Raw genomic sequence first — 144,179 nt, 5'->3', positions numbered from 1 at the left:
AACACACTTGAGCAAACCTGCTCCTCTTCCTTTCACAGTTATTTTGGGAAAAATAATTAGCATCACACGTCATGTGCATCGAAGTTGCCAAACCAATTAACCAACTAGAAGGATTACTGTTAATAGCACCAGTTTTTCTATAACTTGATATTGCTGGATAGTTTTGATGAACCGCAAAATCATTTTTAGTTTGCTTTCTGTTGCCTCCCTGGAACTGTTCTTTTTTAGTGCCACTTTGTTTTGTACAATTCCTTGCAAATGAAGGAAAACAACTTTTCTGCTTGTATATGTTGATAATATAATCTTGGTTACTGAGGACAAACAAGATTGTACAAAAACAAGATTGGGCGCAGGCCTGGCCAGGACATAGGCATCCTCACTGTGACAAAGGTGACCTGTGTGCTTGCTTAACAGCTGTTGGGAACTTCAAGGTCCCTGCTCTCCCTTCTTATGGTCTTTGTACTGGACCTGGAGATTCCAATAGAGAGCATTCCATGTCAAGAAGGAGGGCAAGTGGGCACCCTATCAAATGACAGGGCAGGAGCTACATGGAGCAGGGCCTTTTCAATGGTGGTGCCCATTGTATGGCTCGCTCTTCCCACACCTGCTCTCTTTTGGCCTGTACCGTATTTTGGAGCTTTATAATTTCGGAAAACTGTGGAAGAACTGGTTGACAAGTCTTATCAGTTGCTGACGTATGAGCGGATTTTATTTACTGCACAGCAGTGGGTGTTCATTCAACAGTGCAAAGGCTGAGCTGAAGCGTTTCCTGCTGGTTACCTGCTTTCAGCAATAGGAGTCGCTGTTTGGTAGTACCCAATTGGTTAGCTGTCAGATTCTAGAGCTCCCTTTTGGTGGGTAATTCCAAAAATTCAGAGTCCATTAATAAAACACAGTGTTCATTCATAAAGCAGTAACATAAATCTCCATTGCTACATATTGGGTGTGAACGTACAGGTTTGTGGCTATGCTGTAGTGTAGAACTTATATGACTGTGAATAAAAGGTGGCTGGGCTCATCATCCCGAGGTTTGGGGGGGGAGGTGACAAACTGATTTCCAATAAGTGCCCCCCCTAATCTCCATAACAAGTCCTTGAGTCCGTAGTCTGAATAGTGACACCAGGGAACTAGAAGGTGCAGAGCTTGTTAGTCCAACCCCTGCACAGTCTCATCAGAGCTGACCTTAAGGCAATTGGGCCAAATTGGGCCCCATGGGCCGCTCCTAAGGGGCCCCCGCACCAGGGCAATCTAGATGGATTTTATTTACATCTATAAGATTTTTGCAGACTTTGGCTGTGAACTGGGGCCCTACCAAAAAAACTAAAGTTGGGCTCCACTTCTTCAAATTGAGCCCCACTGGCTAGTCCTGAGTCTCATAGTTGCTGGGCCTGAGTGCCCTGCCCTTGCTTGAAGTCTTGGGTTTGCAATTTTGGGAGGGGGAGACTGCGGCACTGGGGAGATGGCAGGCTGGTGAGGCCCCCTAGAATTAGAGGCCCAAGTTGCCCTGCCCTTGCATGAAGTCTTGGGTTTGCAATTTGGGGGGGAGGGGAGACTGCCCGCTGGGGAGCAGGCAAGCTGGCGAGGCCCCCTGGAATTAGAGGGCCTAGGCTTCAGCCTACTTATCCTATACATAAATCTGGCACTGGCTGTTTGACAGTGGCACAGCCTACCTCAGAAGGTGATGGACTCTCCTTCACTGGAGGTTTTTTAAGAGAGTTTGGATGGCCATCTGCCAGGGATGCTTTAGCTGTGATTCCTGCATTGCAGGTGGTTAGACTAGGTGATCCTTGGGATCCCTTCCAACTCATATGATTCTATGATTAATTCAATTCTTCCAAAAAGCAAATATTAATTTGCTTTTTTCCCAAAAAGCAAATTAATATTTCAAGTGCTTCTTTTGCATTTATCTGGAATTCTGAAAGAACCCCTGTTTGACTCATGTATATGATGGAAACAAAGTAATTCAGCTTTGTTTGAAATTACTGGCATTGCACTACTTCTCAGTATTAGCAACATAAAATGCAAATGTGTCCTTTAATGCATCCGGGCAAAACTTGCTGGCAAAACTGAGAAATGTGAATGTGCAACTTCCTTGGAACATGGTGCCTGAGTTAAAGGATCTCTTCATTAACAACACAAATTAATTGCCTTGTTGGAGATCTTAGAGATCCTTAGAGGTTTCAGGACTAAGAGATTTGTTCAAATGTTTAATGCATCTTGGTTAATATCTTCATGATGATGTGATAATTATTCTGCCTGAAGAACACTTAAGGGAATACAGAGAGCTGCCTTACTGTGGGTCAAAACATTGCTCCTTACAACCCAGAATTTTTGTTCCTGCAGCGGCTCTCCTGGGTCTCATGTAGAGATGGAGCCATTCCCTATATCTGCTACTTGATCGACAATGACAGGGATTGAGCTGGAGACATTTTGAATGCAAAGCATGTGCTTTACCACTGAGCTGTGGTCCCATGTGTCATAATTCATAGTTGAAATAAAGAAGCGCTTCATCTCAGGATTTATGCTTTATATTACTGGATTCTCAAGGAACTGTAGAATTCAAATTTTGCCTGGGATTTATCCATGTGTACACAGACATAAGAATGCTTGGTAGCAGGGCATTTTCATCTGCAAGGACAAAGCCTTAAAGCAAAGTTAGGGAATATAGTGCTATCCGGATGTGATGGACTATAACTCCCATTATCTCCAACGAATGGCCATGCTGGCTTCCAGTCAGTAACATCTGGAAGACATCCCTTTAGTTGGCTCTGCCTTAAGACAGGGATGAGGAACCTTTATCAGACCAAGGGTTCATTCCCATCTGGGCACATAACAGTGGTGGCATGTACAGTAGGCTACTTTCTACACACACACACACACACACACACACACAAACACTATCATGCTTCCAAGCAACCAAGAGGCATTATTGGAATTCAAGGACACATTCCAGCTGGACAAAAGCACTCAAGGGGCTGGTAAGGGGTGCGGCCTGAGAAGAGTCTCAAGGGCCTGTTAGAAAAGCCAAAAGAGCTGCATTTGCCCCCACCTCCAGGCCTGCCTTAGAGCTTCTGTCATGATTTGGCTTTCTTTTTCCAACATCATCAAATATTAGTCAAAGGTAGTGGTTGTGGTGGTGGTTGTTATGCCCACAAATCTGAGCATCTGACTGGTTGAGCAGTTTAACCTATTACTTACAATTCTTTTGATTTCACAGAAGATATCCCATCAAAGTTTTTTATTTGAAAATAAAAAAACCCTAACTCCTGCCTCAGAAAAATCAACTTTAGAATCAAAGGAGTCTTCTGTGTCCCTAACTGGTTCAGTTCATGTCCTCCTTTTTCTTCTTAATGCCAGGAAAGGGACAGACAGTGAAAGTGTGTTTTATAGCTCTCCGGGTGCTGTTACGACAATCCTCTGCATGCCTTCTAAAACCCTGTAACTTTTGTGTTTGGAGCATTTTCTCCCTCGAGCACACTGTGTCTCCTGCTGTCAGTGCTGTTTCCTTTCCTACAGGAACCTTAGATCAGCTACCAGAAAGAATTTCTATCAATTCTTCAGGTCATTCTGCCACCAGGCCGGACATCGTGACTTGGTTTATGTCACCAAATTCTGCTCTGAGCGCTTGTTCTATATTTACTGTGCTAATTGAAGAGGAAGACCTACACTTAGCATGAAGCTGGACAGGCCTTCTGGGGTGTGAGAAAAGTAGGTGGAATAAATATTTGCTACATTCTGATCTTAGGGTTGCCAGACTCAATAGAGGACAGGACTTCTGTGCCTTTAATTGCCCTGCTTTCTTTTGAGTCTGGAAACCTTAAAGAGAAACCAGCAGACCCTTTGTTTAATTTCCAAGCAAAGGGTCTGCTGGCTTCTCTTTAAGATTTCCAGACTCAAAAGAGAGCAGGGCAATTAAAGGCACAGAAGTCCTGTCCTCTATTGAGTCTGGCAACCTTATCTGAGCTACTTGTTTTCAGGGTAAATGAGGTGTCAACAGAAGGGGCCTTATACCAAGTCAGATCACTGCTCCATCTAACTAGGTAAAGGTAAAGGGACCCCTGACCATTAGGTCCAGTCGTGACCGACTCTGGGGTTGCGCGCTCATCTCGCATTATTGGCCGAGGGAGCCGGCGTATAGCTTCCAGGTCATGTGGCCAGCATGACAAAGCCGCTTCTGGCAACCCAGAGCAGCACATGGAAACGCCGTTTACCTTCCCGCTGTAGCGGTTCCTATTTATCTACTTGCATTTTGATGTGCTTTCGAACTTCTAGGTTGGCAGGAGCTGGGACCAAGCAATGGGAGCTCACCCCGTCACAGGGATTCGAACCGCCGACCTTCTGATCAGCAAGCCCTAGGCTCAGTGGTTTAACCACAGCGCCACCTGGGTCCCTTATCTAACTAGGTAAAGGTAAAGGGACCCCTGACCATTAGGTCCATCTAACTAAGTGCTGTTAAATACCAGCCTTCCCCAACCTAGTGCCTTTCGATGTCTTGAACTAGACTCTCATCAGCCCCAGGCAGCATGAACAATGATCAGGTATGATGAAAGCCGTACTCCACATGGTTCTCCAGGACATAGCTCCCAAGTTTTCCCTTTTCTCACGAGGAAGCCTATTCAGCATAAGGGAATTTCCCTTAAAAAAAGGGAGAACTTGGCAGCTATGCTCCAGGATTTCAGCTAAAGGTCTTTATCAAGCCTACGCAAAGATGCCGGGAACTGAACCTGGAACTTTCTGCATGCAAAGCCCATTCTCTAACACTGAGCTATGGTTTATGTTCAGATCACTTCCATCACAACATAGAATGCCTGTCCATTTTCACCCTTTGTCTTATCCTTCAGGCAACAAGCATGGCCTTCTTTGTTGTTGCACCTACCTTGTTGAACTCACTCTCAAAAGAAACTTGCCCGGCAGCCTCCCCAACTCATTTATAATCAATATATGGAATTCACAGCCCCAAGTTGTGGTTGTGGCCTTTGACTTAGATGGGTTGCAAAGGAGATCAGACCATTCTGTGTGCAGAATATATGGCACATTAGGAGCAGTGACCTAACATAACGGCACAGAAGTCTGTTAAGTTCGATGGGCTCAGAAGGGATGGCAAAGTTGAGCATGTCTATATGGAATCCAAATATCCAAGTCCATAGTTTGGGACTTACACAGGAATTGGGGGTACAGGAACTTGGCCACTTTTAGCAAGATGAGCATATTGTGGTATTTATCAAACTTTAGTGTTCTTTTAAAATGTACTAGAGTCTTCTATGGTTTTCTGTTTGAGAGGCACTGGCTTGTGTCCAACAAAATTGCCCCATCAGCACAAGGACCTTCCATATGCCCCCAAATCTGTTCTGGTTTTCCTCCCAATCCTTCAGAGCAGATTTTTGGAGGTTGGCACAGAGGCAAATGAAGAGAAGAGACAAGGATATTTTGTTGCTCAAGTGGAAGTCCTTGTTCTAATGGGACAACTCTGCTGGAACTTTCATAGAGTGTAGTCAGAGTGCGGCCAAAAACAAACAAACAAAAGGGATAAATAAGCGTTTTAATATTAGCACATCACTGAAAGTGGCTCAGTTTAAGATTTTGTTTAGATGATACATGGCGCACTAATGAATAGCAGGGTACATTATACTATTATATTTGTATGTTGAAAATATGGTAGGATTAATGCAGATCAATATCATATGCTATGAACCAGTCCACACATTATTCAACTCAAATAATTAACAAAATAGCAGGGGCCAGATTAAAATGTGATGTGTTAAGAACGTTGTTATATTTTATAAATGGAAGAAGCTAACAAAGGGTGTGAAATTTGATTAACTTTTTGACCACAGGAAGAAAACTCACCAGCTGCTGGGAAAGCGCTTTAATCTCCACAAACTCAGAATGACTCTTAAAAGTACTGGAAATCTCACACACTGACAAATCAATCAATATGGTTCCCAGAAGAAACTGCAAAACAGTGTAAACTTTCCTCTCACTAAATAGTATCCTTTATTATATACAGTCATACCTTGGATCCTAAACTCCTTGTGAGTTGAACGTTTTGGCTCCCGAATGCTGCAAACCCGGAAGTGGGTGTTGCGGTTTGTGAACGTTCTTTGGAACCCGAATGTCTGACGCGGCTTCCACAGCTTCCGATTGGTTTCAGGAGCTTCCTGCAGCCAATCAGGAGCAGCGCCTTCATTTCTGGATTGTTTTGGGAGTCAAACGGACTTCCGGAACAGATTCTCTTTGACTTCTGAGGTACAACTGTATTTGAATACAGTAATTATTTTGGGTTTTATATTTAAGTAATGCTAGGCTGCATTTCTAATACAGGGAAGGTCTGTATTAGGGGAAGGTCTATAGTTTAGCAGAAGAATTTGCATGCAGAAGGTCCCAGGTTCAATCCTCAGCATCCTAAGGTAGGGATGGGTATGCCTCCTGTCTGAAACCCTTGAGCATCTTCTCCCAGGCAGTGTGGACAGTACTGAGCCAGAGGGATTAATGGTCAAATTCAGCAGCTTCTTGCATTCCTGTTGCTAAGAAGCAAGAGCAAGCTTACTGCTTCATGTCTAACATAGTAGAGATTTCACACACACACACACACACACACACACACACACACACACACACACATTTTCTTTAACATAATGATGCTCCCTATGTCTTCTGGAAGGTTGACAAAGGCTTGCTTTGTAGGCTTTCCGCAGAATTTCATTAGGCAAGTATATTTTTGTTGAGATCTATGATTGATTCTGTCATTTCTTTGTTGTTCTTTACATCAACATGCAAAGTTGCCTAGGGTCGTGCTGGTGAAATTTAATGAGCAGAACCCATGAGGCCAATTTCCACCTCCACACAAAAGTCCCCAACAATAATAATAATAATAATAAACGACTGGAAAATAGTAGCGAGACCGACAATAGTTATCTACAAACCCACTTCCTGTGCAGTAGCGCAAGCGATAAGAGATCAACCCATTGAAAAGCAAACTCTAATCCATTTGCAAAACACGCCTGAAAGTCATTATTCAGAATGTTCTCTGAAACACCTACACCTTTCACAAGTTTCCAAATATGGGGGTATTTTTCTCTTTAAATGCCTTATTTTAAATTACACTATTAAATGATGAGAACTGCTATACAAAAAGTAAGAGGAATGAAAAAAATTCCTTGTTATGCTGGGACGGGGGCGGGGGGGGGGGGAATGTTCCAGTTTGGAAAAACTATTGTTTTTGGCATCCATTGGTCTTGAGAGAGCGTGTCTCTTTAATCAGTTATGTAGCGCAGGTTCCTGGCAGCCAGGACGGGGCAAGTATTACTTCATTATCATCATCCCGTCCCCTGTCCCATCCCGTCCCCTGATCGCTTGGACATCCCATCGCTGAGGAACTTGCCTCTGCAGCTCTCTCATGCGCCAGAGCCCAGCGGAGGAGAGGCAAAGCAATGCTACCACCACCTTGGCTCCTCTTGGCTGCCTGTCATGGGGGGAGGGCGCGTCTCATTGCACCCTCTCAAAATCATGTGCTCAGGGCCATGGCCCCTCTACCCCCCCCCCCCATGCTACGCCTCTGTCCCTAATACCCCATACACTCCTGGAAAAATGTACGTGTGTGTGTGTGTAAAAAGTGACATTTCTGTAGTACAGTAGCTATAAAATGAAGAAGAACTCTTCTGAAGTTTACTATTTTCCCCTGGGGCTCTCATTCCTTGGGAAGCCTCCGGAGACCTTATGCTTGGATTGACTACTGTCTTAAGCAGTTCCTTCCAAAAGCCATCCAACAATTCCTCTGCTTTTCAGCGTCTCCAACCAGGCAGAAAGTCTTTGATTTGAAGCTAAATGGATTCCACAGTAAAAGCATTCTTTTGGTAGTCATTTCCATTTCACAAGGTTCTCAGAGAGCCTGGGGTCGGGAGCAAGAGGTGTACTTTGGAGGGATTCAAGTGAAGCATGAAAATTCCAGGACAGAGCCAAGGGTCCTCGCAACAGATGAAGAGGTGGCCATAAAGGGAAACATCTAAAAACATGAGGAACACACAGCAGGAGTTTTCACTCATCTTAAAAAGGTAATGCAATAGTTTAGAAACTTTAGCATTAAATTTGACTCGTCTCCAAAGACCAAGGTTATATCACTTGCAGCAAATCACATAGTCAAATGAGGGGAAAAGACAGTTTTATGTATAGTCTTTGCTGCTATCAAACCCCAGGGAGCCTAGCATATCGGTGTCAACTTCCCCTCCAGAAATACCATGCATTCCCTACCCACCCACCCCAAAAAAAGTGAAATTGAAAACAGAAGAAGGATTCAGATCAACTCCATGTTGGACTATCCCAACATGGAGAATGGAAATCATCACTCAGGAATCAGGGCAACCCTAAATTTAGGCACAGGGGGTTGTTGCCTCTGGCTGTAGGTGCCACTACGGTTTCTTCTATACCCTCTACACTAGCCTGCTCTGCATTCCCCAAAAAGCTAACTTGCTACTCCTAGGTGGAGGAAAATGTTCTGTTGGCAGGATTGAAGAAAGTTTCAACTGCCAATGCAACCATATCCTTTGCATGTCCTTTTTTTGAGTCAGCCTCGTCATCACCTGAACAAAGATATAATGCATCATTTTATCCCTATAGTCCCAATAGACAACATACAGCAAAACCAGCAATATTTTTCAGGGGCTTTGTGTGTGTGGAAACGTGGAAGCCTGAACATCTCAAAGTACCCTTGAAGTCCTTCCTTATGTATGTTCTGCAGGATAGAAACATCTATAATTTTTGGATATCTGTGGCTTTGACAGCTGGTAAATGTGGGTGTTTTCTTTTTCCTGGCACACCTCCTATGCGGCTTTGGAGAGCAGATAATGATATTCAATTACAACAATGCTGCTTTGGAGAGCAGATAATAATATTCAATTGCAACAACTTGCCTTTCCTAGCATGCAGATTCATAGTGTAACCCTATACATGTCTACTCAGAAATAGGTGCCACGGACTTCAGTGGGGCTTCCTCCCATTGCCAACAAAGTGAGTGCAATAGGATCTGCGGTGGGGCGAAAACGTAAAAGCCTCCCGCCCCCTTGTGTTGGCCCTAATCATGTCACACACAATACCTATCTTTTAGAATAATCTTGTGAGGTAAAATGTGAGGAAAACTATCCCATTTTTTTGGACATCAGTTTACACAAAACCAAAATATCACAGAAATCATATTACAGATTTATATTCATTGATACTGAACACAGATATGCCAGATATTTGATTGAACATTTTTTACCCTTAAGGTTTATGCCCCAACACTCCAAAGTATCCATTCGCAGTTTTCAATGAGGAACAACAGTGATTTTTTTTTGGTCTGAGGGGAGTACAAGAGTGTTCAAACATGGCGAGAGGATTCCTCCCTCACCACTTATTCTGGAGTTTTAGATTTTCCCACTGTGTAGGACAGGGAGAAACAAACAGATTTAATTTCAAGCCTCTCTTGAGACCATTCTGATAGAAATAAAACAGGCTACTTGCAGGGATATCAGTTTTCTGTTTCTAGCTAATATGATCTCTGTTTCCAGTTTTCTAGACCAGGGTTTCCCCAACTGTAGTCAACAAGCTTCATTCAGGTGGTCTGTGGCATGTCTGTAACATGTAATTTAAAACCATACAGCATCTATGCTGCAATCATTAAGTGGCCCACCAAGACTGCCCAGTAACTTTCAAGTGGTCGGGGGGAGAGTTTGAGAACCATTGCAATGGACAGTTGGAACTGTACTAAGGTAGAATATCTAAGTATTAGGCTTTGTTTTATATATTTTATTTCTCATTTTCTCATTTTACTTAGTTTTGTAAAATCTAAGTATTAGGTTTTGATTCCAGAAGTTAGTGTGATGAGGGATGATGATAGATAGATAGATAAAAAAATTCCTTCAGTAGCACCTTAAAGACCAACTAAGTTTTTATTTTGGTATGAGCTTTCGTGTGCATGCACACTTCTTCAGATAGATAGATAGATAGATAGATAGATAGATATGATAGTACCCCTTACGCCAACATTGTTGTCTTTTGAGGTGTTATTTCTGCCTTTGGGGGTGTGGATTTATAATAGAAGTTGTCCACATCAGTGCTCATGAATAAAACAGAACATTGAACAAATGTGAGTGGGTGGTAGTCAACTAAGTTTTACTCAAAGTAGACCTATTAAAATTAATGGACCTAACTGAGTCATGTTCTTTAATTTCTGTGGGTGTGCTCTAAGTTAAGCTTAGCTGAATACCACCCAGCGGTAATGTATGCTTTGCACATAATAATACATTTTAAGAAAGAATGTACCTTTCATTTTTGAACTGCATAAACATCTTAACTGGAGTAAGTGCCATGATTCAAACATTTTAATGAAGTTTTTCGTAAAATTATTCCGCTGAAGCAGCTCGCTGTGTTCTGCAACTATATTTTATTGTCCAACACAAGCTGAAAAGAATATTTTCATACCAACTTCATTGTGAACCAAGTATAATATAATAGACTTAAGAGGCAGCTCATCAGCCACATTCAGGAACAATTCCTGGATATACAACTCCAGTACTTAAAGTCCTTGAAACACTTGTCTATTCCACAATTATGTCTCGCGGATTTCATCCTCAAATCAAAGGCATGAAAGAAAAAGATACAGAAACAATTATTTGCAAAGATTTTTGGTACAAATTTGCAGTCTAACAAATCAACCTTGTTGGTTCCAAGACTTTTGAGCCTATCTGGATATAGTAAAACTATTACCACCCCTGGAATTTCAGGCCTCTGTGGAATTTGGTATTTGGAAACTTGCTTTTATATCCAGTTGGGATTCAAAACCTAAAACACTTTTGTCTCAATCCATTAAACTAGAGTTGCATTGCAAAAAGTCTTCCACACAAGCCACTGCTGATGCAAAGTTGGGTGTGCATTGCAATGCTCACCTGGGTCTCCCTGTACCAAAAACAGCTGCTAGTCATTCTATGACTATTCACCATGTGTAACTAGACCTGATTTAGCAGGATTTTGGAGTTAAACCAAAGGTGTGTTTCACAGGACAATACTTGGTGGAAACATTCTTCATTTTTTGCTTCATTATTTATTCTGTTTCATTTGGGGATTGGCTGGAGAAACGCACCACAAATTTCACAAGAAAGGGTTTGGTTCTCGTATTTCTTCATAAAGATTCATCTCTAAATGCAAATTGAAATGAATTTCTTCCTCAACCCTACTTTTGAGGTGTATCAGACAGCTGCCTATAGCCCAGCCCTGATAGAGTTAAAAATATGCATTTATCACACACACACAGCTTGCATATTTAGGTGTACTCCAGGCATGGTGGAACTGTGGCTTTCCATAATGTTCATAGAACAACACCTCCCATCATTCCTGGGCACTGGAAATACGGGCCAAGGCTGCTGAGTGTTAAGAGTTCAACAACATCTAGAGGGCCACTGTTTCCAGAATCCCTTGAAAAGTGTTTATAGGCATATATTAAAAACCTAAATGCCCTATACAGCATCAAACATCATTTGCCATAGCATGTAAACACAATAGCAAGGGCAAGACCAATTCTTCTCCAGAGAAGTGAAGGAAAACACATTTGCTGGATGCTCACATTACAGTTTTAGAAGCATAGGAGCATACATTCATAAAAAATGTAACATATAATTCCAGCTTCAGTAAGCATGAACTCAACAAGCACGTCAACACGAGAAAGAGGCCAGAGGAACCAGCTCTGGCGCAGCCGCTGTCCTGGCATCCAATTCCATCACGGAGCGACAGGGTTTCATGCAATGTCAGTGAATTCTGTAGAATGACAAATATTACCTTGTGTTTCCCCATCAATCTTTTACATGAGTGACTGCAGGGTTTATGTACCTGTGTGGCAGAGCTGAGTATTTGTCAGAATGGTAATATGGCTGTTTCATAATAGCAGCTGTTGAAACGACTTGGGGAGGTCTAAGAAGAATGAGGCCCAGAAGTAAGATTGAGACTGCTGCCAGTACTGCTGGGACAAAAGGGCAGCGGCAGTGGGGTGTTCATGCAAAATGAATGGAATAGTGATAAAAATCAAGCTCTTTGGTCCTGGCATATCAGGGCTGCCAAGCAGGATACATATCTTAGAAGAATAATCCAGGGACAGTGCAGTAGCTGACTATTGACATAAACAGGGCCGGCCCTACGGCAAGGCTGGGTGGTGCAGGGCGCCAGGGCACCCCGGGTCACCAGGGGGGCGCCGAGTGGCGGGCGCTGGGAAACGGGGCGGGGGGCGCCAGAGGGATCTTCGCACCACGGCGCCAGGGCGCCAGATATGCTTAAGATGGCCCTGGACATAAATGCTGGCCATCACATTCTGAAGCCTTATTTCTGAATGCTCATGCTTCCACTGTTAATTTTCCAGCAGGATTGTAAGATTGCAAAATAAATAAAAAAAATCCTTCCAGTAGCACCTTAGAGACCAACTAAGTTTGTCATTGGTATGAGCTTTCGTGTGCAAGACTGCAATTAAGCACAGCATGTTCCACAAATTTTTTGATCAAATAGTTTAAAAAGAAAAACCCACAATATAATGATGGACTATATCCATTACTTGGGAGTAAGAGTCATTAAGTTTAGGGGGACTAACTTCCGAATAAATATGCAATGTATCATGCTACTGGAGTCTTTATTTACTCCAAGTACTGTGGAGATGATGATATTTTTAAGAGATGAATATATAAAATATTCATTAAAGTGTGAATTGTGTGATACCACCTGAAGCAGCTGCCTATGGCTGATGGAAGTTTCTGCCGCCCTAAAACATCTAGAAGTCACCACTAGGCCTGCAGAGTCTGATCTACAGAGTCCCCTAACTGGGCCCAAGTAATTCCACATACACACCTAGGGATTCCAAAATTTCTCATTCCTCCAGCATCATCTTGTGCTGCATCACAAACAGGATCACACAGCTTTCAGGAGCAGTTTTGCTGGGATTGGAGATAACTTCCTTTTAATAACATAATTTTCACGGAAAGATTGTGTATTTTTATGAAGCTTTACAAGTCTCTGGATGCCTCTCAGAAGACATGGCAGAGTGCCTTAGTGAGCCTAGAATAATTCAATAATAATTTCATTTTTGCCTTAATAGTGTTGATGGTGATGAAGGGGAAGAGGATACTGCACGAAGATTAACAGCTCTTGCTTGCAGGCTTACATTCTAGTAATCAGAAAAGAGAGGGTGGGGAGAGACTTGGTGGGTGCAAGTTTAAATACACGTTGCATTCCTGCAGCTCATAAAGCCTTTCCCCAAATACCATTGAGCTAAGCATTTTGGCATTCTAACTAAGGCAGGCATAGGCAAACTTGGCCCTCCAGATGTTTTGGGACTACAACTCCCATCATCCCTGACCACTGGTCCTGTTAGCTAGGGATGATGGGAGTTGTAGTCCCAAGACATCTGGAGGTCTGAGTTTGCCTATGCCTATTCTAAGGTTTCAGTGAGTTAAGCACATGCTCACACCTCTCCAACTAAAATAAACAGGGCTTCCGAGTGCTTACGTTGGCTAGGCTGTGCCCTGAATATTTCACCAAGTAATAATTTTATAGATCTTTTATATGGAAGAAAAAGAAATGTGTTAAAGATTTGCATAGCTGGTATACAGGAGCTAAATAACCTATTTCTCATTATGAAAAACCAAAAATAAAGTTCTCTGTTATGGTCAGGAAGGGAGACAATGACTTGAACATTATTAAGTTGAGGCTGTTTACACTGCTTATGTGGACATTAAGGTCGAGAATTTGCTCTAGGAGGAGTCGGGAACCTTTTCACATTTTACTCAGTTGCGTTGCTGAATTTCAGATTCCTGCCTTACAGTTAACAGCAGCGTCCCAGCCTAGTCAAATGATGCACTTGCCATTCAAAAGTCCACAGACTGGACAGTCCATTCAAAATGTTGTGCATGGACTGTGGATAAAAGATAAACTCTAGTTTAGTTTATCTTAGAAGTCTGCAGTTTGAATATGCGATATAGAAATTTGGGTACATAATTTAAAAAATTTTTAAAAAAGCTTTTATTTAGGTATGCAACACAGAGGAAACATTAGCTAACGCAAGGGAAAGGGCAGTACTCCCACCTCACCCCAGTGGTAGCAGTCCATCAGTGGCTATTGGTACATTTCCCCCCCTTTTGGCTGAAGTCCAATCTAACGCTTATATGAAGCCCAAGAGCAGCAGGCTAAAAGGCAGGAAAGATAAAGTACATATAACTCAGGGAACAGATTACATTTTGTTCCTCTTAATGGTCTGTTTTTCATATTTTTTAATTTTTTAAGCATTTCTATACTACTTAAAATTTCAAAATCTCTATGCTATGTACATTCTAAAAAGGCAATACACACACACACACACACACACACACACACACACACACACACACACAAATCTCACCTAGAACCAGGACAGCAGCAATATAAAAACATATTAAGATGAATAAAATAGAGACAATTCAAGCACGCCTCTCTCTTGGAGTGGCTTGCTGAAATGGGCATTTAATGTTATTATCTCCAACCTATTATTATTGTATATAGCATATTATAGTACCGTTGTACATATTTTAGCTGCTTTTTCCAGATATTGTCAGCCACCTTAGGAAAATGTACTTTGAAAAGTAAATGTTATTTGTTAAATAAAAATAAATTACGTAGCCAGAAAAGAATACAGTATTAGACTATGGTTTCAAGTCTGCAAGCATTTAACTTGCCATGTTCTGCCTCCTTCCTTGCTAAACATTCAGAGAGACACAGGCCTTGTCCAGCTGAGAAATGAAATTCATTGCCAACAATTCAGGTGTGAACTTTCTGCCTTCATATCCATTATCAGGGGTTTTTTTAAAAGAAAAAGAAAAAGATGAGGTTCAGGACACAACAGATAATCCATTCCCAAGGAGGAGAGCAGGAACATACACAGAGTCATACTTGTTCAGATCACGTAGCTCTCCTCTCGGCTGCTTGCTCTCAAGCCCTTCAAAAGCATGAAATCAAAAGGAGCCATTGCATTGCAATTTAAGTGGCTGTAATTCCACTCAGGGGTCGGCTAGCAGTTCAAAGAGAATGAGAACCTGACACATTCAATTAGTCATATATTGCAGGTGCTTACTTGCCTAGGTTACCAATCACAGCGGAGTCCATTATATTGGGGGGGGGAGGAATTTTTGTTCTCTCGTTTCAGCCAGGATTGATGTAGTATGGTGTAGTTAGGAGGACTGATAAAGGCACAGGTGGAACACATTTTTGACCCACTGAAGCTATATAAACACAACAGGAAGAGGAAAGGCTTTGATGGTCAGGCTTCAGAGCTTGATGAGCATGTCATTCAATTGTCCAGCTGCCAGCCATTCACAACTAAAACCCTACTTACTGTGGCAGAAATGGCTTGTCGCTGCTCCCTTGGTAGCTGAAGTCAATGAAACAGCCCAAAGTGTTTCTCCATCCTCCCTCATCCTTGTTTGTACCAATCGTGGCCAAGTACGATAGCTGTCTGTTCCCTCGGTGCAGAGGGAATGTATTTTTTTATTTAAAAAAACCATGCATACTGTGTGAATGAAAGCAGCCATAGTGGACCAGTCTATTCCCCTGGCTGGAGAAAGATGACAGCAGGCTATGACAGTTGCTTTGTACTCAGAGGAGAAGAGCTCCAGATTTAGGGGTGCCTCAAGGTAGTCTCAGGAGCCCCTCTCCCTGAGTGGACCCACCATGTTACCACCATTTCCACTTGCCCCCTTTCACTGATCTGCCACACTCCCCAGATGAAAGAGCAACACAAATGGAGATTGCTACTCCTTGTCCTTGTCATTGCTTGGTCAGAAAGGGAAGGCAGTGTCCTGATCACAGCCAAGGCAAGGCCTTCCAGAGCCACCACACCCTCCCAGTTGAGTCCTGATGAGAACAAAGTTCTGGTGTTGCTTCAGCAGCCACCTTCATGGAGAAAATGCTCTCTTCATTTAAAAGAGCCAAGCTTTCTGCCGCAGGTGTTTGGTCCCAACAGAACAGGGGAGACTCCAGCTAAACTGAGATGGAGGTCTCTGAATCAAGAGGAGGGAAATGTAATGTCCCCGGACCACAGGGGTACTGGCTCTTCTTGCAGATAAGTTTCCAGTAGACTAGCTGCTTCCAGGGCTCCACCCATTCTGACTCTCTGGTCCCAAAGAAGGGTTGTGATAGGCAATGGCAGCAGCAAGAAGGTATAATAGAAGCCATGGACCATGGAGGTTAGCAATGTGACCCGTGTTGGAGTGTTGTCCTCAGCAGATGCTCAGCAATGCTGATTCCTGGCACCAGCTTTGGAAATGAAGTGGCAGGCAGAGGGGTGGCAATAGAAGGCTGTAGCAACTGTGCCCTCAATAGTATTTACAAGATTACAATAAAAGGTACGCATTTAAGCTGTAATAGTCAGGCTATTTATTCTCAAATAGCACTGGAGGCAATAGATTTGCCTCAAATGACACTTGAATGTTGCAGCTCGGCAGCATTTTAGAACCAGACTTCGGTGGTTGTTCATCAGGTGGCCATGACCACCCATGTTGTGGAGCTCAGAGAAAATCAATTGCCTGCATACCGAATGGTGTAAATGCTTAAGAGTTTGTTGAGTGCCTGCTCAATAAAAGGCAACATCTTTATGACAGCTGGTGTCATGCAGAATTTGTTAAGTGGATTCTTCCGTCCAGTCATTAAGGATCTATCCAGGAAGAAAGCTGCATCCAAATAAAATTGCCTGTGAGAATTCAGATGCCCTCTAATAAAATGATGACTTACTTTGCTGCAATAGTCAACTGTGTGTACTCATTCAGAGAGATGCCTTAAGATCAGTGTAGTCATTTCCATAAAATATGCATCTTCAGCATGTTGACCCTAGTTCTCCAGAGTTGTTATAGAGCCAGCAGAACACTCATCACAGCAGAAGATAAATAATATTCTAAGTAAAGATGCTACAAAATAGATGAAGCCAAACATTCAAGAGAACCCAAAATTATTATCCTCATTTAGGAAAGGACATCATAAATCAAAGTTGCCGATATGACTTACTGTGCCAGCACATTGTGCTTAGGGTAAATTAACAGTTATACCTGAAGACGATCACAGATGTAACTGTGATGCTGGTGCAAACATTTAAGAAAGAAGATTAAGAAAGAATCTTTCCAGAGTTTCCAATACGTTTCTGAGCACAATTCAAAGTGTTGGTGCTGACCTTTAAAGCCGTAGATTGCCTTGGCCCAGTATACCTGAAGGTGCATCTCCACCCCCATCCTTCTGCCAGGACACGGAGGTCCAGCGCCGAGGGCCTTCTGACGGTTCCCTCATTGCGAGAAGCCAAGTTGCAGGGAACAGGGCAGAGGGCCTTCTCAGCAGCGGCGCCTGCCCTGTGGAACACCCTACCTACAGATGTGAAGGAGATAAAGAATCACACACATTTTAGAAGATAAAGAATTACACAAATTTTCCTTGTGCCAACTGATCTTTCCCAACATCAGGGTCTTTTCCAGGGAGTCTTCTCTTCTCATGAGGTGGCCAAAGTATTGGAGCCTCAGCTTCAGGATCTGTCCTTCCAGTGAGCACTCAGGGATGATTTCCTTCAGAATGGATAGGTTTGACCTTCTTGCAGTCCATGGGACTCTCAAGAGTCTCCTCCAGCACCATAAATCAAAAGCATCAATTCTTCGGCGATCAGCCTTCTTTATGGTCCAGCTCTCACTTCCATACATCACTACTGGAAAAAACATAGCTTTAACTATACGGACCTTTGTCAGCAAGGTGATGTCTCTGCTTTTTAAGATGCTGTCTAGGTTTGTCATTGCATTTCTCCCAAGAAGCAGGCATCTTTTAATTTCGTGGCTGCTGTCACCATCTGCAGTGATCATGGAACCCAAGCTGTTATGAATAAAGAATTGCCACTGTCTATGTCTGGGCAAATCAGTCCATTTTTAGTCTGCTTTACTTTCACCCATAAGTCGGTTCCATCCAGTTTTGGAATGTCAATGGATGGCCTAAATTCTGATCTTTATGTTAGCCTTGAGGGTTCAGAATAGGTCTGTTTGCATCCAGATTTACAAAGTTTGTGTTCCTCAAGCTAAGCACTTTGATGTTTCATTCTAGTCCAAGAGAGAGACCTGTAATTGCACGTACAATCAATCTTGCTGATTGTAAATATTTAAATATTCAGGCTCTGGTTGGGAGGAGGGTAAAAAGCTGGAACAGCAGCACAAACTGTGCATCTATAATTACTGCACAGTGTAAAATTGCAAGTTTTCTAATTAAATGTTTTTGCTTGCTTGATAGAACGTTTCTAATGTGTGGTGCTGATCATTTCATAAGGGTTGCTGGAGTAAATGCAAAACATTTAGAAGTATAATATAAAAATAAATCAGCCCTACAATGAGAAATATATCTTGACATATCTGGTTCACATTATTCAGCTGTTTCTGGCAATTTGCTCTTTCATCGGACGAGCTGCAATTCTTACACTGATACAGCAGAGGAGTAAATTAAAGTGAGCACTACAACAGCATAATCAAATGGGACATCTTTGCAAGACTTTGAAAGTTGAGATAATATTTCTGCTCTAGTTGAAGCTTCTGGACCAGATACAAGGGTAGCCCCACATAAAGCGAATTACAGTAATCAAGCCTTGAGGTTATTCACACATGGACTTCTGTGGTCAGGCTGTCATGGTCCAGGGTGGGCCATGCACTCCTGGCACTAGAGGTCCCTTGGGCCCCTATTGACAGAGATGGACCAAGAAGGACCTTTCAAGTGTGCTTTCCTTTTATACAGGTTGGCAAAATAGTGTGTGTGTGTTGCTGAGAGTTGTGAAACTTCCCATTGCTCAGAGTATGTTTTTATTTTTTATTTTTGTAGCTCTGTCATAATAAATGTGTTGTTGTTGTTGTTTAGTCGTTTAGTCGTGGCCGACTCTTCGTGACCCCATGGACCATAGCACGCCAGGCACTCCTGTCTTGCACTGCCTCCCGTAGTTTGGTCAAACTCATGTTCGTAGCTTCGAGAACACTGTCCAACCATCTTGTCCTCTGTCTTCCCCTTCTCCTAATAAATGTGTAAGCTTTTAATATCTCTCTCTCCCTTTTTTGCCAAATCATTTTTATTTATTTTACATACATAAACATTTTACATTAAATCCTATTTTCTATATCTTTCTTCCATTGCGGCTTTTCCAAGCCTCGACTTCCTTCAACCCCCTTCTAATGACTTTCAAACATTATTTCTAAATACTATATTTCCAAATTCTAACATTGTCCAAATTCTTATATTGTCCTTTCATATTATACTGTCCTTTTACGATGTCTTTTACTACTTATATCTACAAAGATTCTTTCAATCCTACTAACATTTTCATTTCTGTACCACTGTCTTTCAAATATTCTATGAATTTTGTCCAGTCTTTGATGAACTTCTGGTCCCGCTGTTCTCGGATTCTTCCCGTCATTTTGTCCATTTCTGCATACTCCATCAATTTTATAATCCACTCCTCTTTCGTCGGTAAGCTTTTAATATATCTCAAGACTTATTTTGTGGTACCTTATTCCACGCACTCCTTTCCTGTGAAAGGGGAGTCCTGTTTGGGGAACTGCACCAGAGTCCCCAACAAACTTCATCCAGCCTTGGCAGCTCCTACGCCTGAGGAGAGAAAAGGGGAGTCTAAACAGGCATGGCCTTCCAGATATTGCTGGAATACAACTCCCATCATCTCTGAGCATTGGCCACACTAGTTGTGAGGTAGGTTAGGCTGATGGGCATTGGAGTCCAACAGAATCTGAAGAGCCACAGATTCAGGACTGGAAGCTAATCCCAAACCCGAGCCCTGTAGCTCCATATAGCATCATGGGAAATGTGTGTCATCCGTGAGTGCCAAACAGCATGACAAAGCTCTTGTTCCAGGCTGAATAAAGTTTGCAATGGGAGAACTCCTCCATTTTTTACAGGTCCCATTTGCAAACAGTGAATATGCACCTCTCAATTTCACAATGACAATAGATAAAACATGGATTCCTACCACATTACTTCACCATCACATGGGCCCATTTTTTACACTTTAATCCAATATAATAAAGATGATTACTTTGCATATTATACTTCCCCCCCCCCATGTAATTTTGTCTCGTAAATAAGATGTGCCTTCATGAATTATTACCGCTTTCTACTGTCTGACTCTAACAACCTGGACTGTCTCCATGTTCCAGGTTTCTGAAAGCTCAGCCCTGTTAGCATTAACGACCAGGAACTGCTTGCGAATGGAAACAAATAAAAATTCTGTCCATGCTTTCCTAAAGAAATTAAATTTTATCTTTTGTGAAGCTCATATTTCTCAAGCACATAACCATCTGTTTTCTGTTACCTCTAAATGCTATACCTTGTTTTGATTGGCCCGTTCGTGTCTCCACATTTCATGGTGATAATGTCAGCAAACACAACATTTCACTTAACAGTCAAGAAGTAGATTGCTTGCTCTCCAAGCTAGTTCCACGACACATATTTAAGCTCTTATGATCTTATGGTCAAGAGATGCATTCTGGCCTTTCAAATTGTCTAGGGAAAATGAACTCTAGCCAGCCAAGTATAATTTGTACTCCTTGGTGCCAAAATGCATGCATTCTTGACTTTTTTGCTGTATTACTATTAATAATAACTACATTTATATCCCACCTTTCCTTCAAGGAGCTCCAAGTGGCATTCAAGGATTCCCCCTCCCCAATCTACCTTCAAAACAACTCTGTGAGGTAGGTTAGGTTGAGAAGCAGTGACTAGCCCAAAGTCACCCAGTAAAGTTCATGGCTAAGTGGGGATCCTAGTCCAACTTTCTAGCCACTACACCACCCTCCCCTTGAAGCTTAGAGTATCAGCTTGACAATTAACTACCGGTATAACATGTATCACCTTGTTATTTTTCAGGTATCATTAGCTGTCGTATCTAGATTTCCTATGGGTTAACTTATTAAATCACTGTATAAAATAGAGAGACTGTCTAACTGTGACTGCAGTCCTGTAACACATGCCTGGGAGTAAGCCTCCTTGAACTCAGTGGGCCTTATTTCTACGTAGTACAGAACTGCACGGTTACTGTTTATGAAAAAACTGTATTCATGGAAGACACTCCTTGTGCTTCAAAGCCTCTCAGATGAAAATAGTCTATAATTTCTTGAAGTTCTGTGGGCTGTGCAGTATAAACTTAACGTTGACCATAACTTAGTAATTTTCTGTGAAAATATGCGACATTTGCACCCTGTGTGAGAGGAGAACACAAAAGTTGTCAAGCTTTTGGGAGGCAAAGTTGTTGAGCTTTCTTGCAAAATCTCCCCCAAAAAGGAAGGTTGGGGGCTTTTTTAAAAGGAAGTTTGCCCCCCAAAAATCAACACTTCCGACATGGCTTGCTGTACAGCCAGGTTTTTCCAGACATTTTTTTGTGATTGGTGGGGGACACATATGAACCTTGTTCGTATGCAGCACAATCTTATGTAGGTTTACTTGTGAGTAAATACCACTGGATTCAATGCGACCGTCTCCCAAGTAAGATTACAAGCTAAAGAGGTCCCTTTTACCCAAAGCCTTTAGGACAAAAATATTATTTGAGTTGTCAGTACATTGTAGGTTTTTTTCCCCAGTCTGAACTATCGTTTAGTAATTTTCTAGGCAAGTACCGGTATGCCTAGAAGTCTGCCATGGTGATATACCATATTGAACAAGTGTTTAGTAATGATCCCTTAAATGATGACGATTTTGTTTTTAATCGTATGCTTTTTGCTACTTAGATATATTCAGCAGATCTATTTGCTTTGCTTTTTTTTAAAGACACTGAAAATAAGTTTATAGATACACACCATCTGTATATAACGTAACTGCATTCATGTGGCATTTGTTGATAAAGTTGTTTTTTCCCCCCTTTCCTGTTAAATTCTTGTAGTTTGCTTCATGCTGATCGTTTGCTTTCCCTTTGTTGCTTATAAAGATGCTCCTTGAAAATATTCCACCTCTTCCAAAAAGGCCATCTATTTTGCGGGTAACCAATTAATTCTTCCCGTATCTGAATGGGCAATCGCTCCTCCCTCCAAGAGTCCATCTTCAGCATCTCCTTTCCTAACAAGGGATAAAATAACTGCAATGGCTTACTAGTTGGGAACACAGCAAAAGAGAAGCCATGGGGACTTATGAAACTAGAAGGCAAGAATGGAGTGCATGGCACGGAGTAGGAAGACCACCCTACATTATATTGGAAAAGTAAGGAGTAGCAGGAAGAGGCTAATAGGACAATGGCTACACCTTGAAGATTTTGATTGTTCTAATTCTCTGGGTGGGGAGAATTCCAAGGATACAATATATTCTCAGGTTCTGCTTCTTTTGGAATGAGGTCACTGGAGAATAGCACGTTGTGACACACAGTTTATTTACGAATATACAGGTGAGGTAGTGATACAGGTTTGGTGCAACTGGTATCTCAAGGTTCACTGCTACTTCTTCATCAGATTTCTAGGGAGGCAGAACCTCCAAAATGCTTTCCAGAGGAAGTTTTGCTCTCTTTCTGTGCTACCCCAAACCTGAATGACACCTACACGCTGTCCCAGTCAAGGGAGGGGGAAGAAAGAAATGTCCTCTTTTGCCTTGTGGGCTCTCACCTTCCAGAAATTTCTTTAGCTTCTGTGGCAATATAGCCACATAACCACTGGCAAAGGAATGGGGATGCGGAGGGAACGGACCGCCCCTGGCACCTCTATTCCGGTAGGGTGCCATTGCGGTGCCCCCCAGACACATGCCATGTACCCCCGCACATGCCAGGCACCATGACCCCAAAGGCAGTGCGCCACGCCCCCAGAACGCACGCCGTGCCCCTGCGGACGGCATGCCATGTCCTTGGGGGCATCACGCCCCCCGGGGCGCCAACCACGCTCTCACCTGCTCTCTGCCCCTCCCCACGGTAGCGAAGCATGCAGCTTTGCCACTGCACATAACAAAGGGGATACTTAACGGACCAGGCCAGTTCCATTAACAAAAGAAACGAGTTTAATCATTTTAGCAGTCCTCATACTCTTATTCAGACCCCCGTCCCACAACTACAAAATCACAGGTTTGGGAAGAATCCTGAGAGGAAAATCCAACCCAACGTAAGTCCTATGGCAATATTACATATCTAGATGACCCAATTGCATTTGAAAACCTTAAAGCGTCGACTCCCGGGTCCCCATAGTATATATAATATACTACCACAAAGGGAGATAAATAGTGTTGTTGTTGCTGCTGCTGTCTATTAAATTTGTATACTACCATTCATCCAAAGGTCACAAGGTGCTTCACAACACAAAAATACAAAATGAGAACACACACTGCATAATAAAACAAGAACAAAAACAATCCAATTAACCCTTCTTTAGAAATTGTGTAAATAATTTTGTATTATATGGCTGCAATACAGAGGCAGCTGTACTCAATAATTATGTAGCACACACAGGACTAGCAACGTAAAACAGCAGATAGAGATGCACATTTGCATATGTACTGTAGCATGGATGGGAACACAGATACCCATCCGCTATCTCCAGTACCAACAGGGATAATACGGGACCTTTTGCACCTGGATGCATTATTTCCAACCCAGTAAAGGATTCCAGACATGTAATCCTGCTTCTGATTATATATATTCCTTGCTGGGTTAGGATAAACGCCTTATCATATCACTGTCAGCATTTTTAAAACCTTTAGAATAATCAAACCATCTTTCCCTCCTGGTATTAATGAAATTTGTTTCCTCTTTACTTCTTCTTTTCTGCTTGTATTTGACCTGCATTTTAGATTTTATCTTTCACGTCATTATATTTAGAACAGTAAAAAAAAATTGCACTAATTTCAACTGTATAGTTTTAATTTACATAAAATGAATGTAAAATGAAAATAAGGTCAGCAATGACAACTCAGTTATGACAATCATATACATCAATCAGTCTTTCTAGCAAAAACGTGTCCTTAACGAGTATGTCTCTACATGATACGCATGCCAATCATCTTAGTTGCCCTTATGCAGGTCTGTCACATCTGCACTAATTCCAGAAACTTGAGTACATAGGTGCCCATCATTATTGCAATCTCACTGAGCCTTTGATGAAGTGATTATGTGACCTAGAACAGCATGAAGAAGATCCAAACCTCCCCCCCCCAAAAAAAAAAAACTGAATGAAAGCTTTTTTATATAAATTGTTGGTTGGGATCAAAATACTGACTCCCCCAATGAAAGGGAAAGTAATATGCTGTCAGTTCCATCACTGTTTTTCTTAGTTATCATAGCCTGGTTTTTTGGTTTTAAACATTTGGACATTCATTCATATTTGCAATATACTGACATTGAATACTTGTGCACTTAGCTTTCATAGTCAGACAGCAGTTCAGTCCCATGCATGTTTACTCAGAAATAAGTCCCATCCAAAAGGTGGTAGATTTCCCTTCATTGGATGTTTCTAATCGGAGGTTGCACGGTTGTCTGTCAGGGATTTCTTAGCTGTGATTCCTGCATGGGGTGGGGGTGGTTTGGACTAGTTGACCCTTGGGTTTCCTTTCAACCCTACAGTTCTATGAGTTTATTGGTTGAGTGGTGTTTTGTGGGATGAAGGTTTTGTTGGGATAGTATGCAATGAATTTTAACATTTTTAATTATTGTTGTGTTGGTATTTGTGTACAGGCATGGTCCTCACAATAAACGGTTTTTGTTTTTGTTGTTGAGTGGTGTAGGATTTTATCCCGAATGCTCTATATCAGGCATGTCAAACCTGCGGCCCTCCAGATGTTTTGGCCTACAACTCCCATGATCCCTAGCTAGCAGGACCAGTGGTTGGGGAAGATGGGAATTGTAGTCCAAAACATCTGGAGGGCCGCAGGTTTGACATGCCTGCTCTATATGAAGCCACTGGGAGCAGTCATTCGGATATTTGGTGCAAGGTGCCATCAATATGTTGATGACACTCACCTGTTTCTTGATAACATCTGAATTAGGAGAAGCCATGCAGGTCCTGGACCAGTGCCCGGATGCAGTGGTGTGCTGGAAGAGAGATAATAAACTTGAGTTTGGACCCCAGCAAAACAGAGGAGCACTAGGTATTGCCCAGCAAACTGAAATATGTGTGCTTCAAATTTACAGTCGATTTTATTTCATGCCTGGAATGCTCCTAACTATTCTTGGCATGCTCCTGAACTAAACATAGTTCTCTCTCTCTCTCTCTCTCTCTCTCTCTCTCTCTCTCTCTCTCTCTCTTTCTCTTTCTCTTTCTCTTTCTCTCTGTGGGTGTTCACTTGATACCTCAGATTTGCACAAAACTAGAAAATGAAGTAAAAGTGGATTAACATCTCAGTGAATCTTGAATGTGGCACAAGTCCACTGTCTTTATCAATGACACTGACTGTATAGGAGACCCTGCCAGCATTTCCTTCAAATGAAATTCACAGATCAACTACGTTAGGAAGGGATTATGGAGGACCGCAGGCTACATGGGCCATTGCTCTGAGTTGCTCCTTATATTTCCTGAAGACAGATACAAAGCTAAAAAGAACTGATGTAAAGAATTACATATGCATTTGCATGACATATTATAGTGCAGCCAAGTTTCGCAGACTTTTACCTTCAAAGGAAGACACCAATTTCTGCATTAGGAACACTGGCTACAAAGAGCTATAAAACTGTGCTTCCTATAGGTGTTTCAAGCATTTCATTTCTTTGTAATAAAGTGTATTTCCAGAATACAGTGCAGTATTTGTGCTTACAATCCTGTGAAATAGAAATGCTGCTAGGGTAAACCAATTATCAGACATGAAAGGGAAGAGACTCTTTAACAAGAGGAGGAACATCCTTGCAACCCTGTAATCGAGAAATTTTTAATGTCTGGTGTTTTATATGCTGTAAGCTGCCCAGAGTGGCTGGAGAAACCTAGCCAGATGGGTGAGGTATTGTTGTTGTTTTATTATTATTATTATTATTATTATTATTATTATTATTATCACATCATGTCAAAGTATGTCTGTGGAATCAATCACCTTTCGGTCTCAAAACGTATATTGACTGAGCGGTTTCTATGCCATTCAATATATTAAAAATCTCCTTAAGTGGTGTCTAAAAAACTGAAGCAACAACAAGCAACCTAAACAAAATATTACAAAAAATACAGTTACATATAAAAATGTTACAGTGATACAAGTTTATTAATTTATATAAATGAACATCAACTTGTTTTCCTACTGACATACGCTCCTTCTCAGCCTTCGGATTCTCCCCCGTGGTCCAAAAAATCCTCAGCTTACCCTCAAAAGTCTCACAATGAGAAGAGTTCCTGGAAACAGTGAACATCACTCAAGACTTGCTTTTTATGAGCAGACCAAATGTAGATGACACTTCCTCGGGCTGTCTACTGGTGCATCCCATTCAGCTGCACACCCTACACCCATTTCCAGGTGAAGCAGGTTTGTTGAGTTTCCCAGAAGGTCCAAAGTATGGGAGAATAGCAGCCATATCTAACAATGCATATTCTTACTAGTAAGCAATTGAATAGGTTAAGACCACAGAGCTGTATTGCTGATAGGCATATATAAAATTGGGCACAATATGGATAAAGGAGATGGGAGATGACATCACAAAGAGCCCTCTACCAATTACATTTCTATGGTCTGGGTCTGCCTAATATATGGCCTAACTAGTCCATCATTCTGTTCCCAAAGTGGCCAACCAGATGCCTACAAGAGCCCCAAACCAGGACATCATGCAATAGTACTCTTTTGTTCATGTTCCCCAGCAACTGGCACACTACTTCTGATACCAGCCATCATGACTAGCCTTCTATGTACACATGATCTACTGCAGCTACAAATTGCATATTGACCAAAGGGAGCTACAAGCAGCTTCCAAAAGAAAAGGAAATACACTTGAAAGAATGAAGCAATTAACAATCAGTGGCCTATGGTTCTCAATATAATGCAAGTGCTCCAGTCCATGTGTACAGGAGATTTCTGAATGGGAAGAATCTGGAGCTGCTCCATTCTGTTCATAACAGCCTGAGAATGTCCTTTACATCTTTCCACACAGACAATGAGCGGGAGGCAAGCTAGGAAAACACAGAACAAGCTGTAAGAATGAGTGGGGCACAGTATGCTTGCACAGAGTACATCAGAGCTCAATGATGATAGAAATTTCCTCACCTATATAATATATATGAACACAGTGAACAGCCTCTTAATGAACATGGCGTGATACAATCAATGAAATTGATTGCTTGAATAAAATTAATGGCTTTCTCGTAACATCCTTTGCAGTTCTGTGGACGTGAAGCTGAGAGAGATAAATATCTTACTTCCAACAGCCTTGTCAGGACAAGGTTGAACTGAAATTTACTGTTGCTCCAAGTTCAATCTTCTCCAAATTGTACTCTGCAGTTGCTTCCAAAGAGTTAATGAACTCTGAGTTATGTCCAATGGCTTTGCTTTAACGGAAAAAGCTTGCATCCACACATCAAGATACATTATTTTTGCTGAACTGCCCTCCTTGTTGCTTCAGCCCTCAGAAAGATATACCTGAGGATTGGGGATCCTCCAGAATAGATTAGAATATACTGTACTATATAAAAGAAGACAGCAAAAACAGGGGGGTCAGAGAGAATTGGGTGCCCCAAGTCACTTCCCACCATTTGATGCAACCCACAACTGTTGTTGTTGTTGTTGTTCATTAAATATGTATACTGCCCTTCCTCTGAAGATCACAAGATGGTTCTCGACCTAAAAATACACACATCAGACACAGCTACTTACAAAAATATACATCAGACACAGGTACTCACAAAAATACACACACATAAGACACAGGCCCCACTTCAGCTGATCTATGGAGATTATGACTTCATCTTCACCAATAAAATGATTGATTGGAGAAACTTACCAAAAACCTAGCGCGCCTGAGCATGCAATCTCTGGAGTGCAGACTTTGTGGTATTTTTAGGAAAAATTAAACCCCAGGATGTGAACTCATTTCTTTTATTTTAAAATAATCTAGCGGCATACAGATTTATGGTTTGGGCCCATTTTCATACATCTGCATTTTGTTTACTAGGTGCCCAAAGCCACTGGAACAAATTTTTCTGATATCCCTATAACATTTCATTTAGATTAGCTACTCACAGAATAACTTCTCTGCAGCAGTATCAAATTGAAACTGACATATACTGAACAAAAGCTTCCTGCTCCAAAAACCACAGAAGAGAATTTATCTTTTCAAATCCATCAAAATCTTTTTTCAGTTTTATAGCTTCATAACCTAACTTTGCTACTTGAGCTCCAATGGTCTCCCACCGGCCCCGATTATTTAGTCTTGCACTGTGTGCCAAAGAAATGGACTAAAATCAGTGCAGTATGCAAGGTATGCATTACTTTTTAAGCAAAAGGTTTTTGTAAAGAATTGTCCTTTCATAAGTTATGTTGTTATATCCATGCACCTCTTTGAGTGAATGGCTTCATGCTAGTTGACTCTAAGGGTTGCCTGCATTATCCTTATACAACAATTGTGTGCTTCTTTCAAAGACTAGATTTTATAATTATTTTTGTATTGATGCCATCCTAGCAAGGTCAAGAGGCACCATAGTTCAAGGTTACATTTGACCCAGGCAAAGAACGCTGTGTTCAGACCCAGAGACCTCCCCCCTAAATAAATTCACACTTTACTCAAATTTTAGTTTTGGTTTTTGGCAGAATTTAGGCCACAACTTTATTGACTACAGAAAGTGAGTGGTTGCATAGGCTCTGGTTCGACTAGCTCCCTGCACCCTTGCAGGTAGTGCTGACCCAGGGCACCAACATAGGTCAGCCAAGGGTGAACACTTGGATAGGCAGAAAGCCAGGAACAGGCTATGTCCACCACCCAGCTGTCCCCCTGGACTCAGGCACGGGCACAACCCCCCCACAGGGTTGACCAAACCATTTGAGTCCCTGGATTCCTTTAACGGAATACCCTTCACATAGGGATGGCGAGAGCGTTCTCCCATCCCTACCACCTGAACCAGTGCCTATCTGCAACCTTACAAGTTGTGACGATTTGCTACGCGGCAGGCGAAACCCAAATGGCAACAGCCAATTAGCCAAGTGGGGGAAATTCCTGCCGTGCTCCTGTCCCAACGACAGACAACACACGACGGCATAGCAAGGTCAATCGCAAAAGCCCTAAAATTAGAAGAGGTGGGCGGGTGTTCCGAATGCACAAGCCAAAAGAGGAAGCTCTGGGTCATGTGCATGGGTATATATAGGTCCCTCAATCCGTTTGGACTGCACCCCATTGGCCAGATTGAACCCAACATCAAGAGACCTACCAATTGTGGCTGACCAATCTTACCCACCCACAACACAGGAGGTCAGTCTCCAGGTTTCCCTCTTTGAGGGAGGACACGATAAAGCACAGAAGAGGGATAGGGAGAGGTGTGGACTGAGGAAAACCCCATTGGTGAAATAGAGAGAGGCCTGAGCTTCACCACTCCTTTCCTAATGGGACACTTCTTCCATTATCTCTTTCTGTTCATTGCTACAGTGGAAGAAGTAGGAAGCACCCTTAGGAAGAAAGCAAATAGACTGGTGCCTTTCTTTCAAACAATAACTTTTCCTTTCTGAGGACTACTGCAGAAATAGGTTCCAAGGGAAAGGATTTATCTTACTAAAACTGCAATCCTCTTGATTAGAATGTGCTGGCACACCAGCAAAGGAACTCCATTAAGTGAAAACTCACTTAGAATGTAGGGACCTGAGCGGTTAAGGAGTTACTTATTTTAAAATGTCACGAGGAATGAAGAGTGCTTGATGTTTAAACACTCCCGTAATGGCTGCAGTCCTAGGAAAACCTCAGCCAGGGAAACAGAAATTAGATTCAACAAGGTTCTCTTTATGCAGCTGCTAGGTTTCAAGAGTCTATTTTGATGATTTGGATGTTTTATTGTAATGTTGCCATCCTACACTAAACCCACCGGTACAATGCCCAAGAAAGCTGAGAAGGCATAATCAGCAGGTTATATGTTTGCAAACTATTCAGCTTCTCTTACCTGAAGATGGCAGCAAGTCACTTGATGAAGCATACCATCTGTTGGTTTGATCCTTACCCATCCTAGCTGATTAAATCAGAGAGATTAGGGCTGAGCATCTGCACCTCAACAGTGGTTAATGCCTCCTTGAGGGAAGGAGACATCCCTGGCCGTCTTAAGATCATGGAGGTAGTGAAGCCACCCCTTAAAAAGCCAATTGCCCTGTAGCAATTGTCCAATTTGCCATTTGGTGGCAAGGAATTGAAGTAGCCTGTAGCATCAGAACTCCAGAAAGTCTGGGGTGATGCTGATTATTTAGATCCATCTCAGTCTGGTTACAGGTCTAGCTATGGGAAGGAGATGTTGTTGTTGTTGTGTTATATATATATATATATATATATATATATATATATATATATATATATATCAAAAGATCTCAGGGTGATTCACAAGATAAGTGCCAGGGAGAGGGAAACGAGTGTCTCTTGCTCAGCGCCACTGCCTGTCACTGTGGGGCAGGCACTTTCCTGGGCTGCTTCATTCCAAATACCTTACTCTGCCCTTCCTCAGAGCAGAAGTGGTGGCAATGCCACACTATCTTGTGCCAGTCCTGATGGTCTAATGATATTAACTGGGCCTAGGCTGCACAGTTTGGCAACCCCTTCCCTTATTCAAAATGGATTCTTGATAACTTTTTAGCACTGATGATATCAGTCTGCATTTGTAAAAGGCCACCCTCCATTCAAAGAAACAAGGTGTCACGATCTAGTCGGCTCTTCGGCTTAATCAGGCAGCAAGCAGACTCTGTCAGGCACGTACCGGTAGCAAGGGAGGGGCGTAGGGAGCGGGCCGCCCCTAGCTCCAGTCTGGCGGAGGCAGCACGGGGGCAGTGTGCAGGGGCAGGGTCGCCGGCCTTTGGCCCACCCATCGCCTCCTCCGGCGGAGCGTGCCACCCTCGCCTCCTCCAGCCGAGCGCACCGCCCTCGCCACTGCCGCCAGAGCGCCGCCGTGGACGGACTGTGCATATGCGGACAAGTGCAGTCCGTCCTGGCGCGTGCATTGTAACGTCACGATGCACACGCCGGGACGGACTGTGTATGTCCCAGGCAGCCAAGCGGCACCGTTCACCACTGGACTCCGTCAGTTTTCAAGCAGTTTTATTATATACAGTAATGACACTCAGAGCCGCTACCAACCCCTTTCAAGACATTGAGGCATCTGAGCTCAGATTCCTCCACCAACAAGATGTCTTCCAGAAGCCCCCCCCCCCTTCGTTTCTTTGATTGACGTCTTTCCTTGACCCTCGTTAACCTACGAGCATGGGGATATTCTGGCTGTCGTCCCACCTCTTCCTCTGACGAATCATTCACACACACCCTTGTGTTGTTGTTAGAGACTGATTATCAGTGCCTTGGCCTCCCTCCAGCCCTCTCTCACTTCCCTGAGAATTTATCTCCTCTTCTTCAGCAGAGGAGAAGAGGGGTTGCAGGGGGGCTGTCTACAAATGGGTGAGAAGGAAGGAAGAACTACTCCTTCCTCCTCTAGCTCTCTGTCTCTTTGGAGAGCTCTGTCTCTGACACAAGGCTTCAATGCTCATCAGGCAGCTCAGAACCATCACCTGCACAACTAGGCAGGTAAAAAGACACATGAAAAACTGCCATTGTTGGAATGAGAAAACTTTAATCAAATGATATATCAACCAAGGCACAATCAATTCTAAGTGAAATCAGACAGCTGCTGAACTAATTTATCTCCACCATCTGATGGATGTGAAAGAGACTTATCAACTAAAAAATGTCTCTGGTTGTTGTTGTTTTTTACTGACAAAATGTCATCCCTTCCCAATGAGTTAATAAGTGCTCAATATGTGCTCTCAAAACTCTAGCAAGAGCCGATTAATCACCACATATGTTAGGGCCTTTGTTGCCACAGTGAGAATTTACCTGGCTTGGCTGATGAATCTCTCACAAATGCCTACTACATAGTCAGAAGGTCCAAAGAAGCCAGAATCCAAGCCACTGTGCCTCTTCCTCCTAAGTGGAAGACTGGTTTCCTTCTACTAGCTAAATGAGAATGCTAGGAAAGTTGTGAATGAAAGGATTTGTCACCCTTAGGATTTGCACAGATCATATATTTCATATTACAGACATAATGAAAGCGCCCTTTTGGAACATTGACTTTGGCTTTTGCAACCTTTGCTACTACCGGTAAATAGATAAAATGTTTTGTGAATTATCCAACTTACTGGATTGACAGGTTGTTTAGAGAAGGGCCGTAACGCAGTTTTCAAGCATCTGTGCTGCATGCAGAAGATCCTGAGCTCAACCTCCAGATAGGACTGGAAACTATCATTGTCTGAAACCCTGGAAAGCCAGTCAGTGTGTAGACAAAACTGAGCTAGAACTGGACTCACTATACAACATGTTTCTATTTTGTAAAAATGGGTACTCAAGACACAAGGCAGAGAAAAGTTGTTGAAGCTAAGGAGGTTTGGGTCTGGTCAGCACCTGATATCCTAAACTCAGAGACAAAACATTGTATTTGGTTACATGGAAAGACACATCAATGAAAGACACATGGGTGTAGCCGGGATTTTTTGTTAGGGATGGCTGGACTTTGTGGGCGGGGGCAGGACTTGATTGGTCGGTTAGTTAAGTATTTCTATTGTTTTACTTGATCTAGGGAGGCAGCTGACCCCCTCCCTTCCCTCCCTTGGCTATGCCCATGGTAAGATCAGCTCTTCCTGCAGGGTAAATAGGTGCAACAGACAGCAGCAATGTGCTGGAGAGATCTTCGTGAGCTGCTAAGTGACATTTGGAAGGGAGACAAGAAATATGTCCCTCCATGTGGGATAAAATAAGACTACCTGGAAAATTTCTTCCTCCTGCTGACTGTAGTATGCCTTTCCCGAGGCCCTGATCTGGGTTCCCCTCCGACAGATGCTTGAAGAGAGGGCGTTTTCAGTTGTGGCTCCGTTTGTGGAATGCTCTCCACAGTGAGGGGTGCCTGGTGCCATCACTAACATCTTCTCTGTTCCAGGTAAAACCATGCTTCTTTCCCCCAGTATTTAAAGCCAACGCTTGTTGACTATTATTGATGCTGCCGAAGCATTTGCCGCAGTTATGGGGCAGCGGAGGTTTCTGTTGATTTTTTTATTATTAACTATTATATGTTTTTCTTACTATGTTTTTTTGTATTTCTGCTTTATGCTCATAAAAAATTTAAGTCACTCTGAGACCTTCTTTGTACAGCAAACAGCTAATAAGTTCAAATAATCATCACCACCACCATATCTGCGAGCAGAAAATGGCAGTTTGCCAAGTAAAGAACTGGTCAGTGATAGAGCACATGCTCCACATTCCCAGGTTCAATCCCTGCCCAGAGGTGTTTTGTTTTTTTTTTTGCAGAATTTCCCTCCAGGAGTGGGGATAGTAAATACTCCAAATAAAAACATGTGCATACTGTAATAAGCATCAGAGGACAAGTCCATCAAACAAATGATGCCTGCACATTTTGCCTCATAACTCAGGCAAATGCTGGCAATTTAACACTTAATTAAAAATGAAAGCAGGGAATCTGAATATTATGATTTGGGAGTGGGGGAGAAGCTTCCCTCCTTTGCCCACCTGTGGACACCCATGTCCCCCACATCCTCTAGTAGGGCTATATAAGGCACCTGTCTGAAAGACTCCTGAAGAGTCACAGCTAGCCGGTGATTAACCTGAGATATGTGGTCTGACTTGATAACAGGCAGTTTCCTCATTATACTGAAGCTCAAATCAAGCCCTTTGCGGCAATACCTCTCTGCTTGAGATCAGAGTGTTAAGAGATGTGCGTTGCAATCCAATAAGTTCACTCCAGTAAGCTCAATAGGACTTAGTCCCAAGTAAATGTACAGGATTGGTGCCTAAATCAGTTTGGAAGGGTGAAGTATTTTGTACGCTGGAAACGATTTAATAGTAATTATAGTTTACAGAGGGATTTATGTTTCAAAGCAATTATGCTCTCTTAATCTTCCTGTGGATAAACAGCAATTAGCCAAACAGAAACACTTATTTACAAGTTCCATAATAGCCGGCCGACTTTGTATCACTGGCAGATTCAGCCACCTTCTGCTTTCCCCCCCCAACACGTATTAGTACTTAATAAGCTTGCCATTTAATGGGCTATTTTTCCTGGTCCATTTCACCCTAGTGACTAAGCTCTTTCTCATGAGAAGTGGCAGTTTGATTCTGACATTAGTCATCGTTAACAAGAGACTTATGGCCGAGGAGTTTAAGAAATTAGAAGTATAATGAGAGTTGCCAGCTGAGCTTCATCTAGAATTGTGTCCCATCCCTTTTCCCTTCTTATGAGGGAGGGGGATTCAGCATTGGAGCAGCTCTCTGAAGGACACAGCCTGCTTGTTTTCCACTCTCATGCTTTCTCTTGACTGGTCTGTATATTTATTTATTTTATTTATTTATTTAGACTGCTTCTATACCACTTAATAGATACAAATATCTCTAAGCAGTGTACAGAAAACTGAAACACACCGATTCCGAAAATACACAATAAAACCATTAGCACAATTTGCTAAAAAATATATATACTGATATCAAATTCCTTCTCCTTCATTCTGACAGACTTCTCCCCACTTGACACCTCTCAGCCCTCAGGCTCTCACCAAAGGCTCCACCCATCCAGCCTGGCTCTCACAAATCTCCCCCCAAATCTCACAAGATTGTTCTGGGACCTGCTGGCATCACCATAGTCCTTCACTCTAGGCTTGTTTTTATGGACAGGCACCATGGTCAGTGGGAGTTCATCAGGTTGCCCACTGCCGTGTCCCATTCGGCACCCAGTCAGCTGCACTGCACATACCAAAGCCAGGATACAGCAGATTTCGTTGGGCAGGTTTTCTGGGGGGAGTCCAAAGGATGGCAAATAGAAAAATACTCTCCTCTCTTCTCACACTTCTTTCTCTAGTCTCTGCATGCTTCTCTTTCAGCTGCTTTGCTTGACATGCGTTAGAATGACGTGGGAATGAGATGGGCAAGGAAATGACGTGGACTATTGGGCCTCTTGAACACGGTATCAGCAGAAGGATTCCATGATGCTAGAACTGTTTTGATTCCGAAATAATCAAAATTGGAAGACACTAAAAGCTCCCTGGAAGGACAGGTCCTGAAGCTGAGGCTCCAATACTTTGGCCACCTAATGAGAAGAGAAGACTCCCTGGAAAAGACCCTGATGCTGGGAAGGATTGAGGGCACAAGGAGAAGGGGACGACAGAGGACGAGATGGTTGGACAGTGTTCTCGAAGCTACCAACATGAGTCTGACCAAACTGCGGGAGGCAGTGGAAGACAGGAGTGCCTGGCGTGCTCTGGTCCATGGGGTCACGAAGTCGGACACGACTAAACGACTAAACAACAAAAGGTCACCTTGGTTCCAGCCTGTGCTGCATGGCAGGCCTATCCCCCTGTCTTCCCACACCTGCCCAAGACAGCTTAGTGTGCTACAGGTAGACCAGCCACTAGGGAATGGTTGTAAGCTCAGTGGTAGAGCAGGGGTGGGAGATTGTTTTCAGCTTGAAGGCCACCTTCCCTTCTGGTGAGCAGAGCCAGAGACAAAAGTAGGTGGAGCAATGCATGCACAGCAGGCTGGCTTCCACACACACAAATCTCTCTCTGTTCCCTGTTCACACAGCCAAGAGGCCAAAGTTCAAGGACATATTGCAGCCAGTGTGAAGCAGGGGCAATGAAGAGTGTAGCCTGGGAAGAGCTTTAAGAGCCGGCCGGTCAGGCCTGGAAGGCTGCATTTGGCACCCACACCAGAGGGACCCCAACCCTGGTTGAAAAGCATCTGTTTTGAAGATTTCCAGGTTCGTGCATCAGCAGACAGGGCTAGAAACATCCCCTGTCTGAAAAGCAGCCAGTGCAGACACTTGGCCAAGTCGATCTGCAACACAAAGCACAAAGGCAATGGCTGCACAAGTTTTTCTAAGGAAGCAGACTGTTATCAGGGAGTGCCTTGCTCTTCTTTCTTTGCTCCTGTCAGGATTTAAATTAACCTACTTGCTAATCAAACGAAAAGGATTTAGCATGCCTATAACTTTCTGCTGATTTATGGTATCTGAGCATATGTATTGTGTAGTTGTTAGAGCAGCTGTTCAGATATATATCACGTCTGACTGAAATCCACAGAAAACAGAAAATAAAGGATGCAAGTAATTGCGCTGCACCGCGTGCATAATAAATACTGATCACCACTATCAGCTGGGCAAATTTGAAAACTAAATTGTCTACAACTATGTTACATATGCAACTGTTAAATCGGGGGTTCACAAATGGTGGTTGCAACCTACAAATTATTTGACAGAATCAATGGCTGTATTGCGGACAATAAAAGCTCAAGGGTTTATCAAGGAGGTTCCAGGCCAGAAAACCAAATTGTTTTTTTGACTCAGTGAGACAAAACTCTGTAGATAAATAAGAGCCAAAGGAGGACCTGCAACAAAATATTGCAGCGTGGAATGCTTTTTAAGAGTTCCAGCCTTTTCCAGGTTTCTCCATTCCATTTCGCCTTGGTTTCCCACTTTCCCTTCCCAACATTATTCTGCAAACCTTGGTTACTCCAAGCTGGCTGATACATTCCTTGAGTGTGCAGACGGTGTCATTTTGGCTAAATAAGGATCCACACTCAGAAGATGTGTTTGCTATTATTACATAGGTTAAGGTAAGTCCTTTGCTGAATCAAAGATCCTTCTCATCCAGAATGCCATTGGAAGTTCACAAATAATTCTACATTACCCCTTTGTTTAAATCACAAACGCTTATGGAGGATTTTCGCAGTTCTCCTCCACTCCATGCCCCAGATAATTCTCTGTGTGAAGAACGGCAAGTAAGGCAGCGGTGGTGCTGAATCAGTGTGTGGGATCTATGATGACCTGGATGAGGGCCAATAAACTGAAGCTGAGATAAGGTAGAGTGTCTATTAGTAAATGATTTGTCTGATTAGGGAGGTCGTGTTCTGTATGTTATGGGCAGAGTTATTGCTAAAGGATCAGTTTTGCAGTCTGTAGGTGCTGGTGAAGTCCTACGGTAACCCGTGCATGAACACTGTGCCCAGATTATTGTTTTATGCACTCATACCACAATTATATTTTATATTTTTAGGAGATAATTTCATGCCATTTAATATACTGTTAATGCACCATTTAAATGTGGTCTAGAAATCTATCTAGGAGAGAAGTCTCCTAAATAAAATGTCTTTTGGAGAGGGAAATGAGAAATACATATACAGTCACTTTTTAAAATTACTGAGTGGGAAAACAGAACTATCATTTTGACACAATGCATAAAAGTAATTTTTACAACAGTCCAATTTTCTTTAACAGTATTTGGAATGCTTGACTGTAATTGTAGGTGCAACTACTATATATTCTACCGAGATTCCCTTACCAACATTTGCATAATCTCTTCTGCGATTCTTATCTCTAGTGTGAAGATATCCACTATTCAGATAATGATAAAAGAATTAGAGATAAAACATAATGAAAACCAATATATATGGAATTAGGAAAATGTTCAGTGCTGTGCACAATTATTGAAGAAAGCAGAGTTTTGTATACATTACTTTGAAAATTCTGTCCATAACACCAAAAACTTTTTAACATGAAGAACAGCTAATGTCTTAATGCTACCTTATTCTTTTAAGTAGAAATTAAATACTATTATGTAAAAAAATCAGTGAAGAATCATGAAAATTATTAAGATTATTCTGTTATGTGCCTATTGTTAGGTTTAGCAGAGAGCATTAAATGATGTTTGGGCACCCAGTTTCCTTTTACAGTACAGTGGTACCTCGGTTTATGAACACAATTGGTTCCGGAAGTCTGTTCATATACTGAAGCGAACTTTCCCATTGAAAGTAATGGAAAGTGGATTAATCTGTTCCAGACGGTCCGTGGAGTACTTAAACTGAAGCGTTCATAAACTGAAGCGAACTTTCCCATTGAAAGTAATGGAAAGTGGATTAATCCGTTCCAGACGGGTCCGCGGAATACTCAACCTGAAGCGTACTTAACCCGAAGCATGGGTGTAATTGGTTCCGGAAGTCTGTTCATAAACTGAAGCGTTCATAAACGGAGGCGAACTTTCCCATTGAAAGTAATGGAAAGTGAATTAATCCGTTCCAGATGGGTCCGTGGCGTTCGTAAACCGAAAATTCGTAAACCGAGGTGTTCATAACCCGAGGTTCCACTGTATCTGGATAGAATTTAGGCTGCAATCCTTAACAGCGCTTCCCTGGGCATAAGCCCCTGCTGAATTCAATGGAATTTACTTCTGAGTAAACATGATTAGGATTGCAGCCTTAGTCATTACTTTAGTTTCATTCTTCTCTGGCTTTATCACTATCACAGCCTTTCACAATCATGCTGGCTAGGGGTGATGGGAGTTGTGGTCTAATACTGTATATCTGGAGACCACTTCATTGGGGATGTCTGTGTTATCAACAACTGGCTTTTTGCGAACTACCATGGCTAATAACATAACAATTACCATCAGAACCTTGCTTCATTTATTTTTCTTCTGAACTCACTGTTTAACTATACATATATATATCTGCAACCACTTCATGCATCTGATGCAAACTCTGCTCCCCTTCCCCTTCCTCTCTCTGTCCATCTCCAAAATCTGCTACAAAAGGGTCCCCCAAACCTCTGGAACAAATTTTGAGACAAGCAGCTGCAGGGGATAGGAGGGGAAGATCCATTGCACAAGTGGAAGTCTGTTATACAACGGCAATGGCAGCTTTCGTTACAGCCAACAATCTTTAAAATGCCATGACTGTTTTTTGTTGCAACAGACTAATATCCCTTTGCAAATTTCCCAGACATGTCAGGCTATAAACCACAGCTGAACCGAAGTTTACCATCTGTAATGTGAAATAATTTCTGCCTTTGCCAACTATGAAGCTCATACAGAATTAAGACAAATATTGCCATTTGGAAGTGGCAGTTGACAGAACTCATCCATCTTTATATATGACGTGACTATTCTTGAGATAGGAGGTGTAATCAGTCAGCCAGCTTGTAAGAAAACTGAACCACATCTCAGGCATGTTGTGGAGGGGACCATCTTTATCTTGTCAGAAAAGCTACAGCAGCAACAAAAGCTGAACCTACAGTCTGGAAAGTCTGTTTGCAATGAGGAAATGGTTACCACTGTGGGCCTGTAGGCCCTTTTGTGGAACTCCTTTCCAGCTGAATTCAAACAGGTTTCCTGCTGAATACTTTTATTCCAGCAGGCATTTTGACTGAATTCTGATCTTATAGTTTTAACCCATTTTTATGTTCAATGTGTTCCTTGTAAACCGCTTGAGGCAATTGTAATTAGGCAGTAACTGCCCAAACAAATACGTAAATATCCAACCTTGCGCGAATGGACATCAACTTGCACAAAGGGCCTTCCCCTTCCTCTCTGCCCCCATCCTCCTGAAATCTACTCGAAAGGCCCTCTAAAGCTCAAGAACATATTTGGAGTGTGTGCGCTGGGGGCTATTGGGGGATAGGAAATCCCACTGTGCCACGGTGAAAACTGACAGGCAACTGCACCAGGATATCATCCAGTGGGATTTGAATGTTTCATTTTGGTAACACTACAGAAAAGTTCCATATATGAACAACATGAAACAAACTTCTCAATTTTTTCGGTATTGCATTACAAAACAAGGAGCCTGAAGTTGTCAATGTGGGCTGTGAAGAGTAATGCTAGATTAACATGAATCAAACTAAATCTCAACCCTGGTGTTTTCAAAACAAAATTTTAAAAAATCCTTCCAGTAGCACCTTAGAGACCAACTACGGTAAGTTTGTCATTGGTATGAGCTTTTGTGTGCATGCACACTTCTTCAGATACTTAGTGTTTTCAAATACTTTAAGGTTTTTTTTTCTTTCCAAATGTAATGTTGCTGAAATATTATGAGGTTTCTTTCCAAACAAGAAGCTCCAGTAAGTTTTATAGTTGTATTTATAAGGCTTTACTGCACGTTATTTTCTTGATTTCACTATCCTTTTCATCTTAGCACTATCCCATGGCTCTCTACATATCAGTGGATAAAAACCTTCATGCCATTAGGTGAAGGGAGCTTACTCCATGTCTTCTGTGTTGACACAGGTATTAGATCCTAAGCACTGTTCCCTGGGTTTCCTTAGTACAGAGTACCAAGTTCAGCAGAGTCAAGTTAGTGCTTTCAAAATGCAATCCACATTTACTTACATCAGTCTGGGGATTAGTCGAAGCAGCACTGAACTGGTGGGTAAGCATTAACAAAGAGAACCTGTCCATCTCACCAGTAAAACATCTGCTTTTGATTTGTAGCCAATGCCAGCCTGAAACCGGAAAACTATTTTGCATTCTCTTCAGATGAAAAAAAAAATCATGCATTTGGTTTTCCCCAGAGGAGAAATACATTGGATATACATTGTGCTGACAAACAAACCAGATTGCTTCTAGTGGGAAAGAAATTCTACTTCTAAACAATATGCATCTTCACAAATATCAAATTCAAGTTACAGACTAAAAAAATTCCCCCGTTTGGAACTATGGAGCATTGGCCAACCAAAATAAATCATTATCAAGTTCCACTGAGTTTAGTAGGAAAAAATAATCCAATTTACTAAAATTTCTTAACTTTAGGTCATTTGCATTTAGCAATGAGGCAGGGGGAGGGCTCTGCCTGGATTATGCCCATGATCTGAAAATGGATACAAATTAATATTAAAATATATACCAGGTAGCAGCAGCTTATCTTGGCTTTGTGGCACATCTGCCTAGGTGCTTTTTTCCTCAAAGTTTGGGACAGGTCTGGAAGACACATAGCACTGTGGCCAATTAATGCTCTCCATATTAACAGGGAGCAGGCAAGACTGCTATAATGCAACCATACAACTTTCCTCATGCTACAACTGACAATTTCTTTTCACATTCAGAATTTGATTAGATGCTTCCTTTTGTAGCAGCAAATGTTTCAGAAGTTCAACACAACACTGTATGTTTAAAAGTAGTGTTTGATAACTAATGGAGGTTTGGAATTAGTTATCTAACTAAGAGTTAACTAAGAGAGAGTAAAGTACCCTTCCATAGCTTGTTAGACCCATTTGTTTTTTATTTCCTTTGTTAGCTGCATTGATATTTTCAATTCCAAAGGCAAGATGTAAATAAACTCTAGAAGCCATTCATGCAGCACACTGCTGCCACCTACAGTCCAAAGTAAGTATGCTGTCTCCATTGAGAAGCAACTATTATTAATATTCCACAACATATGTTGGTATTTATATTTATATGCAGAAGCTCTTTAAAGAAAAACAGGTTCAGAGCAGGGGGTAATAGGGAGAAGAGGAGCAGTGGTAGACAAGGAGGTGCCTTAACCCTCCCAGTGCCTAAATTTGGAAATCAAGATGGGAGGTGAAAGAACAATGCCCTTTATCCCATCCACATTTCGGTTTCTATACGTTAGTGATACAGCATGCAACTGAATAGACAACAGAGAATCCACTCTAATAACTTATAAATTGGACCTTATTTGCAGTTTCATACGGTGGTTTGCAATATGCACATTTTAATCAGTTAACTTATTGGTTCAACACCACAGGGGGCAGAATCATGGTAATAAACTGATTTGAAATTTACTGACAACTACTTTACGTATTAAAGACAAATCTCATTAGTATTTTATACAGCAAGAATTTAATGTCAAAATGTCTGCATTCAAGTATGGAATTAAACACATGATATAAACATTAAAAACATGACAACATGCAAATAGAACAGTACCTTTAACAAATAATGCTTAACAATGTAAACACTGGATAAATTAACACAAAATAATTTGTTTCATTAATAAAACAAATATTTATGATGCAACTAAAATATGCAAAGTGATTTACAAGGATCACAATAGTATATAAGTTATTTGTGTGAAGCCAAATTTGGAGGTATTCACTTAGAGGCATTCACTTGGAGTTAAGTTTGTTTTTCTTTTTCTACAAAAATAAATCTCTCATCTGTATCATTTCCTTCTTACATAATACTTTGCTTTTTAACGAAATAATGTTTCCCATCTCCAAAAGAGAAAAGAAAAGAAGTGTGATCCTTGGTAACAAGATTATAACCAACATTTGTAGGCACTTAAAATATGTTAATGCTACCATTCAGCAAAGTAATTACTTTAAAAAAAATAGTACTTGGGTTCCCTTGCCTACAATTAGACAAGGCATGGAATACTATGTCACGTTTGAAAGAATCCCATTCTTGCCAAACAAAAACACGTTTGAAACTTTATCTTCACACAAATTCAATAAATTTATAAGCAATCTGTAAAATGGATAAAGTTAACTCACCAAAACTAATTGCGTGGACCCGATTAAAACTAAAACTACACTCTAGATTTAAAATAAAATAAAACATATTCCATTTTCATCCAGCTTTTTCTTTTTTCAAAAGAATGAGGCCTGATTGGAGATATACAGACGCTGTCCAACATGGTTGCTATTAGCAAGTGGAATTGTTGGTGACAAAGGGTAGCTTGGATAAGAATATGGTCTGGATGTATATGGTAACATGCTGGTTGTTCCAGAAGAGAGAGTAGCACTAACTGGAGAAATGTTATTTACTGAACTTCGACGGAAATTGTAGTCTGTAAAAAAACAATAATAATCTGAGTTAAGTTTGAATGTACAACAGAGGTTTAATTAAGCAACAAAAGTTAAGAAATAAAACCTACACATTCCTCACTCAAAACCTTGCTGCTCACCAACAGCACTGAAGACTACCTATACACATGGGCTACTTTGAGCCAAAGCTCTCTAAAACAAAGTATGACAGGGCCACACAGAGAGAGAGAGAGAGCTTACTTGTCTTGCTTGTACTGTACAAAATGAACTATCAGGTGGAACTCTGATTGTCCCCTGGATGTCCCTAATGAAGACTTTGTGGTGCCATCTAGTAGCCTGGTACAGCATTACAAGCGGAGACAGGAGCTTACATGCTTTGTCCTTCAGCTAAACAACTATCTATACATTTCAAGCCTCAAAAAGGACAAACACAATGAAGATGGAGGATACTAAACTGCAAATCTTGTTACATTAAAACAGGCATCCCCATACTTCGGCCCCCCAGATGTTTTGGACTACAATTCCCATCTTCCCCGACCACTGGTCCTGTTAGCTAGGGATCATGGGAGTTGTAGGCCAAAACATCTGGAGGGACACAGTTTGGGGGTGCCTGCACTAAAAGATGGCTCAGAAATTTTGTTCCTAGTAGCTATGGAAGTGAGAGCTGGACCATAAAGAAGGCTGATCGCCGAAGAATTGATGCTTTTGAATTATGGTGTTAGAGGAGACTCTTGAAAGTCCCATGGACTGCAAGAAGATCAAACCTATCCATTCTGAAGGAAATCACCCCTGAGTGCTCACTGAAAGGACAGATCCTGAAGCTGAGGCTCCAATACTTTGGCCACCTCATGAGAAGACTCCCTAGAAAAGACCCTGGTGTTGGGAAAGATTGAGGGCACAAGGAGAAGGGGACGACAGAGGACGAGATGGTTGGACAGTGTTCTCGAAGCCACCAACTTGAGTCTGACCAAACTACGGGAGGCAGTGGAAGACAGGAGTGCCTGGTGTGCTCTGGTCCATGGGGTCACGAAGAGTCAGACACGACTAAACAACAACAGCTACAAATACTGGGCACTTAGGGTCTAATTAACCATATAGAAATGCATAAAAAGAAACCCTGCAAGCCTTTTAGGATAAAATCTTTAAGCTGTTTGTTGGGATTGCGTGGGAACATGGAGTGGAAGAGATTTAGCCCTCCCTCTGCCCTTCTTCACTCCCAATTATCAGCATCTTTCCTCCTGAATGATCAGAAACTCATTCTGAAGGTTAAACTCACCTGAAATCAGATTTGGAACAGAGATGCCTCCTTTCAAAAGAATATTTTATAGTAAGAAAGCCTTCAGTGTTTTATTCACATAGTTGCATATAATGTCTAATTAGCCCCTGCCTAACAGAAATTTCATTTATAGATTTCAGTTGCATCTTTAATTTTGCAGAAACAGAGTTATCATGCTGCCACACTGAAGCGTTTTAAATAATAGCTTTCCAAGAGTCCAACCTTAGCAAGTTTTTAATCTTTGCCTTTAAGACTCAATCTACAAGTTAGAAATGAATCAGTTTCAGAGAAAAAGAAAGTGGCAGTACTTTTTATCACACCAATTAGCCAATATTTAACTACCATGCATCTTGGTATATGCCTACAACAATTTAAGTATTATTGCTGCTGTGCAAATACATTAATAGTAACTTGCAGAACTGCAACAAGCCTTTCAAAGGAAAACAGCTAAAAACACATCTATAAATAATTTCCCAGCATGTGCAACTTAAAATTCAATACTGTTTAGAAACAAATTAAATTTCTATTTTATGATTGACCAACAAAAATTCTTAATTTCCCCACTCAGTTATGCCTTCCAAGATAATACAAGCCGAAATAAGCCACATTATTTTCTCAACACCATAAAAGGAACAGTATGAAGGTACCCTTGGTTTTAGCCAACATATTATTTTCTAAAACAGTGTTTCCCAGCCTATGGGTTGCAACTTGCAACGCCTGTGCAAATGAAGTTTATAAGTAAACCCCAAATAATAATTTTTTACTTTTAATCCTTAACTGAAACAATGAACACCTCTTACAACTTTTTGTTTCATTGGCATACAGTCGTACCTCGGGTTACGAACACCTCAGGTTACGAACTCCGTAAACCCAGAAGTATTTTCGCCGTGTGCGCATTCTGCGCATGCGCAGAAGCAGCACACGGTTTGCGCATGCACAAAGCGCGGAAATTGCACTTTACGCATGTGCAAAATGGTGCTTCGGGTTACGACCATTTCGGGTTACGAACTGCGTCCTGGAACGGATCGTGTTCGTAACCCGAGGTACCACTGTATTGGAATGCTATGTTGACAAAGAGAAAGGCTAAAGTCTTACATTTGAATGCTTGGAAACTGCTCCCTGGCAGATGACGGCATATCAGGTGACAGTAGGCCACAATGTACGCATATACTGCCACTATTACTTGCCAAAATGGACTTTCTCATGAATAAAACAGTAACAAATATTTATAGTGCATTATAACTAATGCTCCATCTACATTTAAAGCAGTATTACATCACTTTCACACTCATAAAAGGTAAAGGTAAAGAACCCCTGACAATTAAGTCCAGTCACAAACGACTCTGGGGTTGCGGCACTCATTTCGCTTTACAGGCCGAGGGAGCCGCCGTTTGTCCGCAGACAGTTTTTCCGGGTCATGCAGCCAGCATGATTAAGCCACTTCTGGAAACCAGAGCAGGGCATGGAACACCGTTTACCTTTCCGCCGGAGCAGTACCTATCTATCTACTTGCATTTTGGGGGCGTGCTTTCAAACTGCTAGGTTGGCAGGAGCTGGGACCAAGCAACGGGAGCTCACCCCGTCGCGGGGATTCAAACCGCCGACCTTCTGATCAGCAAGCCCAAGAGGCTCAGTGGTTTAGACCACAGCGCAACCTGCGTCGTTTGACACTAATGGCTTCCCCCAAAGTTCAGTTCCCCCCAGAAACTGTTGTTTGTTAAGGGTGCTGTGAGTTGTTAGGAAAACCCATTCCCCTTGCACAGAACTACAATTCCCAGAGTTCCCTGCGTTGCTAATCCACTCGGGGAATTGTAGCTCTATAGGGGGACAGGGATTTCTAACAATTCTCAGGACCCATAACAAACGGTTTCCTGGATTACTTGAGGGAAGCCAAGTGATATAATACTGCTTTAAGCATATAGTACAGATAGGGCCCTACACTGTTTATGTTATGGTTATAGAAGCATTTTTATAGTTTTTGAAGAAATATCCTGCAATCCGGATGGTGGGTGTTCTGACATTCCCATAAACAAAGATGAGAAAAACTTTGTAAGTACCTTGGAAGTCGAACGGAATCCGTAATTTACTATAAATATTTCAACAAATTGCACATTAATAGGAGTGTTAAGTAAATTTGTCTTTGGGTGCCCCAAGTTGTTGGTTATAAAATAGGCAAACTTGCCATTAAAATGCACAAAGCTGATGGCTGTCGAAGACCTAAGGTCCAAAATTCACGTGACAATGAAGCTATAGATCACCATACCAAGGAAATGTGAACTTGTGGGTTGCTGTACCAAAAAGGTTGTGAACCACTGTTCTAGATGACTTGGCAGAGTTACATATCGGTTCAGAATAAAAACAAGTACTGTACATGGCTGTATTATTAGGAAAATGTAAACGCTATACTGTACTATGGTTCTTAAAACCTGCATCGACAATAAATTTGTTTTAAGTCTTTTAAAGTGGCATAAATATAATGGCTTGTTTTGCTACAGTAGGCTAGCATATCTACTCTCCTGAACTAGGCAGGATTTGGGGGGGGCATGGGGGGATTAGAAATGATTTAATTTGCAGCCCTCCAGTTAAAGTAGAGTACACAGGTTCAGACCAACTTCATTCCTTGGACTTCATAATCCTTGCCATTTATTTTTCAACATATATTTTAAAGCTCAATGAACCAAAACACAGGCACTACGTCATCAACATTATTTATAGGCATGCTAACAATATACTAGGTGCTAAACATGAATAATATGCATAAGATTCTGCCATGATCTAGATAAAAATGTGACATGAAAAGGGAAAGAATTTAGTGTGACAGTAAAATCAGCATTTTGGGGGGTGAGACAAAAAAGAAGCAAAAGGAGTCACAATAAATAAAACTTTATGAACAGTAGAAGACATTTTAATATCAGTGGGTGGTATGGGGAAGAGGAAAAAACAGTATTAAAACATCAATTAGTTTATATGTAACTTAAGGAGGTCGTAATTCTCAGAGTAAGGCTCATTTAAGCATTTTTGTCACACAGAAATTCCTTGTGCCATTAAAAAAAATGAAAGGAAAAAATAATTATTTCTGCCAATAGTTAAATATATACCCTGATCACTCTTTACAATGGAGGAGAATTTGTGACTTTTTACTATTGGGGATTAATTACTGAAGTTACATGCAACATTCAAAATAATAGTGCCATAATCGAAGCACAAGTTATTTCTCTGCAAATGGCAATTTCATTCCAGGGGAAATTCCAAGCGTTTAGCCAGGCATGAATTTGACCCATTTTTTTTCTTCTTCAATCAAGTTACTTACCTGCTTACTTTCTCCAAATTTTCCTACACAGGTCCAGACTGGGGAGGTTATGTACCCTTTCTGCAAGCAGTGGAGACAGAATGTAACAATCTTCAAGGTGATGTTAACCCTAACAAAAGTGTATGGAATTCTGGAACTTAATTAACTGGACTATGCATTTTCAGTTTGTTATGTATGTGTAACTTTTTAGTTCTCAACTCACTTTAGGACACTGATCTTCCGCACACTGAAGTTATGATTAACAACCCCCAATCTTCCTGTGCTAGCACACACTTTAAGAAAAAGGGCACCAACTCATGCATCAACAACCGCCACAAAATTATGCAGTACAATACTGTTATGTTATGTTGGCATTGCAAAATACATCTTCACAAATATGCCAGCTAAGCTGATCTCAAGGCATAAGTTCCAGAAGTACTGAGCTCTTTCATTTCTAACTAACAGCAATCTAGAGGCTTCCTTAGTACAGTCATACCTTGGGTTACAGCCACTTCAGGTTGTGTCTTTTCGGGTTGCGCTCCACACTGAACCCGGAAGTACCAGGACAGGTTACTTCCGGGTTTCGGCGCATGCACATGCACAGAAACGCTAAATTGTGCTTTGTGCATGCGCAGAAGCGCCGAATCGCAACCCACGCAGACGCGGGTTGCGAACGTGCCTCCCGCATGGATCACGTTCACAACCCAAGCATCCACTGTACACTGAAGTCACAGGGTATAGATTTGCATAACATATACTAAAATAACAAGATCTAAATACAGGGGTCTTGCCGATTATAAACTTGATCAGACTCCGATTTGTTTTAGTACAGGACATAGTTGCCAAACAAACAAAAAATCCCTTTTATACAAGGAAACCTATCTGTTACTTTGTATTTATTTTCAGGTATATTGGCACAGGGAAAATGTTTACTATTTCTCTCTCCTATAAACTTTCACATGTCCATTGAGGCAGTATAACCCATGATCTTCTTACATTTTAATACAGATAATTTAAAGTTGGTTTCCATATCTACCAATAACTGACAATTCTGTGATAGCTCCCTTCGCAGCATCTTCCCAGCATTTTAAATTGTGTTTCCAAACTTGGGACATTTTTCAGTAATCTAATGTTATTAGTAAAAAGGTAAAGGTAAAGGGACCCCTGACCATTAGGTCCAGTCGTGACTGACTCTGGGGTTGCGGCGCTCATCTCGCGTTATTGACCGAGGGAGCCGGCGTACAGCTTCCAGGTCATGTGGCCAGCATGACAAAGCCGCTTCTGGCAAACCAGAGCAGCGCACGGAAACGCCGTTTACCTTCCCACTATTTATCTACTTGCACTTTGAGGTGCTTTCAAACTGCTAGGTTGGCAGGAGCAGGGACCAAGCAACAGGTGCTCACCCTGTCGCGGGGATTCGAACCGCCGACCTTCTGATCAGCAAGCCCTAGGCTCTGTGGTTTAACCCACAGCGCCACCCGCGCCCCTAATGTTATTAGTACTTAAATGTAAAAGCTGAATGGTAAGTAGCAGCAAAATACAAATGGGGCATATCAAATAGGATGTTTTAAAGAAACAGATCATCTGTAAAGTTTTCAATATTAGATTGAGAAAAGGTAGTGGAGTGTTTATTATAGCTACTGTGCTGAAAGTTCTCAAATACCAGCTTTTATATTGATAAAAGTTAACCTGAACTTTGAGTTGGCAGGAAGTGCAATAGAGTTTAGGCATATAATCCTGATATGGATTCTGAAGATTACATTATAGTAACCCCTGTAATACAGGAGTAGAAAATATCCAACAGAATGTGTAGTCTGAGCACTAAGAATTAGGATATTCACTTTGTTAAAACTGCTGGTTACAAGAAGTCGGCAGAGACAGCAGTACCAAACCTCACCAGCCAGACCATATTGTACAGTACAATACTTCAGTCATGTAAAAGTCACACCAGGCAAGTCAATTAGGAGGCTACTACTATGCAATATTGGATCCAAGAATAATACAAAAGGAATGGGTTTGGGCGGGAAAGGTAATTCAGGGCAGTAATAAGTACTTAAACAACTAAGGTGGAACTAAGTACAATCAACTGGGGGGGGGGATCCAAACTGGCAGCTGACTGAGTCTGAGACTTCCCTCAGATTATAAATGCTGTACAGGCATCCTCCCACTTGTGCGCAATCAACTCATGTGCAACTGCATATATGCAGAGTGCTGGGCAATAATAATTTAATTCATAACCCGCCTGACATATCTCCTGATTTGGAACATTAATCATGTAGCTGGATAGGACTTTCTCCTGCAGATGTGACCTCAATCATGCTTTATCTTTTCCTGGTTGAGTTTTCACAAACCCTTTATTTTACAACCTCTAAGGCCTTATCAACTATAAATTAGTCCTTTTCACAAAGGAAGTGGGTAGCTTTTGGAAACAGTGACTATTTGCTAATAAAAAGAGCTTAGGAAAGGTGAAGAGGTTTGGGAAAATATTTTACCACTCATAGCTTAAACCAGAGGTGAGAAACTTTTTCAAGTCCAAGGGCTGTATGCTGGTGCTTGACAAACACATCTCTAAGGACAGTAAATGCCTCCCAAAGTCCTGAGAAAAGTTAAAGCATTTGCGGAACTCCATCCCCTTGCGTAACTCCATCCCCAAACAACTTTACTGTATTTTTTTTTCTGCAATCCCCCCCCAACGCAAGTATGTGATTGAAATGAAAATTAACTGCCACTGCCTTTTCAATAAAACTAGAAGCCTCAATCTTAAAGGCAAAGATCCCATAGATGAATATGGTCCAAAACAACAAATAAAATCAGATTTACACTGAAGATTAAATGTATTCTTGTTCTCTAGCATGCTGCTGCTTGACAGTTAAAGATGAAACCGAGTATCTGACAGGTGCGTTCTGAGGCAAAAAGTACAAAGTCTCTACATCCCTTGGTGTATGTAAAAGATTCTAAAGTATCTCTGGAGTATAAAATGCAGGCTTTTCCATAGAGCTTGGTTACTAATCACCAGGGGCCACTATGAAGTCTTATTTGCTTTAGATTAATTATTCATTCTACTAAAATAATGAGCACCAAGAACCACAACACTAATAAAAATTTTAAGAGCTTACCCAAGTGTAGCAGTGCAAACTGTGCTGCTAATTCTTTTGCATCTTCTACTGTTGTGCAGAGTTTGTCTGGCATAAAATAACTTTGGGATCCATTTGCAACAGTAGGAATAACAATCTTGTACACTAGTAGAACCTTTCCATCTTGACTTGTAGTTGAATACAAGTAATATTCTGGAGGAGCCCAGTTATTTTTGTTGCAATAATAATCTAACTGCATTGCTGCAGAACTAAAATGACTAGATTTTAATGAGTACATGCTAATTGGAGTAAGCTTTGTTCCAGGAAAAAATGGGTAAGTACACCTTTCAATTTCAGGAGGACTTGGACTGTGCTGTCCATTAAGTCGAATTGGGAGGCTGGCTGGCTTCGGTAGTGATTTTTGGTGACCATCTTCTTTGTTTGCAAAGACAAGGAGGTTTTCAGAACTAGGACTAATTTGTCCATTCAGATGTTGTCTCCAGGTACTCTCTTTGTTTACTGGCTTGGCCAGTGTTACCTCAATGCTAGCTCCATCAATGCATTTCCCATTCATTACTGACATAGCAGCAACTGCATCATCTCGGTTGAAAAAATGAACAAAAGCATAATCTCGAAGTTTCTTTACACGCTCAACAGCTCCTGGTTTAAATTTGTTAAATTCAGCCTTAATTGTTTCTTCTGTAGTTGAGATCATCAAGTTTCTAACATATAATACTTTGACTCTCTGCATGGTTTCTTCATCAACCTCTTTTTCTGGGTCTGCCCAATCAACCTGAATAGTATGGCCCCACAACTGGAATGTTCCTATGAAAGAAAAATGAAATGAAAATGCATCAATTTTTAACATTTTCCATAGTTACCTAAGAATGTTCTTCTACTTCTCCCTTCACCCCACAACCCCCAAAAGCCTTTCCAAACGGTTGAAGGCTGACATATGTGGGATGGGGCATCGTGGTTGATTTGCAGGGAACCAAATCAGGAGAGAGCAAAAAAAACACAAATTTGCTTTATGTAAGGCTCATTGTCATTTCTTCATTTCCCACTTGAGTATGTTACGGCCGAACTGGCTGTGATGGCAGATCAGTATAATAAAAACCCAAATTGACTAACATGTATGAAATGGTGGTCCAATTTTAAGAACAAAAGTGGGGAGGGGGGAAGGACTTACATTGCTTCAATGTAAACTGTAGCCGGGGGATAATTTAGCATTCCTCACCTATGTTCTTAATCAGCCCATTTTGTTCTTAATCAGATCCACCACTCCTTGCTTTCTACATGGCTAGGGAACAAGAACCTGCCACTATCTCATCAAGGTTGGCTCTTAGTGAAGTCCATATCTAGGAATGAAGTGCTTGAAAAGAATATGTTTACACTTTATATGAAAAACAAAGATTTACCAGGAATCAATTTTCTTCGTGCCATAGCTGCAGCTCTGTGGGATTCATATTCTACGAATGCAAAACCACGATTCTTTGTCTTGTCAGTTGCACTTGGATACACAATAACATCTACTACACCTTCCGTAACTTTTTTCATTTCATCTAAGATCTCCTCTTTCTTCTTTTCTTTTGGGATAGCTCCAATAAATAGTCTGCAGTTATCCAAACTTACACAAACACCAATAAATTTTCCAGGACGGATCTCATAATTATTAAGGATCCTAATGGCAAGCTGAGCTTCTTCTTTGGTTGTATACATTACAAATGCATATCCACGATTCTCACCACTAAATTCCATCATCAGTCTAAATTCATAGATCTTCCCAGCTCTTTCAAAAACAGGAACTAGTTCATCTTCATACATATCACGGGGAATTTTCCCTACAAAAACTTCACAGCCTCGAGGTGGTGGTGGACCTTCCCAACCTTAAAAAAATTGTTCAGCACATTATTACAAATGCTATGGGACAAGATACATTCCCAGTAAGAACTTTAACATACATGTCTTAACACATTAGAAAATTTCTAATTTGTTGTTTCCTGTATGATAAACAGATGGGGTAAAATATCTGTTTTATTAATGGAGTTTGAAAATAGTTTAATAGCTCTATTCCCCTAACCCATCCTGCTAGTTAGTGATTTCAATTGAATTTACTTCAAAATATGGTCAGAATTATAGCCTAGTCTAACAAACAGGAATAAATCAACTTGAATCCAGTTACTTTATCTTAAGCTGGGATGGGTCAAATTATAGAAAGTGTATAGTTTCCTGTAACATTAAGCACAAAAGGGATCTAGGCTCTTTGAAAAACTAACTACAGAGTTCTCAGTCAATGTTAAATTGACCTACATTACACAAATTAATTCAAAAGATGTTCCCTCACTCCCACTCCAAAGCTTAACGTTTTAAAAACACACAGGTTTGCTTTCTTACCCGGTGGAGGTCCACCAAATTTTCGTTGTCCATTTTCTTGAACCATGTTGTAGCCAGTCTTTTCCATAAGAGCCAATAAGGCAGCCTCATTCTGAGTACCAGTTCTGACTTTACTGCACCCATTTGTTACATCTGTGTGTTCTTCATTCATTGCTGTAATGTCTTCTGCAAACTGATAGAATGTTCATAGTGTTGCTTAAACAGAAAGCAGTTTCTTATTTCATGTTAAGATCTTATTGAAAAACCTTTATTGAAAATCAGTTACATGCTTAAGTAACCTGATATATTTCAAAGAAAATTCGTGATATATCTATATATGCTTGCTAATTTCCAGGATCATGTTTTAAGTTATGCATCTATTTTAATGTGGATTTTAGTACTGTACATGCTGTATGGTTTTATGCAGTCTATTCCTGAACCCCAAAACACTATATGAATATAATATAAACTAGTAAAGTGAAACAAAATGTTTTAAGTGTTTATAGTATTTTAGCTTTATTAGTGCATTAGCAGAATTACTTTAGATAAATGTGCATGTGTAATGAACTGCAAGCTTTTGTAAATGCTTTTATAAACAGCTAAATGGACTCAGTAATTCTTGTTTATTTCAAATGTGATCCTCCCTCTTTCATCTAGAAGCTATTATCTGTAATGGGAAGAAGCTAAAATACCAAAACAGAACTGAAACACAGTTAACCATTTATAGGTGCTAAGAACTATTTGATTAGCAATCAATTTTTGTTGTTAATGCAAATAACCACATTTTCTGGTAAGATAAAGTGTTGGGTTCAGTAGTCCCTTTCACTTCTCACGTGGCAAGGAGCACTTGCTGAGCTTACTTTTTATTTCAAAATATCTCAGCTTAAACTAACTAGCTTTGAAGTTGGCTTGTTTGCAGCTAACCTTTTTTGTTGTTGTTGTTATAAGCCAGGATTCCCAGTGCACACATATTGCTAAGCAGAGATTCTCTGAAACTGTAGAGCTAGAAGGTACCCCGAAGGTCACCTAGTCCAACCCCCTGCGATGCAATAATATCTACTAAAGCATCAGTGACTGATAGTCATCTGACCTGTGCCAAAAACATCTAATGAAGGAGAGTCCACCACCTCCCAAGGGAGTCTGTTCCATATTAAAACACAGATTTAATATGCAGATTTTCAACTAGGATCCAATTTAGCATGTTTGACTTACGTTTATTATACATACTTCGCTCAATTCTCCATACTATATAAAAAACTTTCCCAAAAGCAAGTCAAATAATGTCTCTTATTAGGAAGGGGGAAATGCACAATGTGATTAAAATATATATATTCAAACTGATTCAAATGTTTACTTGGAAATTGTTTTTCTTGAAATACCTGTAAATATTGTAAAACATGACAACTCAGTAGCATGCACTTTCCTTACTCTGAAGATTTTAAGGAAAAATTATGGCACTGAACAATTCATTTTATGAAACAGTGCATTTTGTTTTATTGGGGCTCTCCGAGACCCAAACCTCATCCTTCCTAGAGAGGGATACTGACGAGCCCCTTGTGCCAAGCACAGAAAACGGTGTATTTCCACGAGAAATATACTGCACTAGAAATTTTTCTACCCCCAAAAAAACTGCCAGATTTTAACAAAGAACATGGTATCAAATATTTCTAGATTGCTGGTGCACACATTCGCAATTTTAGTAGTGCTTTTAACATGGGCATGGGGGTCAGGGGTCAGGTACTCAGTTACTTTTATTTACTTACTTGCTTACAGTACTTACTTACAGTACTTGATGGAGGGGGGGGGAGCACTAACCCCATGGCTTCTAATATGAAACTCAAGACCACCTTGTGACTTTTCTATGGAGGCGGCGTTTGTTTTCTTTTACTAGGAGTGCTCCCGAAACAAATTATTTTCAAGATTTGGGTGTGGTGGTTTCTCAGAGAGCCTCCACCGCCACCCAGATCCCTGATGCTCCCGCGAACAGGAGCTAATGCCGGCACCAACCCCAACAGAAACTCAAAAACCTGGCGTTTCTGGGGAAAGACCCTAAAGCGTCCCATGTGCCGGTGATATGGCCAAATCGAGACTTCTGTGCTGCGCAAGTCTAAGGCTGCCAACAACGCTGAGCGGCAAAACTTCCGGGGAGTTTGGTCCTCAGGCTTTCGGCCTACCGCCCGCCCTTCCCAATACCTTATAGGCAGGGGGACCAATCTTAACCAATAACAGGGGTGCGATGGATCAGACGCAGTGCCTACAGGCCGCATCCGCGGGTGCGAGGGAGAGCAGGCAAGGCCGGCTCGCCTGCTGCTCCCGTTTCTACCCTGCCTTCCCATTTTATCTTCGGCTCTTTCTCAGGGTGGTTTGCTTTAAACCCCGGGGCTCCCTCGGTTCTGTTTCCGGAAAGGCGAGAAAATGGAGAAAGGCCGTTTCTACGGCCTGCTTTCGAAACTGTTCGAATTGAGCCCGTCGCTTCGCCCAGCTCGTGTGAACGTCTCCGCGGGCCCTCGCCCTTCCCCTTCCCGCCCTTCTGTGGGCCCTTTTCCCAAGCCCTCACGAAAGACCGCTTCCCCTTCCCTTGAGAAACCGAGATAGTGAGTGAGAGAGGCGGCGAATGTGAAAGGAGCTCAGCGCCGACGGCGGCAGGACAGGAACCCCCTTGAGCCCCCTCACATTACCACCTTGTCGCCCAGGCAGGTTCCTACCGCCTAGGACGGAGGTGGATGGGGGGAAATAAGGCTTCCTTCTCTTGTACAGAGAGGGGGGGGGAGAACACGGGACGAACAAGCGAAGCCGCACCACGCCTTCTCACCCGTGTGGCACACGCGCATCTGCCGCACTCGGCCGTCTGAGTTTGCGCCGGCTGCTTTTTTCGCGTGACCGCCTTACAAAGATTGACGGCCGCCGCCTGCCAATGGGAGCCCTTGAACCCCGGCGGAGCGGCACGGGGACAGGTGGGAGCTTTCGCTTTCTTTAAAGAGGTGGAGGGGCGTGCGGCGCGCGCGGTTTCCCGCAGGAGGAGAGACGGTTGTAAATCCCAACGGACGCGCCTGCCCCGTCTAATAATTCTCGTCGATGGCCAGAAGCAGCCAATGGGAAGGGAGCTGCCAGCTCATAGGCTGAATAAGGCACGTTTACTCGCAAGTAGGTTCCATATTGGGGGGGGGGGCTTACTCCCAAGTAAGTGTGAGCAGCTTAGTGGGGCCGCACAAAGGCTTGCAAGGAAACGGGGAAAGATGCAACATAGCTAGGCACACTGGCCTGGTTCCCACAACACGGTAAGCCAAACTGTGGCTGACAGAGGAATAGGGAGCCTTTGGTGCTCTGTATGCATTTAGGGTTTTTTTGTCATACATGTTGTGTATTAACACTACAAAACAAACCCATAAGCAAGGAAAGGTACATACTGGACTCTGACTCCCTTCAGCCAGCATGACCAGTGGCCAGGGATGGTGGGAAATGTAGTCTGAAGGGCCAAAGCTTCCCTCACTCTGGCTTACGTTGCCGCTTTTTTTGCTCCCACAACACTTGGCTAAGCCCAGATTTGGCTGGTGGTTAAACTCTCTCCTCACTAACTGTGAACTGTAGTCAATGTGGCACCAGGCTACCGTTTGGCCTCCAGGCATTCCTATGATGCACGAAGAAATTCAAAAACAGGCATTTTACAGCTTAGCATTACAGCTGAAAAGATATTAAAGAGTATATTTACCTTCCAGGTAACAATCAAACAGTTGCAATAAATGTTAATAGCTCCAGCCCAGGGAAGTTAATGATGCCTATGTGTGATTCTACTGAAATGAATCTCAGTTGCAGGCCTGCAGCCAACATTTTGGCTGGTAAAATAATGGTGCAAAAAGCCATCCCCACCACAGCTTATTTCCAGAGGCAGTGGGACACTCAGGTCACATCACCAGAACTGGGATGGGATTGTTGGTAGCCAAGAGGCAGGCCAGCTGTTCAGCACAGCTCCCAGGTACTCCATAACAGCTCAGCCTGTACTGAGCAGGAAATTAGTTTGAGCAGCCAAGCCCAAAGAAAGCAGCTATCAAAAGCCAAGTGGGGTCCTCACAGCACTACATTTTGCTGGTGTTGAAAGTTGCAGTAGCTTATCTAGCCCTATGTGGTGGTGGTGGAGCAGAGATTAGCAGTTTTCTCTGCAAGGAAGCTACCGAGTGAGACAGAGTTCCCTGCTCAAAATCCTCAGTGCCTTACTTTGGCTGTGTCTCTGGCCTCACCTCATGCATCAGGGATGTGGAACTTCAGGCCTGTGGGCCAAATGCTGTCCTCCAGGTCTCTTTTGGGACTCTTCCCTGGCCACACATACTCTCTCCCCCGGCCAAAGCCCTCACCAGTATTACCTCACCTCCTTCCTTGAGCATTTTTGCCTGGCTGGAATGTGATGTTGAACTTGGATAATGCCTTTTTTGTGAAGAAACTAGCCTACTGTACCAAAGTAAAATGTGTATTCATTGCTCTGCCCACTTTTGCTTCTGGCCTGATATTACCATGAGGCTCCCAGAAGGGTATGTGGCCCTCAGGATGAAAAAGGATCCCCCCACCCCTGCTTTACGGGTTTCTGTCAGTTGTCTCTTTCTTCCCCCTTCTCTGCTGTCCACTGAGTGTCCCACACACTTCATACTAGCTGACCTTGCCCTCTCCCCTATCCTGTACAGACTGTAGAAGGAGTGTGGCCATTTTCCGAGCTTCAGCAAAAAGGTGCTGGCAATCATCACCTTTGTTTTCCTTCTCTTCTTCCCTGGGCTTGCAGCCTGCAGTGTCTGCCTTTCTTGGCTTGTTGCCATCTGGTCCTTACGTACAGTTCTAAAGCCAGCCTTATGCATGCTGCCCAGTGGAGGCTAGTCTATAAAAATGAATGGGGCTTTGCACCATCTACTTCATTCTGCTCTCAGACAGTCCCCACCTGCCTGGCATGTTGCTTACAAACACTTCAGGGGTTAGCACAACCTATCCACTTCATCTTTAGGTCTCAATGTTGTCCATGTACAACTCGGCAGGGAGGAGAATGGGGACAAAACTAGAATTATTTGTTCCGCCTACCCACTGTCTTCTACCAGTGCCCACCTCCTCCTGAATTCCCATGAAAAGTTCCAAGTCTCACAGTATTGTGAGACACCATTGTGGTCACCAGGCTGCTCCTTCCTGTCTTGCCAGATGTTGCAAAGCAGGACTATGATCTCGTTGCCATGGCAGTTGGGTCATTGTTTCTTTACACACCACACAATTGCACCTCTTCTCTCTTGCTGTGTCTCCTGTCTGTGAGAATGATCTGACCTCAGGACCTGCCCAGGATATTTTTCAGCCTGAGGAAGAATGGAATGGAATAGCAACCTCCACCGCACTTGGGGCAGCAGGCTAAGATAGGGTCCCAGGTCAGGTTGTGGGGCATAAGCAGCTCTGTCCTTCAACAGAGGGCAATGGCTAGAAACTCAGGAGCAACAACTGACTGCTACCATTGAGTGCTTCCGCCGCCCCGCAGCAACTACCACCTGAGGTGGTCATGGCATTTTGCCTAAGGGTATGTCTGGCTCTGCTTGGCTAGCCTGCCCTTGCAATCTATGACTTTTGATAGCACACCACCTATCTCTGCTTTTCCAGATAAGCACCCCAACTTCAGCTTGCATGTTCCACTGTTTCTCTCTCTCTCTCTCTCCCACTCCCATCATTAAATCTCACTTGCATTCAGCACAATGTTTTAAACTCTTTTCTGTTTCTTCCAAGGTTAAAAGGGTACTAATGTAGGCAGCAGGGCTTCACTGCCACCAGTACAATGCAATCAGCAATAAGTATTAATTCAGAAAAACTAAGTTGTGATTGTGTTTTTTTTTTTATCAGGTACTTTACATTCTCTCTTTTTAAAACAACATTTACACACACATTATATATAATAAATACAGAGATATTAAAAACTCAATATCTTAAATATTATTTGCAGAATTTTAAATACCGTTTTCATACACTGTAATTACAGTTTAACTCTCAGCACACATTGTTTTCACAGTGGCATGTGATCCATCTCTAAGTCCTACGTTTATGTTCTAGTAAATTGCTGAGTCTCAACTTCTGGAAATTCTCTTGGGAAGTTCTTAAAAATACAGTTAACCTAATTATTTCTGTTTAAATTCATATCTTGCATATTAGTATTGATTTTTATTTTGATTACTTTTACATGTTTTTGTAAAAAATATTCTGGAACTTGCACAGATGTATACAACTGTAATTTGCTTTTCTTATGGGATAGTTTTTAATTAGATCATTGGAACATTTCATTGATTAGCTAAAGCATTCTTACTACAAACAGTAGAAGTGCCGCCCTACTTTGCAGTCTCATCTACTTAAGGGAGTTCAGCATTTGTACAGACTTTTGCTGTAATAATTTGTTGTTGTTGTTGTTTGTTGTTATAGTGCATTATGGCCTGGAAAATGAGGATAAGGTTCACAGCAGAAAGTGCAAAAGAACACGAGGCTGACAGAATCATGTGCTTTTGTGTCTTGCTTTCAAGCTTCACTTCGATGAATACATCTCCCATGTGCACCTGTCACTAGACACAGGTAGATCATTTTACCTTAATAATGGCAGACCATTGTCAGCTATCAGACTGAAACTTCAGACAGTTTAAGAAGATTGAAACTTCAGACAGTTTAAGAAGATTGCCTGTATATTTTGTTAGCCTTAATACAAAGGAATAATAATGCTGTATCAGTGTTCAGTTCAACAGGAGGATGCCACTAAGCAAGGGCTGAAGTGTGGCATGTGTGGCCTCAGTTCTTTGAATAATCACTTGCCTTAAATATTATAATCTCGGGCAGGGCTTCTCATTACAGCAGGGATGGGGAGCCTGAGGATCTCCAGATGTTGTTGGATCTCTGTTCCCATAAGCCTCAACCAGCATGGCCAATGATAAGGGAATGTCATACAACATCATCTGAAGAGTCATGGGTCCCCCATCCCTGCATTCCAGCAAACATCCCTTAAGTCAATGCAAATGATTAAAAGAACTGGAATCTTGATTCTCATGCACAGAAAAAAGCAAGATAAATGATCCCCCCTTCCCCATTAATCTTGTCTGTGCAAAACCTCAGACTTGGCTTCAGCTGCTGTGGTACAAACAGTACTTTGCAGCTTTGAAACTTCTGCTACTGAACAAGTGGGACAGAGAACATCACTATGGAATTGTACCAGTTGTTCCTGTTGTTACATTGTAGATGAACAACTCACAGAATGCTGACCAAAACACAGGCAGTGCAGCCCAGGTGAACTGTAATTCATCACCAAAGAGAAGCAGTTATGATCTAATCAGTCTCACACACAAGAAATAAATTTTAAAAAGAATCTGGCATTAATGCTGTCCTCCATTTTTGCTCATGCCTGATTACTGTACTGAAAAGCTGTGCCACAGAAGAAAGCAATCATTTGCACTGGAATTTGAGCCAGGATTGAGCAACAATTAGTTTTTTTGGTTGTACCGACAGTTAATATTAGGGTTGCCAGACTCAATAGTGGACAGGACTTCTGTGCCTTTAATTGCCCTGCTCTCTTTTGAGTCTGGAAACCTTAAAGAGAAACCAGCAGGCCCTTTGCTTGGAAATTAAACAAAGAGTCTGCTGGCTTCTCTTTAAAGTTTCCAGACTCAAAAGAGAGCAGGGCAATTAAAAGCACAGAAGTCCTGTCCACTATTGAGTCTGGCAACCCTAGTTAATATTCAGAAGCCTTCTGAAGAGTCATGGGCTTCCCCATTAAAACACCAATACAAAACTCTTCAGATTCATAAAAATTATATATGGATAAGTAATTGTTCCATGTTGGATATAACCAGGACCAGCCCTACCATTAGGTAGAGTGAGGCAGGAGGGCAGGGAGTGTCATATGTCCTGACAGATATACCCTAAGCTAGCCTGCTGTCTTCAGATGCAGTGAAGGATACTGTACCATCACCAGTGTTAAAGCAAGATTCAACTGCCATTTCAGCTGAAATGGGAAGGGACACCATCTTGTTCTCTGCCTCAGGCAGCAAAATGTCTTGCCCTGAGTGCTTTCCGATTTAAAATAAGTCTGCAAATAATGGATGTTTGTTTCCTACAGCTCTTTCTTTTCATTGAGAGTATGAAGTGGCGTGCATTGATTCTACCGCATGCTGAGGGGGGAGAGTAAATTATAAGGTTGGTGGGACTATCCTTGTTTCCTTGACAAATTCATTTTGATTTCCATTTGGTTGACAATTACCTGCTTGTCCCAAATAACTGGTCTCAATTCCATCATCTGGGAAAATGTAGGAAGCAGGGCTGAGTTTTGTGGAGACAATAAACCATTATGCAAATGATCAAACCCTAGGGGCTGCTTTCAGAAAAGAGAACCTTGTCAGATCAGCAATACCCCCCAGTTGACGGCCAATATGTTTCAGGAGTCAAGCAGATAGCCAGCTTCTGTGAGGGCTGCAGGGGATGATTGATGGAGGCCATTTATCTTATCTGGAAGATGACAGGACTATACAATCTGGAAGAGAAGGGAGGGCCAAGCTCCTCTTTATTCTGAGGACTGCCTTCTTTCTCCCTGCTTCTGTCCTCGTTGCACTTGCCCCCTGCTCCTGCCAGCAACTTCTGTTCATTTCACAAACCCTTCTGAATCGAGTTTTGTTTCACCAGGAGAGGGTCAAGCTTTGTCTCCTTGTGAGAGCATGTCTGTGCCTCCCATTGCTATGACTTTCAGCTCATCCAAAGTTGCAGCTTCTCTCCCAGCTGGTTTGGTGTTGTAATGCTAAAGAGAAAGGGATGATCACGTGCAAGAGGTACCAGTTGCCATGGTGTTTTTCTGCAGCAGTTGCCTGTTTAGACTATGCCCCCAACCACTCCTCACTCTAAGATCTGGACTACCAGAGACCAGCAGAGTTGCTGTATGGCTTGTGGGTATCAGGGATGCAGAGTCAGTGTTTTATTCCCTCCTTCCCACCTCCTTTGCAGAAGGAAAAAAAGGCTCCCATGCAAATGAAACTGACCACAGCAGGAAGTTTTTCAAATTTGCATCTCAAAAAGAGGGAATGGCATGGTTGGAAGGGCCCCACATTCACATTGTTTGGGTCCATGTGTGCTAGCAGTAGAGTTGGGATCACACCAGTCATTATGCATCTACTCCAGATCGTTCTATTGGAGCTATGAATCACAGCCCTAGACTTCTTCAACTTGTTTTCCATTTACAAGCCCCCCACCATTAAGCCATCTCACTTTTTAAAACTGTCTTCATCTTATGCTCAGGCAGCTTGCTGCAAAGATAGTCAATCCAAATGTTTTGTTTTACAACTCTCTTCAGCCCCAGCCAGCATGGTGGCCAGGGATCGTGGGAGTTGATGGTCCGAAACATGGAGGTCACCAGTTTGCCTATTGCGATTACAAGCCCCTGCCGAGAAGATCATAGCAACTGTGTAAAGCAGCTCAATATATCTATATATATATATAAATGTAAAAACGGCATGTGGGTGTGTTTCCACTTTTCACCGAAACCACTTGACCGATAGCATTCAAATTTGCACACAACGTCCCATGCTACCGTGAGATTAATCTTATAAAGTTTGCTAAGACAGATGTCACACTGATGCCACGTAAAAAACCCCAAACCCAGTGTTCCGGAACTCACAAATCACCTGCAAGTACATGCTGGGAGCACAGGAGAGATTGTAACCCAGTGCCCTCTAGCGATGGCTACACTGGTACTACACCTAGGAAACCTACCCTCTCCACAGGCTCAGCTTTCCAGACAAGGCCGAGTGGAGGTAGGGCCTTGCCTGGGGGGGGGGGCGGCTGCCTGGGGGGGGGGGGCGAATAGATCATGGGTCAGAACAGGGTGGGCCCAATCACAGGGATGAACCGGGGGATGGGGGAAGGAGAGACAGGGATAGGTAATGGGTCGGAACAGGGGGAGGGGAGACATAGGGATGCGCCTATGTAAACATAACACACACAAAACAGGGGGACTCTGAAGGTGAGGGGAGTCTCAAGGAGGACTCTGAGGCTCCATTTAACAAACTGAGCCACCACAACGCATTGCAGGGCCAGCTTGTGTGTGTATATATATAATCGCAAGCCAGATGAGTTTTAAGGGGGGGGGAGTTATCCTATTGTTTTATCAGAGCTTTAAAAAATTCTAGTACATCATGGGTATCAACCATGCATCAATAAAGGGATGCATGGTTGTGATGTCAAGATGTGGGTTTTGATACCGTACTGATGAGAAGGAACGTGACTATATTAAGAAGCACTTCTGTTTTAAATATCAGATATTGAATTCTGAGGCTTCTTCTGTCCCACGTGGAACAATCAGAAACGGCTTAAGACAGGTTAGGGGCCGGGGTAGAAATTCCAGCTCACCAACCCCTCCCCCCCCCACACACACACTCCAGTGGTGCTGAAAACATAACAAATATGCCACCCAATTGTACACTATTCATGTTTCCTCAGACATCTATCAATACCTCCAGCTTGCTAGGAATCAACAAGGGAGAGGCCTTGCTGGTGGGCTTTGCTCTGACCCCACAAGCGATCTTTTTTGTTCTTGATCGCTCTGTGGTAGCGCCTACGTAAGTGTACTCAGCACTGCGGTCCAAGTAACAGACAATTTGCCACACTTTTTACAACACCTGAAATCTGCTGCCTGGTGCAGGCTGTTTCACCCCTTCTAATGGCAGCTCTGGCCCTGGACACAATGATGACACATGCTTCCCACTTCCCAGTGCATTAGCTGTCATAAAGCAGCTTCATGATTTGCAACCTGATTGGTCTCATTGTCAAGAAAAGATTAAAGAGCAAGGCAGTCTCCTTTCATCTTCCCTCAAAACACAGTCTTTCTCTCTCTTTTTTGCTTGCTTGTTAACCACTTGTACCAGTCAAACTGTTTTAGTCTACACTTCAGAAACTTCTGGCGTGATTTATAACATTTAATAACAGGGACAGCTCTAGGGAGGTGCAGTTTTTTCACAGCCCTTAAATCCAGGCAGGATGGTGGGAGGCAGTTTTGTAATTTAAATGGAGAACCTCTTGGTGAATTAACTTCCCACTTTATAAAACTCACTGGCAGGACTTTGGGACAGAAGTCCAGGGCCCCTCTCAGCAGAATGAGCAGGAGGGTTCCCCCCCCCCAATGCAGCAGGGCTGGCTTTGAAGTAAGTGAAGTAATACACATTACTGTCTAAAGAGGTGGCCCCTGTAAAGCCCAGAGTCTAAAATTAGAAATGTAAAAAAGCAGAGGTGAACCGGTCAGAAGTTGTTAAATATGCAACAATAAAAACACACATCTGGACTTATTTTATTCCCACTGCATTTGGTTTAGAAACAACAGACTTCAAAGTACAACTGGAAGAGATGCTGAATGCTAGTAGCATGCTTTCGTTCCCTATTTGTCCCCTCTCAACTAGCTAAGGACTCTAATACCCTGTTTCACTGATATTCTGAAAGACACCTCTATTGCCCCTATTGTCCCATATTACCCCTATTGTCCAAACCTATGCACATTTACTTGGGAGTTAGACCTATAAATTTCATTAGAATTCACTTTTGAGCTTAGGAATGCAGTTTAGGAATGCTAGCTTGGGAGTAAATCCCATGAACCCATTGCTAAATTTGCCTTCTAGAAAGATTTTCACAAAATCCAGTGGCTTACACAGTAAGCTATTACATATTCTGGCCAATGATGCATTTAAATCATTACACAACTGGATGCCACATTTTTCTTCTGTACATGATACTGGAAAGGTGTTTGAACTTTCATAAATACATTGTACATTCTATTTACAACTTCTAACAAGCTATGTGGATGCCTTTAACCCGCCATCCACAAAATGAATGGAATAATGATGGTAGGGAGGGTAGTAGAAGGTGCCAGACCCAGGCAGAGTATAGAAACCAGTCCCAGCAATGCTGAAGCAAGAACACTCCTCTGGTCCCGAATAATCATCTTCACCGTTTCACAGAACTGAAAAAAATCAGAGCAGAAATTTTTAGAATGCAAATTAAGGGCTGCTTCCAGTTGAGAAATAAACACATGCATGGAATCATAGATTGGGCAATGACCTTAAAGTTCATGTAGTTCAACCTCCTGCTGATGCAGGGAATTGCTACTGCAACACACTAAAAAGTGACCAGCTAGTCCTGGTTGAACAAAGGAGAGTCCACCACCTTCCAGGGAAGGAGGTTATATAGCAAATTGACTTACCGTAGGTAGCATTTAATTTTTTTTAATGAAATTTAGCAGGGCTAGTCCAAAATGTTTTGCTGTTACAAGCAACTATGCCACATGATCTAAGAGATGCACCCCAACATCCTCAGTGATGTTACAAAGGATCTTGAAGCACCCTTGTTTATTTGGGAGGACTCATAGCTTTGTGGAAGAGCACACCATTTGCATGCAAAATGCCACAGGTTCAAAACTTCCAAGATCTCAAGACAGCAGGGCAGGGAAACAGCTCTACCTGAGACAATAGAGAGACACTACAGGTTAAGAGTAGGTACCCCAGTGGCCAGGAACCCACTTCCCATCCACCTGAATTTCTAATTATCCAGATGCTGTGTGTTTCTAAAACCATTTGGATAATTATGTTCTGCATGATGACATTGGCTAGAATTTGGTTTCAGTTCTCTGCTAACTTTTACATGATGGTATTTCAGAGCTTTCTAGCAAGTCGGTTTTGATGGACTGAAACTAAATAATGCCTTAACTGCTTACTCTCTAGCCACCCCCATCTCAACTACCCCATCATTCCTGTGGCTTCAGGACAAAATGTCAGCAGAACTGTGATACCTACACATTTTCTATTTACTAGAATATTGCAGTGGGATGAGATGGCAGGAGTGAAACGAACAGAAAGGGGGAAAGAATAGTCTTCAGAATGTGCCAATCCACCAGTGACATCCAAGTGAGGCGTAGAGTAGTGAATAGTGGGGGTTGGCTGTTGTTGTTAAAGTGTATTGAAAATGAACAAATGAAGGCTTCAGAACTAGCTGTCCTACTTCTTAAGGAAACATAGCAAAAAAAAAAAATTAAACCAAACCAGGCAGCCTTAAGGGTTTAAAAGTTGCAAGTTCTCTCCAGCCAAGCCATTTATTAGACTAATAAAGCACTATACAAAAACTCTGTTAGATTAACAGTGCTGAACAGTAACACCAATTAAAATCTGGTTTTGTCTGTCAGAAACCTGGCAAACCTAAATGGCTTCATTGGCATTTCACACAGATTCAATATTTTTAAGAGAGAGGGAGAAATTAAAGCAAAATAGCCCTTGCTCTGTTCCTGCCTGCATTGGGTACAGAGAGGTAATACTGTATGTGTTCCATTCTAATTAGCCACCCAGAAACACTGCCTCTACTACAAGAAATTATTTGCTTGGTACCTAAATAAATCTGACGTACTTCCTTTTGCAGACTTCATCAAGTTGAGCTTGTAAAAGCACGCCTCTGAGCTAACCTGGGGCTGCTGGTAATACTGCCCCTAGTCCCTGCACAATGTACCTTTATTTCTCTTGAATGGTGGAGAAGAAATCAGCTCTGCTCTTAATACCACCATCCCCAGCTACAAAGGAGAATCATAACCTTGAATTTCAGGGCATCACATTTAGATGTTTGCTAAACCACACCAAAAATATCCTGTGTTTACCCTCTGATGGAAAGATGAACTTTTTTTTTACCTTTGCAATGCCAAACCCCTGCCTGTTAGAACAGTACACAGTGTACAATCTAAACCAGTGTTCATTTTCACTCCCTGTACCCAGCTGTCCCATATGAAGAGGGACCTATTTCTTTAACACTGTTAAGCTTGAGATGGAGGGTTCACATAGGGCCACCCTCAACAATATGAAATAAAACCCAACTCAAACATACATTCAGCAAAACGGGAATGAACTCAAGTTCTGCAGAGGATGTGCTGTGCTTCAGATGGCTGTTTTACATGCTCTGCTTTTAGATAGCAGCCAATCCAATGAATCAGAAGTTTTTACACACAAAAGATGAGAGTGGAAAAGGAAAGGACATACCTTAGCCCACACATTTTCAACCTTTTTGAGTCCAAGGCTCGCTTGACCAACTATATTCTTACTGCTGCACCCCTTTGGGGCTCAGGAGCCCAGTTATGTCACCCCTTGCCTGCAGAGCTGGCAGCCTCTCACCCCTTTTTCAAACACCCTCCTTTGTGGAATGTTCCCTCAGCCTCCTCTCCTTGGGAGTCCTCTGGGCAGCTGCCCCTGGTCTCTGAGCTGCCCCCGCGCCCCAAAGAGAGGTGCCATCACACTGCCCCATGGGGGTGTGGGAAGCACCCCCTGGCCAGCCGCAGAGGCACCATTCACCTGGGGAGCGTGTAGCCAGGGCTGCTGGAACAAACAGCTGTGCAAGCCTTTGGGAGGCAGAGATGCAAGAGGGCATAAGATAAGGGAGGGAAGGAAGGAAAGAGGGACAGAGGCTAGTGTTGCCCACAACACCCCTTAGCTTTCTGCATGAGTATTAAAAAGCCAGATTCTGCAACGGCCTTGAACTGTAAGCCTTTCAGGGAATCACCATTTCTTTAGGGGGGGGAGCAGGGGGAAATATATACACTATATAGCAATTCCTGCAACCAGCACCATTGTCACTAGGTAGAAAGTACTCAAAATACCAAATCTAGCATCCTGTCAGCAGTCTAAGGCCAAATTCTATTTAGAATTGGTTGGCCCTTGCTAGAGGTCTGGGCTTGGATCTAAGAGAGGCAGGTGGAATGTTAAAACAATGACTTGCCCACTTTTGACTCGCAAGAAACAAAATTTAAAAGGACTGTAAGTATAGTCAAATCCTGAGCTGAATTAATAAATAATAATAATAATAATAATAATAATAATAATAATAATAATAAATTCCATTTATTAGGAGCAGGATTGGATGATCACCTCCACTTCTCCAATAGCAATGGGAAGATGAGCATTTTTCTTCAACAGAGAAAGCTCTAGTTAAAATCTTTTGGGAATTGAATAGCTCTCTGCCCAGGTTTGCTTTCAGACAGGAAAACTGGATAGCCGGTGCTACAGCAGGATCTCTAGACATCCTTGGCAGCATCAGCTCACACTGCCCTGTTCTCAGAGATGGAATGGCTGGACAGGTTTTTTTTTAGTTTTTTTGTTTATTCTGGCTCAGAGATACCTTAATGTTTGGATAGCAGGCAAGGAAAGCTTGGCCTTGAATCTTACCACTAACATAAAAGGCACTATATAGCTTTTTATGGATTGTTAGAGATTTTGGAACACGGTTGGTTACTACCGGTAATAGTTAAAGGCACAAGACTGAACCAAAAATGAAACACCCTCAACTCACACAGCTTACTTTATGTTCTGGGGAAGGAAAGTGCAAGTGAGAAATGCTTATAGAAACAGGTTATAAATGCACAACACGGAGTCCCATACAGATAAGCCACTGTGCAGTTGTCCCTTTGTGCTCTCAAAGCAAGGACTCTGAATCCTTTTGCCAGGTTGCTTGGCTAGATTTGTACAGTGGCAATTTACCTTCTCAGTCTGGAAGCTGACCGGAGAGCCATATCTGCAGAAGGTCACAAAATGTTCACAGTTGTTCCACAGCAAGCTGTATTCAGTGGCACCCACCAGCTTTTCTGCTCTGCAAACCACCTCTTCATCACGCAGGACGTTGTTCTTGAAGAGTTTGTCCATGTGGTTTACCAGAATAGAGCCTCCATAGGCAAAGTCCTCCACTGTGTCCACACGGATCCTGGCCATTTTAGCGATGACACCAAAGATTAGTCTCTTGTTAGTCACCACCTTCTGGATCTGTTTTTGGTCGTTGGTGAGAGCAGGCAGGATATCTGGCATAAGGTGAGCCACCCGGTTATCCCCCAGATAGATGCCAAAATGAATGAAGAGTGTTCGGGGCACCTCCAGCAAATCACCTGGCTTGAAATAGGTGGTATCATAATAACAGCATTGTTTCTTCTTCTCTTCTTCCTCTGCACCGGAGCCCACACCGAGAAGTTTGAAATTGGCAAGCAGCAGAAACTTTTCCAGTAGCAGGGATGCTATTTCATACATGGGGTTTTTCATGGTGCTGATCTTATTCTTATTCTGCGGCTGCAGCTGCTCTTGACTCATTCAGCTTCAGCATCTTGCCTTTTTATCATGGCAAGAGGGGCTGTCCCACAACCAGCATCAGTTTGGATTGGCAGATAGGCAAGTGGGTGGTTACTGTGGAGTGAAATAGACCTCTACTCAGAAAGTGACTCTCTCATAAACTTTTTACAAGAGTCCCAATTATGCATTCAGTATATAGAATGGGCACACATACAAAATCACCTAGACCATGTACTTATCAAAATGCAAGCACTTAGTGAATGAACAGCTTGAAAGCCTAGAATGATGTAAGTACCAATGCAATCATTAGGCATTTGATTCAGATTGTGATATATTATGACTACTGAGCCCATCCTGGGAGACTATTTGAGACACAAAAGCTGCAGCATACACTTACTTTGGAGTAAGTTGTCACTGAACTCGGTAAGACTTGCTTCAAAGTAAATACTGTATGCAGGGGTTTGGGTTACAAGGCTGCATACTTATGGCACCCTAAAATTATTTCCAAGTAAACATTAGAATTGCAGACTTTTAATTGTATAGATGCTTACATGAAAGTGAGCCCCACTGTGCTCACTGGGCCTTATTTCCTTGTACATATGTTTGCAGCCTTATTTTCAAGTAAGGAATAGGTTTTCAAACCATGCCATGTAGTCAGTGTTAGGAAAATGTTGATAGGTACCTCTAAGTGAAAGGTTTTTTTGTGTGCCATGCAAATTGGATCTGAGTTTATACATGTACTGATCGAAAGATACAGAGATATGCTTACTGATGAAAATGATTCATTTTTGACATAAACATGAACTCAGCTTGGTACTTAACATTTAAATATATATATCTGAATTAGCAAGATGGTGAGAGATCAAATGCCATGATAGAAGTTCATTTATTTGCATTTCCTATGTGAGTGTTCAAAGCATAACTTTCCACATAGTTTCCAGGTAAGATAGCATCAAGTTCCAATGCAAGATATATAGGGCTTTTGTCAAATGTGGTTTCTGTTTGGCAGAAGTTTGGGAAGTGGTTTGGTTTCCACCAGAATTGTAATGTATCCTTTTTATTTTAACTTTTAGAGAGGCAACAGATCTGTACAGAATTGGGGAAGGTATACATTTCTGTTATGACAAAAAACAAAAGCATGGGCAAATCCTTTCCACACACACACACACCCAGGTATTTTTTTCATGCACCATGGAGGTACTTGCAGTGTTCTCAGAAGGAAGGTGCTAAAAAAACTGGGGTGATGGAGAAGCAGAGTGATGGGAGAAAAGCAAGCGATCCTTTAAAAGTCATTCCCCCCCCCTTTCAGAATGGGCCAGTATTTCTGCTCAAACGAAAAAATAAAATAGTGTACTGTAATCGTTGGCTGGCTTTGGGGAAGGGGGATATTAATGTTGCACTTCACACATCTATTCATGTACGGATATCCCCGTTTTAACTTTCTGCATTTCATTTCCCTCTGACGCCACTGTTTACACTGCCCTCCCCCACCGTGTATGTGAGTGAGTGAGTGTGCGCGCGCGCGCGTACCTGCAGGTGAGGATAACACTGATGACGTGGGCTTCGTTCCACGAAAGCGTCTTCGTTCCACGACAACTGCGCCAGCCTCGAGGTGCCACAACACTCTGCGGCAGACTAACTGGCTGCCCCAGCCGAGAAAGCCAGAGAAACGCGCCAAAGGAGCCAGCCGTGCCTTGCGGTTAAGATTGATTCTCCGCTAATCCATTATGTGGAGGGGTCAATCCCAGCAAACAAAAGCCTCAACTCAACACCCACCCCAAGCCCATCAAGCTGCGATTCTCCCCTACCCGCCCTCCTCCTCGGCCCCTGTCGGAGGCTACTATGCTTGATAGCCCAGCGGAGCCTGCAGCTTTCCCGCGGGCTGCAAAGGATGATTGATGGGGGGCCATTCATCTTACCTGGAAGGCGACAAGGGCTTGACAGCCAGAGCGGGGGAGGCTTCTCCCCCACGCAACCCGCCCTTCTCTTTCTAGCGGCCCCTGCCAGACTCACTTTTTTGTGTATTTCGCCCTCCCCGCACTCCGGATCCGGAGAAGGAGAAAAGCGGCCACTGGAAAGGGGAGAGGGCGGGACCCCGGGGAAAGGGGGCGGATCTCTCTCGCCTTGCGCTTAGAAGAAGCGAGAGCTCCCACCCCCTTTCCCCTTTTCTCTCAAAGCGCCGCTGGGACTGAACGGGGCAGAGGCGTGGAGCTGTTTCTCTTTGCCAAAACTTTGCAACGGATCCCGATGGGCCCTGACAGGACGAGTTTCCTTCCCCGCCCGGGCAGGCAGCGCTGCCTAAGGACCTCCCCGGAGGCGCAGCAGGATTGGCGGGGGCGGGGAGGGAAGAGGGAGGGAGGGAGGCGCACCTCAGGACCCCTGGCTTCCCTAACCAGTTACCAGGAAGGAACTCGCAGCCAAGGTGTCACAGAATCGTAGAGTTGGAAGGGGCCACGAGGGAATCTTGCCCAACGTGGGGCTCGAACCCACGACCCAGAGATTAAGAGTATCACGCTCTACCGACTGGATTGGACACGCTTGAAACACCCCCAAGAGCACCTGGGATGTGTTTCATGGATGGAAGAGTGCTACACACCTGGCCCTCTCCTCCGGGCTGTATGTTGCAAGAGATCTGACAGCGGTGGCAGAAGCTTGCCTGCTATTGTTAATCTTTTAATTGAGGAAGCATATTAAACTAACAAAGAAAATGAGCGAGACTTCTCCCTCCATCCCCACCCATTCAAATTCCGGGGGCAGAGAATGCCGGGGGCATCAGTTGTGAAGGGAAAACAACGGGGGAAAGGGGTGCGGTGAGGGAATAAAGCCAAGCAGTGACGGCATGCTATATTCACCATCAGTGTTTGCAAAATGAGGATTCTCCTGCGCAATTGTTTCAGCTCGTGTTCATTGATAGTGGAGATAAGCAACAGAAGGGCTGTTCTTACATTCCTGTCCTGGTTATGAACCTCTCCCCTTGACAGGCGCTTGGCTTACCTGTCCTTGGTCACACCACCACACCATACATTTAAAGCACATAGGCTGTGGCCCTTCCAAGATGTTCCCAGGTTGCATTTTAGGATTGCCAATGCAACAGCTGAAGAGCAAGATTGTTATGTTTTCCAAAGGGGGGGGGTCAGTTTTTCTTCCTGGGTGCAACCTGGAAACTGCAAAGCACCTAACAGACTCCTTTCAACTGAAGGTCAGCTGCCTCCTACATCCCATCTTAAGGTTGTGCCTAAATGCAGCCTCCATCTGTGGCCCCAGCACCCACCCTTATGTAGAGATCTCGGGAATTCACAAACTTGTGCACTATTTTGTAAGGATGTTGCCCTAATGTGGAATTTGTAATTTAACAAATGCTATAATGTGAGCCTCAGGCCCTGAAGGGCTACTGTAGAAATCTATTTCAGAAGCTCCGTGTGGAATTAAGAAGGAAATGGCCCAGATCTCCACTCTGTTCCACAACTAGGAACTCTTACATGACTTATTTTAAGTGAATCTTCTGCTTCTCTTTCATTTAGATGTATGGTTTTGAGAACTTGTTGCCTTTTAGTCTGGGCTGCATAGCTACACAAACACACACACACCTCAGATGCAACTCACTGTAGTATTGTCAGTGGGAACTTGAGCTGGAAGTCAGGTGGAGAGAGAGCTAAGTGCTGGTTCTTAGTCGGTGCAAAAAGATGTTTCCAGGATGTTTCACTCCTTGTTTAGACAGAGGCAGCCTTTGTTTTATTTTCCAGTGCCATTTAATCTTAATCCCCCCAAATGAAGGGGTACATTACAGATAAATCCAGAGAGGAAATGGCCCATGAAACTAGAGATGCTATTTAGGGTTCTGGCCAAGAGCCTTGATTGCTTGGGTGAATCTCAAAAGGAATGTATGAAAAAACTAGCATCCCTTTTCTTATTACTTCCACTAACAAGCTGGGGAAACAACAGAGAGTTTCACCTTACCTGGCAGCTCATTAGCAGGGATGGCTGGAGGGGGGGGGGAGTGTTGCCTTTTCTTGAAAAGCTATGCATTGATCCCATGCTGACTGCAGCTCCAGAAAATTCAGCTGTAAAATCAGACGCTCTCTGAAATTAGCGTTTCACTGTCCCTCTGCTGTTGGGAGCTTCAGATGCAGAAAGCAACAGTAATTAGTTTAAATACTGTATATATTTCAAAACGGGGTCTGGGTGTGGGTGTGTGGAAACCAGGCGGAGAACATTCACGGATGTTATAGAGGGCATACTATACACATTACCCTTTATCAAGGACCTTCTCTAACTTTCATAAAAGGCAAAAAACGTAATTACAGAGTTTAAATTAATTTCAGTGATTTCCATGGGTCTAATAAATTACTTAGTTGGCTATCATTCACATACAACTAATTTCCTATTAAAGGAAAGACAAAACTAAATACCTTTGAAACAAGTTCAGTAAACTATTTTCTATGGTACCCTTCGATGCCATGAACAAAGGCGTTTTGGGAATGAACAATTAAGAATGACTTTGCTCCATATTCAGTAACTAGAATCAAAATAGGAGATTGTGTGTATGTAGGTATTTCAACTGTAGCAACAAACATGTTGCTACACATTATTTTTGAAAAGAGAAGCGTCATATGGACACAAATCTATCAGAACTAAAATATAGTCTAAATTTGCATTACTGTTCTACAGTATGTAAATCTGCAATACTCATTCTAGGGATTAACATCACAGCTCAGCCAGTGACTCACAAAGGCTGCAATCCACCCACCTAATGGTAAACCCCATTAACCTCACTGTGATTTACTGCTGAGTAACCACAGAGCCTAGGGCTCGAATCCCCGTGACGGGGTGAGCTCCTGTTGCTTGGTCCCAGCTCCTGCCAACCTAGCAGTTCCAAAGCACGTCAAAGTGCAAGTAGATAAATAGGTACTGCTCCGGCAGGAAGGTAAACGGCATTTCCGTGCGCTGCTCTGGTTTGCCAGAAGCGGCTTAGTCATGCTGGCCACATGACCAGGAGCTGGGACCAAGCAACAGGAGCTCACCCCGTCACGGGGATTCGAGCCCTAGGCTCTGTGGTTACTCAGCAGTAAATCACAGTGAGGTTAATGGGGTTTACCATTAGGTGGGTGGATTGCAGCCACATGACCCGGAAGCTGTATGCCAGCTCCCTCGGCCAGTAAAGCGAGATGAACGCCACAACCCGAGAGTCGTCCGCGACTGGACCTAACAGTCAGGGGTCCCTTTACCTTTATTCATGTTTAGGATAGCACTGTAAAGATGCAATGTGCACTCACCTGCGAGCAGGCCCACACTAAAGTGGTCTTACTTTTGAGTAAACATAGGGTTGTATGGGTTATATCCACTCACCCTCAACACCCTCCATTGCAAAATTTTGTTGGAACAGTGCATCAGAATCAGACTATAAATACACTTTCTCCATTAAAATGCGCTATAGAAAATATAGACCAGTCCCCAAGAAAACAGCAACTAACTGCCTAAATGACTACAGACCTATTGCATTAACATCTGTAGTGATGAAATGCTTTGAGAGATTGGTCCTTCAACATCTTAGGTCATGCTTCCCACCAGACTTTGATAAACATCAGTTCGCCTATAGGAGAAACAGGTCAACAGATGATGCCATAGCTACAGCCTTTCACCTTGCAGTGAGTCAGTGGCGGAGCTTCATGCTCCAGCACCGGGGGCGGGGCTGGCGCCTGTTCTGGGGGCGGGGCACACCTCCCGGAGGGGCAGGGCGCGCATTCCAGGGCCACGGCGCACTTCCCGGAGGGGTGTGGTGCACGTTCCGGGGGCGTGACGGGCGCTCGCGATGGCACCCCTTGGAGCCTGCCGCTTGGGGCGGCCCACCCCCACCACCCCTATCTTCCTACGCCCCTGCAGCAAGTCATCTGGAGAGACCAGGGAATTATGTCAGAATGTTGTTTGTTGATTATAGCTCGGCTTTTAATACCATCCTCCCGGGCATTCTTATTAAAAAGCTGACGGATCTGGACCTTTCTTCTACCATCTGTGACTGGATTAAAGACTTTTTGAGGGATCGGACAGAAACAGTGAGGACTGGGACTGTTACATCTACCTCCCTGAAGCTTAGCACTGGCACCCCACAGGGATGTGTGCTAAGTCCCTACCTGTACTCACTGTATACATATGACTGCATATCATCTGATCCATCCACAGTAATTATTAAGTTTGCAGATGATACTACCATAATCGGCCTAATTGCAGGTGGAGGTGAAACAGTGTACAGGGGGGAGGTTCAAAAAGTATCTACATGGTGCTTAGAGAATAACTTGCACCTAAATATTAGTAAGACAAAGGAGATGGTGTTGGACTTCCGGAGGAAGAAAGGGGAACCTGCCCAGTTGCATAAGGGGGGGGGCTGTGTGGAGTGAGTCTCCTCCTTTAAATTCCTGGGAGTTTACCTTAGTGAGGACCTCACTTGGAAAATCAACATAACTCAGGTGGTCAGAAAGGCCCAACAGAGACTCCATTTCTCCAGGGTCTTGCAAAAGAATAATGTTAAACAACAATTGATGAACTCCTTTTACCGGTCCACAATAGAAGGTGTCGTTTCATATTGACAGAAAGTCTCTACAGAGGGTAGTGAATACAGCACATGATATCATGGGCTGTCCCTTGAGTCTGCTAGATGACATCACAAGGAGAGCGAGAAAAATTCTCAGGGATGATTCACACCTTGGCCATTACCTCTTTAATCTTCTACCCTCGGGCAGGAGATATAGAAGTATAATCACCCGTACCAACAGGCTAAAAAATAGCTTTTATCCGTGGGCTGTTAGGCTGTTGAACGGAAAATAACATGGCAAAATTGACTTGCAAGGTGGTGTGTTGTTTGATACGAGATTTGAGTGTTTGGGGGGGAGGGAGGCTAATTGTACACAGGTTGTACAATGACAATAAAGGTATTATTATAGACACGAGAGCACAGTGCCCAAAAATTGCCCAAGATTGTGGCACCCAAAAATGCACGTTTTGGGGTACTGTGCTCTTGCATGGGTCACGTAATTCGTGCAGGAACACGGCCCAGAAGCCATGAATCCCAATTTGCACTGGGACATGTTAGATGGTATTATAGTACCATTCACATAACAAAAACTACCACAGAAATATCAGCATTTTCAAAAGTAGGGGATCCATGGCTTGGCTTTTGAAAAACAGGGGATCTGCAGTACTTAGCTAATTGGGAAACACTGACCTAGAGCCTACCAAGGTGAGCTAAGCCTGGCAGGACAGCTTATGCTATGGTCTTAACCCCTTCATGCATTAATTAGACTAAAGCATGGTGGTTATATGAGGCTGGTTACATTCCTTTCTTCCTCCCCCACAGTTTTATTTGCAAAAATAATTTTCTATTTTCAGGGAGTGGGGGTTTATTAAAAATACTTTGGAATTCTCTTCAGGGTGTCCAGATGGAAAGGAGGGCAGGGTCCCTGCACTTGACTTGCAAACTACGCTTGCTGAAATTCCCTCTTCTGCACTATTTTCACTTAACCATGTGTGAATTTTATGCCAACTTCCTGCCTAATTATCACCTTTTGTATCACCGCTCTGTAACTTTTTTGAAAATCTGATTTAGAACTGACTGTCCTTACTAACTATGTTAAGGCTGCAATCCTAAACTCACTTGGAAAATCAAACTGAACTGAAACTACTCCTGGAAAGACATATAGGATCGCACTATAAAGGTCCAATGTATTTGACCCCTTATGCATGCTGCCGATAGCCACACACAGCTTTCCCACAAACTGGAGTCATATTCACAGGAGAGCTGCTGGAAGGGAAAAATCATTCGGTGGCAGCACACCCAGAGGCAGAGCAGTCAGTTCATGCAGGAAAGGGTGCTACAGATGACTGAATTTTTAAATGTAGACTTAACTTGACTAATGGACTTTAATGCAGCTAGCCACTTCCCATTCTCTGCACAAAATGAGTTTCCCAGAGGTCCAGTCCTTGTTAAGATGGGTCACAAATAGAAATATTATACAGTATTAACTGTTTATCTGCTTTTTGGTGGGTGGGTGTGGTGATGAGATATGAAATGTTTTGCAGAAGTCTTAGGGCTAAACTATTAATCATGTATAGTTTTGTGTAGCTTTCCTCTATTTTTTTTTTTAAAAAGAAAAGAAACTTATGGAGGCTGCAATTATGAGTGGAGAGGCAGCAAATAGACAGGAGATGCATAACTCCTTCTAAGACAGTTGTTTTTCCACTCAAAAGTGCCCCAAACCCAGCATGGCTTTTCCTTTTGCAGGGTAAAAAGATGCTACCGTAGTACTTCTACCTGAAGGGGGAAAGCAGCTGGGTGAAGTGTGATTTCAAGGGGGAAACAACTGGCAGGGTGAAGTTAAGCTCTCCCACACCGAACCTCTAGCAGCTCTTTTGTCCTTTTTCAGAAGCAACCACCTTGCTAGGTGGATCAATGCCTACTGAATAAAGTTGCCTGCCCCTGCTGATTTAACAATCAACCTTTATCCAGATAAGAAAATGAAAACAAAATTTAAATCATGTAGCAAGCTGAGTCTCTCTGCAACAGAAAACACCACAAAAGTCTGTCTCATCATTCAAGGCACAACTACCTTTCTGTGACTATATAATGAGATCAAGTTGGAATACGTTAGATTGCTGCTTCTAGGGATATCATTATATTACGATGAGCCTAGAGAAAGTCAACAGACGAGAAGAAAGATGGAAAGCGAGACACAACAAAACTGCTTATTCCATTTAACATTTATTAAACACTAAAATTATGTGTAGCACTTTTCAGTAATGAAGATGGGACTAAACCGGGTGTACTCCCTACTTTTATTAGTTCTGTACAGAAGCCTCAAGGTCAAGTCCAAAGTCTGATCAACATATTCAAATGTAATCTTGATAAACAGTGGCTTGTATGCTGTTCTGGAGGAATGAATGTGCAAAATCTGTGTACTGGTCTTGAATTTAATATGTGCCTACAAGATTCTGGAAAAGTTAACATAGTCCAAACTAGTGTTATAAAAAAAATTCAAGCACTTAACAGCTACAATAATTCTAAAAATAAAATAAAAAATTCCAAAATAAAAAATTGTACTGTCACTTTCAGTGAGGCATGCACTTGTATACCATTCTTCACTGTACTACAGGATTTCTGATGCCTGGACTCTTAACTAGCCCATGCCAACCTGTTGCTGATGGAGTTCCCCATCCCTAGCTAAAGGCCATGGTTTGCACAAGTAGGATAAGCAACCACTTCCCAGTATTCAGGGTCTGTCCCCATGACGACTTATCTGGAGGTAGTATCTTTTTAACACATTGTACCAGCCATCAAGGGACACAGGTGGCGCTGTGGGTTAAACCACAGAGCCTAGGGCTTGCCGATCAGAAGGTCGGCGGTTCGAATCCCCGTGATGGGTTGAGTTCCTATTGCATGGTCTCTGCTCCTGCCAACCTAGCAGTTTGAAAGCACGTCAAGTGCAAGTAGATAAATAGGTACCGCTCCAGCGGGAAGGTAAACGGCATTTCCGTGTGCTGCTCGGGTTCACCAGAAGCAGCTTTGTCATGCTGGCCACATGACCTGGAAGCTGTAAGCCGGCTCCCTCAGCCAATAACGCGAGATGATCGCCACAACCCCAGAGTCGGTCACGACTGGACCTAATGGTCAGGGGTCCCTTTACCTTTTTACCAGCCATCAAATGTGACCTTCAAGTTCATTAGCCAACATCCAAAGAACCAAGCTACTAGTTCAACATGCCCAAGGAGTCCAAGGGCTTGCTTGTATTTATGGGTCTTCAATTTTGTCCACCCACCCAACCTTGCCATGACAAAGCAAGGAAGGAGTTTCAAAAACAGTTTGTGGCATGGCGTGGTGGTGTGCTGTTTTAAATATCTAAAGGGCTGTCACATGAAAAATGCAGGCTAGGATCCAAAGTAATGGCTTCAAGTTACAAGGAGGAGGTTCCAATCATATATCAGGTAGAACTTTATGACAGTAAGAGCTGTTTGACAGTGGAGCAGACTTCTATGAGAGGTAGTGGACTCTTCTTCCTTGGAAGTTGGATGGCCAGTGGTCATGCATGATTTACTTGAGATTCCTGCATTGCAAGGGGTTAGACTAGATGACTCTTGGGGTCCCTTCCAACACCATAATTCTACGATTCTATCAAAGGGGTTGGGATACAAAATATCACCCAGCTTGCCCCACATCTTTAAGCTGATCTAAATTAGTTCTTTGGATCTTTGCCATTGTTTATAAAACTTACATTAAAGTGCATTCAGGGATAGATTCCAGCTTCTACCTTGTCTCATGTGAAGTTTTAACCCCCAGTGGATGTGCAATCACTGGAACGTCTAATTGCTCGTCTTTTCTGATTATCTTCCTTTCAATTGCCTCTTCCTGACCAATTGGGAAACCAATTCAAGATAGCTCAACAGCATCTGGAGAAATCCAGAGTGATTTTTCATTAGTTGTATAACGTATCATTTATCTTGCTGCATGTTGACTTAAAATACATACCGGTACTACACCATTTACTGAATATACATACCCAATTGGTTGCATACTGAACACACTTTGAACTACTGATGCAACATTTTGAAGCCAAGCCTTTTCCAACCTGGTTCTTTCCAGATGTTTTGGATTTTTTAAAAAAACCATTCTCCCTGATCCATTTACCATGGAACTATGCTGGCTAAGGCCGGTGAGAGTTCAAAACATCTAGAGGGAACCAGGTTGGGCAAGGCTGGGACACAACACAAGTTTTGTTTTTAAATCCAAAAAGGAATTTGGAAGCCTCCAATGAAAGCAGTGCTAATCTAGAAGCTAAGTTTCAGTAACCATGAAAGATGGAAGAAGCAAACAAGACTGAGCAAGCATTAAAAACCATGTGTTTCTGAGTTGCTAGTATAATTAGACCTCCTGCAGACTGAGGCAATAACAATTCCTGGATCCCATAAAGTAGCATCTATCTGCAAACAAATAGCAATGATTTAATGGTAGCAAACTCTATATTACAGTGCTGCTAGAGCTACTGCCGTACCAAAAAACAGTGAAGGCCTTTTAATGGGGGGGGGGGAGTGGTTATCTCTCAGAAAGATATTCCAAAATTTATTGCTTAATTATATTAACAGGAAATAAATAGGCTCTTCATCCAATGCACTAGACAGGAAATACCAGTCACTTTCAAAGCAACAAATCTGGCATTACTCAGAACATTTCCTTATCTGTGCATAGGCGTTAGCTGAACGTTTTGACTGATAACTGCCACCAAAACGTTTCGGTGGTTTCTTGATTTTTGAATGAATCATGTACTTCTGGGTTGATATGTGTTTTGATGTTGTTTGAAAACTGAATGAGGCCAAAGATTTGTTATTCTATCAAAGATTTTAAATCTGGAACATTTTTGATCTGGAAGTCCAACAGCATCTGCCCATACGCCTTGCCCTGTGGAAGCAAATAAGTAAGTATCACTTTATGCAGCAACAAAGGTAATTTCTTATTCAAACAAGAGGGGGGGGGAACCAAATATGTCTCCCTAGTGACTCTCCCCCTTTTGAACAGCAACTCCCTTCCTCGGTGCTGCAAACTATTTCAGTTTGGTAACTTTCCATTCAATTACCTTATGGCCACAAACCTCTGTGATTTCTGTCTGAGAATCTATGTGCAGGGTTGGACCATATGAGTCTCTATAGAAAGGGAAGCCAAGATACTTGATAGCCTGAGAATTCCAGGGGTGGAATTCAACTAAGTATTCCTCAGAATAGACCCATTGAAACCAACTAGCGTATTAAAGCTCATTAATTTCAGCAGCTCTGCTGTGAGTGAAACTTAGTTGAATACCATCTTAGAGCTAGAATTAACTTTAGGACATTAACATCTCAGCAGATAATGGCTGGTTAATCTATCACAGTTTGTTAAAAGGAATGTAAGGGGGGGGAGAGAGAAAACAAATTGCTTGAGTTCTGTGTCTTGTGCCACCTTAAAGCCTAAGGCTGCGATCCTATATCACAGGGGCGTAGCCAGGATGAAAATCAGGGGGGGCAAGGGGCGGGGAGCAAGGGGCGGGGCCACATCGGAGCAGCCCGAAATCGGGCTGCTCCGACTCCCTCCTCCCTCTCCACGATCGGAAGGGACGAGGGGGAGCAATCGCTGGGGCAGGTGGAGGGAAAGCCCCAGAGCCGCGCAAAGTGGTTGCCTGGCTTTCCCTCCGCCCGCCCCACAGCCAGCCGGCTAGAAGGGACGTTTCCCTTCTCCCTTGCTGGCTGTGGGGCGGAGGGAGGGAAAGCCAGCCAAACGCTTTGCGCGGCTCTGGTGCTTTCCCGCCGCCCGCCCCACAGCCAGCCAGGGAGAAGGGAGACGGCACCGGGCGGGCAGTGGGGCAGGCTGGCCAGTGGCCCTGCTTCTAGGGGGGGGCAATTGCCCCCTCCTGCCCCCCTGCCTACGCCCATGCTATATCCACTAACTTGGTACCGGTAGTAAGCCACATTAAAGGGCTTGCTTCTTAGTCATAGGTCTGCACTGTAATAGACTTATTGTGGTATACATTTAATGAACCCCGCCTCCCCATCCCATTAACAAGAAAGAGGGCTCTAATCCAGGAATGTTGTTCATGCCACAATACATCTATCAATCTTGTAAGGGGGAAAAGACCCTTTTGATTTGCTGTAACAAACCAACTCAGTAACCCCTTTGGAACAAAATACCTACTTGTGGGTCACTTCTCAGAGATGCAGTGCCACCGCCACCCAGGGCATTTTTCAGAACGAAGTTTAATCCATGTATTCCTGGCATTTCATATCTGGAAAAATAAAATATAGGTGTTTGCTTCACCAGCTTGCAATTTAATCACAGTTCTTAAGAAATCACAGTGGGACTGATCATGGATTACAAAACTTGGGATTTTAGAAACTAAACACATGAGTAAGTGAAATGATGCACATTTAATGAAGATGACTTCAAGGAGCTGACCTATTTTAACAAGTGTGTGCATAAGGCAGGCCATTTCCTTTTATTGCTATGTTTATAAAACTAGCAGACTACAACAGTCTGGAAAGTTTATTTCCAACACAACAGTCTAAAAAGTTTATTTCCAATGTAAAAGCTAACATAATGTTTAGTAACCAAACTTCCTGAAATTCTTTGGCAAGTGATGATTGTTTGCTAGTCATACCCCAATTCTGGAGGGTTTCTTCTTTCTTCTCATGGACTTCTCATGGACCAACATGACTGTGTTTTTTAGCTGCCTTAGGGAATATAGAATAATACCTGTAGCTCCTAACAGAGACTGATCAGAGACACTCTGTAAGCTCCATTGTGAAACTGAGGCAAAAGCAAGCAAAGAAACTAGTGTGAATTTTACCTTGTATAGTAGGCTAATTTCTTTACAAATACCTCTCTATCCTCCAACAAGCAAGGAAGAAGCATTACCAGAATTAAAGGCTAGGCAAAACCAGTCAAGTATCGTACAAAGCAGGGCTGGTGGGGTGTGTGGCTTGGGGACAGCCCTGATGGCCATATTTGGCCTGTCTGTCCAACATCCAGCATGATGATGTTGTTGTTGTTGTTGTTGTTGTTGTTGTTGTTGTTGTTGTTGTTGTTCCTCAGTCACCTCCCCCTTTGTCACTATTTTGTGACATCTTGGTTGGTACCAATACAATTCTGTAAGTTTTTTTTATGGAGCAAGCTTTGCTTTTCTGCACGCTCTCTTTCTCTCTCTCTCTTTTTCTCTCTCGAACTGTTATAATCTGGGTGAAAATATTGATTCCAAATATATGTTAAGATGAAATGTGAGTGGAGTTTTGCCTGTGGAATACAACTTTCCTACCTTCCCCATCTTGCTTGGCACAGCCCCCTGAAGCACCTATAAACAATGCTGAGGATCAGCTCCATGTATGAAGCAAAGTTTAGAGACGCCTTCCCTCCAAAGAGCAGTTCCACTCTAGCTAGCAGGCTGCTCCCAAGCTTGACTAAGATGGGATGCAAGTCATGACTGAAAAGGGGCTGCTCTCATTTAAATGCGCTTTCAGGCTTGTTGCCACTTTACTAAAAGTCTCAGATAGGGTGTGATGAGAATCCAAAGAGTGGCTTTGGTGTTCCCCCACTAAAAAAAATACTGAATGGTGAAACAAAATCTGTTGGGGGATGTTAAATAAAAAATAAACTACATATCATTTTTAATGTAAAAGATAAAATAACTAGCTAGCTATATAGGAGTATTATCAAGTTAACTCTCATTTAAGTTCTATTTTAACTGGGCAATTCTAGGCAATCTCTGCTCAGAAATATGGACTACTGGAGTTCATTGGGCTTACTCCCAGGTAAGTGAGTACAGGACTGCAGCATTAAATCTTTCAGTCTGAAGTCCTAACTAGCACAGAAACAGGAAGTTACATTTTGTAATAATTTCTACAGAAATGGTATCATAACAATTGTGCTCATTTGTGAGATAGTATACAAAAGAGAAATAGTGCTATTAAAATGCAAGGATTTTCTCAAATTACAATTCAAAATTATGTGTCATTTTCTTTTCAATGGAAAGCTTGTTTACTTTTGTTCCCATAGGCAAACAAACTTTGCCTGTCCAGTAACAAGCCTTCAGATCTTAAAAGCATGTGAGTATAATTCCTTCTAATCCTCCTCAAGGACAACACAAAAGTGTTCTTTCTTCTCACTGGTCGCTTTTCACCCTGTGTTCACATTATTCTGTTATCACATCCTTAAAAATACACAGCAAAAATAAATGCCTATGATTTGATTAATCAAAGAAATTTGATTAAGCCCAAAACTTCAAGAGTGGCCTGAGCACACGTTTTCATGAAGCAAATATCTGTTCGCAATGTAAAAACGGCAAGGCTAGCTCATGGTCCATAGCATTGCTCAGTGAATAAGAGAACTATTCTCCAGCCTTCAGAGAACACAAGTGCTATGAACTTAACCTTTTCAGAAGACTGCATAATCATGAAGATTTTAAGGTTGATAAAGAAATGTTGTTCTTTGGTTTGCCCCCCAAAAGAAAAAGATTGTGACAGAGCAATCCAATCATTTGTTGGAAATCCCACAGCAAATGTCACAAGCTGGAAGGCCTTAATTAAAAGCCTTCCCAAGTTAAGATCAGAGGACATTCCAGAGTCATTTCTCACCTTGCTTCCACTGTAAACAGCATTGTAACAACCATTTGAAGGACAATTACTTGGGAGTTTGGAAACAAAAATATTTAGGGTGGAATTCCAAGGCAATTATTCCGTCAGTACAAGCATATATGTCTGCCAGACAGAATGACCTCCCCTCTTCTCATCCTGCCAGCTGTTCTAGGGATTCTCTTGCCCACCCCCTAAACAGGTTTGGGGAGGGTGCAGGGGTGCACAGTGGGAGAAAGGGGGAAGTCCCATTGTGCTAGCGCAACTTGTCTTCCGTTAGCACAATTTAGTTTAATCCAGTTCCTTAGCATCTAATTTAAATATCAGTAAATAATAACTTATTTCTATAGGATCTTGAGGCATCACAATGGAAAAATTTGGTAGAATTTCTGTTACCTTATGGCAATTGACTCGCTGTGAATTACTGTTGTTTCTTTTCCTAGTAAGAGGCTGGGTGGTTTTATATTTAACATCATAAATTACCTGATTTATGATGAGCCAAAGGAACAGAGATTGTTATCAATTCCTCTCTGAACTCAAGGAAGAAGCCACATTCTGCATACGTACAGGATTTGGTTCAACACAGAAATGAGCCCAAAGCAAGGGACAGATGCTTCATTTATGCCAGTAGTATTAACAGAGCAGACACTGTAAGACTGAACTACCAGTACTACTAGTCCTATTACTATGATGATGAAACATTTGTTAAGTGTCATAGTGTGTTAGGTGCTGTGACAAGAAATCTTATAATTTAATTAAGATGGAAAGGTAAAGTGAAAAACCAGGGTTTAGATGAATGATCTTGCTCATTGGTTTGATCATGTGTCTCCTCTCTATCATTCTTGTCACTGTCCTCCAGATACATTATATACCAATGTTGCAGTGCTCCTGTTCATGACTGTCAAGTCCCCTCTCTGGTCTGTTTCCTCCCATACCCATGCAGAAGATTTTCCCCATTCTGCTAAATAGCACTAGAGGACTGTTGGCCCAAAACCTGAGTACCATATAGCTAGAGGCAGGGGATGGGAGAGGCATCTCCTCAACTTCAATTCCTATCTCTCTTTTTGGATACTTACAATGAGCTGTCAAACGCTTGAGTGGCCCAATTCACACTTTTTCCTCTGCCCTCCATTTCCCTTTTCTTTCCTTTTTTTTTAGGATGGTGTTTGCTTTTAAATGACACAAATACTCTTTGTCTCAAACTGTTGTCACGACATTCTTCTTCTTCTTCTTTGGCGATCACTCGTAGCCGAGTAAGATTGTCTTCCATAAACACGGTTTTAACAATGAGTCCGTAAGTGACTGTGGAGACCAATTCTGGATCCACGCATCCTTCCACAGTGGGTACATTGGTTTTCGGGCGGGAGTTGATCACGGTGTGGATTTGCCAAGTGTGCCTTCCTCTTAGCACATTTCTCCCTTGTGTCCTGCGTTTGAGTGTCTTCAAAGCCCATGACACCTTTGTCTTGGTTTATTAAGCCAAGATGTAAACAAACCTTTTGGCCATTCCCACAACCGCTTCTCAACCAGAGTAAACAAACCAGGAAGATCTCCATTAACTATAGGTTTCCATTTCATCTGAACCAGGAAACTTTATTTCACTGCTTTGGAGCGACCCAAGCTAGTAAATCAACTTCAGGCATGCCTTAATATCTCAACCTCTTCCATACTTTCCCTGTTCAAATGAAGCAGCTCAGTGGAGCCCCAAACGCCACTTTTCTACTTGTGACATTGGATCAACCCTTCAGTGGGGACATTTGTGTGTGTCCAATGTTCTACGCTGGACCCGTTTGCCTACAATAACATTTGAAGCCTATTTCAAATGTGAATATTTTCTAGTAATCTAAGAATATGACAACGCAGTTTCTTCAAGCCACACTGCGTGAATGTTTTAATCTGAAAAAGCACATACCTTGTGACTGAGCTCTCTTCAGACTGTTCCTTCTCTAAAAGATGTTGGAAATACCCTTCTATAGTCTGAGCAGTTAGTGCTTTCTTGAGGTATGGATAGTACAGTGGATGTCGAGCTACTACACCTGTGGTTACACACAAGAAGAACACAACTGTTATGACCTCAGAGTCTAGCCTCCATCAAGACTAGGAGTCAGAGGCTGAAGTCTCTTCAGCTAAGGAGACAGACCAGGTGCAGGGCTCTGAGTGTGCTGCTGGACAGCAGGAGACAATTGAGCCTGCAGAACATAACCCCCCCCCCAAGAATCTCCCATATCTCAACGGCTAGAGCTGAGACTCTCTGAGTAACTTTCCCCAGAGCTATCCAGTGCCTCCCTCACTAGTCCGGCAACACAGGGAGGCACCAAGATGGAGGCTATGGAACAGGAAGTGCACATATTCAAGCCAAAGGGTTGGCCCTTTATGGTCCTGAAGTTATCTACAAGGGGCAGGGGGAACCTGAAAGATGTAGTCTGGGGGTGTTTGCTTTAAAAGGCTTGGTCTGTTCTCAATCTTTGTCAGAGCAAGTGGCTCACTTGATGCTATCCATGGTTCTGTAACCTTTGACCTGCCTTCTCCATGAGATCCAGTACAGTCGTACCTTGGTTTTTGAACAGAATGTGTTCCGGAAGCCCATTCGACTTCCAAAACGTTTGGAAACCAAGGTGCGGCTTCCGATTGGCTCCCAATTGTGCGAAAACCAGGACACTCACTTCTGGGTTTTGATCGTTCAGGAGCCGAAACGTACAAGTACCAAGGCGTTTGACAACCAAGGTACGAGTGTATTGGGCCAGAAAACAACACCAGCCATGTACTGTTTTATAGCAAAACTATCATAAAAAAAGAAATATGCCATTCCATGTTTTTATCAAACCAACAGCTATGCAGGGCTAAAAATAAATGCATTTTCTACGGGAGGTCTTTCTTCCTCTCAGCTGTTGTTTCATGCTTGATGAGCTATCCTTGCTGGTATAATAATGATAAAAAGTAATGTAAAGGTGTGGTTCTTTTCTGCTGTATAATTTTTGCATCTGGTGACACATTTTTAAAATAAATTCAAATATTTATATCTCACCTTTTCCAAAACAGTCCCAGGACAGCTTACAATAGAAGTACAAAAATGTGATAAGATAAAACAACTACAAACTATTTTTTAAAAAAAACCAAGATAAACATGAGAGCCAAACAAAGCATCAGTAGGAAGTAAGAAAAAATTCCAATTAAAAGATGCAGATGATAAATCCATAGAGCTTATTAGGGGAAGATCTAGATTTAAATATATTTGAGGTCCAGTTTTATATGAAGTAGACTCAGTCTTAAGTTACTGTATATTGCTTCCTGCATCTCTTTCCACTGACTTGTGATAAATGAACAACATATACAAGGGTAAAATCCTCAAAGCTTTACAAAAATTCATTGACTGTATTTCTCTTTGACAGATGGGAACTTAGCTGTATTGACAGTGATTTTAATAAGCTCTTCAAGTTTGAAACGCACATATACAAAGTGGGACAAAGGGGTGGAACACTGTCAAAGCATTATTTTGAATGCATGAAATGTTCAAAAATTTGTTCTACCACTTCAGCATGTTATCCTTGCAAAAATGTATGGCGGTTAAGCATAATCTCAATGTGGTGTGAAAGTTCTATTCATTAAAAAAACAGCCCACATATGTAACCATAAGAACTGAAGAATACCTATGTTTGCAGAATTGCCTTTGTCCCCACTTCTGGTATAGGCAAGTTCTTCCAGACGATATACATGCGGACCACTTGGTAGATCTATACATATGAAATGAAATAAAATTACTGCTTTCTCACCTGCAAAAGGAAAGCTGTTGTTTTGTTTGTTTATACTCTCTTGTGTATTGCTGCTTGCAGACTTGACTCAATCTTCATGTAATATTCTTAAATATTCTTAAATCAAGCTAAGGTACAAATGATCCGTAACCCTTAGCAACCAAAAACAAAGTTAAGGGGAAATGTATTTTTTTTATATAAAAAAATTGATTTCTTTATTAGAATAAAATATGGGACCCAGGTGGCGCTGTGAGTTAAACCACAGAGCCTAGGGCTTGCTGATCAGAAGGTCGGCGGTTCGAATCCCTGCGACAGGGTGAGCTCCTGTTGCTCGGTCCCAGCTCCTGCCTACCTAGCAGTTCGAAAGCACATCAAAGTGCAAGTAGATAAATAGGGACCGCTCCGGCGGGAAGGTAAACAGCGTTTCCGTGCGCTGCTCTGGTTCGCCAGAAGCAGCTTTGTCATGCTGGCCACATGACCTGGAAGCTGTCTGCGGACAAACGCTGGCTCCCTCGGCCTACAGAGCGAGATGAGCGCTGCCACCCCCAGAGTCTGACACGACTGGACCTGATGGTCAGGGGCCCCTTTACCTTATTCACCGCATATACAAACACTCCAATAGTAAATATTCTAATAATAAATCCTTAATAGGCCAAATTGTGTACAGTATATTTCAACATAAACCAAATGAGCTCAAGTTGGCTCACCCACCCACTTTATCCTCACAACCAACCTGTGATATGGGCTGGGAGAGAGAAAAACAGGCCCAGTGTCCTCCTGGGTGGTTTATAAGAGAGTGGGAATCTGAACCTCAATCTTCTCAGTCTTAGTCTGGAACTTTTATTTCCATCATTTACCAGTAATTTTTGAAATTACTCCTAGGATTGAGAAATGTCCAAAACAAGCCCCCAGATCCAACCATTTATGATATTGCTACAACACTATCTGTCCTTTGTGCAATATCCTTAATCTTTTTATCGTAATTAAATAATCCAAAACTTTCAAATAAACTGCAAAGCAAAAATTATGGCATGTGGTCTAATATGTCTTTAAATAATTGTTTATTCTGTTAAAAACAGTAATTCTACCAATTTTCAGCAGGTGCCTATAAGGCTATAAGATTATGCCCAAGGCCTATTATATTTTATAATCTGCTAATTTTATAATCTGCTACAAGAAATATACTTTGCACATTTGACAGAGAAGATTTCTCCAGATTTGAGAAGCTAAGATAGCATTTGATTTATTTTCACGTGGACATGATTGTGTGCAAATAGAAGAAGACTGTACTGAAAAGCACATCCTGTATAAATAAATGTCTATACGCAAAATAAAAATCTAGGTATGGAGCAATTTTAGTGGTAAACAATAGTACCTTTTAACTCTTCCTGAGTCATGGGCTCATCATGTGAAATTGCTGCATCTGACGTGAATGAAAGATCCTCCTCAAATGTTTCAACATGTAGCCCATTGATAAATATGTCAATCTGGGGGAGGATATTATTTAAACTGTTAAATAGGCAAATCTTGATTTACTGCCACATATACAAAAGCAAAAGCCATGTAGGCAACAAGTTAGATGTAAAATGGGTAAAACTGTTTGTGTTAGTGCTCCCATTGTGTTAGTGTTAGTGCTCCCATTGTGCTGTCAATGAAATCTGTGTTGACACAACCTATCACCCCGAGGCATCAGCTGACTGGACTATAATAGCTCCTGCTTACAGATATCTCACAAATCAGAAGTGTCTACTGCAACCTATAGACACTGCCAGTCATGTCAAATGGCCTTTCTCCAGCTTTTGATTTTTAAAAACTTCTGTGGTGGTCTATAACAGGCATCCCCAAACTGCGGCCCTCCAGATGTTTTGGCGTACAACTCCCATGATCGCTAGCTAACAGGACCAGTGGTCAGGGATGATGGGGATTGTAACACCAAAACATCTGGAGGGCCGAAGTCTGGGGATGCCTGGTCTACAACCATTTAGGTCAGGCATCCCCAAACTGCGGCCCTCCAGATGTTTTGGCCTACAACTCCCATGATCCCTAGCTAACAGGACCAGTGGTCAGGGATGATGGGGATTGTAGTCCAAAACATCTGGAGGGCCGAAGTTTGGGGATGCCTGATTTAGGTGCAAGTACAAGTTTTGCAAAAGATTCAAAACAAAGTGGAATGAGACGCAAGCAAGCCTTCCTCATATACATCCCACATTGGTCAGCAGAAATTGAAGACTAAGTGGAACTCAGGACCACTCTTACTTTTAACAGATTGTTAATTTGGCGGGACTTGAAGGACAGAGGAAGACTTATTGAAAAATGTTCCAGCTGCTCCTCAATAAAGAAAATGCAAGGTTTTATTCCCAATGTTAGCCATACCCCACCAACTGAAATGAACAGACACGACTTAACATAGACCCAATAATTTTATGGGGCCTGCTCTAAGTATAAATTAGTTGTACATTACCCATACAATTGTATATTTTGAAATCAAAAGGTTTCTAACTTGTAAAGATACGAAACTGCACAAACACTGTTTTGAAGTTAAGTACAATTACATAAAAGCCGAAGGAAAAGCTCCACTGATCCTCATTCTTCAAAAGAACAGAACAAAGCTCTGTTGCAAACCAAATAATAGAATCTTTGTATCAATACAAGTCTTTGGAGGTGGGGGGGAACCTTATGCAATAGGTTTTACTCTAGGTCAGACTATACAACAATGCTTAAAGCAGCACGCATTTATGCAACTACTGAAATCTGGTTCAAACATTAAGCACAGGAAATGGTACAGTCTCTCCCACCCTGCACGGGCCAAGTTTGACACATGATTGGGGACTCCCGCCTGTCGGTCGCAATGACCTCAGGTGACCTGTTTCTGCACAGTGCTACGCAAGCCTCCCAAATCAGCTAGTTGTCAATGCTTGCATGGAAGCACCAATGATCAGAAAAACGTCAGTGCTGCTACAATAGGACTTAGCCGCATCTTTACCTGCATCAGGTGCAGAGCAGGTAGCATGGCTTGGCCAATAACAGCCTCATGGGCCGAATGATTGGGCCAATGGGCTGGAGGTTCCCACAACTGCTAGAACTGCTACACTTTATTAATAAGGACATTACTGTTCTTTCCCAACCGTGCTAGAGAACCATGGAACGGGCTATTTGGAGACAGTGGAGGGAGGGATGAAAGTGCAGCAGAGTCAGAAGAAGCCTTGTGTTTCTCATTCTTAGGTCTTCAGAAGACATTTAGCCCCAACTGCTTGCATGGATGAGAGTATATGGCAATGTGATTTCTCATTACATTGTAGACAAATAGGGAGGGTTGTTCAAGCTTTGCTACTCCGGCCTCGCACAGGTTATTTTATTTAAGGGTGTTTAGCTGCTCTGTTCTGCAGCCATAATGAAGCAAATAGGGGTGATTTTACGCTTTGCTGAGTCCAACCACAATGTAAACAAACCACCTCGAGTCGGAGCCGGGCCCTCACAAAGTTTCATGCCACTCTGTTTTTCTGTGCTCTCTTCCTTTCTGTTCTCTATGGCTCTCTCTTTCTCTACAGTGGAACCTCGTGTTATGGACGGGATGATGCAAGCCAAAGCACCGCTTCTGCGCATGGCGTGATTTATCGTTTCTGCGCATGCGCAAGCAGCGAAACCCAGAAGTCTCCTGTTCCAGTACTTCCGGGTTGCCATGGGACGCAACACAAAAACACGTAACCTAAAGCGGACGCAACAAGTCAACAGATTTTACAAGAGGTGTGGCTGCCTAAATGCTGCTTGCAGTGTACTAAAGAGCTCTGAATTGTTGTTGTTGTTGATGTTTTTCTGGTAAAGCATAATGGAAGATTCTTTTTTAAAAAATCCCCATAGCTATGCTTGCTGGGGGTGGGGGGGGAGAGAGATTTGGAGCTTTTCAACACTCCACAGAAAACATTAAGAACAGTATCACCTTGTGCAATGGTGATACTGAAGGATGTCTCTTCCCAACACAAACAAGCTAAATCATCCACCATGAAGTTAATGTCTAAAAAGAATGTACAAGTAAGAACACACACCCTTCAAAATATAAAACCAATATGAATTTTGGAGTTTTAATAAACAAAAAAATAAAAAAATTGTCCGGAAACAATAGTGGAAACCACATCGGATTCTTGTCTCATTACATATGCTAAAGCTATTTTTGGTCACCTGCATACTATCCCTTGATTTTTCCTGTAGGACTAATTGCAGTCGTTAACAGTTGTCAACAGGTTTACCATACCCATTGAGTCAATCACCCATCTCCTACTACCCTTTTGAGAAAAAACCCCACCCCACCCTCCCACTATATATAAGGGTCTGGTGACTTCTGTTTCAGTGTATCTGAAGAAGTGTGCATGCACATGAAAGCTCATACCTATGACAAACTTAATTGGTCTCTAAGGTGCTACTGGACAATTTTTTGATTTTTTGATTTATTTCAACTGTGTCAGACCAACACGGCTACCTACCTGAATTTGGAGTTTTAGTATGAACTGTGGAGATAAGTGAATCCCCTTTACTTCCCCCACAAAAAAACCTACAATTTGGCAGGGTTAATCTACCCTGTGGGGCTCCTGTGCCTGCATATTTCATTTGCTTCTGCCAAAAGGAGACAAAGTTGTATCCATTTTTAGTCTCCATAAGAGTAGATGATGGGAAAACACTGAGCTTTGATTTATACAAGGTGGTTTGGAACCTGAATCACAGATCCAAGTGTAACTCACAGATAGAATTTTCTTTTTTAAACGCACTGATACAAGGCAATTTTTGGGACACACTGAAGTTGTTAAAAAACTGGCTCAATTTTTTATTTTTCTGCAACGGCTACAAAGTGTATTTAGGACTGGTGCTTAGCAAGCAGCTCCTACCTTGACATTCTTTTTTGGATAAAGAAAGAAAAATGGTTTCAGAACTGGCGATCTGGAAAAGAAGCCACACAGAAAAAGGCAAATTAAGTACAGGTGCCAAAGGAACACCTTTCAGTAGGTTTTTATATGGTTCCTGAATACATCTCAACATCAGCTATAGTCTTTAGACATTCAGCCCATCTATTTAATTCAGGGGCGGTCCTCCAGGTGCTACTAAACTCCGGCTCCCATCATCCTTGACCACTGGCCATGATGGTTGAGGCTGATGGCAATTGGGGTGCAATACCTGTCTTTTAATTATCAGCAACACAGGATAATTTTAAACCATGCACTGCAGTATCTCTGATAATCTGCTTCTGAGCAACTTTGTTATGACTGGATATTTGCTAGAAATATAATGACCAATAAATATTTTCACTGTAGGCAAAGCCCTCCAAAACACAGCAGTCAGCACATTCCTGAGACTGACTAGAATATTTTTGGATTCTCAACTAGGGGAGTATATAATTTGGCTGTCTATAAAACATAAAGTTAGCTAATCAATATGCTAAGTAACTGACAGTTAAGAAATGCACAAATTCCCTAATGGTTAAAAATAAAAGTATATATTCAACCCCCCTTTTAAAAACTTACACTTTTGGACGTCCTCCAACTATTCCAGTGAGACCAGGTGCTAAAAATGAAATATTTTAAAGTTAAAATTCTAAAGATGATTCACAGGAAATCAGGGTTGAACCATTTTATTTATCTAGATTTGGTTTTTCTCCAAAGCCCCCTCAAACAATCAGATAAAGTTTTAAGATGATGAGGACTTTTGCCTAAGCATGAGATACTTAAAATCACTCCAATTCCTAATTAGACCCTGCAGAATTATAGGGCAAGAACAGTAGGATAGAGTTTCAATAGGGGGATGTCTGGAAAATCTGAAGGAAATAAAATGATTATCCTTCTGCTAGAAGACATGCAACAGAAGCCAAGAAGATGGTGGGAGTTTGTGACTAAAGATAGGAATCTGAGTGAGTGAGTTTTCCACTGATAAAGTATTTAGGATGCCTGTTTTAAGTAACTACTGTATACAGCTGTCCCCTTTACAAGAGCTTTAGCTGATGGGTGTAAAAAACATTAACTCAGGGTGCTGAACTAATATGGGTCTAAATTAATACAACACAAAATACTATTTTTTTTAAAAAAATGCAGTTCAACTGTAACACCAACGCAAATTAGAAAGTGGAATACATTTTCAGCTTTTATAGTGCCCTTCTTCTTCTTCTATCCTAATATCCACAAGTATTAGGATGAGCTAGAGCCTGGGACTAAATCAGGTTCAAGATTTTAGAAAGAATATTATTTTCGCTTCTCTAGCTTCCAGCCACAGCACTTATTACCAACTTGAACTTTTCAAACTCTAAAACAACAAGCATCTGAAATCAAGTGTCCTATAGTCATTATAATATTGCACATCATATAAAAATAACTTTGCTTACAGAGGCCAATTAAAATTGCTATATCCATTTCCTCTCAACCCAAAGAGATAAGGTATCTTTCAGGATTATGTATTCAAACATAAATGAGGACTGGCCAAGTTAATCTGTTAAACCTAGAAGCAACTTCCAACACACTTGTCATCAGTCATAATATTTACATATACCCAGGCACTTTAAAATCTCAAGCTGCATTAAGCAGCTGTCATCGTGGTGTCAAGCTCCGGTCACTTAAGATGTGAAATAAGGGTCAGCACATCAGTTTTGTAGTTAGGAAGCTTCTTGAGAAGATAAAAAATGTGAACATTCCTTGCTGACGCTGTTGAAAAATCTGACCATCAGTTTTGCTGTGGTTATCTCAATAAGAAAATAAGAATGAGGGGACAGTACGGGATTTTGGGTGACTTTAATACACATTTCGAATCTGGATCCACTTCCCCACCCCTGCCTTAGTCACACCCAGATTAGATTACACCTGTACACTCCACATGGGTCTGCCCTTGAGAAGCGTTCAGAAATTGCACTGATCATAATGGCATGTTTTCAGAGCATATGACAGGTTTTATTGCCTTAGTTCTGAACAGTCAGTGCAGTTTCATGCACAGCAGGGACTTAAGAAATTTAAGACTTATGCCCATAAGAAACAGGGGCAATGCCATGCTATCAAATGGTCTAGCTCAGTGGTTTTCAACCAGCATGCCATGGCACCCTTGAATAGTGGTCAGGTGTGCCGTGGGTGGCACCGGCCTCCATCCTTCCTTCCTTCTCTCCATCCTCTGGTACCCTCTCACATCTCCACCTCCAGAGGCTTGTGCAGCTGTTTGTTGCAGCGGTCCTGGCTACAAGCTCCCCAGGCGAACGAATGGTGCCTCTGGGGCCAGCCAGCAAGTGCTGGTTGCCAAAAGCTGAGGTGGCCTTGGAGTAAGCGAACGAGTGGGCGAGAATTCCTGGGGAGAGGTTGTATATATGTGTAAATAAACCACATATCACAAAGGCACCACAGTCTCTGCTGTGCTTCATATCTAAAAGCAAACACAAACCCGGGGCAAGACCTGGAACCCCCTGAAATTTTGAACCGCTCAGAATTTGGGGTGCCATGCAACAGTGCTTTTGACTTTCACTATTAATTAAAGAGTGTTTTTATTTACATTCACAAATGTTCTGAGGAATGGGCTTTTACTACACAATGTGTTTTTTTGTTTTTGATTTTGCTAATATGCTGTAAAAGGAAATACATTTTAAAGGTAAGAAAAAAATTATTCCTGAAAGCAAATCTGATCAATAACAAGTGTCAAGATGGTTACATATATCTTATCTTAGCAATATTTAATATCATATAGATAAGTGCTACTTTACTTTACTTTGCTCTGTTTGGTAGAACATAAATTTACTGCCAGTTACAGACTGTGACCATACACTGACCCTGTTTCTGTAAACAGAGGTTTAAATCAACAAACAGTGTATTTATTCTGTCTCCAGGCCACTGCAGAAGCAATAAATGAACAGCTTATTCACATGGACCACATGGTTAATGTACTCCTAACATCCCAAGCAATGCAATTGCTTAACTACAAAGAGAATTTAGTGCAAATGAATACCTTAAAAGCTGGTCTGTATTAAGGAAGGACCTTCCTCAGGAATTCAGAGTACCTTGCACATGATGTCATTGTGACATCACATGATTGACACGGGCAACCCTGCCCACCCGCCAAATTTGGCCTGCAAGGCTGCCTGGGGAATTCAAAAAGGTTCCCCACCCCTGCTCTAGACTAACTAAAAACCAAAAAAGTGCTCCATTTTGGTCAAATGATAACCAGTTTTATACAATTTAATAACCAAGTTTGGTTATAAACCACAACAGCAGAAAAACAACCAGAGACTGAGAGAGAAAAGATTCAAAATTTACCCATTCCTGTTCCAGCTGGAGCAATCTCTCTGGAAAAGATTTCCACTGCCTTTTTCTGCTTATGAAGTACGGCAAGCCAAATAACAACTTCCCGGGGACCCTGTTTTCAGATATTAGATAAGAGAGAGAAAGGTACCAATCATAAACCGCACATATAGAGCTCTTTTAACACATTGAAAGACTAACAAGTCTATGGTTTTAAAAAAACAACCCAGAATTTAGAAGATGAAGCGTAAATCAAAAGATCCAACTCCTACTGCAAATGGTTTGAAATTTAACTTTGAAGTATCTGTATATTTCCATAATTTATTAAAATTACCAAACATGCATGTGAAATTAAGACAATAGTTTTAGTTTTCAGCAGACAAAACATATATAGCATATATACCAAATAACTGTAGATGCTGAGCATTAAAAATGTGACTGACACATTTTAACTTGCAAGCAAGCCTTCTAAGAATAGTCCAAAGTTTAGAACATTTCCCTAGTATAAACTTCTCTAGAAAAAAAACTGCTGCTCTTGTCAGTAACAGGGTCAGTATGCTAACTTTCAAATGGCACAGTTCAGAGTCTGGATGATATGTTCTGTACAGAAGCAAATTTGATCGTGAGAACATTATATTTTGCAACAGAAAGCACAATATGAAGAGACATATTTTCTTGAAGGAACAGAATGTTGTATTTCTAAAAAAAAGAGAGACATTTCATACATAACTTTTTAAATTAAATATTAAATAAATTGGAATAATTCCAGCCATGTGTACAGATTTAGATACTAAAAACAGCCTGGACTAGAGGGACTAGTATTGACAGGTTAAAGGTTGCATGAAGCTTCGTACTTGGAAGAGGATCCTACTGAGATAAGTTATTTTAAACATTTTTATCCCGCTCCTACCACAACAAGAGGGGGTTTACAAACAAAATATATAAAATATAAATAGCAGCCATAAATTATCAGTAATAATACCACCTAATAAATCCAGTAACTAAACCAAGTAGCACTACAGCATTCTTGCCAACCAAAGGCCTGGCTTCAGAATGCCTCCTATATCACCGCAAAAGGGCATTAATGACCTGCCTTGTCCTGTAACAGAGCCTCAGTTTTATGCAGAGAAAACCCAGCTCCTTCCCATTTTCAGCCTGATCATTCTAAATAATGCCATTTTGAGCAGTAGCTGAATAATGGCATTTATGAAAACTGCCTCAGTTATTTTCAAATTATTAAAAAACAAAGTATTCATGGCAACTAGGAACTTCTCCTTAACACAAATGGTAACTTTTACCAAAAAAAATTGCAACTGAAGCAATTGGGGGGGGTAGCATTGGCAATGTCCCCTTACAATAATGCCCCCCTCCAATCCCACAGCTGCAATTAATTTAAGGAAAAGAAGAGACATAGCTGCTCACTAAGCAAGAAATGTAATATGTATTTTAATTCTTAGCCTCCATTCCTTCCCAATCGGTGGATGGATATAAACAGGAAGAAAGTGGTAAGACTGGTAAAATGCATGAGAGGAACAATCTTCTTCTCAATCTGGTGTTCTCTGTTTCTATTCATCTTCCCACCTAGGCACCGAAACCAGAACACAAAAACAAAAATATCCTCTGCAAGTAATGTACGCTCCATTTCATTCTCCTTTCCTTCAGGGCTAAGTGAAAGATAAAATGGTGAAAATGAAAAGTAAACGGAAATGCAAAGGGAAAGGAAAACTTCTCTTGGCTACACAATCAATAAAAGTGCTTGTGAGCCCACCTTCGTACTTACATCATCTGTGCTCCTTTTGGCGTGCGGTCCGTATGTTTCCTCGGAACCTAGAATCTGTAGGTTAATTTTGCTGTAGTCCTCATATCCCAGCTGATCAAACATCATGCGTGTCCTGAAACAGGTCAAATATATTCAATAGGCTGCTGCTAAAGAAACATTTGCAACACCCAAGGTTTGTTTGTAGAACTCAAGTCCCGCTTGCAGGCTTCCCCCGGACATGTGGTTGGCCAGTGTGATCTACTACAGGTACACCCTTGGCATGATCTAGCAGGGATTTAGTTACCGTATGACAGGGGTGTCAAACTCAAATTCATCGGGGGCCGCATCAGCAGTTTGGTCACCCTCAAAGGGCCGGTTGTATCTGTAGGACTATGTGTCCACTCTTTATTATCATAAATTATTGTCACTGCATTCGATTATTACTGTTTTTTGTAATAATGTAAGTAATAACTAGCTCTGAAAGCAGAAACATAGAATAATGGCAAGTAGATATTCAAATGTACAATTATTGTACAATTTATTGAAAAATGATTTTTGGTAACTGCACTGGGTGGTGGAGGCTCGCTAGGGTTTCATGCAGGACCCTTGCAGAGCTACTACCGTGTTTCCCCTTTTTAAAGCCGTAGTCATAAAGTAAGCCATGGCAGGATTTTTGAGATTTTTAAAATATAAGACATACCCCGAAAATAAGACATGCAGGCACCCAGCAGCGAAAGTGGGAACGGGGCCGAGGATGCCTTTGGCGAAAAGTTGGGGGGGGGGTCGGGAAGTTCCATTTGGTGTGGGGGGGAGTTGGAGGGAGGGAGACACCGCTGACCGGGCTCGTTGCCTCTTTTTTCTATTCACGTTGTTTGTTCCTGTAAAATGCCCGCAAGCCGGCTAAGCAGGAAAGAAAGGGGAGAGGACTTGCGCGTTTTCCCTCCCCGCCGACACCTTTTTCCTCTTTCTCTCCCCCCCCCCCGGAAGCTTCCTCAACCCGTGCTGGGCGCCGACCCGGCAGGCTGCTTCTTTGATCCGGCGGCCTGCCGGGTCGGCGCTGATCAGTGCTGCGCGGAGCACTGGATCGAGGAGCCGGTCTGCAGAGTCAGCGCCCAGCAACGCCGTGGGAGGCGATGCTCTGTGCGGCGCTGCTGGGCGCTGACTCTGCAGACCGGCTCCTCGATCTGGTGCTCCGCGCAGCACTGATCAGTGCCGACCCGGCAGGCCACTTCCTTGATCCGGTGGCCTGCCGAGTCGGCGCCCAGCTGCCGATCCGAGGAAGCCCCGCTGTCGACGCCAGTCTCCAAGCTGCGCTTCGGCTCGGGGGACTGGCGGGGAAGGCAGGCAGGCAGGCGGCAAGCAGCGCCCGCTGAGCTTCGGCTCCGGGACTGTTGTTGCCTGCCTGCCTGCCTTCCCCGAGGAAGCCCCGCTGCTGCCGCCAGTCCCCCGAGCTGCGCTTCAGCTCAGGGGACTGCCACACGCCTGACATCAGCGGGGCCGGAATCCGCTCCCCGCTGCCTCTGGTTTCAGCCCCCGCGCGCCTTCTCCCGGGGAGTCTCGGTGCGGCGCTTCGCAGGCGGCCCCCGCGGGAAGCCTGCAGCTACGGCAGGGACCTGACCTGGCAGCAGAGGTGGCGGAGGTGGCCCTCCCGGGCCATTTTCACGTGCCGCAGATGGGAGTGCATTGATTCCTGCAGGTTGCACGCACACGCCCTGCCTGCTCTCCCTGCAGCCCAGAACTGGCGGCTGCTGCAGCGCAGAGCGCTCGGAGAGCCCAGCAGCGCCGCGGAAGCAGAGAGCCTGCAAGGAGGGAGGAGGAGGAGGACTCCTCTGTGCTGCTTGGCGGTGGCACTTTAGCAGCATGATCATGGACACCCCGGGGTAGGGGCCCTTCCTGGCAGGGTGGCTGCGGCCCCTCAGCACAAGCCGAGACCCAGCGCTGACGGGATGCCCCCTCCTCAGCCCAGCCTGCTCCATCTGAACGCGGGGAGGGAAGGAAGGCATGGGCGTATGTGTGTGTGTGTGTGCACGCGCGCACGGTCTAGCCCGCCACAAATTCTGAGGGACAGTGAACTGGCCCCCCACATTAAAAGTTTGCTGACCCCTGTCCTGGACAGTGTTGCATGCTCTCCACCTGCTCTGGCTTCCCATATATTACCAAGAACAGCTGTAAGGTACTGTAATAAGAATAATAAAAAAGACATCCCCTGAAAATAAGACACCGTGTGTTTTTTTGAGGAAAAAAAGTTATAAGACGGTGTCTTAAAAAAGGGGAAACACGGTAGTACCTGGAGATGCTGGGGTCCTTCTGCATGCAGGACAGATGTTCTGCCAGTGAGCCACCACCCTTCACCAAAGGGACTGGCTGAGGTTGACTCACTGAAGCTGCTCTCCTGGTTCCAGGGTTTAAGGGCCAGAAGTATAAAGCAGCATCCTATGTTTCTGAGGAGAGGGAGAGGGAGAGGGAGGAAGGAAGGAAGGAAGGAATGAAGAAAGAAAGAAAGAAAGAAAGAAAGAAAGAAAGAAAGAAAGAAAGAAAGGAAAGAGGGAGTGGGAGGGAGAGAGGAAGGAAGGAAGGAAAGAGGGGAAAGAAAGAAGAGTAGGAAATAAGGAAGAGAATAAAGAAGGAAAGAAAAAGAAAGAGGGAGAGAAGACGGAAAGGGAGAAAGAAGGAAGGAAGTAGAGGGAAAGAAAGAATAAGAATGAGGGAGAGGAAGAAAGTTGGGAAGGACGGAAGGAAGAAAGGAAGGAAGGAAGTAAGGAAGAAAGGAAGGAAGGAAGAAAAGAGGGAGCAGGAGGGAGAGGAAGGAAAGAGGTGAGAGAAAGAAGAGTAGGAAAGAAGGAATAAAGAAGGAAAGAAAAAGAAAGAGGGAGAGAAGACAGAGATAAAGAAGGAAGGAAGGAGAGGGAAAGAAAGAATAAGAACGAGAGAGAGGAAGAAAGAAAGGGAAGGGGGGGGTCGCCGCCTTGATTCAGCGTCAGAAAAGAGCGCAAAGGGACCCAGGGGCAAAAAGCATTTCCCATGCAGCGTGAGGCAGCGGGTGTCCGTTTTAGGAGAAGTGCGTAAAGCCTCAGAGTTGCACGTTCATGAGGCTGAGCCGCTGCTGAGCTCACGTTCATGAGGCTGAGCCGCGGCAGGAGGAGGAGGTGAGGCAAGAGGAGGAGAAGGCGGCGGCTTGCCCTGTCGGTGCCCGGCAGCGCCGTGCGGAGAGTCCCGAGCCTCTGGGACGCAGCAGTGCTCTGTAGCACTTTGAATCCTCCTCCTCCACATGGCGCTGCTGGGTGCTTTGTCTGTGCTTCAGCAGCAGCAGCAGCAGCAGCCGTTTCCAGGCGCCGAGCCGTGGCAGGAGGAGGATTCAAAGTGCTACAGAGCACTGCTGCGTCGCAGAGGCTTGGGACTCTCCGTGCGGCGCTGCTGGGCGCTGACCCGGCAAGCTGCCTCCTCCTTCTCCTGCTGTGGCTCGGGGTGCTCCACGCAGCGCTGCTCTGGCCGCCTTTCTCCCCCCCCCCCCCGGCCCCAGCTGTTTGTCGGCGCTTTGTTGGCGCGGCGCTTCAGCAGCAAGGTCCCACTGCTGGGTCCCGCTGGCTGGGGTGCTCGGCGGGCCACATGACAAGGTCTGGTGGGCCGGATTTGGCCCCCGGGCCTTGTGTTTGACACCCGTGCCGTATGATCCCCATTCTGAGATTCAAACTCTACATGGGGCAACAGGAGACAAAGTCTTCTACAGTGGGTACCTCAGGTTAAGAACTTAATTTGTTCTGGAGGTCCGTTCTTAACCAGAAACTCTTCTTAACCTGAGGTACCACTTTAGCTAACAGGGCCGCCTGCTGCCGCCGTGCCGCTGCCATGCGGTTTCTGTTCTCATCCTGAAGCAAAGTTCTTAACCCGAAGTACTATTTCTGGGTTAGCGGAGTCTGTAACCTGAAGCGTCTGTATTAACCTGAAGCGTCTGTAACCCAAGGTACCACTGTAATGGGTTTTCTGCCTTTGTGTGTGAAGTGGATGCAGGTGTGAGTGTGTTATATTCCACCCCTGCCCACTCGTGGCTTACCTCTGGCTTAGCCGGTGCTTTTCTCTTCAACTGAGCTCTGGCACCAGCTCAGCTGGGAGAAAAGCTCTTCGGATGTTTTGGCCCACCTACCCACCCTAGTCACGTGCCCTTCAAATTGTATCCTCGTCCCCACTTTATACCAGCAGGTCACAACAGTGTTTAAAGATGCATGCAACTCTACCACCTTCACACGGAGTTTGGGTCAGAGAGCAAAACTTCCTATTGGGCAAGTGTTAGCATAGCTATAAGCTCAGAAACAGGTGAAAGATTGGAGCCTCCCCCCCCCCAAAAAAAACCCTCTGCACTCTTGTTATCATAGCTCTCATAATAAGAAAATGTAAAAGAATCAAGAAGATCCTAAATCCTCATAAATGAAGGAAGTCTGAAACATTTGTCAAAGAATGTATTTGAATTTCTCCCCAAGCTATTCTACTCATTCCTGGTACACTCTTAACCATAATAATAATAATAATAATAATAATAATAATAATAATAATAGTAATAATAATGTACGAACGAGTGTGGAAATCAAGTGATCTCTTGCCCCAGCCAATCTTTTTTCAAGGGAAATGCTGTTTACCTTCCCGCAGCAGAAGTGCCTATTTATCTACTTGCACTGGTGTGCTTTCAAACTGCTTGGTTGGCAGGAGCTAGGACAGAGCAACAGGAGCTCACTGTCACAGGGATTCGAACCACCAACCTTCCTATTGGCAAGGCTAAGAGAGGCTCAGTGGTTTAGACCACAGCGCCACCTGCGTCCCTCTTCTGGAAACACGCTTTCTCATTTGACAGTATTCATATATTGCGATAGGCAACACCAGGCTTAATTTGCAAATATGGCCACAGGCAGTAATGCTTCTGAATGTCAGTTGCTTGAAATTGCAGGAGGGGACCTTATGTCTGGGTCCTTCCTGAAGGTTTCCTGCAGGCATCTGGGTGGCCATTGCTAAAACAGGATGCTGGACTGGATAGGCCATTGGCCTAATCCAGCAGCTTCTTCTTAGGTTCTTATACATAATGAACGCCTGATAATATGCTTTTGGAAATATTAAGTGTATATTATATTGCTCTTAATTTAAGATAGTGACATTTGAAGTTGCGGACCAAATGTCATGGCTACTTTTTTACCAACGGGGCACTGTGAGATGATTATACAATTAGGGGAGCTGTTTTGCAGTAAATTCCAACCTTTCCAAAATACTTTCTGCAGTTCTTCTTGCTTTTTCTATTGCCTTTGGTCCTCCTACTGGGCAGCAAGCTGTAGCTCTGAATCCATCAAGGTACGTAGCATTTACCTGGAAAAACCGAAAAGATGCGAATAAATTATTAATGGTTACCCAAACCTAGGCACAGATTTGAAATAAATCAAAAGTCACCTTTTATAAGGACAGAAATGATTCATTCTCATATTTTGTTTAAAATGGAAGAGCTATCCCTGGAGCAACAAGGAGTATTACAAAGGAACAAAGCTGCATATTGTATGCAAAGGATTTACTGAATGAAGCGCACTCATAGCTGATAGCTGAAGTAAGTGGCATTAGAAAACTGAATTGTATTGATTATATTTGCAATTAAGATCTGCGCTCAAAAGACTCAGGGCAATTGTTATTCAAATAAACCCTTTGACAGAGCATGTGGCTTTGTTCCCTCTGTGACCAGTCTTCAGTTTTATTAGCTATGCACACTGATGTTTAACCATCTATTTAAAAGAATCCTTTACTCTTATTTAATCATATTCAGATAATTAAAGAGGGATGCATTAAAGTTATGTCTCATTTTAGAACTAAATTAATATAATTAATAGAAGATTGTGATCTTCAAATGCTGTCAAAAGTTGGAAGATACATCTTTATACTTGCTAAATACTTTGTCTGTGTTAAAGGACTAGCAGGAAAATGTTTTAATATGTATACATTTAAATGTGCAAATTTCTGTTACATACAGAAAGAGACAGTGGTATAGTACAAAAAACCCCACTGAACCAATGCAAGAAACCGTAAATAAAATTCAAATCTCAGCCTAGAAATGGTTATGTGAGATGCCAGCAGGCAAATCACCCTCTTCAGATCCCCAGATTTAATGCACAGAACACTACACAAATTTGCATCTGCATTATCCAAAAGTTTTAAAACAAAATATCTGTTTGTATGGTCTTTCAGACTCCTTTCTCTGAACAGCCTGTTCAAACAGTTTGGATGGTTTAATTTCAGACTGTTTACCACAGAAAGGACTGCAAAACCTTCTAAAACTAAATACATAATGTGAAAATAAATAAATGCTATGCAAAACAGACTTGCAAAGAATTTCTTGAAAGACTTGTCACTTCAATTCAATGACTTTTGCAAAGTGTCTATATTCTTTTCATTAGACATAGGAAAACACATGTTTCACACTCTTCAGGCTTATATTACCATGATCATTATTGAAACAATAATTAGAACCTTGTAAAATGCTGATGGAGGCAATCCTTTTGCTCCCTGAACTTTCACTGCACCACCTTCAATACCTGAAAAAGGATATTTTTAAGATGAGAATTACTTATAACCAAACAATTAATAAGCATTTATGAGCTACTGCACTCCAAAGTGTTTAGGAATGACAACAACGCTATTAAATGAAGACAATATCAGAACTGTCAAAATATGTTTCCCTGGATACATGTAAAAGCAATGGCTTCAAAACGAAATTAGACCAGGGCGTGGCAGAAAAGTATTTCAGCGGATTTTAGCCACAACAGATAAATGGAACTGTGCAGTTCAGGAGTGGAATTCCTCTGAACATCTGCTGCTGGGGTGGGGTGGGGACAGCTGTTGTGTTCAGGCTGCATTCAATGGTGTCACCCAGGTGGCAGAAAGATTTCTGGCAACAGAACGGGAAATAAATTCTCCTCTTTTCCAGTCCCCTGCGCCACCTCTGAATCTGCTCTGATGGTTCCCCCAAACGCTCTGAAGCGGACTTTGGAGAGGGAAACGTAGCAGTGGGGAAAGGGAATTGCTGGAAATGGCTTCCCTCTCCATTCTGCAGGCAGAGACCCTACTGTCAGCTGAGCAGTACTGTTGGATACAACCTTAAGACAGCAGACCCTGCTGAATGAATTAGGCTGTGAGAGTGTGTGTACCTTGCACTAGTAGAGCTTCAGTTTGAATAATATGTTCATGCCCAATTACCAGGGATCCCCACTTGCCCTGGACAACAGTCTACCCAATTCAGCAGCATCTTCCAACCTTCAATAGACCATTTCTGAGGGGCTTGGAGGCAGAAGAAGCAGGCAAGCCAGCTATAGCCATTTAATTTAAATTAGCTCACTATCTAGTAAAAGACAGGCATTTTTTTGCCCACAAAATGGTTAATCATTATAATATCACAGCTACCCAAAGATGGCTCAGCCTGCAAACAGGATCAGCCAGGATCATGCTGACATTCAGTACTCAGGACAATTCTTCTGGACGACTGTTTCCAGGTGCTGAGGAGGGATTTTAACCAGCAGTGGGAAACCTGTGCTCCTCCAGATGTTGTTGGAGTCCAGCTCCTAACAGTCGCAGCCAGCAGGGCCAGTGGGGTTAGGGATGATGTGACCTGGGAGAGCAGCAACATCTGGAATGGTACAACAGGTTCCCCATCCCTGATTTAAACCCTGTTGTCGCCACCACAGTATATCAGATTGGTTTATTTATATCTAGCCATCAGACCATCACAAAGCAAGCGTTTAGCAAACGTAATTCCATACTTGTATAAAAGTCACATGCATTAACATAAATAAATAGACGCAGACCTAAATAAAACTATATACAATATAAAATGAAAAGTTCTGAACCTCCAGGACAAATCACAGCAGCCCCCTCCCCTTTTTTTAAAAAAACCAACAACCTCTATTTTAACACAGATCAAAATTAAGAAAATCTAAACAAATCTGAATAAAATTATATAAAACCTAAATAAAAGATAAGAACAAATGTATGCCACAGTGTAGATAGTGCTACACTAAAATCTGCTTCAACAAAATTACCACTGGTGTTCTAGTACATTATCCTCCCATTTTATTTGCTCCAGTTCCCCTTCACAAAATCATATAATTGTAGAATTTGAATTGATGCCAATGATCATCTAGTCCAACCCCCTGCAATTCAGGAATGTTTTTGCCCAACTTGGGGCTCAATCCACAACCCCGAGATGAAGATTTTCATGCTCTACTAACTGAGCTAGAGCATGAAAAGTGGGGATCCAGATGGCGCTGTGGATTAAACCACAGAGTCTAGGGCTTGCTGATCAGAAGTTCGGCGGTTCGAATCCCTGCGAAAGGGTGAGCTCCTGTTGCTTGTCCCAGCTCCTGCCAACCTAGCAGTTCGAAAGCACATCAAAGTACAAGTAGATAAATAGGGACCGCTCCGGCGGGAAGGTAAACGCTGTTTCCGTGTGCTGCTCTGGTTTGCCAGAAGCAGCTTTGTCATGCTGGCCACATGACCTGGAAGCTGTCTGCGGACAAACGCCTATAGAGTGAGATGAGCGCCGCAACCCCAGAGTCGGACACGACTGGACCTGATGGTCAGGGGCCCCTTTACCTTTTACTAACTGAGCTATCCCAGGTACTAACCATGGAGGTCTACACTCATAAAGAGAGATGATAGTTACGACAATAACTCTGTAAATTATTCCACAGCTAAAACAAAACAAGCTCTGGAGAAACAAGCCATAGTTTGTTTGCCTGCCTGTGAGATGATTTGCAGTTTGTGGAACACACTGTGCTGAAAACAAGCCACGGCTTAGTGTTATGTTCAACCACAGCCCAGAATGTATGATGCACTCCTTAGTAATAATGAGTATAAACGACGTCTTTGAAAACAGCTCAGCAAATAAATCTTATCTGACTGAATGGCTGGCCCACCTAGTCATGTATCTAACTGACTCTGGGTTTCCATGTCGGACATGTCACCCCTTGATGCTTGCAAGTATAGCAACAATTGATGATGGCACACAGGATGGTTTTAAAGCCTGGGCAGGATGATGTGGGAGTAGACAGCAACTAGGCCTTGAGCAATTTAGGAAATTAAAGATGAGCATGCTGAATTGAACCTGGAAACACACAGGTAGCCAAAGTAACTGGAGTAACAAGTCCCAGTTATCAGACTAAGTCCTGAATGCCAATTTCAGTCCTACGGCTGAAGTTTCCAAGCTGTTTGTGAAGGCAGCTCCACATAGAAAGCACTGGAAAACTTTAGCTTGGAAATAACTAGAGGCAAGACCGTTTTTTCTTAACTGAGTCCAGGTCCGTCTTTTCTTAAAAGAGGCTTCAGCTGGAGAATCACCAAAGTCGATAGGCTTGACTTGTACACAGAGGAAGTCATGGTTTTCTCCTCCATCTCAGCAGAGCTAAATGGCAGACTATTCTGCTGATTTCAGTGGTGCAGGACTTCAAACTAATTCATAGAATCATAGAATTGCAGAGTTAGAAGGGACCCTGAGGATCATCCAGTCCCACCCCCTGCAATGCAGGAATAGGCAGTCGTTCCTGTACGGAGATTGAACCTGCAACCTTGGCATTATCAGCACCACACTCTATCTAACCAGCTGAGCATGTAGAAACAAAATTAAACAATTCCTTCCAGTAGCACCTTAGAGACCAACTAAGTTTGTCATTGGTCTGAGCTTTCATGTGCATCCACACTTCTTCAGATACACACAACTGAGCAAGTGATTATACATGAAGGAACAGATCTATGCAATAATATTAAATATTTTTCTTCATAAGTAACCCATCACTAGAAGAACATCATAAGCCAAACAGTACCAGTACAATGCAATTTATCATTACTTTTGAAATGGTTTTACTCCTCAATGTTTTTAAATCTAAACAAACATAAGTTCCTGCAGCTTGATTCATTATAGCTCATGAGTTCTGTTAGAACTTTTATAATAAGAAAAATACATTTTAAAAAATCACAAAATCAGCAGAGCTCTTATACCAATTATGTTTTAAAAACCCTTCATATTCCCAACTTTTATAATAAGAAAAATACATTTTAAAATCACAAAATTAGCAGAGCTCTTACACCAATTATGTTTTTAAAAACCCTTCATATTCCCCACTGAAATAATAAAAAGAGCATCTCTAGTTCAACCAACTAGTTTATCTAATCCTGCCATACAAAATATTTAGTAAAGTAAACAATTAAAGCAGATAGGCCTGGAGTCCTTTTTCTGGTGTACGTGTCAAAACACTTATATCTAAAGATATTTGAGAAATCTGCCTATTTCCCATCTGTTATATTTCTACTAGAATAACTGAAAGTTCATGTGAAAGTTCATTTGGAGTTCAAATGTGTCATGTTGGGCCATTTACAAACTAAAAGTTCATTTGAAGGTTAGGTGTATTTTTAATTATTTTTAAAAACGGTTCCTTTAAGCTAACAGCTATTGCTTTTTTGATTCCGATGTTTGTGAAGCTTCATGTATCTGTTCTAGGGTTTTTCTGCTTATCAAATATATATGTGTGTGCACAATCTTTCTGGATTAATATTGCATTTGTATTTTCATTGTATAACTTCATTAAAAATTCCTTAACACTAACAGCGTAACGCAATACATTTATACTTGTTTGGCAGTAAGCCCTATTAAGTTCATGGATCTTACTGTAGTCTAAAACAAAGAGCAAAAATGAATGAGGATACAAAATTAATGTTCTATTTTCCTATTCTCCACACTCATAAATCCTTGACCACTTAACCAAGGATGCCGACAGGATTTCCTGTTTGTGGGTTGCAGCATCCACATCTCCCCAACCTTTCACAGCAATCTGGCAAGAAATGCTGTTTGGATACGTACATTAACTTAGTCTAGCCTACCTCACAAGGCTGTTGCTATTATTATTTATTTGATTTCTAACTTACTCTACACTGTAAGGTCACAGGGCAGGTTACAACAATACAACAGGCAGGGCTTTTAATGTTTAATAGATTATTGTATTTTAATATTCTGTTGGAAGCCGCCCAGAGTGGCTGGGGAAATAATATTATTATTATTATTATTATTATTATTATTATTATTATTAGATTTAGTTTTTAAATGAATTAATGTTACAGGAATAGTGTGGGCCTATAATGATAATAAAGTATCTTGAGTGGAAAACCAAAATACAAAAAGTTAATGTCATTCCCTTCCTTTACCTGCAACACTTTATAGTCCTGATATTTATAGCAAAATATCACCACCACTACCCAAAAGGTTTGCCAACCCTAATAAACAACAAGCGAAAAATACGCAAATTATGTGAAGTTTTGTAGCTTTGGTGTCTGAACTGCCAACTTTCAGCCTAGCCTACCCCACAGGGCTGTTGTAAAGATAAAAGGGGATATAGGAAGACAACGTACACAGCCTTGAACTCCTGGGAGGAAATGCAATTCAAATATACAGCAATGAGCAACAAACGAGCAGTTTCACAACACATAAACACAAAACATTTTGTCAACCTTGACAAACAAATATCCTTGCGCTAAAAGTACAGCCTACAGGACTTCTAACTTGCTACAGCTGTAAGGTATTTCATATTTTTGCTTATAGCTGCTGTATTATGAATAAGTAACAGCACAATAATGAGAAGCAGACCAGCAGTGGCTGGAAGGGGGACGTGGAAAATGGGCACAGGGGTTGCAACAGTACCATTTTTCTAAGTAGGAAGGAGGTCTCGTTTATTTTGAAGGAACTAAGTTTGAGCAAAAGCCAGCCAATTTTATTTTGTTCTTTAAAGGCAGCACACTTGGAGGAAACAAAATGGATATGGAAGAAAGTGCTTAAACCTCAGTATCATCCTCTGTCCAGCACAGGCTAACAGCAACAATGAATTTTCTTGTTTTATCTGCCACTCTAAGAATGCCCCTTTCCTGAGTCCCAGGTGGGAGTGGTCAGCAATCCTTCCTTTGGTTACTTATCAACAGTGATTAAATTCCTTAGCAATGGTGTTGCTTGCCCAGTGCTGAAGCCTTACAGTACTGTACCTCCACAGTTTGCTTTCTAACTTTCTAAAGTAATGTGCAATTGACTCACTTAAAATTGAAAACTAAGTCTAGGGTCCATGGCCCAGGGTAAATGTACTCCCCTGCTACCAGCCCTGTACTTAAATTAGATTAATTTAGATTTCCATGGGCCTGGAATTTAGAATCTAGGAAGGCGGTACATTTCTCCGCATAGCCATGTGCAAGTAGCCACATACAAGTTTATCTCTGGTCTTTGATAGGGATCCGCTCCCCCGGCACTTCTGGGTTCCTCGGCTTCATGGCCCACAGCACTTTCTGATCTTTGTTCGGTGCTGTTCCTTTAGAGCTCCATCTTTGGTCACCCCAGGGGTTGTCAACCTGGTCCCTACCACCCACTAGTGGGCGTTTCAGGATTCTAGGTGGGTGGTAGGGGGTACAACAGCACAAGCTGAATCCTCCTTCCATTGAGCACTGGTGGGCGGTAAGGGAATTTTACCATCAAGAAAGATGCATTAGTGGGCGGTAGCATAGCTGCCAAGTTTTCCCTTTTCTCGCGAGGAAGCCTATTCAGCATAAGGGAAAATCCCTTTAAAAAAGGGATAACTTGGCAGCTATGGGCGGTAGGGATAAAAAGGTTGACTACCCCTGGGTCACACTGTTCTTGCTATGATTCCTTATCCTCTCTACCCCTTTCTTCAACTCATAATTCTGTGTTTATGCATGTCTGTACACACCCCTCTACAGACACTAACCTGGGATTTCAGCAAGGGAAACTTGAGAGAAGTCACATGTGACATCTGGCAGGAGATATTCCTTAGGATTACCAATTTCATATACCAACTGTTCTGCCACCGTGCCAAAAGACAAGAGGCCCCCTGTGTTAGGTGGTTTGGATACAATAAAACTTCCATCAGAAGAACATTCTACTATGGGAAAACCGATGTTATGCCTAAAGGGTTGAAAACATTGAATACTTTATTGATTCGGAAAATATATAAGCATCCAAATAACAAGCAATACATGGCAATGGTTAGGGGGGGACAAAAATATATCTATTTCCAAAACATATACCAAGAGCTTTAAAGGGTATAGAACACACACAGAGTCTTCAAAGAGTCAAATGACCAGCTGCATTGTGGCAAATAAGGAAAAATAACTGAGGAATGAAATGTTTGTGCCCCAAAATCAGAGATGGGGACAAATAAACAGAAGGTAAGCTAAGAAATTAAAACTTTGTAAGAAAATTAAAGGCATATTGTCAGGCTGCCTACAATGTTATCAACTGCATGAGGTTTTCAGGCAAGAGAAAAAGAAAGGCTTCGCAACAGAATTTTCTAGATTTGAAAATGAGGTGATCTATAATGAGGAGAAAACGCTTTCGAAAATGTACAAAATTCTGCTAGATTGGTTGGTAAAGGAAGAGGAGGTTAAGTCAGTCATGGTAAAATGGGCTATGGATATAGGTCATAACATCCAACTTTCAGCATGGGAAAAAATCTCAAATTCATGGCATGCTACACTCCTAAAGAAAATTATATGAAGATTTTTTACAGCTGGTATTTAATACCCAATAAATTGATGATGATGTATAAAAATAACTCAAATCTGTGTTGGAAGTGTAATAAAGCAGTAGGAACAATATATCATGCATGGTGGAGATGTAAAAAAATGGGATAATTCTGGGATATAATTTACAATGTGTTAAAAAAGATGTTTAAATTATCATTTACCAAAAAGCCAGAAGCTTTCTTTTTAGGAATAATTGGGAATGAGATCCCCAAAGATCTGAAGAAGTTGTTCATGTACGCCACCACGGCACTGAGAGCATTGTTAGCACCCCTAACTGGAAAGGAGACCAAATTCCAACGAAGAAGGACTGGCAAGTGAAGTTGATGGAATACGCAGAGATGGACAAGCTGACAGGGAAGTTAAGAGACCAAGAGTACCAAAAATTCAACAACAATTTCAGTAAATTAATAAAAAATATGGGGGAGATTACTGCGATGATTAATTTTTTTTGACTGGGCTAGAATGACTCTTGTAAAGACAACTAATAGAAACAGTGGAAAAGATGGTAAATAGAATATTAGATACAATTGGAAAGGCATATAACATAGAATTCCATGGAGCCAAGTAAGAGGTGGAAGGAAGTCCGGTGCAAACAAAGTAACAACAAAACAAGTAGTTAAACAACATAATATTTATTTTCTCTTTAGTTTATGCATACATGTTAAATGTTGGAATGTTCATTGTGTCCAATTAGAATCATAGAATCATAGAGTTGGAAGAGACCACAAGGGCCATCCAGTCCAACCACCTGCCAAGCAGGAAACACCATCAAAGCATTCCTGACAGATGGCTGTCAAGCCTCTGCTTAAAGACCTCCAAAGAAGGAGACTCCACCACACTCCTTGGCAGCAAATTCCACTGCCGAACAGCTCTTACTGTCAGGAAGTTCTTCCTAATGTTTAGGTGGAATTTTCTTTCTTGTAGTTTGAATCCGTTGCTCCGTGTCCGCTTCTCTGGAGCAGCAGAAAACAACCTTTCTCCCTCCTCTATATGACATCCTTTTATATATTTGAACATGGTTATCATATCACCCCTTAACCTTCTCTTCTCCAGGCTAAACATACCCAGCTCCCTAAGCCGTTCCTCATAAGGCATCGTTTCCAGGCCTTTGACCATTTTGGTTGCCCTCTTCTGGACACGTTCCAGCTTGTCAGTATCCTTCTTGAACTGTGGTGCCCAGAACTGGACACAGTACTCCAGGTGAGGTCTGACCAGAGCAGAATACAGTGGTACTATTACTTCCCTTGATCTAGATGCTATACTCCTATTGATGCAGCCCAGAATTGCATTGGCTTTTTTAGCTGCTGCATCACACTGCTGACTCATGTCAAGTTTGTGGTCTACCAAGACTCCTAGATCCTTTTCACATGTACTGCTCTCAAGCCAGGTGTCTCCCATCCTGTATTTGTGCCTTTCATTATTTTTGCCCAAGTGTAGTACTTTACATTTCTCCTTGTTAAAATTCATCTTGTTTGCTTTGGCCCAGTTGTCTAATCTGTTAAGGTCATTCTGAAGTGTGATCCTGTCCTCTGGGGTGTTAGCCACCCCTCCCAATTTGGTGCCATCTGCAAACTTGCTCAGGATGCCCTCAAGCCCATCATCCAAGTCATTGATAAAGATGTTGAACAAGACTGGGCCCAAGACAGAACCCTGTGGCACCCCACTAGTCACTACTCTCCAGGATGAGGAGGAGCCATTGATGAGCACCCTTTGGGTTCGGTCAGTAAGCCAGTTACAAATCCACTGAATGGTAGCATTGTCTAGCCCACATTTTACCAGCTTCTTTACAAGAATATCATGGGGCACCTTGTCAAAGGCCTTGCTGAAATCAAGATAGGCTACATCCACAGTGTTCCCTTCATCTACCAGGCTTGTAATTCTGTCAAAAAATGAGATCAGATTAGTCTGACATGACTTATTTTTCAGGAACCCATGCTGACTTTTAGTGATCACAGAGTTTCTTTCTAGGTGCTCACAGACTGTTTGCGTAATGATCTGCTCTAGAATCTTTCCTGGTATTGATGTCAGGCTGACTGGGCGGTAATTGTTTGGGTCCTCTCTTTCCCCCTTTTTGAAAATAGGGACAACATTTGCCCTCCTCCAGTCTGCTGGAACTTCGCCTGTTCTCCAGGAATTTTCAAAGATTATTGCCAGTGGTTCTGAAATCACCTCTGCCAGTTCTTTTAATACTCTTGGATGTAGTTCATCTGGCCCTGGAGACTTGAATACATCTAAACTAGCCAAGTATTCTTGTACTACCTCCTTACTTATTCTGGGCTGTGTTTCCCCTGCTGAATCATCTGCTCCATATTCTTCAGGTCGGGCGTTGTTTTCTTTCTTGGAGAAGACTGAGGCAAAGAAGGCATTGAGGAGTTCTGCCCTTTCTCTGTCCCCTGTTTGCATTTCACCATCTTCTCCTCTGAGTGGCCCCACTGTTTCCTTGTTTTTCCTTTTGCTACGGACATACCCATAAAAGCCCTTTTTGTTGCTTTTAACCTCTCTAGCGAGCCTGAGTTCATTCTGTGCTTTAGCTTTTCTGACTTTGTCTCTACACGTGCTGGCTATATGTTTGAATTCCTCTCTGGAGATTTCCCCCCTTTTCCATTTTTTGTACATATCCCTTTTAAATCTTAACTCAGTCAAAAGTTCACAATTGTTTATTGTGAATATTGATGTGTATGAAAAGGATGGCTGTAAACTAATTGAAAAATCAATAAATATGTCTATAAATAAAGGAAAAAAGAAGGCAAGCTAAAAAAGGGGATGACAGTGTGGAGAACAGAACACTCTGTATTCAATGGTTCTAAATAATCTGTGGTAGGTTGGAGCAAACTACGTTACAGTGAGGCAAAGAATGCACAGTATAATTAAAATCGCTTAAATTAAGGTAAAATGGCATTCAAATATTTAAGCCTGGCTAGGTCTCCAAAAACACAGAGAAAAGAAAGGGGCATAGCAATTTCTAAAATGAGATTCATGTATTTTAAGGGTTTGGGTTTTTGTTTTTACATGCAAGCTGTATATAAATTTTATGAAACAAATTTGATAAAATACTTTAGACTGCCCACATCTACTGATACACATTGTCCTAAAAAGTTTGAGAAAACTGACAAAATAAGCATAAAGAACAGTGACAAATCCCCTTAAGGTATCCCTGTTTCATTTTCTCCACATAAATCAAATCAAAGTATCAAAATAGAATCAACCTACCAGTCTGGTACCCTATGCCAATCAGTAAATATTCCGCCTGTACATTGAGCACCGCATTCAATCAGATGGCCCGCAAGACTGAAAACCGAGAGTCATAATATACATTTTAGTTCAATGGCAGACACCTTAGTTTACAGTCATTCAGATTCAACTTTAATCAGAAGGTAAAGAAAGCTAACCTAAAAATATCCTGTTCATAGGACACATAGTTACCGGTATATATGCATCTATAATGGTCAACATATGTTCATATGACACATGGTTATATATGCATCTATAATGGTCAACAATGGGACACAGGTGGCGCTGTGGGTTAAACCACAGAGCCTAGGGCTTGCTGATCAGAAGGTCGGCGGTTCGAATCCCTGCGACGGGGTGAGCTCCCGTTGCTTGGTCTCAGCTCCTGCCAACCTAGCAGTTCGAAAGCACCTCAAAGTGCAAGTAGATAAATAGGAACCGCTACAGCGGGAAGGTAAACGGCGTTTCCATGTGCTGCTCTGGTTCGCCAGAAGCGGCTTTGTCATGCTGGCCACATGACCTGGAAGCTGTACGCCAGCTCCCTCGGCCAATAATGCGAGATGAGCGCGCAACCCCAGAGTCGGTCACAACTGGACCTAATGGTCAGGGGTCCCTTTACCTTTACCTTTTATAATGGTCAAATTGAGGGGATCCCACATAATAGATAAAAGTTTCAAAACTTAATGGACCCACTGGCAGTTTCTAGAATCTTTAACGTATCTTGGAACAGAGTGCTTATTTGTCCTCTTCCATCTGTTTGATAGTCAGAGAACACATTACTACTATGTAATCAGTCCTCCTGCTGAAATAGACCATGGAATATCAGCAACTAATTTATACTTCTGGTTCATTAATTTCAAAGACTTTGACCTAAGGCCATTTCCAAATGAAATCCGTGAATCTTAGTGACATCAGTGTTCATATAGCTCTGAAGAGATAGTTGATGCTAATTACTAATAGGCCTTCTCTTCTCTTTCTCCCTCAATAGGAAAAGTGTGAAAGAGGAAAGCAAAATCTAGTCTGACACACACAGAGTCCAAAGATAAATTTAGCACTATGGAAGCTCACAAATGTTATGGCCTATTAATCCTGAGTTCCTACTCCACTGTCAGGAACCACAAATACAGCAGATCCACCACCAAAAACTGCATGCAACATACTTTGTACATAATTCCCCATTTAGCAGGGGATTTCTATGCAGAAGCCTGTATCAACTGCAATGGATCCTGATATGCTTCCTGAAACCATGACACTTCTATGTTGGAACTCAAAATTATTTTCAAAATACGATACATTCATAATTAAATGTGAAAGCAAACATTGCACTCACATTTTTCAAAGCAATATTTCCATTAGAATTATGCAGAACATTGTTGATGTAGATATAGCATTACATTTTAACAGCATTTATCATTTTTTAAAGTCAAATCGTTTACCTTCCAGATGCTAAAAGGCCAAACTCGTCTCTCTTCCAGCCAAACTATTAAAAAAAAAAAGGTTTGAAGTGTTAAGTGAAGTACAATTAAGTGGTGCAATGAATACAAACATGCAAATAACAGTTCATCACAACCTACCCTTGAGGTAGGTTGAGCCCAATTTCCCCTCTGCCTGTATGCACACACATATGCTAGTGCAGGCTTCCTCAACCTCGGCCCGCCAGATGTGTTTGGCCTACAACTCCCATTACAGAAAAATTGTTAACCCCAGAATTTTTTTTAAAAAAGTTGACCTTTTGTGCCACCTTGTGGCAAGCAAAATCATTTTCATGTTGTAAATATTTTGGTTCTGTAAAAACTACAAATGAGAGAAAGGTGGTTAAATAATGATAGATTTATCAGAGGAAGTTTATTAACATGGGTGACATTTTTCCCCTAAAAAGTAACTAGGTTGGTTTGCTAACATGGGAATTTGCTTGTCTCACAGTTCTGTTAGAACTTCAATGAACTACTAGAACCCCCAACCTAGGTTTTAGAGAGAAATGTACATATTTCTCTCTAAAAGAGAGAGGCAGTGGGAGACAGGAGTGCCTGGCGTGCTCTGGTCCATGGAGTCACGAAGAGTCAGACATGACTAAATGACTAAACAACAACAACAACATACATATTTCATCCATTTATGAAGTTTGAAAAAGAGTTTGAAAAATACAGGGAGGGGGTTGCAAAGCTAAATTACGGTAGTTCTTGATATCTCTATTACTGTCTAACTACTTTCTAAACAAACATATTTCAAGTTGGATTCTTCTGAAATAAATAAAACTAATGAAAATACATTTGCACTTTACTTCAAGGATCTGTAATTAAAATAACAAAAACTGGAAACCTGTTCAACATTCATACAGATGACTCCTAGAGGAAGAAGCTGTTTCAGAAGCATTGATTCACACTTACGGAATGTATTAGTGGTCCCAATACAAGGCTACTGTCAACACATCTTCCTGTCACCACAATGTCTGCTCCTAAGTCAAGAGCTCTGCTTATTGGCCTTGCACTGAAGAAACAGAAGTATTGACAATTAAAACACTGTATTTACTTATTCACCTTTCAAAATAATTGAACATTTGATCTTAAAGATTTAAAATTAAATCCAGCACACGGTTCTTGAATGAACAACTCCTCAATTCAACTGAGCTTGTGAGAGAAAAGACCTTGCAGTCAGATTCATTAATTATATTCTCAATATTATACAGAACAAAATATTACTGGGCAGAGATCAACCACATGATGAATGAGGGATCTTGGGCCCCGGAGTTTATAATTTCCCCAACACACACTCAGTAGGCAGCCTTACACAAGCCACCACCTCTCAGGTTCAGATTCCCATCTGTAAAAAAATAAAATGATAGAAAAATGCCTTAAAAGTTTAGGATAGGTTTAGCTGGGTTGATAAAATATTGCTGTCTAACTCTGAACCTTAAGAATGCAATCCTGACCCCTAGCTCTACAGGTTGAGAATGGTATGGATAGGAGAGGAGCTCCACCAGCAATTTGGCTATTTCTATCACAGAATCCTCAGCTATACCTGCAGAAAACTCTCCAGGAATAGATCTGTCACAGGCCATGTTTCCACTATCTTTAGTAGCTAGCATTAGGCCATGGGATGAAGCATTCCAGAGATTAGATACAGGTGAAGCGAATCCCCTTCATTCCCACAGGAAACCCCAAGTTCAAGCAAATAACTTCCTTCCCATTGGCTATGTTGTGCAACAGTATGCACATATCTGAAATGCCTTTCACAAACTTCCGTTCTGGAAGTCCGTTCAACTTCCAAAACGTTCGGAAATCAAGGCACAGTTTCTGATTGGCTGCAGCTGTGTTGAATGTTTGGGTTCCAAAGAACATTAGCAAACCGGAACACTCACTTCCGGGTTGCGCCGTTCAGGAGCCAAAACGTTTGACTCGCAAGGCGTTTGGGATCCAAGGTACGACTGTACTATAGAAAGGAGACATAACTCTTCAGCTAAGGCATGCATTGCATAGGCAAACTCGGCCCTCCGGATGTTTTGGGACTACAAATCCCATCATCCCTAGCTAACAGGCCCAGTGGTCAGGGATGATGAGAGTTGTAGTCCCAAAACATCTGGAAGGCCGAGTTTGCTTATACTTGAGCTAAGGCATCACACTACCTGTCCCTGCAAATTGACACTAGAGATGGGAGGGGTGAGGTGTGGAGAACAAGGCATGGTGGCAGAGCCAATCAGGTGACAGAGCCAATCAGATACTCAGGTGTTCAGAAGGTACTTGATCAATGCTGCCCCCAGTCCATGGACTGCTACTGCTATTATCGTGCTCTAAAAAGCAGCTCCCCATATAATACAACTTTTCTTTTTAACAAGTTGAATTTCTTAAAGATCTTACCCAAGATATACATTCATGCTGTGAATGTTTTCTGGAAATGGCTTCCCATTCTCCTCTTTTGAGGCAGATTCTTTGATGCTGTTTAACTGTAAAATACCCAAACTTATGTATGTGATATGAAAATATTTACATTACCATTCTAATTTCTAGGACGGAAAAATAAGTAATGTTTCTGTTATTGCAATTGATAAATTTTATCAATTGCAATAGGTAAATTAAGAAGGGGGATACTAAATAGGTTTGTTTTCAGAAGAGTGTTAAACATTTAATCAAGAAATTGTGGCTAAACGGTTTGGGGAATTGGAAACAAATAACAGGGTCAAGAGTTTCCCCTCTCCTTGTTCTCTTCCGAATCTTATTTAAAGACTTCTTGATTTTCTCAAGCAATAATTTGCCATGATGACCAAATTAACAAACCATGGTTTGAACAATCTCTACAAACCAGCACTGCAGAGCACTGTATAGACACAAGGGGGAGGGGAAGCACTCAAGCACATTTAGAAGACTAGAATTCCGACATCTGAACGCGACCTACTGCTTTTACACCAGGAACCTGTGGCTGAAAGCAAGCCCCATTATTTTCACTTGATCTTGTTTGCAAGTAAGTGCTAACAGATCACATCATTCTGTAAGGTTCTCTTATCCTTATCCAAAAATACCCGATAGGAAATAATTAACAAATATTAAACAAATATATGTTTATGTTTGCTTAGGGTTGTGAAATGAGTACAGTGTTTATCAAAACAGAACTACTGGCAAGATTCCCATGATTTTAATGAATATGAGCTATTGTTTTGAATATTCACATTGTTATGCAGTTTACCAATATTAGCCCAAGGAATTTTTTTTCATAAATAGCAGCCATCACTTTATCAAATAGTAAAATTATTACATGCTAGCATAGCCCATGCAAAATTTGTATCATAATAACTGCTGAAATGAGGTAGTAGTCAACAGGCTACCAATAACTTTTGTTCATCCCAAGAGATGATATAAAACGGGGTGTGGGAAGCACTGTTAGAAACTGAGATCTGAAACCTAGGAGCTAAATGGCATCTTAAACCTAGGTCATGGGTACAACAACAGAATGTCTAGGCTTGCTTTTTTATAACAAGAATACAAAGCTGAAAATGAATGAACTGCGGCTAAAATATTATGTTCATTTTTACATGGCCTAGTCCTTCCCCTGCCCACGCCCCTAATATTCTTAAGAGGGTCTCTTCTCCAGCCTTTAGAGAGTGGCTGGAAGTGGGGAGGCAGAAAAAGGTCCTCATTTCCTTCCACTCTGCTCTTTTAATCTGAAATCTTAGGCGCAGTATTGCGCCCAGAGCTCAGAAACTGCTTGAGTTAATGAAATTCTCTTGTCACAAAATGCACCTAGAAACACAATGGGAGTTTTGAACATTGGTGGTGTCAGGGACTGGACTGAGGAGGAATGGTGGGGATCGCCCTCCCTTCTCCTGAACCTTCCTGGGGACAGGAGGACAGCATAGATTTAGAACAGTGGTTTGCAGAAGGGCATAGTTCAGAGGCTGCAGAGGGGAGAAGCTGGAAGATACTGGAAGAGGAACAAGCAGGAAGAGGAAACACCAGGGGAGAGACAGCTGACAGACTCAGTGTCTTTGGCCAGCCTTCCTGACCTCCCCTCTCCTAAGAATAGGCGGACATTGAGAGTAGAACAGAAAGCTCAGCGGCAGAAAGCTCAGATTAGCTGACATAGGGGTGACGCAGAATAGTAGAGAGTGACGGAGGGGGTGGGACTTTACTTAGAACAAAGCCATTTCTAGAGAGAGACCGCATTCCTTTGTCTCTTGCTGTGATTATTGAATAAACTAATTGGTAAGAACTCTTCTTTTATCTGCTTCTTTGCTGCCACCGGGGGAGGGATCTGATTCCCCGAAGCCTGAGAGGTGGGGAGGAAGAATTAGGACAAAGGAGACCTCACTGTCTCCTAACTCCATGGATTATCTACTGTATTTGTGTAATGTTGGTGGCATTTGTTTAACGGACACACTAAGGATCTGACCAGACTTCAGACTTCTACGACAAACTTCCTAATAAAATTATTTTTTAAAAAAAGGAAATAAAATACCCACATACCTCTCCCATTAAATCATCACCAGTAATAGCAGCAATCTTCAAGTCGACGCCAGCTTTTTTGGCCACTTCTTGGAGTACAGTAGCACAGACAAGAGGATTCATTCCACCAGCATTGCTGATAACACGAACACCTAAGCAAGGCAAAAATATTAGGTTATGAACAATGTATATTCACTGCTCATGTACGTACACACACAAATTGATTTCTCTGTTGTTTGTTTCTGCTCATATGGCTACTTAAAGTTGGCTACAAGTTACAGCTGGCTGCTCTAATACATACTTCTGACTGGACTAAAACAGACCTCTAAACAGTCACTTGGGAGTCAGTAAGGAATTGCTCCAGGGTGAGCAGGCAAGTAGAGTTTTTGTAAACTGGAGGAGAATTTAGCTCAGTTCTAATCAATCAAGGTTTTATAAGCCAAGGTTTAAAACAAGCACACGGGTCAAGTACCCTTCCCCCCATCACAAATAATTTAAAGTTATTACAGCAATATAAAATACAATATCATACCTTTCCTGTGTATGTCCTTTATATACGGGGCCATTGCAGTTAATACAAAATCAGGAGTATATCCTAAATCCTAAAAGAAATGAAAATTAAATTGCGAATGTTTTTATCAGAAGAAATACTTTTTAAAATTTTTGCTTCAGAAGAATTACTCACTGGAGATCTAGCTTTGGCAGTAGCTAGTAGAGACATGGTAATTTCAGAAAGGTAATCAAAAACCAGGAAATCCAGCTTCCCTCCATAGAGTAGTTGAGGAACTAATACAAAGAAATAAAACTGTCTTTAGTAAGAGCACACACGCACACACACACACACGCACACACAGCAAAAGCATTCAATGCAAAACAGTTCAGAAATATGGGCTTTGCAGCAAACAGACCTATGGGTTAATAATAATTATTTAAAATATAATTCAAGGCCAGTGTCCTACATATAAGCAATGGCTAATTTCTTAAGGTCAAATCCCAAGACCACAGTTCATGACTAACCTGTAAAACTTGGCCTTTAATTCCAAGGATGGCTATAATAGCATATTACACTAACAACAGATTTTGGCTCAAAAGGGACATTTCGGTGCCCGTTTACATTGGAATGGTCAACTGAAACTAGTTTATAACCCAACCCTATGCATTTTTATTCACATTAAATCTGAGGGAAAGTGTTTTACAGGGTAAGTGTTTTACAGGGTAAGTACCTATGCATACTGTCCAGAAGTGACAACTCATTTTTACATTAAAAAGTTTAGTATCACACTATACAGTCACAGAGAAAGTTATAAAATTGTTGTGGCAAAATATCAAAGGAAGTGAAATGGGTAAAAAGCTAAGATCAACTAAAAGGAAGTTTAAATGTCAAATACTGAGAGTAATAATGTTTTAACTAAAAAGTGTCTACAGTAAGTAAAAGGTGACCACTAAGTTGGTTGTCAAAACTGAGGAATGTGATATGGAATTTTAATAGTACACCATTCATAGATACTTATGTTGCAGCTCTCCAAATCAGTTCCCACATGACATTTATTATATTGGACTATGCCTTTTCACTTTGGACTCATTTATCTAGAATACCGGTAGCTCCTCCCTAGTTCCGCCCTCCAGTCACAATGAAAACCGAATCCTTTGCATAGTTACTGAGAAGTTAAGTCCCACTGAGCAACTTGGGCTTGCCGATCAGAAGGTTGGCGGTTTGAATCCCTGCGACAGGTTGAGCTCCCGTTGCTCTGTCCCAGCTTCTGCCAACCTAGCAGTTCGAAAGCACGCCAGTGCAAGCAGATAAATAAGTAGCAATTTTTATTCATTTTTTTTTATCCTGTCACGGTGTTCTGTTACGCCAGAAGCAGTTTAGTCATGCTGGCCACATGACCCGGAAAGCTGTCTGTGGACAAACGCTGGCTTCCTCAGCCTGAAAGCAAAATGAGCACCACAACCCCATAGTCGCCTTTGACTGGACTTAACCGTCCAAGGGTCCTTTACCTTTTTTACAGGATTTACTCCCAAGTGTTTAGGACTGCAGCCTCAGAGTCATGTTCACAGCATGCAATTACAGACCAAACGAATGTAATCTATATCCTCCTTTTACCTCATTTTCATCAAGCCAAACTGTGAGTACACAGTTGCTAGGCGATCAGAAGTTTTGGATACTCCAAGGCTGCAGTCCTATGCACGCTGACCTGTAAATCCCACTAAAACTGATGCTCCTTAGCCCCGAGGTTCGATTGCATTGTTGCATGTAATCTGAGAGGTTGCAGCGAGTAAACACACAACGCAAACTTGCAGCAACTGCAGCGCCATCTGCTGTTTTATCTTTTTGCCCGATTTCACCCCCAAACTTCCAATGGATCAAGCCAAGAAGAAACGGGTCTGCTTTTGCAAGATGAGCCTGTGCAGAACCTAAACCAAAGCAACTGAACACTGTAAGGGCAAGTGAGTGCAAAGGTGTGTTCAGATGGCACGATCAGGGACAGCAAGCAGGGCGAGAGAGTCTGCGAGAAAGCGCGCAAAAACTGCAGCGAAGGCTAACGGGGCAGAGAGCGGGGGAGAAGCGAGCGAGGAACTTAATAATGGAGATCGTGAATCTGTGAATGCAGTTTTGGGCATATTCGAGGCATGCATTGCATCTCGCACCATTGCATTCGACGGTGCCCACACTCCCAGATAAGCGTGGCAAAAGGAGTGCAGCCGAACAGCGCGATCGGTTCAGAAGGGAACTCCGCGGAGTGGAGCGGAACAGATCCCCGGGGAAAGCAGGCAGGAAAGCGCGGAGGGAGTTTTCCTTTTTCCCGCCTCCACCGGATTTCCCGGCAGGCAACCAGCAGGAGGAGCTGCCGCCCGTCCGGTGCAGGCGCGCAAGGCCGCGGCTCCCTGCGTAATACCTGAGGCCGCCGTGTCTCCCCAGAAGCCCGAGGCGCAGCCGATCCGCACCGGGCTCGCCTGAGGGGCGCACGGCTCGCTGCTCCAACAGCGGCGGCTGCTGGTCCACCGCGAGAGGCGCGGGGCGGCGGCGGCCGCCGGGAACCGCAGCAGCAGCGCGGCGCCGCTCATGGTGCTTCTTCCTCGGCGAGAGGCGAGGCCTGGGCGGGCTCGGCCGAGGAAGTGGCGCGGAGAAGGAGGGCCGCCGGGCGCCGCCAGTCACCGCCCGGGATCCTCGCGCGCCCTCGGCTCGGCAGCCTCCGCCGTGTCGCTCCGCGTTTCCGCAGCTTTCCCGTTTCTTCAAGGCGGCCTCCAGGGTTTCCGCCGTTCTCCTCCATGGGGTGTTGCCTGTGGGTGGCAGGCAGAAATCCGGCTGGTGAAGCCGGCTGCCCCCATTCCCTCTCCAGAGTTGCGCTTGTCGTTTTCCCCCTTGCAGAGTTTCCATACTTATTTTTTTAAAGTTTCCGACCGTGGAAGCTGCAGCACCTTTTTGGAAATGCTAACCTCCTGGAGTTGTTAAAAATCCAGGAACCTTTAAGAAACAAAGGCGTCAGGCAGCTGGTGAAGGTGCAGGAGCTCTCAGGCAAAATGCGGCAGAGACCCTTTGACCCTGACCAGGATTTAACAACTGTTCATTTGGCCAAGAGGAGCCAAAGCCTTTCACTATAGGAGCGTTTGCTGCTTACATCAGAAGCTGCCTTATACCAGGTCATTAGACCGATATTGTCCACAACAGCAGCCAAGGACCTCGACAGCTTCCACCTAACTAATATTCTGAGACTCGAACCCAAGACCAGCCACATGCAAGACATGTGCTTCTCCACTGACTTCCCTCCCCAAATGCATACCTTTGCTGCTTTCCGATACAAGACTTACATGGTTGTCATTTTCCCCAATACATTTTGTTGCCGGAAACAAAAGATCAGATACCCCATCCTGTTTCATGTACAGAAGCTGAATGGACCAGCAGCAGAATATTGAATTCACACTGGTCTGGAGACGGGATCCTCCATTGCACCTGAAGACAGCAGGCTAGCTTAGAGACCACAGACCACGGGGTCCATACACTCTGTTCTCTTAAACTACCTTGCTCCTTCCCCAGCATCTGCTTCCTGGGATGGTTGTCTCACTAGCTAATGGAGCAGAATATAACAGATAATAAAAATAAATTCAATTCGCAATATGTCAAAGGAAGCAAAAAGTTATTGATGCAGTTCCATCTGAGAGAGAAAGCGAAAAACAGTTTGGGGAGTTTTTATTTAGGGTTCCAGTCACTGCCCCCTGTTTTTCAATTCTCGGACAAAAAGATCTGTCAGAATTCTGTACTCAATAAAAACAAAATTAAAAACATAATTAGAAGATAGGCTTGAACGTTATCATCCACAGCATGTGCAAAGAGCACTTCTTCCCTGTTCCTACATTTTACTTGACTCTGACTAAATAGTGCTTAAAACTACGCTTATTAATTGTTGGGGAAGAAACACCATACTTTGAGTCAACATGAAATGTTGATGTACCAAGCATGTTTTAAACATTTTAAGTGTACCTGATGTGTACATTCGAAAGTCATTTAATGTCATTAGGACTACTTCCTGATGGGTGTTTGTTGGCTTTCCTCTTGCATACAATTTTTTTTTAGCAATGATGGTATCAAAATGCCAAAACATACTTTTCCCCATTCCAGTTTTACCCTTCTGGTAAAAATCCAACAAGTTGAAACACACACACACACACACACATTTGCAACATTTTAATAACCTTAACATTGAAAGCGCCATCAGAATACTTTGGCCATTGTTTGATACTTATCTTAAAAATTCCTTAGGATTATGCAGTACTCTGACCAGCAGGAGGCTGTGTTGCACCACTATCAACAGTGGCCAAATCTTGACAATAATGATACAGGTACAGTATAAAAAGAGCAGGAATCAATTTAAGTGACGCTATTTTTAGTTCACCATACAATGTGCCAACTATCAGTCACTGAAAAGTTTATAAGCAGAGGCTGGTTTTGCATGATGCAACTCACTTTAGGAAGAATTAGTCGCAATCAAATTCAGATGAAATAGCCATAGTATAGCTAAAAATAACACTGCATGGCAGCCATATTAACATGCCTTTTGGTTATAAAAAACATCAATTTGGATTTCTTACGCTTTTCTCAGTGAAAAGGCATTTCTGATGTAGTTCTGCATTTTGTTTTCCTTTTTCGATTGGTACACAAACCCTAAGGAACTCTAATGCTACCACGAAAAGACAGCAGGTGGCAGTCTATAGTAATACATAGATACTTGATATTCTATTTTTGTTTAGTACATGTTCACAAAAGGATTGGTGTTTCAAAACTATTTACTGGCCTATTGATCTAACTAAAAAGAAGTTGGCAATGCTGTTGTCTGTGCAGCCTGCTCTAGTCCCTTTTGACTTTATGGACCCATATGGGACTAGTGTAAACTTGAAACAACTTTTGGAGTAGAAAAGCAACTGATCTTTAATTGCTGTGTCATTGGGTAAGGTTGATCTCATCCCCCACCCCCTCCTTGTTTTCCATGTAGATCTTCATCCACCCCTTCTTCCCTAGTGGGGAGGAGGAGGACGTCATTTTGTGGTTTGCCTCAGGTGCCAAAATGTCTTGGGCCAGCATTGCATTGTTCAGATGCAAATCTGTCTCTGGATGAAACTCATTAGCTTTGGGAAGTGATTTCACTTTCTGTATTGAGACAAGTGAGGTTATACAACAACTGATCAGAGGTGTAACTATATTTAGTGCTGCAGCCAAGGATAGGAGCACAATAAAGGAACCCCAAGCAGGGCTGCCAACCAGGGGGTGAGGGTGGGTGGGACAAACATCTGGCCCCAAGCCAGCAAGGAGCCCAGATTCATTTTCATTTTTAAAAAAGCAAAGTCAATTGGACGTCTATAAAGGGTTGGAAAGCAAAACATGGAGACAATGTTCTAAGGCTGCAGATACAGCTTCTTTTGCTAAGGTCCCTGCATTACTTTTGCTAAACAAATCAGGAAGGAACGCTGACCGTCCCCACATGGGAATCGGATGCAGGAGAAAAATAAGAAGAAACATGTCGGTGCTGCTAGCCTGATGCTGGATGGAGGAGGAAAGTCTGCCTGTGTAGTGGGATATGTTTGTTTAAGCACTTTCTTCCATGACCACATTAATTTATACACTCCCCAGGTGCATTGCCTTTACAGTGCAAAACACAACTGGCCAGCCAGCTTTGGTATGTTCTACATGGATGTAACTCATGAAATAAATGAGGTTTCCTTCCTAGTAAAGAAAAAATTGTGATATTGCCGGGGGGGGGCATTCCCCATGTCTCCCACTCAGCCAGTACTTGTCTGTTTGTCATCACTGGTATATTATTTATTAATATACAGTAACCATCAAACTAAAACATAAAATGCAAAGTTAATCAACAAATACAACCATAAAGTCACAGCTGCAGCAAGTTAAAACCATGTAGACCGTAATCCAAAGATTCTTCGTTTATCAAGGCCGGCAAAATTGTGTGTTTTGCTGAGAGTTGTGAAACTACATACGCTTAGAGTGTGCGCTGCTTCTTTTTGTATACAGGCAATCCACATTTTGTGCCGAAGTTACAGTCTGGACCCATGTGTGCGTCGGCAGAGCCCACTTAAAGCATTCTGCCCCATCCCACTCCTGCCCTGCCCATGTTCCACCCTTTTAGTGATGGTTTGGGGGTCACTTCCAGGTTCGGCGTCGTGTGTGCACACTCACACATCAATTGGATGCGCACAAATTGGTTGTTGCCTGTATCTGTATCTTGCTTTTGCTCCCAGGAGCTAAAGGCTGTCTTCCCCTCCCCTCTTTTTATTTTTACAACAGCTTTGTGAGGTAGGCTAGACATGTATTGTCAATAGATTGTTTGGGGAGGGGAGCAGAATTCAGACGGCCCAATTCACATACAGTATACCAGTCGTAGGAAATCTGGTTGGCACCCCTAGACTTCAGCCTCAATTATGTCTGGGGGGAGGGGGAAACCAACCTGACACAGTGTCCCGTTTGCTAAAGAACGCATGGGGGGCATTTTATTTTACCTTGGACAAATGATGATGCACCTTTTGGCCATTTCACAATTAATGTCACATTTCCGGTTGCCAGTAACATTGCTTATTGTATACGATGTTCTGCAAACACATCAACCTGTACCCCATTCCGAAAATTAGTTTGATTTGTCAGTCTTTTCCTGAGACTACTTCATCAAACAGTATTTCTCACAAACAGCTGAGCTTGTTGCACTCTGTCCTCGCCTAATTGCAGAGTATTCGGCAAATATTTGAGCTGATTATTTATCTTCCCCCTTGCACATTAGCGCATCAGACCTTTGTTGAGCAAATGGAGTTCACTGTCTTCTGCTCAAGGTAAAGCATACACTGCAATCTCTTTTGAATAAAGAACTTATAGCTAACCTTTTATAAATGAGCCAAAGTCCTTCAAATATCTGTAAATCGGTCAAACAAAATCGGGCAATGTTGTGCTCCAGAAGCTGGGGCACGAACAAACCAAAGAATATTAAAATCTGGTGTTGACAAATGCTTCCAAATTTTGTTCTTTTTATGAGTGCATGAATGCACAGGCTGGGATAGCTCAGTAGGTAGAGCTTGAGACTTTAATGTCACGGTTGTAGGTTTAAGCCCCATGTTGGGTGAAAGAGGACTGCATTATTGAGGGTTGGACTAAATGACCCTCATGGTCCCTACCAACTATACAATTCTATGATTCTATGAATGCAACCACATCTTACAAACTCTGGAAGAAACTACGGCAGAAAAAAATACTATTGTATTTCTAATGCTATTATCAAATTGTCTCCTTTATAATCTAAGATGCGGTTTAATTTTCAGACATGTTGAATAAACCTCTTGTGGTTGTTATAAAGCTATGTAATTTGCCCTCCTCTGAATTTGGTTTGTTTATGTAAAATAGAAAATGCAAAAATAAAATTTATTTTTAAAAGGATGTACAGTGGTACCTCGGTTTAAGAACAGCCCATAGCTGCCAAGTTTTCCCTTTTCTCGCGTGGAAGCCTATTCAGCATAAGGGAAAATCCCTTTAAAAAAGGGATAACTTGGCAGCTATGGAACAGCCCTGTTTACGAACTATTCAGTTTACGAACTCTGCAAAACTGGAAGTAGGGTCCCGGTATGCAAACTACCTCAGTTTACGAACGGAAACCAAACGGTGGAAGGGCCCCGGCGGCGGGAGGCCTCCTTAGGGAAAGCGCGCCTCAGTTTAATAACAGCTTCGGTTTAAGAACAGACTTCCGGAACGGATTAAGTTCATAAACCGAGGTACCAATGTACTGTTTGTGGAGTGGCTAGCAGAGGGCAGAGAGACTCTCAAATCCTGCCCAAGGAACAAATTTGATGTGTGCAAGCGAGAGACCGGCAGGTGGGCAGAGACGCAGAGCACACCCGAAACAATGGCTCTGCCAGTCAGGAAGAAAGCCAGGGAGGATGAGTGAGGAATGTTTAAATGTTTGGAAATGGTGCCAATAAAGGTTGAATGAATGAATGAATAAGTGAGGGTGGCAAAACACTGCGAGCAACCATGCAAGCTCTCCCCCGCCCCTGCCCCGCTCTATCCTGCTCTTTTTGTGTTGTTTTGGCACTGTTTCATGGTTATTATTCATTTATATCATATGTTGCCCATCTGACTGGGTTGCCCCAGCCACTCTGAGCAGCTTCCAACAAATTATAAAACATCAAACATTTAAAAACTTCCCTATACAGGGCTGCCTATACATGGTTCAAATCATTTATTATTTATTTAGTTATTTATTTCACGGTGATGCACATAATGCGGGTGGGGGGGTTGCCTCTACAGGTTCTGATTCCATTCTAAAGCAGGAGCTCTAAACTTCAATCTTCACGTTAACACAACGTACAACTTCCATCCCATCATTGCTGTGGTGCACAAATGTAAACAAAGTTGCTAGATGTCCTACAAGTGTCCTAACCTATTGCCCAAGTTTCTGGACTGCCTTATAAACAGATATTTCCACGGACTTCCCGTTTCGCTTTTTAAAAAAACAAACCCAAAAGTTAATCTTAACAGGAATGTTCAGGATAACTTTCCAATGTCCCTTTAAAGAATAGCTAACAAAGATCAGCTCAAACATCTATGTACACAACCAATGGGATTTATAAAGTTTGACCTAAAAACTAACCAAATACCTTTTTTTACCTTTCTTATCAGTTTGAGAAAGGTACATGAGTTTCTAGGCTTAAGAAATATGCCTTCCATCTCCATTTGCATTAATCATTCAGGAGTTGCTTGAGAAATCCGTCAATAAACCACAAAAGGGTCAAAATTGCTCAATTCAGTAGGCCTACACAAAGGGATTCACTTTGGCCTCTAAAAATGAATTGCCCGTTCTTCTATTCATTTTCTAAAGATTTGTCTCTATAAGGACACCTTAGCAAAACCAAAAGCACTTTGAATGGCAAAGTAAATGCTGCCAGGGTCTTTATTAAATGTAGCAAATCACCTCTCTTCCCACTCTCCTGGTTTTTTTTCTTGGATCAACATAATAACAAATCTATGAAGAAGAGTAAGGAGCATCTTGGTTTGTGCCAAAATTTTACTGAGAAATTTTAAGGATCAGCGTTATTTCACAGGTTTATTGCCCGTAGCAACAACACTTTACTTACTTACTTACTTACTTACTTACTTACTTACTTACTTGTTAAGAAAAGAAAAGAAAACAACCCTCTAAGTGGTTTACAAAATTCAGTGGTGCCAGAATTCTTCTTGCAGGATAACTAACTTGAGCTTTTTTCAGCCAAACGGCTTCATTCCCTCATAGGCAACTTTCTGTGGTGCCGCATGGCAGTGATTGGCAGATCCACGGGCAAAAGTGGGTGAACCAAAGATGGGACTCTTCCCTTTGTACACTAGGCTACATCCTAACGCCAGAGGTTTCTGCATCCACGTGCATCAAGATGCATTATTTCCGTCCAAGCACAGGCAAAAGCACTTGAGAAGGGTACAGAGCAGGGCAAGTGAGGGATGTTGCTAGACCAGGGTGTGTAGCCTCGATAGAGGCCTGAGGGCCAAAGAGAGAGAGGCCCCAAAGCCTCAGGTTCCCCACCTCAGATGTCTCCAGCTTTGTACAGTAGCTCATTCTTCCCAAGTGTGGGATCTTCTTGAAGGGATACCACTCCAGCAACAAACAAATCGTCAGCGTAGGGGAGCCCAAGTAATATCAGGTCTGTGGCGTAGGGAGAGGGGACCTTTCTTGCTTAGAATTAGATCACATTGATGTCAATGGGAGCTTTCCGCCCACAGCAAATAACCTAGAGGGGTTCGTGTGCAGGAACTCCAGGATTCTGTTCCAGCTCAGGGGAATCACACACCAGCTATTTGGTTTTTTAAGCATCAGCCGCACAGAAACACTTTCCATGCTGCTACACCTCCAAGAGACTCATACCTTCCAAACTCTCCCAGACCGTTTAAGTTTATACCAATAATTTTTAAAGGCCACACAGGGGTCCCAGAGCATAGCATAAGCCATTTTACAAAATAATGCATTCACATGGAGCTGTTTGAACTTTGTGGTGTCGGATGTAGACTCTTCTTGCGATCTTTGCTATCTCTGATCATCAGGCCCTTCCGAGATACAGGCCAGGCTTAGTGCAAGTGGTTCCTGGAAGCGATTGCTCCATAGGGCAACTTGTCCATCTTCTACAACCTTTTTTTCTTTTCTTTTGTTGTTGTTGTTCCCTTGTGGACGTGGGTGCTGAGTGAGAAATGTACTGGTGCTAAAAATGGGAAGAAGGGGCAATGGATCCCGGAAACACCCCCGCAAGGTCAGGAAGAGGCTGCCCTCCCTGCCAACTCTGTCCCCGCCTATTTACAATACCGTGTCCACCCACTGTGTCCCACCTGATCCCTTAATCTGCTGCTGTGCAGTTCAGAGAGCAATATCAGGTCCCTGACGCTTGCAAAGCCTCACTGATTAAGCACTGCCTCTTCAGTGCTTGGGAAGTCACAGAGCCACAGGCACGATGAAACCAAGGTTCAACATTTGGCTGCTGCCTCTCCTGCCTTTCCTTTTTTCAACTTGCAGCACAGTAAGTGTAGCAGGGCAGGGTAGCAACTTCTTAAAGAAACAGCTGAAATAGCTGCCATAGTAGTAGCAAAATCACTGAAAGTCTCCTTTTATTTCATTTATCGTTTTACCATAGTATGATGTTCCTGTGACCCGTGATAACTGCTGCATCTTGGATGATCGATTTGTAAGTCAATATCTCTTGTTATTCTTGCGCTTCTTACTACTGTAATATGGTTACCACTGGTATGTTGGCATGTGTATTCCTTTGCGAAGCAGTTGTTAAAATGTGTGGCTGCTTTTAGCGTTGGCTACAGACTGCATGCAATATTTTAAAATAAGCTCATTTATCATTGTGTTTTAAGCTCTCCTCTTGTCTAGCCTACAAGGGGGTGATTAATATTCATCAGGTTCTGCATGTGTAAGGGATGGAAAATTATATAGTCAGGCTGTTAAACATTTCTTCTTCTGCAGTGTGATTTAAAAGTTCTCTTTTCCTGTAGGGTAGCTTTTGCCCCACCACATGTGGCATTGCAGATTTCTTGAATACATATCAGCCTACAGTGGATCGAGATCTTCGGATACTTGAACAAATCCTGGAGCAGATCTCTAACTCTTCAGTTTTAACGGACCAACTGATAGCTCAGATTCGTCAGGTGTACATCGGATCCCCTCAAACTCAGCCAAGTGAGAATGCAAAGGCCGCTACAGTGGAAACATTCCTCCCCCCCAGTTCATTTAGCAGCACATCACTAACATTTTGCATGCTTTTGTTCCTGTTCTGCAGATGTGATTCCAGGTTATACTCAAAAGTCCAGAGAAATCATTGATGAAATCATCAGATATGAAAACATCGTTGTGGCCCATGAAAATACAATACAGTATGTATCTTCTGTTACTGCAGCTTTGAGGACTCCACTTAATCTCACTGCTTCGCTTCCTCAAAGAAGTTCCGCTGATGTGTGAAAGAAAATGTGTGTGTCTTATAACTTAATCTGTGTAAACAGACAAGTTGTTTGCTTAGTTAAGGTTTATCACCTAATCAAGCTATTTACTTGTTTAAATTTATAATCCAACCAAGAGAATTAAGCTGTATAGCTGTATAGCTACAACTCCTATACGTGTTTACTTGGAAGCAAGCCTCACTTACTACATTGGGGCTAACTTTTTATTAAACCCGTTTACTCAGACTACAGCAGATGCTTCTTACACATCTAAAGAACACAGATACAATAATCTATTAGTCCTCCAATGAGCTCAAGGCAGCAGACATGGAGGCATGCAGTACATTTATTCTTTTAGGTCATGTTAGTGCAGAAAAACAAACAGTTGCTCCTAGTATACTGACTACATCGAGGGGAGAGTGGGGTCCCTCACTGGACCTGCGCCAAGCTCTGTGGCTTCAGTGGACAGTTTGCTGGACATGCAGAGAGTGAGGTAACTTGAGATAAGACATGATTCTCTGCCCCCCTCCCGCCTCCCGCCTCCCGCCTCCTCACAGACTAAATGAATTCAGCTTCAACTATTGTTCCAATAAACCTCTCCTGTATTGGGTTTTTCAATTGCTAGGCAACTGACAGACTTGCTGATTTCGAACAATAACAATATTCAGCATTTGAAGCAGAAGACTGCTCAGCTCGAGGCACAATGCCAACAGCCGTGCAAAGACACTGTCCAGATACAAGAATTAACTGGAAGAGGTAAGAGCGAGAGCCTAATACCTGTTTGATGAATTGTGTGCTATCACTCCCGTCTTATTGAGGTGGCTAATAGCTCTTTTTAACAATTAAATCTGTTTCTGGTCATGAAGTCCACTCAATTCAAATATATACAGAAATTAATGGGAAGTCGCAGTGACAGGATAATGACAGTTTATTGTGTACTAAAATTTTATGGAAAGGCACTGCATTTGGCTAATTGGCCTTTTTATAAACTTATTTCATTCTTGAGCATGAAGCCCAGCCATTTGAAAGCATATTTTAAAATCTGAAAGAACTGGGTATGGGTACAAGGACTGTGGGATTGAGATCAATAGAAATAACTCTTCATTTGAAGAGTGTCCAAAGCGTTTTGTTAACAGTTTTCAAATTATGTACAGTTTCCACGTAGAGCAGAACCAGTGGTTTGAGGGGTGTGGGGTTAGTCTTAGGCCAGGGAGACTTGGGCTCAAATCTCTGTTCAGCCTAAGCTACTTCATGTGATTGATGAGAGATTAAACTGTGCATATTGCCCTGAGTTCTTTGGGTAAAAGCACTGGAGAAGAATGCAAATTATAACGATTGAGGTATGTGGGGTATTTAGTCTTGTTTAGTTAAAATGTGAATACCATAGACAGCAGTTTCACTAATGTATGTTGCTCCTGTTTCTTCATTGTAGATTGTCAAGACATTGCAAATAAAGGTGCCAGGCAGAGTGGTCTCTACTTCATCAAACCTCTCAAAGCCAAGGAGCAGTTCCTGGTCTATTGTGAAATTGATACACTAGGAAACGGGTGGACAGTTTTCCAGAGGGTATGTGATCTGCAAAGCGAATGTGTGGCATGCATAACATATAAGAGATGATCAGTTGTATAAAACGAATACTAATCCTGCTCATTTCCCTTTCCTACCTCTCCAATTCCTTATCAGAGGCTTGATGGGAGTGAAGATTTTAATAAAAACTGGATTCAGTACAAAGAAGGCTTTGGGCACCTGTCACCAAACGACCAGACAGAATTCTGGCTGGGAAATGAGAAGATTCATCTGATAACCACTCAGTCGGCTGTTCCATATGCCTTGCGGATAGAGCTGGAGGACTGGAGTGGCCAAAGAAGGTATTCCTCCAAGAGGATTTCTTCAGTAGTTCATGACTCTTATGCTGCTGCTGGTCAAACATTGGCTTATTAACAACATGCTCCTTCCCAGGAGGAACAATGGGGATTTCCCCTTCCCAAACTTCACATTTTCTTCCCATGAGAACTTTGTACCTGCTGGTAACACTGCATTTGGCTCAGAGGGTTAAGAGGATATAGTGCAATAAAAGCAGGAACGCACATGAGGCCTTCTCTCAAAAGGGCTTCCCAGGGAGCAGAAGATGGGTGAGGGGGGTTTGACCAGAGGCCAGGAGGGGAAAGTGAAGCAACTTGTCTGGATAGAGGTGCAATGGTGCCAATAGAAGCAGGGAAGGAGGGCTTTGTGGGGGAAGGAAGAAGAGGTAGATGCAGGATCTGTGTATGACCATTGCTGGGGGAGAGGAACTGCAGCAGCAAAGGCTTGGGGTCTTGTGACTTGTTGGGGGCTGGTAAGTGCAGCAGAAAGGGCTATGTGCTACCTGGTTCTTTGTCGCAGGACATCATTGCCGTTAGACTTTGGAACTCCGGCCATCCAAAGTTTGCACTGTACAGTTGCCAAATTCTAAGGTATGAACTAGATCATACCGCTGTTCTTCCATGTCCCACTCCAGGTCTGTGGGCCAAAGTCTGCAAAGAGGGCTCTTGCTTTGTCAACACCTGGCAAGCCTGTTATGCTGCACCATCATCTTTTCTGTCCATTTGCTACCAGCCAATATGAGCCTTAAGGCTATTGTTGGTTTCTCTAGATTCTACTGCTTCCTGCAACATGTGAGCCTGGCTCCTTCCCAGCAGCCAATCTGACATTGATACGTGTTCCGGCTATTAGTCCACATTACTAATGAAAAGACCACTGGGTTGCCCCCAGTGTTCTTTTTCCTGGCAATATTCCACTGAAGAGCATAAAAAGCACAATTATATTTGTTTCAAATAGCAAATTTTTAATTATAGAAGCAGGTAACGTTAATGTACCGTGTTATGACCCAGGGATGGTTTGCACCTCATCTCTCAAACAAGCTCTAGTTTACTCCCGTAGTAACTGTAATAGCAAAAAACTGCTTTACTATGGTGCCCAGAGCAGAGGAGTGCGATCACATCCTCTACATTTATAGACCTGCTAAGATGAAGTACTCAGCAGGCAGCTGTTTTAGACAGTTTCTGCGCACATGCCCCCATTTTGTACCCTTAAAATGCCTGCACCACGTAATATAATTAACGGACATGTCTGAGGAATCAAAAGTAAACGACACTTAACGCTAGTAAAATGTGGAGTGTTTAACTTTCTCCTTTCTACAGCTATGCAGATTACGCCCACTTCAAAGTGGGAACTGAAGCAGACAAGTATCGCCTGACTTACGCCTTCTTTTCTGGCGGTGAGGCTGGTGATGCCTTTGAAGGCTTTGATTTTGGAGATGATCCAAGTGACAAATTCTTCACATCCCACAACGGGATGCAGTTCAGCACAGCTGACAACGACAACGATAAATTTGATGGCAATTGTGCTGAACAGGACGGATCTGGGTGGTGGATGAACAGATGTCATGCTGCTCACCTCAATGGCAAATATTATAAAGGTAACACTATGAACTTTCTGCATGCTCCAAGTCCTCTCCCCGCCTCCCCAACTTTTGAAGGCGGACAGGTAACAGGGGCCTGACTCATCCGATCTCAGGTTTCAGAAAGAGATGGGTAAACATAGACACCTCCTCACACATAATCTGGAAATAGTTCCACTTATTCTGAGCCAATCCAAGTTAAAATGGACTCAATCAAGGAGTGTTTGATAGGACTGATCTCTTCTCCCTCCAGCCCTAGACATTCAGGGTAGGATCCAACAAAAGTGAATGCTAGGCTCACTGAATATAGTGCAACTTACTTCTGAGTTAACATGCATAGGTTGCACCTTTAAGCACTTTTCTGTCCCATTGATTTCAATGAAATCCATTCAACTTTGATATGCTAGCCTTTGGCTATAGCAAGTCTGCAGACGCTTCAGATTTTCCAGGAGCAAGTATCCGCTGTGCTGTGGATCTGGATGGCCAAGTATAGGCATTTTCCTGTGGTCATAAATCATAAATCACCATTTATGATTCTGAGATATCTTGAAATAGGAAACTTGAATACTGAAATGGTGCCATTAGATGACCAATTGACTCCTTACATATCACACATGTGCAATTAAGAATTGGAATTACAAATTATGTCTCCTTCATCTCACTTCAGAAACTTACTCTGAATAAGCCTGAGAAGGAACCATTTGCTTGTCAATTGACATTTTACATAATCACATATTTATTGTGTGTATAACTAAGTGCCGTCCTTTTTTTCTAAAAAAAAAAAATGTTTAGGGGTACTCTCATTTTCCTACTCATATTGAAATACTGCCCCTCCCCTCAATGAGGCCAAACTTAGATTCACAAAATGTTTAGCGGTATGCGTACCCCTATGTCCCTCCAGGAAAAAAGCACTGACTAAGTGTTCTTATTATGAAATGTCCCATTCAACTCAGTGGAAATGACTTTTGAATAAACAAGTTTAGGAACTTGCTGCAGAATTGCTTGGGGCACAGAGGAGTTAAGTCATAGCTGTCAAGTTCTCCCTTTTTTTTTTTAGGGAAATTCCCTTATGCTGAATAGGCTTCCTTGTGAGAAAAGGGAAAACTTGACAGCTATGGTTAAGTACAGCTTATCTTCTCATTCTGTAAAAATAATCTTACCACCGCCTTATATAACATTATGTTGCTGCTTGTATTTTAGGTGGTTCTTACACAGAGAAAGATGCTGGACCGAGTGGTTATGACAATGGCATCATTTGGGCAACCTGGCGAAGTCGGTGGTATTCTATGAAGAAAACAGTGATGAAGATCATTCCATTCTCCAGGCTTTCAGTAGTAACAGGAGGGCAAGCCGGAGGAATAAAAGAGGTTATTATTGTTATTTAGTTGCTTTGCCTTGCCAAAGCAACCGAAAGTGACTTTCAACCAAACACTGAACAAACAAACAAAAACAAACATAAATACATTCAAATTTGGGGTGGGGTGGGGTGGGGTGGGTGGTTGTACTTTACAAACTTACAAAAGCCATACATTGTTAAAGGCCAAAGGTCTGTGTATAGAGAAAAATGGCCTGGCACCTAAAGGCACATGAAGAAGGGCCTCAGATGATGATTGCAGGGTCCAGGTAAGTTTATATGGGGAGAGACTCTTTGGGGAGAGGTTCATAAGGGGAGAGGCTGGATTAGGCGGCCGAGGAGACATTTAGGAAGACAACAAAGTCAACTGCAAATTTAATTAATGGAAGCATTGCACCTGAACAATGTCTCATGGAAAATATTCTCAGAGCTACCGTATTTCATTCTGAGTACTGTTTTATCACATTAAAATCAAAATGGCATATAGATGTATATAACGAACACATGGAATCTGCTGCCGTCTGATGTGGTATTGGAACTCTAGCTGAGAATGACTTTAAAATAAGACTAGACAAATTTCATGAAACTATCATTTAGCCATGATAACTAAACAGAACTTCCATGTTCAAAATAAGTGTATCTTTGAATCCCAAACTGGAGCGGAGATTGTAGCCTGGCATGGTCTTCCAAAGATTCTGAATTAGTAATGTCTTTGGTTGGAAATAGCAGGGCTGTTTTGTTTTTGTGTTCACAAAATCCTCTTTATAGATGTATGTTATTCAGTCTTTTCTCAGGAGAAAAATGACAGTTGTTCCTTTTCTTTCTTTCTTGTAGGTTGGAGATGTTTAAAAGAACATTTTTAACAAAGATTCAACTGGTCAAGTTCACAAACTTTTATAAAATGCTACTCTGAAGTTCACAAAGCATCCAAAATGTAGCATCTGGAACTAGAAGCAAATCATTTAATGTTCATTTCCCACCTTCCAATAAAAGACATTCATTGCTCACATTTTCTGCTGCATATTCACAGTTGCACAATTTTGCACAAGGTTGTTGTGGAAAACTGAATAGCTCACAAGTTTAAAAGCCTGAATCCTGAAGTTCTCCAGATTGTGTCTGTATGCAACAATGGTATAGCAAAATCCACATGCAAGAAAATATCCTTCAACATAGGCAAAAACTGTTCTAGATTAGAACCACTACCCTGTTTCTCATATTTTAAGACATACCCATAAAATAAGCCATAGCAGGATTTTTAAGCATTCAAGGAATATAAGCCATACCCCGAAAATAAGACATAGTGATAGGCGCAGTAGCAATGCCGGCTGCGGCAGGAGGAGGAGGAAAAAATAAGACATCCCTTGAAAATAAGCCATAGTGTGTTTTTTTGAGGAAAAAATAAATATAAGACATGTCTTATAATATGAGAAACACGGTATTTGTAGCTATTGTTCAATATTTCTTCTCCATATATATTTGAATAAATATTAATAAATAATAATGTACTCTTATTTGCTTCTTAACCGCCACAATAATTGAAAGGAATTCGGCAAATGTTCGGAATCATCTTCAAAAGATTGTTTATAAATCTGTAAACGTGCCACTAGCTTTATTCATCAGCACCCTATTTGTTCAATAAGAAACAATCCCATACAAAGCCCAATCTATTACATATAGTTGACTGTTTAATGTCACCTATGTTTTATTTGAGATGGACCACTGATGCAAATTGATTTTGTGAATAAAAGCACCAAATTACCAGATTTGGCAATTTCATAACCAAACTCATCTCATTGAATCCCTTATTGTTAGGTAAAGATGTTTGTGTAGTAAATGATACCCTATCCATTCACATATAAAACAAATTATTCTTCCCTTGTTATTTATTCATATTCCAGAAATTACTTCAATTTCTTTTAATGGAATAGGAACAGTGCTTTACGAACCACACTGTTTTAATTAGGAATAAAATATACTTGTACCAAACACTTTATAGGCTGAAATTCACATTGGTTAAATCTTAGTGAAGATCTGACAGATACACAGAACTGGTTCACTAAAGCTCATTCTTCAAGAACCATCAACATAATAATGCTAAGACTCAAGCTGCCGCTATTTAAGGCAAAATTAAATTGAGATAGTCAGCTATGATACCTTGATTTGTGCGGGTGGCGCTGTGGTCTAAACCACTGAGCCTAGGGCTTGGCGATCACAATCCCTGCGACGGGGTGAGCTCGCATTGTTTGGTCCCTGCTCCTGCCAACCTAGCGGTTCGAAAGCACGTCAAGTGCATGTAGATAAATAGGTACTGCTACAGCGGGAAGGTAAACAGCGTTTTCGTGTGGTGCTCTGGTTCACCAGAAGCGGCTTAGTCATGCTGACAACATGACCCAGAAGCTGTCTGCAGACAAACGCTGGCTCCCTCGGCCAGTAAAACGAGATGAGCACCACAACCCCAGAGTCGTCCGGTCAGGGGTCCCTTTACCTTTATTCGTGTTACTTCTAGTTTGCTTTGGCACAAACATCATACTACCTTCCCAGATATGTTGCTAAATCCATTATATGGAAATATGGTGTTAAAATAAAAAGAGCTTACATTGCTCTGAATATTGTGATATAGCATCAAGTATACATCAGGTATCAATCCAGATAAGGACAGTTGGAATTAATGGGTTGGATCCGTATCTGCCATTCTGCAAATAGAAGGAATGTTGACAGACGGCACTGAGGAGGAGGAGTCTGGATTTGATATCCCGCTTTATCACTACCCTAAGGAGTCTCAAAGTGGCTAACAATCTCCTTTCCCTTCCTCCCCCACAACAAACACTCTGTGAGGTGAGTGAGGCTGAGAGACTTCAGAGAAGTGTGACTAGCCCAAGGTCACCCAGCAGCTGCATGTGGAGGAGTGGAGACGCAAACCCGGTTCCCCAGATTACGAGTTTACCGCTCTTAACCACTACACCACACTGGTGTAGAAGAGGCTCTTGCTGGACGAAGAAGGTGATGTTGGGTGATTTTGCCAGTTCCTCCTCCTTCTAGCAGTGCCACTTCCCACACAATTCTGGAGGGTCCCACAACTTTAGACATCTGCTCTGCTGATTTGAACAAATCCAACTCAATCCTAGACAGAAGTAGAAAAGCAGATAACTGGTGATAGCCCATGAACAGCTATAGCCAAGAAAGGTTAAACAGAAATATCGGGTATTAATGTCACACAAATGTTATGCAAATCTCTTTTGGGGTAAGGCATTTCCTTTTTGTATGTAATGTATAACAGGCCACCTTCGATCAGGTAGGTCTTTCATCTGACCCAGCAGGACTTTTCTTATATACTTGTCTTGACCAACCCCTGCAGAGGAATTTGTAGCAAACACAAGTGAGATACAAAAATATTGGATGGCTAGCCTGGTATCAACTAGGCAGATTCATTATATTACTGCATATTAAACAACAGGCTACTAGGGGGCTTACTTGGTTTGAAGCTATGATTCTAGAAACAGAAAGCATGGGAAAAGGTTCTCCCAAATACACAAACTGTGAACACTACAGGATACGGGGCACAGCAGGAAGTTTAAAACACATGTAGGAAGTGAACTGGGAAATAGAAATTGAAGATGAATATTGGTTTAAGATCTGGGAGAAATTCCCTTATAAATGTACTTCAGCCGGTATTAAAGAAATGATGCTGAAAATAATGCAATAAAACTTTCTTATTTTCCTAAGAATTCTGTTGGAGTGGATGGGGTGACAGAGGCAACTACTGCCAAATGTGGTGGATGTGCCTGAAAAGTGTAATCATTTCAGGACCCGGTAGTTGGTGAAATACACAAGATTTTACCCACCAACGCATTACAAGATCCCCAGAAGCTGCCTTATTGAACTTTTGTTGTTGTTGTTTAGTCGTTTAGTCGTGTCCGACTCTTCGTGACCCCATGGACCATAGCACGCCAGGCACTCCTGTCTTGCACTGCCTCCCGCAGTTTGGTCAAACTCATGTTCGTAGCTTCGAGAACACTGTCCAACCATCTTGTCCTCTGACGTCCCCTTCTCCTAGTGCCCTCAATCTTTCCCAACATCAGGGTCTTTTCCAAGGATTCTTCTCTTCTCATGAGGTGGCCAAAGTATTGGAGCCTCAGCTTCACGATCTGTCCTTCCAGGGAGCACTCAGGGCTGATTTCCTTAAGAATGGATAGGTTTGATCTTCTAGCAGTCCATGGGACTCTCAAGAGTCTCCTCCAGCACCATAATTCAAAAGCATCAATTCTTCGGCGATCAGCCTTCTTTATGGTCCAGCTCTCACTTCCATACATCACTACTGGAAAAACCATAGCTTTAACTATACGGACCTTTGTCGGCAAGGTGATGTCTCTGCTTTTTAAGATGCTGTCTAGGTTTGTCATTGCTTTTCTCCCAAGAAGCAGGCGTCTTTTAATTTCGTGACTGCTGTCACCATCTGCAGTGATCAAGGAGCCCAAGAAGGTAAAATCTCTCACTGCCTCCATTTCTTCCCCTTCTATTTGCCAGGAGGTGATGGGACCAGTGGCCATGATCTTGGTTTTTTTGATGTTGAGCTTCAGACCATATTTTGCGCTCTCCTCTTTCACCCTCATTAAAAGGTTCTTTAATTCCTCCTCGCTTTCTACCATCAAGGTTGTGTCATCTGCATATCTGAGGTTGTTGATATTTCTTCCGGCAATCTTAATTCCGGCTTGGGATTCATCTAGTCCAGCCTTTCGTATGATGAATTCTGCATATAAGTTAAATAAGCAGGGAGACAATATACAACCTTGTCGTACTCCTTTCCCAATTTTGAACCACTCCATATCCAGTTTTTCCATATCCAGTTCTAACTGTAGCTTCTTGTCCCACATAGAGACAAGTGGGAATTTTCAAGTGGGAATGACTACAATAGACCATTGGAAATATTGGCAGTTGCGTGATTGGCAGTTGTGTGATAAAACTGTTTCATGAAATAAAAAAAACAGACTATAGCCATTCTTTTAAGGGAAGCCACTTTCCAGAGGCATGTCACTTCTATCAATAAAAACTTAGAAATTGGCATCTTGTACATAAAATACCAAAGCCCCTGAAAAATAAACTTGCTGATTCATAGTAACCTTTCCCCTTTTTCTTTTTCTGCACCAAGCACATTGACAAAAATATAATCGGGAAAGACTGAAGTCCCACTGATGTTATGACCACCATGATAGCTGAATGGGTGGCTCATTCAAATAGCCACCTGTCCACAGTCTTGTAGCTTTGTAAGTCTCCAATTATCAAGGTTTATCTTTGGACTGAGCCTGTCATTCATTTACTGATAGCGTTTTCAAAATGTGTCCCATATCAAAAGGTTTTTCGATATGAGCATGCACCCTCGGTCCTACAAAGATTGGGCATAATTGAACAAATGTTAGTCACAACTAAGAAGAAGAAGAAGAAGAAGAGTTTGGATTTGATATCCCGCTTTATCACTACCCGAAGGAGTCTCAAAGCGGCTAAATTTCTCCGTCCCCTTCCTCCCCCACAACAAACACTCTGTGAGGTGAGTGGGGCTGAGAGACTTCAAAGAAGTGTGACTAGCCCAAGGTCACCCAGCAGCTGCATGTGGAGGAGTGGAGACACAAACCCGGTTCACCAGATTATGAGTCTACCGCTCTTAACCACTACACCACACTGGCCCTCAGTCTAAGAGCAGCAGTTTGATGCAAATTCTTACTGTGTAATTGGTGGGGTCCACCTCTCTCAGAAGGAGCATGATCTGTCCTTGGGGGATCTACTGCAAGGCCTGAAGCCCACATTTTGGAGTCATAGGTAAACTGAGAAATGACAAGTCAGGCTGGCTCCATCTTGCAGCAAGCACAACGTGGGTGGGGAAAGGAAGGTAAAGACAGTGCATGTTCCCAATGGTGAGCACTCCAAGGCATCACCCTGGTGAAGGGACATTTACCCCAGACAGTTCCGCAAAGCTTCCCAACTTGAAAGAGGCAGGGAGAGGAGCCAACCTTGCGCAAATGAGGATTCACTGATCCTAAAATCTGATGGTTTGGGACTATTAATAAATCAGCAACCTCCTCAGCACCAGCCATAAAGATAGCTAATGCTCTGACCTACGGTGAGGTCACCTGATGGAGGTAGATAGCAGAATGAGGAATCCTCATTCTAACCTCAGAGGCAAGTACCCCACCCCGTCCTCTTTGGAAAGTGGGAGATTAGGTTATTCCATTAACTGTTTCATCAGCCACTGTTTTGTGGGAGGGATTTAAGTGCATTCTCTAAATTTAGCTTTGCACAATCAAAGTAAGTTATAGTTTCTGTCACCATAGTACAAAAAGCAACTTTAAAAAATAATCAGATTTTTGCAGTTTGGAAAGTGATGGGGAAATTCACAGAAAAGTGTGGGGTGAACAAAGGAAGACATATAAGAGCCTCCCAAGCAAATCAGGATGAAATTAGCACAAATTATCATATAATAATAATAATAATAATAATTTATTATTTATACCCCGCCCATCTGGCCGGGTTCCCCCAGCCACTCTGGGCGGCTTCCAAAAAAACAGAAATTCTAAAATACAGAAATCCATCAAACATTAAAAGCTTCCCTAAACAGGGCTGCCTTGAGATGCCTTCTAAAGGTCTGGTAATTGTTCTCTTTGACCTCTAGTGGGAGGGCATATAACTGCCCCACAAACAAATCAAAACAAATACCCATTAAAGACCAGATATAATCTATTTTTGTGCGTGTAAGCTTTGTACAAGCAAATGAGGATGAATGCTCAATGAACAGGTAATCTGGAGGAGCCAGTTGTTTAAAGGAAGTTGCAGCCCTTTATTTAAATCCATCCATGTCTTCATTCCTAGTGTTGGAAATGGGGCGTTTACCCCATTGCTGGCTCTTTCTTCTGGATCCCAACAATTAGAGTACAGCACAAAATGGCCATTGTAACCATGTGTTTCCTGTAATGTACTAAGAAGTG

General features: G+C 42.4%; 4 protein-coding genes across 6 annotated transcripts; 1 reads left to right on the top strand and 3 right to left on the bottom strand.

Moving 5' to 3' along the window:
- Window positions 1-42,467: 42,467 nt before the first annotated feature.
- RBM46 (RNA binding motif protein 46) lies at window positions 42,468-52,882 on the bottom strand. Of its 2 annotated transcripts, none has more exons than XM_035112898.2 (4): window positions 52,732-52,882; window positions 51,756-52,223; window positions 50,380-51,162; window positions 42,468-42,721 (listed from the first exon to the last, which is right to left on the bottom strand). In XM_035112898.2, exons 1-4 carry the CDS (start codon window positions 52,880-52,882, stop codon window positions 42,522-42,524), a joined length of 1,602 nt encoding a protein of 533 aa, XP_034968789.2. In that variant the 3' UTR covers window positions 42,468-42,521. The 2 variants fall into 2 exon arrangements, with proteins under 2 accessions (XP_034968789.2, XP_060135119.1); XM_060279136.1 differs by lacking the exon at window positions 42,468-42,721 and adding an exon at window positions 47,289-47,344.
- A 10,297-nt stretch (window positions 52,883-63,179) lies between these two features.
- Window positions 63,180-70,867, bottom strand: LRAT (lecithin retinol acyltransferase). 2 transcript variants are annotated; one of them, XM_035112400.2, is made up of 3 exons: window positions 70,727-70,867; window positions 68,232-68,921; window positions 63,180-64,687 (listed from the first exon to the last, which is right to left on the bottom strand). In XM_035112400.2, the coding sequence occupies exons 2-3, from the start codon at window positions 68,826-68,828 to the stop codon at window positions 64,535-64,537; spliced, it is 750 nt and encodes a 249-aa protein (XP_034968291.1). In that variant the 5' UTR covers window positions 68,829-68,921; window positions 70,727-70,867; the 3' UTR covers window positions 63,180-64,534. The 2 variants fall into 2 exon arrangements, with proteins under 2 accessions (XP_034968291.1, XP_034968290.1); XM_035112399.2 differs by lacking the exon at window positions 70,727-70,867 and adding an exon at window positions 70,338-70,693.
- A 6,670-nt stretch (window positions 70,868-77,537) lies between these two features.
- Window positions 77,538-123,554, bottom strand: LOC118083552 (uncharacterized). Its single transcript, XM_035112061.2, has 20 exons — window positions 123,342-123,554; window positions 121,127-121,227; window positions 120,974-121,043; window positions 120,463-120,593; window positions 118,363-118,448; window positions 116,896-116,995; window positions 115,945-115,988; window positions 114,491-114,568; window positions 110,464-110,660; window positions 104,186-104,250; window positions 102,933-103,039; window positions 97,715-97,826; window positions 95,950-96,049; window positions 93,196-93,235; window positions 92,563-92,614; window positions 89,061-89,172; window positions 87,584-87,667; window positions 85,849-85,972; window positions 81,508-81,598; window positions 77,538-80,244 (listed from the first exon to the last, which is right to left on the bottom strand). The coding sequence occupies exons 1-20, from the start codon at window positions 123,508-123,510 to the stop codon at window positions 80,170-80,172; spliced, it is 1,938 nt and encodes a 645-aa protein (XP_034967952.2). The 5' UTR covers window positions 123,511-123,554; the 3' UTR covers window positions 77,538-80,169.
- Window positions 123,555-131,308: 7,754 nt separating this feature from the next.
- Window positions 131,309-138,401, top strand: FGG (fibrinogen gamma chain). Its single transcript, XM_035113886.2, has 10 exons — window positions 131,309-131,490; window positions 131,605-131,655; window positions 131,972-132,155; window positions 132,256-132,349; window positions 133,038-133,168; window positions 133,845-133,978; window positions 134,096-134,280; window positions 135,592-135,869; window positions 137,052-137,218; window positions 138,040-138,401. The coding sequence occupies exons 1-10, from the start codon at window positions 131,425-131,427 to the stop codon at window positions 138,052-138,054; spliced, it is 1,305 nt and encodes a 434-aa protein (XP_034969777.1). The 5' UTR covers window positions 131,309-131,424; the 3' UTR covers window positions 138,055-138,401.
- The last annotated feature ends 5,778 nt before the right edge of the window (window positions 138,402-144,179 follow it).

Source organism: Zootoca vivipara, chromosome 9 (genome assembly GCF_963506605.1).
Source record: "Zootoca vivipara chromosome 9, rZooViv1.1, whole genome shotgun sequence".
NCBI classification, from domain to species: domain Eukaryota; kingdom Metazoa; phylum Chordata; class Lepidosauria; order Squamata; family Lacertidae; genus Zootoca; species Zootoca vivipara.
This window is presented reverse-complemented; position numbering and strand designations above follow the sequence as displayed.

Coding starts and splice junctions, on each gene's coding strand:
- RBM46 (XM_035112898.2), bottom strand. CDS start 52,882: ATGAATGAAGAACACACAGATGTAACAAATGGGTGCAGTAAAGTCAGA. Junction 51,163..51,755: donor ACGAAGAAAATTGATTCCTG/GTAAATCTTTGT, acceptor TTTCTTTCATAG/GAACATTCCAGTTGTGGGGC. Junction 42,722..50,379: donor GTTTGCACTGCTACACTTGG/GTAAGCTCTTAA, acceptor GTTTTTTTACAG/ACTACAATTTCCGTCGAAGT.
- LRAT (XM_035112400.2), bottom strand. CDS start 68,828: ATGAGTCAAGAGCAGCTGCAGCCGCAGAATAAGAATAAGATCAGCACC. Junction 64,688..68,231: donor TCAGCTTCCAGACTGAGAAG/GTAAATTGCCAC, acceptor GATTTTTTTCAG/TTCTGTGAAACGGTGAAGAT.
- LOC118083552 (XM_035112061.2), bottom strand. CDS start 123,510: ATGAGCGGCGCCGCGCTGCTGCTGCGGTTCCCGGCGGCCGCCGCCGCC. Junction 120,594..120,973: donor AAAGGACATACACAGGAAAG/GTATGATATTGT, acceptor TGCCTTGCTTAG/GTGTTCGTGTTATCAGCAAT. Junction 89,173..92,562: donor ATCCAAAAAAGAATGTCAAG/GTAGGAGCTGCT, acceptor ATCCTCCCCCAG/ATTGACATATTTATCAATGG.
- FGG (XM_035113886.2), top strand. CDS start 131,425: ATGAAACCAAGGTTCAACATTTGGCTGCTGCCTCTCCTGCCTTTCCTT. Junction 133,979..134,095: donor GGTGGACAGTTTTCCAGAGG/GTATGTGATCTG, acceptor ATTCCTTATCAG/AGGCTTGATGGGAGTGAAGA. Junction 134,281..135,591: donor GACTGGAGTGGCCAAAGAAG/GTATTCCTCCAA, acceptor TCCTTTCTACAG/CTATGCAGATTACGCCCACT.